Source organism: Calypte anna, chromosome 14 (genome assembly GCF_003957555.1).
Source record: "Calypte anna isolate BGI_N300 chromosome 14, bCalAnn1_v1.p, whole genome shotgun sequence".
Classification (NCBI taxonomy): Eukaryota; Metazoa; Chordata; class Aves; order Apodiformes; family Trochilidae; genus Calypte; species Calypte anna.
Genome location: NC_044260.1, coordinates 3684134 through 3823445, shown reverse-complemented (window position 1 = coordinate 3823445; position 139312 = coordinate 3684134). Strand labels below are relative to the sequence as shown.

The following is a 139312-nucleotide window of genomic DNA, read 5'->3' as shown; positions in this document are numbered from 1 at the left end:
TGTGGAGATGTCTGTGCTCACACGACCCAGACCCTGCTGGGACATATCTCCTCCTATGTGGCAGCTCCCCTCACATCCTTCTTTTCCTTTCTTCCTCCATCCCTGCTGCTCTGCCTCATCCTCTTGCAGAGATCTGAGCGACTGTGATGATGTGTTAAGGAGAGTTTCCAAGATTCAGGAATACCCTGAAAGCAGTGATATTTTCATAACGTCACCAAAATGGATGAGTCTTGCAGAATTTTCCTTTAGAGGAGTGGGCTCCTTCCTCCCCAAAATATGACAAGTCCCAAACCCTGCAGGTGTCATACAGCTGGAGGCACCTTTGTGCCTTGTCCCCTGCTCCTGATGATGGGTTGTAACTGGTGTGAATGTCTGTGCCTTTGGGTGCTGGGATCGTGGCACTGGGCTCTCCTGGCAGCACACTCTTGTTTACCCCAGGGAGGGATATTTTTCCTGCACACTGAGATGCTGAAGCCAGCAGGTAAGAAGAGACAAATAGATTAAAACCTCCCATCTCTTAGCGAGGGAAAAAAACCCTCCCCAAAAGAGATGAAACTTCGGATGAGCAGGAGTTTCGGGGTGCATGGGGCAAGCCAGCAGCAGCTGTAGCAGAGGCAGAGGTGAACACGGGGGATGGAACTGGCTGGGGGTGGCTCCAGGGTGCTGGGTCAGGACCATTTGGGTTTAAGCCATTGGGAGAAGCCTCCTCGCCAGCAGCTGGAGGGTGGATAAACACGGGGGATTCCGTCATAGATCTGGGGGCTGGGGAAGGAGGCTGCTCCATCGCTCCCGGGTGAGCTCCCAGGAGGCACCAACCCCGCACTGCCTGCTCATTTCCCGGGGAGTAACTCTTCCCAGGACCAAGCCTGGAATGGTTTCGATCCGTTTTCTCGGCATTCCCAGTCCAGTTTCCCGTTTCGTTTCCTTTCCTCCCCACAAGCCGCTCCCCGGACCCGGTGACTCCCAGCACCGATGCTCCCCTGGCCACGTCGAGCCCATTTCACACAGGTGTCACAGCACAGGCTGTCCCTGTCCCTCAGCGCCTGCTGTCCCACCTGCTGAGCCTTGGGGACCTCCCGCGGTACCGAGCAGAACTGCAGCAGCACCGGCGGGCTCGGGCCGCCACCTTGCGGGTTTTATCACAACCCAATCGGTACCGCGGGCAAGGCTGGGGACAGCGGGGACAGTGCTTGAGATGGGAACTGACCCTGGGGTCACGCAAAACCCCCATCACCCAACCCGGTTCGGTCCGGTCCGGTCCGACCCACTCCGGTGTCACCCACACCCCGGCGCGCACGCGCGGCTCCTCCTCCCGCCCCGCCGGGACGGGCGCGTGCGCGGCGGCGGTACGGTGGCCGGGAAGGGGGTGGGGGAGGAGGAAGGGGGCGGCGGCGGGCGCAGGCGCAGGTGCGGGGCTGCTCCGCCGCCCGCAGCGTAAACAAGGGGCTGGCGGCGATGAGGAGGCCGCGGGTGTGCGGCGGGGAGCGGGACCGCCGGGGTTGAGGTTCCGTTGTCTGTCGGAGGATTGGGTGTGTGTGTGTGTGTGTTTCCCTCAGCCCCTCCATCTCCCGCCGGACGGGGGTGGTGAGGGCCGTCCCGCCATGAACTTGGCCAGTCAGAGCGGCGACGCCGGCAGCGGCCATCTGCTCTTCGCCAACTTCAACCAGGACAACACGTAAGGAGGGGGAGCCCGGCCATGAAAAAGGGGGAGCCCGGCCTGGCTGTGAGGGGCTCGGCCTGAGGGAGAGCCCAGCGCGGCCCTGAGGAGGGTGGGAGCCCGGCCATGAGGGAGGGGGTTCAGTGCCCTGAGGGAGGATCCGTGCCCTGAGGAAGGGGGATCCGTGCCCTGAGGAAAGGGGGGGGATCCGTGCCCTGAGGAAAGGGGGGGGATCCGTGCCCTGAGGAAAGGGGGGGATCCGTGCCCTGAGGAAAGGGGGGGATCCGTGCCCTGAGGAAAGGGGGGGATCCGTGCCCTGAGGAAAGGGGGATCCGTGCCCTGAGGAGGGGGGAGCCCGGCCTGGCTATGGGGGGTCCCAAGCTGAGGGAAATCCCACCCTGAGCGAGGTAGGGCTGCAAGGAGGGGGCAGTGGAGAGGCTGGAGGAGGCACGGCTGCTGGGGGAGGAGTGGTGAGGGGTGTGTGTGTGTGTGTCCCGGTCCCATTGCAGCCCCTTCCTCCCTGCAGTCTCTGCCCCTTCACTGCCGCGAAGTGGGGTCGTGGTCCCCCTCATTCCCGTAGCCAGAGGGGTGGGATGGTACGGGACGGGACACCCCGCCTGCCCTCCTGGGGGTGTGTGTGGAGCTGCAGGGGGTGAGGCCGCTGTCGTAGGGACACGCAGCAAAAGGTGAATGGGCTGCTTGAGCTGTGGTGGCAGTGTATTGCCTTCTCCTTCCCCCAGGTTGTTGCCCTGGGAAGTTTGGTGTTTTGTTTTTTTTTATTCTTGTGCTTGCGAGGCGTTGCTCTTTGTGGTTGTGGGAAGGGGAGGGAGAGCTCTTTCTGATTCTTGATAACACCCAGATTTTTGGGGAGACTGAAATAAGATGAAGACCCAAGTCTTCCAGGAGGTGCAAAGGCTTCATTTAGAAGCTCATTATAGCTGTCTTCTCGTACAACATTTTCATTTCCACCTAATCAGGGTTGAAGCAGTGTGCCTTAGACTTAAAGGTATTTTTATGAGCCCCGTGCTTGGTTTGATTTTGAACAGGAAGACTTTCTCACATAATTGTGGAAATTGCACTTACTTGGATTTCAGATCTGGAAAGGGTCAGATAGTTTATGCTGCACATCTTGCAAATGATTTAATCTTTGCAGTGTGTAAGATTAATTAGCACATAGTAGTTTTTATATGGGATATTTAAAGAGCAATAATTTTTATTTTAAGAAATCCGTAATGATTGGAATTGGACCTTTAAAGAAGGATTTTACTGTCTTGAATACCTGAGAATTGAAACTAGGGGGCAATAACCAAAAGAACTTGCTGTACTCAAGAAAGGAGGAGTTTTGCTTTAGGAAGTGAGTAAGAGGAAATGATCTCAGGTTGGCATCACAGAGCATAATCCACATGTGTTGTGGTGGTTTGTTTCTTTTAACAACTTATTTATTTTACAAGCCTTGTTATCTTGTCCTCACAAAAGAGATCTTTGACTGCCTTCAGCATGCAGCATAGTATGTGGGAATTGGGAAGATGAGAAGATTATTTACAGTGGCTGCCAAGATTGAGGAGAAAGTATTTCCTTCTACGAGATGTGACCTCTTGTTTGCCTGTGTGGCTTTTGTTGGGGCTGAAGAGACGAATGAGTGGAGCAGAATAAATTTAATAGTAAATAGCATAGGATAAATTATGAGGAGAGGCAAGAGTTTTCTATGTATTTGTAAGTAAATCATTATCCATATGTTGATTCAAGCCAAAGACTTTTGCAACTACTTTTCATGGGTTTTTTTTTAAATTGAGGACTATATACAGCTTGCTCTGGCATTGTGTGTGTAAAACATGCCTGTGCTTTTTCAGATACCATCCATTTTTTACCTGTTACTAGCTAAACCAAGTTCATAATACCTAGAAAATCTGTCACCTCTTTTCTTTAAAGCTTTTAAAGGTCATTATATAATTTTTCCAGTTAAACTGTGCTGTCCAGCTCTGATCTAAAAGCTTACTGTTTTGCCTGCCTCAAAGCAGCTGCCTCATATCAGCTACACCTTAGCTTTGTGGGGAGCTCTATATATTTAAAAGGTCATCAAGTTGTGATTAAAAAAACAAGTTGTCAGAACAAGAGAGCTGCAGGCTTGACTTGAGAAAAAAATCCAAGACAGAAATAAGAAACAAATGGAATATAAGCTGCTTTAGGTCATCTTTGGCTCATACACCTTGAAATCATTCCTCAAGTAAGAATAGAGTGTGATTTCTTTTTAACTTGGAGTTTAGGGGGGGGGGAGACAAGTGGCTAATGACTTTCTTCTGTTCTAATCCTCAACTGTGTATGGCTCTTTGCTACTGTTCCCATTTGATCTTTTTAAGTGTCCTAAAAGTGTTTTAAGTCTTGGGATACAAAGTCTTTCTCGTTATCTTGGCTTTTTTTTTTCTTTTAAATTTTCAGATCGCTGTTACAGAAATCACATGTAGGGGAAAAAAAGGCTCCTGTTGTGTTTTGGGGTTTTCTGTCCTCAAATTATAATAAAATATAATAAAAATAATAAGAGAATAATAAAAAGGCCACTCTACTTTGAGACAGGTGAGATGGCTGGAGGACATGGAAAAAGTATCCTTATTTCTAATAGTGTTTTAAAAGAAATATCTCTAAGAAAAGAAGTGTGAAGTGGTAAATCTTGCAGATGTCTCTGGGAGCAGCTGCTTACTAAAACACTTGCCTAATGTGGGAAGTGACCCAAATAACCAAATTTCATTCTCTTGAGTAGAATGTGGTGGTTGTGCAGGTTCCTCATGCTAAAGTTTATTTTCTTTATTACCTTTTTTCCCCACCCATGATCTTAGTTTCTTGTTTGAACAGAGCAACAAGTCAGTTCTCTGGGCTCAGTAGTCTTCTCTTCTGGATACCTGGATCATCACTGCTCACTGGGTGAGAAGAGCTTGATTAGGAATTACTCCATTCCTGATTAGGAATTAATTACACTCTCCCATGGTGGGCCTCAGAGAGCTTGTTTGTTTTCAACTTACATTACAAGTAACTGGAGTTGTTTTCCAGACAGGTGAGGTAAACAAATGCATATTCTTTCAGAGGGTATATGAAAGAGAAGCTTTGTTTACATCTTCCCAGCCAGTAGAGCTCCCATCATGTTTTAAAGTGTGATTCAGTAATTAGAAAAATTGCTGACAGACAAAACTGGAAAATAAATTACATGAGTGCATTGTTATTACATTTAAAGCTTTTAACTTCAACTTAATGAGGTGCTGGTACCACTCGTGCTCAAATGTGTCTTGCTTACCTTGACAACAGAACCAAGTGCCTAATGTTAGGAAAAGATGGTGCTTCTGGCTGGTAAAAATAGGTCTCAAGATAACTTTTCTGAGGTTTTGTGAAAGGTTGACAGGTAATTACTGCCTCGTGTTGGAAAGAGCTGAGCTCCCTGGTGCCTCTCAGCCTTGGGAAGATGGATTGCTGGTAGTTAGAAGAATGTTGCTCTTCCCAGTTGTTACAGTTCCTGGCCCCTTATAGCCTCATTCTTGCTTTTAGGGTTTGTTTGGGTTTTTAGGCTTTACACTTTTCTTCATTCAAGGATGCTGCAGGTAGTGACATTATCTCTTGGGACATTATCTTTGTTATTGCAGGTGTTGTCTCTTTATCCCATGTTGCCCTCAGCATTATTTACAGGAGAGTGCTGAATTATTGCTTGGACCTGGAACCCTGCCTGGAAACACTCCACCTATAAGGCATCAGAAGCAGTTGGTTTGTGGGTTCTCTTTGATACAGTATGTTTTCATTAAGTAAAAAAACCCAGAGAAGGTCGTTTTCAGAAGATGTTAGCCTGCTTGTTTTGGACCAAGCCCTTTTCCCTAGTGGATCACTCATTGCACAACTCAGCATGACTGGCATTATCTGATTGGGAGGCAGAAGCTCCAGCTTGCAGATAAAAGTGAGGTAACTGATTAGTATTCAGGAATCTTAGCAAAACTGTGCAGTAGAAGCACTGAGGTGACCTCAGTGTATGTTTTAGTAGTTGGAAATGTGTAAAGATACATAATTGGTAAGAAGCACTGCTTAAACTCCAGTGCTGTTTCTTTTGCTTCTGGGAGAACTACTAGAACTGAGCATGGATACATTTATAGAAAATAACAGTCACCTCACAAACTCTTAACAGGCTTTAAAACCCATAAGAGAAATGCATTAATGCAGTAGAAGTTTGTAAGTTTTTAAGCAAAGTGTAACTTCAAGATCTCAGGGCTTTTATTTATATAGAATGTAGGTAAAACTTTCAGTCTTTAAATTGTTACACAAATACTCCCAGAGAACATGATTTTAAAGTTTATCCAAAGGCAGCCTTCAGATCTTTGTAAAAAACCCAAACAAAATCCAACATACCCAAAGAACTTACTTGTGAAATATATGCAAGACTGTAGAGAAGATTTAGTCACCTTTTTGAAAATAAGTAATCAAGTAACAGCACTTGGAAACAAAATAGTCACTGTAGTTTTGAAAACATTCCCATGATGAAAGGACACCGCAAAGCCTTGCATCTGGATTTCTAATGAAAACACTGATTTGTGCCTTCTTTGCAGGGTCTTCTTTATTCTCAGCTTTCATTTATGTATGGAGTTACATCTGCCAGTTATCTGAACATATATCTATTCTTTCTGATTTAACTCTGCCTTTTTTCTGCCCAAATAAATCAGTTTCCTTCTATGTTGTAAGGAAATGTTCAGAGCTCTCAGGTTGTGCCTGTGCAGAAGTTGTTCATGTTGTAGAAGTTGGATTGCAAGTCCTCTTTCCATGTGGTCTTTGGATCTCTGGAGTAAACTGCTTGTGGTGAGAGAACAGGAGTCAGGTGCTGAGCATTCACTCCTCTGCCTGTTTCTCCAAGGTCCAGGTGTCATTCACCTGTGAGCTTTGAGGACGAGAGCTGGTTTTTTTCCAAGGAGGCTCTAAAGCCAAAAATAAATTAAAAAAAAAGAAAAGGAAGGAAAAAAGCAATTGGGTAGCTCTGGTGCTCAGGGAAGAGAGCTGCAAGAAGCAGTCATTTTGATGTTACAGCAGGGATGTTTTTTGGGTTATGAACTTTCTGTTGTCCCAACTTGTTGCTGGTAATTGATGAGCAAGTGTGGTCTCCTCTTGCTGCAGCAGATTTACATTTGGGGGGGGGTTCTTTTAGTAAAAGAACAATGGGGAAAATCTCCTGTGGTTTGTCAGTGATACTGATCAGTCTGTTGGATGTATGAGGGTCTTTATTTAGCTCTTGTCAAAATTAATGACATTCTTGACCTTTCTTTGAAGACATGTCTGTAAGATGTTACAACTTTGGTTTCAGCAGACATTTGGGAGGGAGAAATAAAGCAAAGTTGATTTCTAAGTAATTCTGTTCCTAGGTAATTCCATTGATTTTCTTTTATTATTATTTGTCCTCTCTTCATCAGAAGCCTTTGTTCACAAAACATTTTGTCTTTGGAAATTTACATTGGTTTTGAAGTGAGGTGGAGCATTAATATAATGAGGCTGTATCATCATGAAAGTAGGTTTAATTAACTAGGTATTTAAAATAGTAATGTCTTCTGGAGTTGTGTTTATACTGCAGCTGCAACTCATTTTAATATGAGAGCTGTTCTTAGTATGATCTTTCTGATTAATGTAGAATATTTCTGATTAATAGTTAAGGGCCTCTATCATGCAGAAAGGGAAAAAAACTGGTTCTCTGCCTTTGTATATATATTAAAGGAGCAAGAGAAAAACCTGTATGATTCTAATCTGAAAAAACTTGTTTCTAAAGAGCCAGAGAGATGGAACCAGCTGATTTCCCACTCTAGGTGAGCATACTTACAGTGAATGTCAGTGTCTTGAAATGAGTGTATGAGATCTCAAAACTGTTTGCTTGATGAGGTTAGTTTTAATTATTTATGACAGCTGCTCTTGAAAATACTCTTCAATATTTATGTAGTGTCTTGAATCAGACTTCAGTATTATCTTTGAAAAAAGCAGGTAAACACAGTTTCATAAATCACAACTATATTGGTAATTTTATACTGAGTAAGCAACCTTAATGATGAAATAGCTCAGAGCCTACAGCCTGAGATGTGTAATAGAGGGTACACATAACAGAGCCAAAAAACCACCTGTGTGTTGCATAATGTTAGAAGAAAAAGCCTTTTTTTTTAATATTGATTTTATTTTCAATTTCAGTCTCTCATCAGCTTCTGAAAATTGGTAATAATAAACTAACACCCACATTGTAAAAGGAGCTTCTGATAAACTACAGCAGCCTCATGTTGGCTGCTGTCTATTTGAGCAATAGTTGAATGGCTTATTGATCATATTTCTTCCCCATATGAATGCACATTTTTGTGGAGGTGAGGTAATTTTGGTTAGCTACTGCTTTTGTGGGATTTGGACATTTAGATGGTTATCAGGTGTCTTAAGGGCTTTAGTGTAATATCAGTGCAGGGGAAGATGGGGGATTTAAATCATTATGATTATGCTGGTATAACTCAGCCTTGTGAGTTCTCTTATTACATAGAAAAAGCTTTTTTCCAATAGTTTCATAAGAAGTAATTTGAGATTACATTTAAAAAAAAACACCCAAGCCCTCCAAACCCAGGAATGCTATTCTAGAAGAAAAGTGGATTGTTTTTTAGTTTTGTGTATATCCTGAAGTGGGTTTAATTATACTGACTGAAGCTGTCCTGTGTAAACAAATGATTTGTGACCTCATCACGTTGATCCTGAAAGTAATAACAAAAAGCAGTTACCATGGATGGAAAGATCTGTTCTTTGCTCCCTCATTTTGGCCTCTGCTCAGCCTAATGATTTTTGTCATGTATACAACTCTTTCATCATCAAAGCTTATTGACAAGAGGTACTGGTGGGCTGTAGGAGAAGAAAAATGCCCTCTGTGTCCCACTGGTTTCAGTGACACAGCAATATTTTGTGTTTAGAGCTGTGAAATAGCCAGGTGACACACAGATAGCTGCAGTGTGGAATCCTCCACAAGGAGATCATCCTCTGTCTTTTGTAGATCCTTCATATTGCAAGGAGTCTTGTGACAATTTATTTTTAACTCAGTTGAGTGCTTGTTTACCTTTAAGTGACAGTTTTAATGTCATTCTTCATTGAACTTTTGGGGGAAGCAGTAGATGAGATGATCTAAGAAAAGCTAACTCAACTTTTTTTTTTTTTTTTCCAAATTGCATTTTTGTATTTTTTCACAGAATTTGGATTTTCATTGAGTTGTACAAAAGTAGATGAGGGAAAACCCTGAAGCATCTTTGGTGACTTATCAGATGTAGTCTGCTGAACATACTGATTTTATCTGAAGTGAAATTAAGCTTGGTATTTCTAAAGTGACTTGAGGAGGAGCAGCAAAATTTAGTTAGTTTTATAATTTATAATATAATTTTATAATTTATAGTTGCTATTCTGTCTCTAAACCTAATATTATTTAATATCTTGATTATTGAAACTGGGGAGGCTTATTTCTCTTGCCTGGGTGGTGCATATTTTAATTTGAAGATTTAAACCTCCTCAAATATAATTTCTTAACCAGACTGTGCCAGTTGTATTTTTTTCTAGAAGAGAAGGTCATTACCACCAGCTGATTTTTATACCTTGAGATCTTAATTTCAGAGGAACAACTGAGGAACAATTTTTAATCTAGGTACCTTGAAGTTTTGAAAAAGGGCTCACTTGGAACCATGAGAGAAAAATCCAGGAAGAACAAGAATTCTAGGAATCTGTACTCTAAATGCAGAACTAATTGTTAGTGCATCTGAATTCTAGAGAATCATCCTGTTGGGTTCAGAAAGAGTGTTTTGGCAGAGTGATTGGCAGGATTGGGTTGGAGCCTTGAATTGAATGACTCTCCACAGTTTGGCATCTCAAAATACATTTTATTGGCCTTTAATTAGTTTTTCCCCATGTGTCCTGGCAGTAAGAAATACATTAGCTAGAAGCATGCTAATGCACTCCTGTGCAGCTATATTGACTGTCAGTTTTCTGTGGGATAAAACCATCTTTTATGTGGGGAGGGGCAAATGAGAATGTGCCATTGTCAGCTGCCTGGATTTGTAAAGGCCTGCAAGAAAAGCCTAAAGGTTTTTCTAGCTTCAAATTTAAGACCTGTCTTTGATGCTGACTGGAAAAGCAATTAAATGGTCTGTGACCTAAGTGTGAAAATAGAGTAATGGAGCAAAGAAGGGTTTGTAGTTGGCTTTTTAATGTTCTGCTATTGTTCAAATCTGTTTAACATCAGTGACCAGCATTTTTAAGAGAGTGTCTCTGATCAAAGATTCAGTGTGAATATTTTTAAGACTGAGACTTAATGTTCCTTGAAGGTGCTAGAAGATCATCAAATAAAACCAGAGAAAATTACTGTTGGCAGTCTTTAATTCCTATTTATTTTGTTTTAATAGGAAAGCTCTTTAGGGGTGGCTAGGGAAGGTTACAGTATAAAGAGCAAAAAATCCCCAGACAATCTCAATTTAAAAGGTCTTGGAGGTCACCTCTCATGATGAGGCAATGATGTAACTGGTTTGTATTTCATTATTCAAGCCATGATCTTTCCTCCCCCCAACTAAAGCTCTTAGTTTGTGTGGAGAAATCACCAGTCTGAGTTGGGCAGTAGGCTTACATGAAGCTCTGAACTCATATTTCATAAAATGTGAAGCAAGATTCCACACCTGGGGTAGTTCTGAAGCTATTTGGCCTCTCCAGAGTTGGGGAAATGAAACTCTGTGTCTGTCATGGCTTTTTTAGTCAAGGTTTTTTATCCTTTTCTTACTGAGCTAACTCAACTGGAGTTTTAGAATAGGGGAAGATTCTGTCCTGGGGTAATTCATGACTGATTTAATTTGTTTCTGTCTTGTTTCTTTTTACAGATCCCTTGCAGTTGGCAGTAAATCAGGTTACAAATTCTTCTCTCTTTCTTCTGTGGACAAATTGGAGCAGATCTATGAATGCAGTAAGATTTTTTTTTTTTCCTTTTTCTTTTTTTATCCTTTCAGTTGGCTTGATTTGGAAAGAATAAGACACATTTCATTTTTTCACAGGTGGTTTGAAATTGACATAAGAGGAACCTTAAGTATATGATGAAATATCAGACAAACACAAAACAAGTGATTGCTGGCAGGGTAAAACTATATGTTAGTCTTCTGTATTGAAATTTAGCTGGTATGTTGTGAGATTTGGTAATAGCTATGAGAAGAACTCCTTGCTTTTCTAATGTTATGTACAATAGCCAGGTTGTATAGCAGCTGAGCATAAAAAAAATCACTGTTGTAAATGTCTTTTGGATGCTGGGACAGGCAGCCACTGATGGACTGTTACTAAATAAAACCAAAGTCTCAGTTATCTTTTTCTTGAATCCTCATATTTGCTGTTAGAAAAATACTATTCAACATGATCACTTCAGAGTTATTCACCCAAAAGGGTGAATAATCCAGATTCCCATAACATCTTGATACTGATCAGGTACGAGGTAGGGTATGAGGTGAAACAGAGGGAGGCTTGAGGGAAAATTGTGTCCTCTGTTTTGCCAGTAGTTCGTGAGCTTTTTTTTTTTTTTTTGAGGTGCTAATCAGTAAACTATGACTGCTAGTTGACTATTTAGTTTCTAAGAGTTTATTTAGTTTGTAAGAGTGTTCTTATAAACTCCATGTGATACTGATAGATGGTACCAATAACTATGATGTCAGCTTTTATATCCTGGTGTGTCATGCTACACAGCAGCCTTGTTTTCAGCCTCCATTCCCTAAGTGACCTGATCCTGTGGCATCCAAGGTTGAAAATGGTGTGTGATTCAGCTCACCTGTAATCTGTGGTGATGGCCTCATTCTGCATACAGCCAGTGGAGAGAGAAGTCATTGTCAGGTTCAAATGAGGCACCTGTGGTCAGGTTGAATTGCAGTGCAGCTCCATCTGCCTGTTTGAGTCATGGTCTGGTTTTGCTGGTTAAGCTGTGGTTTGAATTCCATTTTATACTCTTGAGTTTAGGTACCTGACCTCTGTAGCATGTTAGGCACTTCCAGTATCTGCCCTGATAGCACCCCAGGAGGCTCAGTGAGGATGACTCCTGTTACACAAGACACTGAATAAACACACTAAGAGAGACTGAGCTGAACTATACAGGACTGCTGCTTCTAGCAAGTCCTTGAAAGAAAAAGTGAAGTGCCTGGCTCAAGAGTTTGCAATAAACTGATAAAGCAGCTGGGATTAGAATCTAGACCTGCTGATTCCAGTCTTGTCTTCACACTGCTCTGGGATACCTGTGTTGGCTTGGCCTTTTTGATATTCTGTGTTTTCTTTCTTGTGAAGTCCATAAATACAGAATGTGTGATAACATTTTGTAGAAAATGTGATGGTTTGGCCTCTGTAAGCCAGCTGGTCCTGACCTCTGCTCACAGGACATGAAATCTCTGCAGCAAACCCAAATAGTGGAGGTCTTTATCTTTTGTACACCTTGGATTTTCAACCTTGGATTTGTAAACCACACTTGTTTTAAAATTTGATTATGGGGAGTGGAGGGCTTCCTGTTTTTTGGGTGCAATAATAAAAAATATCTTGTGGCCTCCTAGCCACGTGCCTCCTGCTTTTCAACCTAGTTTGTAGCTATAGTAAAATACAGAATATGCCCCAGATGTCTTGTGTTTGAGAGAAAAAACTGAACAGAGTGGGAAGTTTCTTTGTCTGCTCCCATCACTGGCTTCTACTTGATACCAGTCACCTAAGTCCCTGCTCAGCTGATTCCCCTGTGAAAATAAGAATTGTAGTGGAGGTGCTTTAAGGCTCAATGAATGCTCAGAACATGCTTCATGTTCTTGGATTCAAAATGGAATAAAAGCATGGCTGATCATAATCTTGCTGTTTCTAGCCAGCTCTTGTCTGTGATGCTCCAAGCTTACATTTATGAAACTGGAATCTTAAGCATTTGCTTGTTCTCTCCTCACTGCTGATGCTTCAATCATTTTGCAGCTCTTTTTGTTCTTGCTGAATTTTTGAATCTGAGGTCTGAGAATGAGCACTTGTGCAGTGTAAAGAAGAAAATACAAATGGAAAAGGGAAAAAAAAAAGCCCACAATCTGAGTAACAGCATAGCTGTAGGACTTGACTAGTGCTTCTAAAGGCATGATTAATTCAAGTCAGCTGGGTGTAGGATGTGCAGTAGAGCCTGGTACTGTACTTGAATGGTTCCTCTTTAGGAAGTATACATGACCTGGGAGCTGTGAAGAGAATTTATCACTTCTTCCTGTTAGGGGAAGACAAAGGAGCTGTGGTGTATCCTGTCTTTTTCAAGTGAATTTAATTAAAAGCCCATCACAAAGCCTTTCTCTAAAGGTAACTGTATTAGAGTGAGTCTTTTTACACTGAGACTGAAGGATTGTCTGTACCTTTTAAAGGTTTTCTCGTTGAAAGTTTTTTCTTCTCTGTGACTGCTTCATTCTTCATAGTGCTCTTTCTGCCTTCCCTGCTGCCTACACTTCCCTTCAGTGCATCCAAGGACAGCACTTTTTCTATCTGAATCTTTGCCACTGTTCCTCCTCTGAAGAACCAGGTTTCCTGCCTGCTCCAGAAAGGAACAAATCCCAGAAGCTGTGTCTTGCCACAGTTGTCCCTGAATGGGGAAAGAAGCTGTGCTTCCCCAGGAGCAGGGAGCAGTCTGTTTTCTGTGTCTCTGTGTACTGGTCTTCTGACTCTTATAAAAAGATGTCATCATGAAAGACTCCAGGCTCAGATGGAAAGCTAATAAACTGCACTGTAAAATATTTGAGAATCTTTTATGTTACTTGTCAGATTCAAGGCCCCTGTACCTCTGCATTTGAAAGTTTCTGCAGAAATTCATTGCCTATGCAGAACATCACTGAAGCAAATTTTTGTATTTCTTTTTCATGTGTAGTGTCAGGAAAATGGGGAACAGTTCCTTGAAAACAACATAATTGCTAAAATGCATTATCCCTGTTGCAAAAGTGTGGAAACTGAATTTTCAAAGTCTCTGTCTGCTGTTTTGTCTTTTCTGGAAATGTACCATATTAAATATGAGATGTAGATAAAAGTCAATTATATTGCATAAAATACTGAAAATGCATGGTACAAACCTGCTCCTTTTCCATGAGGAGACTTTCTCTATTTCAAAATAATGTAGAGCATTAAATATCTTCTGTTCCTTTTCATGACATAATTGTACTTTCAAAGCAGACGTGTCACACAGTGGTGATATTGTCAGATGCTGAGGATGTTGGGCAGAGCTTTTTTTTCAGGGAATTTCTGTCACAGATGACAAGAACAGTGCCAATTATTTAATGTGTCTCTTGGCCAAAACAGAAGCCTTCAGAAATGGTGGGGCTTGGGTTTTGGGTTTTTTTTTCTTACTGGACAGTTTTACGATTTGGAATGTGTTAAGCATTGAGCTAATCCAGATACAGACTTCTGAAAAGTGTGGTGGCTTTAATCCATCAAAGCCCAAGTGCTTTGTCTTGAGACAGTAATGGAAGGGCAGATGTAGCCAGTAGCTGGGGGAGAGCTGCAGAGAGTGGATAAAACCCTCACCAGCTTTCTCCTGCTGTGAAAATTGTTTTCTCTGTCCCTGGGGCTCTGGGAGGGGACCTTCAGGTGATTGGAGGGAGCACCCAAGCCAGGGTGGCACTTAAGCTGCTTACTAGCTTGGTTCCATAGTGGACTATAATCAAATGCTCCGATAACGCTTCTTTGCCAGAGATCCTTGGACTCTTCTCCACATTTTGAATGGTGATTTGCATTCCTCTTTTGCCTCCAGTGCTTCCATAGTAGAATGTAGGACAAAAGCAATGCTGGTTTGTGGCTATGCATACATGCTGGGCTTTGATTCCTGTAAAAAATGTGTTTAGAGGCTTTCAGATGAAAGATGGGTAAAAATTACTGCTCAGTGGCTGAAGCAGTCTTAAAATATCAGTTTTAAGCTGATCAAACTTTCTTTTTTTATGGACAAGTGTGCAGAAACTCCAGGGTCTTGGTCATCAAAATCACTTCGATGCATGGGATTCCTTTAAAAACAAAACAAAGTGCACACAAGACCTGCAAAACCTCAAAAATTTTTGCTTTCCTAGATTTTTACAGAGATAAGATTGTAAGAATCTGGAATTTGACAATTTGCTGGGGTTTGTATCTTTGAGAGTTTGGGGTTTTTTTTCCTGCTGGATCTTGGGCAGGGGGGGGTGCGTGCTCCGTTCTGAGGTGTAAACTTGCATGACAGCTGGGGAAGGGGGAGTGTGGCAGGAAATCCTTGTAAATCATTATTTTCTGTGTAGATTTTCTGCTTTAAAACTGTGTCCTGCATCCCCCCTCAATTGTGAGCTGTTGTGGCTGAGTGTTGTGCTGCTAGATTACATTTTCTTAGAAAACTTTTCCTGTTGATGTGCATCATTCTTCTTCCCTAAAACTGTATTTTTCCCTTGTTCCTGTGATTCCTCAGCTGACACAGAAGATGTGTGCATTGTGGAGAGGCTCTTCTCCAGTAGTCTGGTGGCCATAGTCAGCCTTAAAGCTCCACGCAAGCTGAAAGTTTGTCACTTTAAGAAGGGGACAGAGATTTGCAACTACAGTTACTCCAACACCATCTTAGCTGTCAAACTCAATAGACAGGTGAGTAGTAACTCCAGGTGAAAAACACAGGGAGAGGTTTTGGATCTTATTCTAGCACTTACTCATTGATGTCTCATCCTTTGGTGACAGAATTGCCAATGAAATAATACTTTCTTTCCACTGTACTTTTCCAACTGTGGCTTCTGTGTGGCATCTGAGTACTTGTTGCTTAACTTCTTGAGTGAAGTCCCTGGAACCATAGTTTGCTGTCTTCCTAAATCATTAGTGGGTTCTTCTGCAAATACCAACTTTCTGGTCCTCAGCCAGTTTGTTCAAAGTTAAGAGAATGGCATCTGAAGGAGAAAATCTTGGTGTCCATTCCTGCCACCAAAAATCAGGTGTGGTAGGATAGGATTCCTGTTTAAAGTTGTAAGGGAAACAGTGACTTACTTGATTGCTGGCACAGTGAAATGGCTTTAAATAAGTAACAACTTTTTAGTCATCCAGATGTAGTCTACAAAAGTGTAAACAAGATTTGGAAGAACTTAATCAACAGCTTTTGAAGAAAAAGTCCCTCACAAATTATTTTAACTACTGTAAGTAGTTAAAAAGTCTTGTATGTTTTTTCTGTTTTAGCAAAAGCAGAAAATTATTTCCACGTGTGAATTAATTGGGGAGGTGGAGGGAGGGAATACTTAAGTTCAGAGTAAGAATTGAATAGCTTTAAATGAAGGTTTCTAGCTTACTGACTTAAACTAGTAATGTAAACCATTTTTATTTAAATCAGTTTACACTGGCATGGTTGAGAGAAGTGAAGTGCATTGGTCACTTCAAGTGCCTGAGTGTAGTATTGAGCTGTTGAAGTCTTATCAGAAGGTGTTTCTTGTGTATTTCCTACCAGCCTCTTATTTCTTCCCAACCTTTTTTCTTGGAAGGTACCTACTGAATTTTGGATACATTTTTTTTTTAGGACTGATAAATTAATATAAACTCCAGTGTGATTATCAGTGTTTCATCCTCTTTCCCATGTCTAGAGGCTGATAGTCTGTCTGGAAGAGTCTCTTTACATACACAACATACGAGACATGAAGGTATTACATACAATCAGGGAGACACCTCCTAATCCTGCAGGTCAGTATGGTGTTAGAAACTGTCTTAGCTCCAAAATGTGTCTTCTGTGTCAACCTATGACATTTCCTACAGGGAATTGTAGCATTGCTGATCCCACTGTCAAATAGAAATAATTAAATACATGAGTGTTGTCTTAAAGCCTGCCCATTCAATCCAGGTGAGGTTTCTGAGAACAAATAGCAGAATCTGCCTTAAGCTGCATCTTCCCAGTGTTTTGGTTTCCTAAAGTGAATGTGTTGAAATGTTAGAAGTAGGAGTGATAGAAACTAGAAACTTGACAGCACTTGGTAAAGTTAAAGACTTTTTCAGGTTAAGTCTTCAGGAGTCGTGGCAGACATGGGAAATAATACCACTAAATCAGCTAGTGTGGCTCTATGGGTATTCTTTTCTACTTAATATAAAAATTTGTGTTAAATAGTTGAAAATGTTGCAAGTGGACTCTGAAATTACTCATCCTTGTTCTGTTTCTTTTCATACCTTGTGTGGATAACTTGAGATATCTATTATATTTCAATGCAAAATCTGAAAGTTTTGCTGCATAGGTCTTGGAATTTGCCTCTTTCTAATTCTGTTTCTGCATCCCTTTTAGGGCTGTGTGCTTTATCAATAAACAATGATAACTGTTACCTGGCCTATCCAGGAAGTGCAACTATTGGAGAAGTACAAGTCTTTGACACCATCAATCTGGTGAGGATTTTTATCAACCTTTGGTAATGCCATAACTTGCTCAGAGAGGAATTATGAGACACCTAGGTTCCTGTATGCCAGTTTGCAGTATCTCTTCAAGTTATGCTTCACAGAACATCCACCAGGAAAATACAGACACTAATATTAGATTTGATGCCTGGAGTTGGGCAAAGGGATGGAGCAAAGTAATTTCCATTTGATTTATCTTTAAAGTGTCCCTCTGCTGCTTGTACTCTCTATGCACATGCTCCTGTGCTTAGCAGCTACTGAAACAAATCTTGAGGCTGTTACCCATATCTGAGTGCTTTTGAATATGCAAACATGTAGCTTTTAAGCTGTGCTCTGCTAAGATTCTGTTTCATTGATTCACTCCTGCAGAGAGCTGCTAATATGATCCCAGCTCATGATAGTCCCTTGGCTGCTTTGGCATTTGACGCCAGTGGGACTAAACTTGCCACTGCATCAGAAAAGGTAAGGTGGCTTTTTAGTGACTTTCTGGCAGTGATGGAAGTGAAACTTGTTTCTAAGCATTTTGAAGCAAGTTTTAATTGTGAACGATTCCACGTGCAAGTTCCAAACAAGAAGGCTTACAGGTTTAATGGCAAATCTAAGTTAAGAACTGTTAATGATAATTGGCACAATTGCAGTGCTGTGAAATGTTGGATGATAGTGTTACTTAAATAAGTATCTTTTAATCTAGCTGTAATTAGGACAATCCTGTGAGTTTCTCCCTTTAGTGCAGGATATTTATTAGAAATTGCTTTGTTTTGATGTCATCATTTTGATGCCAAAACACTTGGGTCAGGGTAGAGAGCAGTGTCTTGCCAGTCTTTGGCACATGATGACAAGTTGTCTATCTAAATTGTATAAATTAGGAAGTCTTTGTTCTTTGAGGAATAACCTTAAGGTATAAAGGTGTAACTGATTGCATCTGATGAAGGCACAAAGATGCCCAGATGACTGCACCCAGTGTGTTCATTTTCATGAGCAAACCTGGTAAGAAGGGGCTATTCTTGTTGCATAGCTTGTTCTCTGCATTCCTAGCTCCCACCTCTTGTTTCTCTGCTCTTAGAAATAAGCTCCACAGATATTTCAGTTTTGTGTGTGGTCTGCATCAGAGGCAAAAAGTTAACAGGAAAATGTTTGCTGCTTGTACTCTGCTCACTGGAGCTAATACACAGTGAACAAACTTTAAGTGAAATTAATTTTTTTTGTCTTTACAGGGGACAGTAATAAGAGTGTTTTCCATTCCAGAGGGACAAAAGCTCTTTGAATTCCGAAGGGGAGTGAAGAGGTAAAGTTGAACTGGGCTGATTATCTAAAGCTCATTCTGTATGGTAGATCTCCAGTATGTTCTGCAGTTGAGAGGACATCTTGGTTTTTTGCCTATTTCCATCTCCATTCATACCTGCTTGTACACTTATAACTGTTTCAGCTTGAATGTCTTCCAATTTCTCTCCTTGGGACCTGACTATTCTACAAATGAATTCTGTCAGAACTGTCCAGCCTCTTGGTCTTGTTGAGGGAACTTGTTTCAAGTGGGTCACCTTTTTTGTAAGATACTTATGGTAATTGTCCTTATGTCCTTATGGTAATTGGAGACAGTACCTGTAATATTCTCACTTTCTTCTAAATCCTCTTGGTGCTGTGATCATTACAGCCACTGTGAAACAGCAGCACTATGATTTGTGGTGGTAGGAACTGTAGTTCTACTGTACTTAAAACAGAGGTAAGACTGAGTTCAGACTGTTACTGGTTGGTCCCCATATCTGATGTACATCAGAGTGGAACATCATTAGTGGGGCTTTTGTTTTAAGAAGGTACCAGAATTCAGAATGCTTATTATGGCAATTTTCTTTTTTCTTATTTGCAAAGCAGTGATGACTGAGAATTCTGCTTAATTAATAATAAAGACAAATACTTTGGCTTAATTGGGAGTCACCTGCAATCACTGGCAGGAGAAGAAGAGCAGATGAGTCTACCATGCAGCCAGAGTTCCTCCCAGCTCTCACAGTGCAGCTCGTGTGAACATAATGGAGCTCCTTAGTGGTGAATGTGCAGAAAGACTCCTACCTACCAAAATGGAGAAGTAATTCTCATTTAAGTCAATTCCCATGAATTAGTTAACACTAGCTTTCTTCTTACACGAACTGGTAAAGTGCTAGAATGTCAAAAATAATGCCTCATTGTTTCCTGTTTTGTTTGTCTGGTTTTTCCCCAGGTGTGTGAGCATCTGTTCATTGGCCTTCAGCATGGATGGCATGTTTCTGTCTGCATCCAGTAACACAGAGACAGTGCACATCTTCAAACTTGAGACTGTGAAAGAAAAGTACGTTTCAGAGGTGCCTTAGATTTATTGTTTTTTAAGGAAAAGGCTTTAAGTGTGAACAGATTTCTCCTTAAACACTTCTGTAAAGGGAAGGGCGTAAGAAATCTCTTGTGAATCAGCACCTGTAGCTGAGCTGTTACTGTTTTTAATTCCCAGTGGAAAGGTATTTCTGCTGAAGAGAAACTGGCCAATCTTTGGCAGAGAAATGTGGAGCAGTTCTAACATTTTCAGTTACATTTATTTTGCCTCTTCTAACATCTGCGTGGGAAGAGCTATCTCAGCAGTGCCTCCCAGCTGCCTGTAGGGCTCTAGAAGTCACCAAGTTATAAAATGTTCCTATTAATGATTTGAGAGGGCAGTCGTGTATCTGGGGAATTTGTTGGAAACAATGATTTGCTCGGTGATAAACAGGAGAACAAAATCCTCAAGTGTAGCATTTCCCAGTAGATCTTGCTCTTGTATAATGAACCTTATGAAATACAGTTTTATAAGCAGATGTGTCAGTTTACAATCAAACATGCTTAAATAACAGAGGGTAGTGTAGGACACACTGTGCCCTGTAGCATAAACAGAGTGCATTAGAGTTCTCAAGGGTTTTAGTTATTTCTGAAGAGAAACAAGTAGCTGCTTAATCTGTTTAAAACTGAAGAGATGATTCCAAGTGTTTACAAACCTTTCTCGTGTGAAGGCAAAGTCATTAATTTTTTTTGTTAATTTTTTTTCTTTTTTTTTTTTCCTTTTGACTTGTTAGACCTCAGGAAGAGCCTACAACCTGGACAGGTTATTTTGGGAAAGTACTGATGGCCTCAACCAGCTATCTGCCCTCTCAAGTAACAGAAATGTTCAACCAGGGCAGAGCCTTTGCTACGGTCCGACTGCCGTTCTGTGGGCACAAAAACATCTGTGCCCTCGCCACGTGAGTAGAGAAATGGAGTCTGCATTCATCCCCCTCAGGGCTGCCAGATTTGGGGTGTGGAGAGGCTGACTCTGTAGAACATAACCTCCCCTCCAGCAGAGTGGGTAGTGCACAGATCACCTGTAATCATTTCAAAGCCTCTTCCTGCTTCAGGGCAATGTGTTGGAGGTAGCACCTCAGAGTCCTGCGAGGGGAGGAGGGAAAGGTGTGATGTTTGGATGAGAACAGACTGTTTCTGAGTGTTGTTTGAAGATGTCTTTTTTAATTTTGATAAAAAAAGAATGATAGGAACAGACCCATGTGCTTGTGGCACTTGCTTCCATTACTGCCAGGGGGTGTGATAGTGTATGTTGTGTTACTGAACTGCAAAATTAGGCAAGCCAGGCTAATCATTTAAGAAGTCTTTGAAAGCTACATCATATTATTTTTGTCTCTAAAACAATGTGGCATTCATTAAAGTTAATTTTGAGGACTAAATCTAATCTTTTTTTCTAGCTTTGTGAAAAGCAGGCCCCATGTGGCACAGGTGCCAAATCAATAAGCTGGATGGCAATAAACTGACTTTGTGGAGGGTTTATAGTTTGTATGATAAAATTACTTTTATGTCTGTACACTCACTTCTCTGATCTCTAAGCAATGATTAAGCCTTTAAAACATTTCTGAAATAAGTAAATACTTTAGATTATTTGTCTTTGGAGTTGCACCAAGCTTGGAAAAAAGAAGTAACTTCTGAATCTGTTTTATTGGGTTATGTATAAAGTTGCTTGATTCCTGTTGGTATCCCATTATCCCCCAAATGGGATTATACCTTAGAGTTTTTATGCCCAGTTCTTTCCTAGGTGCTCACTCTTAACTGATAACAATGTTTGCTGTCTAGAAGCAAAACTGGGCTGGGGGTGGAGTGGCTTTAAAATCAGGGGAGCACAGTTTGCTTTACTTAATCTGTTGCTCTCCCATAAACCCTTCCAGAATCCAGAAGATCCCTCGTTTATTGGTGGGAGCTGCTGATGGATATCTCTACATGTACAACCTCGACCCCCAAGAAGGAGGAGAGTGCACACTAATGAAACAGCACAAGTGAGTCCCCATGAGCTAAGAACTCTTTTGTTTTATTTCTTTCACAAAATTCAGTTCTGTTCTTTAAACTTAGTTCCCTTCTGCAAAAAGTCTTAACTTGGAATAATTCCCTTCTTTAAAGTCATCTTTCTCCAGACATCTGATGTGGATGAGAAACTTCAGAATCCCCCTTGTGCCTCCCTTCCCAGTATCCTCTACCCTAAGCACCCCTTTTCCAGCAGAAACTTAACACTGCCCCAGGGCAGGGAAGGCTCAATGACTGTTAGCAGTTTGAGTTCAGTTACTTAAACAAGTACTTGAAACTCCTGACACCATCCTCTTCATCAATAAATGAAGCAGTTACAGAGATGAGAGATGTTGCCCTGATTTCACAGGAGGGAATCTGGCCTGTGAAATTATCTACATTATCTCTTTCAGTGGTGTCCTTATTAAACCTCCTTGCATGTAAGCCAACCAACTAATGTTCTGGAGCAGTCCTGTAGAACACCTAAGGAAAACATGACAAGGTGTTTTGATTTTTTTAATAAAATTTGGCAGGAAAGGCTAGGGTGATAAAGTTGGATTGCTGAGATGATCAATTATAGAATTAACACCAATAATTCACCATCATAATTCAGGTTACAGCTTTGGTCAGTCTGTAGTACTTATAAAAAAAATGATACCTTTATCTGACTGTTTTAAGGTAAGACATGGTTTGACTTGTAGATGAAGTGGAGTCTCAGGGGGAGGTTTTTATCAAGTTCTTAATATCTGAAATGCTCTGATGCCTTTGAGAGGGATTTCTGGTGTGTGTCTGTGCAGCAACCACTTCCATTGTCAGTAGAGCTGAAGAAACAATCTATAACATTGCTGATTAGAATGGCTGTTAACTTTTGAGTCATGCACTCTTGTTTGGAATCTCTTTTTTTTCCTGGAATCAGCTCATAGGATTTAGATCTTAATGCCATGTCAGAGCCAAACATCTCTCTGAGTTTTCAGTGCTAAACACCAAGTGTTGCTCGACACCTGGAACGGAGGCACCGAGCTGCTCCTCTCACGTGTGTAAATGTATTCTCCTTGCACATCCAGTGAGATACTATCCTGTGGCTGTCAAGCTGTACAATGCCCAGGTACAATGTACAATGCCAGGGTCACCTCTCCAGCTCACCTCTCTCTGCTTGCTAGGCTTGATGGCAGCATGGAGCCAGCCAACGAAATCCTGGAGTCTGCATCCCACGACCGGCCCTTGGTAGCACAGACGTACAGTGCTGCTGTGACTAAAGGTACATATGTGCCTTCCTCACCCACCAGGCATGGTAAGGAGAGGGCTGGAAATGGGGCAGAGAGCCCCTCTGGGTACTGCTTCCTTCTGGATGGCTGCCTGAGCTCAGCTGCTTCAACACCAAGCTTTTTATAACTGCAGGTGTGATGTGGAGCACCGGTGAGCAGTAGAAAAAGAGCACTTTGTGTAGCCTCCCGTAGAGGGGTCACTCATCTTTGCCACTTTCTGAGTAGAACTTTGTCTCAAATTGTGGTTGATTTATTGTAGTGATATTTACAGTGCTTGACACGATTACTTCATAAAGAAGATCTGCCTCCAGACCTCATGCATACCACCAGAATTATACCCCACTTTTTTTTTTTAGTGAGGTTGATAAGTGCTCCTGTCATTCTTTTATGGGAACAGTGACCTGTTAGCTTGATTTGGTCCTCTGTTAAACTGAAAGGATGAGAATTTGGTTAATGCTGCAGCTCCCCAAGTGGAGCTTCTGCCATCTTTGTGTGGTGCTCAGGTCAGTGCTTCAGCTGCAAAGGACAGGCTGCACATGTAGCAGCAGTACTGCAGTTGCAGCCATCATGCATGGGTGGAGATTAAGAAAAACACCAGCCTGCCCAGCACAAGTATGTGTTGAAAACACACACAGAGCAGTTTCATTTTGATCCTAAACTGGTCTTGGCTTGGAGAAACACAGTCATGATAAAAGCAAACATAGGGTGGTAGTAAAACTCTTGCAAGTGATGTCTTGTGCTTCAGCCCTAAATTTAATGACTGTGGATGCAAGCCTCAGCTTGTGCTGCTGATCCCCCCCCCCAACTACTTGTTCCTTTCTCTCCAGCCTATACAGATGACCTGGGTGCTGTGGGTGGAGTTTGCCTGGAAGATGAAACCAACTCACTTAGATTGGATGAAGACAGTGAGCATCCTCCCATGATCCTTCGGACAGACTGAACCTTGACCTGTGAACTCACTCACTCCTGAAGCAGAGAACACTGGCTTGATGTTTCCTGAGGAATCTCGTGTTATGCTGCTATGAACTTTGACATGAGTTGGGAGAGAGGATGACAGACTCTTGCAGTTTTAAGTCGTAGCTGTAGTTCTAATTCTATACAATTGGACAAATATATGGTTTTCAATTCAGTGGCTTTTAATCTTGCTTATCTATTTTAGCTGTGTTTATTTTTATTTTTTTGTTGCCAAAACCTGCTGTTTGTGCAGCCCTCAGAGCCTGATAGCTTTGCATGCGTTCATGTGCCAAGCAAGCATAGGAGGGGGAGAGAGAGAAGCCACTTTATAGCAAACTCAAGTTTGTATTTTTTTTTATATATGTATATAATATTTAGCTTATATAAGGAAGGAGTCAAGAAGTGGTTCTGGAAGCTGAGACTAGTTCTGCACTGACAAAGGTCCAAATGGTTTCCTGTGCATGGGCTTGCAGGCATACCTAGTGACTGACATGCAACCTTTCAGATGCAATGGCCTGGGTTTTTTTTGTTTTGTTTTTTTGGGGTTCTCCCTCCCCTTTCCTGGACCATTTTGTTAATTAAAATTCCTTCTGAATGTTGTGTATTTGTGGGACTGTTCTGTTTGCTGGGATGGAAAACTGGATGTGTTTCCCTGCATAAGGATATAGAATATGGAAAGTGCCTTTACAGGGAAGAAAAGGAGGTGCTGCAGGAGGAAAGTAGCATGGAGGAGGAACTGCTGGAGACTTGGTTGTACAACTTTAGTATTTGGCTGTCTGCTAGTGGCTGTTGAGTTTCTGGGTATTTTTTTTGAGAAGACTTGGAATGCACTTTCTTTCTTTCCTGTAGATTGTCTTATTTCCTTGGCAGAGTAGCAATAACTTGTTTTTTTTTTATACTGTTTTAATTATCCAAAGAAGGATTATGTCAGGCTGGATGGAAGTCCCTATAGAGTATGGCAGCCTCACTCTTGAAACAGCCTTAAGGTTTTCAGCTGGAAGGCTCAGCTCTCAGTTCTTGCTTCTCTTCAGGCTGGGGCTGCTGCTGGTGTACTGCTCTAACTGGTGGTTTATGATTTATTTGTTTTCCATAAAATGCTGTAAATATAAATGATGTAGAAAGATAAATTTTGTTCTGGGTTCTCTTCTGCTGGATAACAGTGCTTTTTTTTTTTTGCTTTTTTTTTTATTTCACCTTTCATCAGAGTATTTCTTGTGATATGCTCCAAGGACTGGTTGTCTCTTTGGCAGTTTGGGAATAAATCCATAACTGCCCTGCCCCTGGCTCTGTCTTTCCAAGGCTGAGCAGTGCTGCAGACTATTTTTAGGGTTGTAATGTGCCTTCTCTTAAGTCTTGGGTAACAGTAAGTGAGCAAGTGATTAGCTAAGTACTTGGTGAGTGTTACCTTCCTTTGCCAAAACCAGCCTGCTTTGCCTTTTGTGTAGCAATGTGGGTTGCTTCCTTTTCCTCTACTGACTGCTTGCAAAAAGAAAAAGGGAGGGGAGAAAAAAAAAAGGCAAGGAAATAGCAGATCTTGAGAAGAGGACAGAAGCTGAGAGCTCCAGCTATGTGTGAACTTGCTGTCACAACCAGACAGTGGTGTGATTTTAGGATCTGGAAGTTTTCTCTCAAGCAATGCAAGCAGTGGGTTTTGTCACCAAAGAGCTGTGTGAGCCAGTGGGCTTCCCCTTACCCTGAAAGTGCAGGAGATGGTGGTGGCCCTGCCAGGAGGGGCTGTGGCACTGAGGCTGCTGTTAGGCCATGCAGGTGGAATCTGTTGTTACCTTAGCACAGGTGGAAGAGAAGGGCTCAGGTTTGTTTATTCACTGAAAACCCTTGGCTGTCCTAAGCAGTCAGCTGAAGTGGGTTGTGATGTCCTCTCCAGAACACATTCAAAGCAAAGCACTGAGCTGTGCTGAAACCTTGCTTAGTCTTGACTTCAGTCTCTGGCTGACAGTTGAATTCTATGGTCTGGAATTTTTAATTTAATTATTTTTTTACTGCAAGTGCCATCAGCTTTGCTGTGGAGCTGCAGAGTAAAATACAAGTCTCAAAGTAAATACAAGCTCAGTGAAGTCTCAAAGTAAATATAAGCTCAGTGAGCTTTGCTGGCAAACTCAACCTCCCAGGAGCTGTCAGATGTCTGCTCACTCCAGACTAAAGCTGGTGATGTTCCTGATAAGATACTTGGAGGCTTGGCATAGACCCCAGAAGCAGAGTTAGCAGTAAACATGTATAAGCATCACAGGTCTGCTAAGCACACAGGTTTTACAACTCTTGAGTGTAACAAAGGCCATGCTACACAGTAAGGTTTATGCCCTTTAGTGTAATTACTAAATTTATTGCTAATGGAGATGTCTCTTGTGCTAATTTTACCCCCTTCTTAATTTTTACACCTTGTCTTCCACAGGTGACTTGGTGATCCCATATTCACTGTATTTGTGTCTTCCAAATGCTGCAGAATGTTCCTGCCTGTTCAGTCCCTGTGCTTTGCTTGGATCACTCCTAAGCAGGAGCTGGAAGTCACTTAAAGCATCCAGCTTGGTTTTGTAATCTTTTTAGAAAGCACAAGTACTAATGTTCTGGGGTTGTGACCAGCATGGAGGTAGCAGGGTAGAGGAGGTGGTTTCTGGTGTGACAGTGACAGTGTGTTTAAGGTTGGTGACAGCAGTTTTAAGTTCATTGCATGAGAATAGAAGCATTTTCTCAGATAAAAAATTATTAACACCATTTCTTCTGGTGGCCTCAGGCCTTCAGTAACCACCCTGTTGTGGTACATTACCAAAGTTAGAAGCCTTTCAGGTTGGGGTTTCATCCCAATGACACAAAGATGTTTTTTTGTTATTTTTTGTTTTGTGTTTTTGTAGGGTTTGTTTTTTTTCCTTAAGCATCCCAGGAATGCTGTTTGCAGCTTCATCCTTCAGCCTGAGTGTGGAGCACAGACCTGCACTGTCATGCTCTGTCTGAACCTTTCTGATGATCTGAGAGCTCTGGGTGAGCCCAGGCTAAGCTGAGGAAGCCCCAGCCCTGTGTGGTGGCTGTGGGATTGTAGTCCTATGGTATGGGAACACCTGTACAGCCCCTCTCATTGTAGCCTGGCCTTGCCTTGGAAGGACAGTGTGTGTTCTGTGACCGGGTGTGTGTGTCTCGAGGTACAGCCCACACTTCTTGACAGCTTTTTTAACTCCCGAGAGGGCTGGGGGTAAAGACAGACAGTAGAAACAACCAAAGCTGGGGAGGGGGAAATACTAAGAAATTCTGAATCCTAAACTCAGGTCTTAGATTGCAGTGGGCTCTGTTTCCGGTGAGCACTGTAGGGAAAGGAGCTGTTTCTCTGGATGTGCAAATAGGTAAAGAGTGGAAGCTCTGCTGCTGTCTCCATATCTGTTTACCCCATTTTGTGTTTCTGGTTCTGAGGCAGAAAGCTCTTTTATCTCTTCTTATGTCACTGTTTCCAAAATACAAGGGCTAGATACAAATCTAGCAAAAGAGGAGGAAGTGAGGAACACCAAGAAGTTGGTGAAAGCTGTGCCAGATGTTTGTGTGAGCGCTGCCTCGGGGATCAGGATCTGGGGCTGCAGGAATGAGTTTCTTGGGCCCATTGCTGCAGAGGGTGGTGGAGCCTTTCAAGTCTGCCTGAATACAGATAAATTTGGGAGAAGGCTCTTAAATACAGTAAGAGGAAACCTGTCTCTGGCCTGTGGGTAAATGCTAAAAAGGGAGGGATGAACTGAAGAGCAACCAGCTCGGGGGGCAGGTCAAGGCCAAGCCTTGAGGAGTTGATCAGCAGAGCACTCTTTTTATTCTGTACTGTGGCATTGCACCAAAGTAAGACAGCAGAATCCCTCCCCTTGCAGGCCACTGAGCTATTCAGTGTCCCACTTGTGTGTGCAGATGCACCACTGCAGTTTGCAGAGTGACAAAAGTCATTGTCTGAAGCCTTGGTGGGGACTGATCACAGCAGAGGATTGGAAAGTTTTATTCTGTGCTCCAGCTGTCCTGGGCAACAGTCACCTTGATTTAACCTGTTCACATTTGAGAGCAAGGCAGAGAGGGGTCTTCTCCACACGTACAGAGCAGGCTTTTGCTTTTCTGGAATCTGTGCTGCCCCACGAAAGGCTGACAGAGAAGCAAGCAGGGCTCTGACTGTAAATAAATCCTCTCGGATTCCAGTTGCACAACCAAAGGAATTCAGCAACTTCCTATTTTTCTAACTGTAACATGCCTTCATTTTAACCCGCTTCAAATTGGCAGATCTGACCTTGCATTGCCTTGAAAGTGACAAAACAAGATTTTTATTCTGGCTTGCAAATAGCTACAGTTGTGCTGGTTCCAGGTGGCTCAGTGCTGTGGCTTTGATCATGTGGCTGCACGATGACTCCGGCTGCCTTTGCATGTGTCCAGCAGCTTCTCAGGAGTGGGGAGATGTTCCCAAACCCCCAGCTCTGGGTTTCTATGGGCTGTCAACTCAACCCTTTGTCTACCTGTCTCTATTTGCTCTCTTGCATTTGCTTCCACCTGGAAAAACAAAACAAAACAAACAAAAAAAGCCAACAAACCCCCTGCATCCTGGAGTGCTCACTTACTCTGTTTGATATCTGTGTTGACAAGTGGGAAAATCTGTCTTAACATTCCACCTCACCAAGTGTCTGGCTCTCACTGCTAGCCCATCGCTCTTTGTAAATTTTATAACTGCCTAAGAAATTAAATCTGTGTTGTGATAAGTATTCTGTGTCTCCTTCCTTTTGTTCACTGCTTGGAGATGGGGCTGGATGAGGGTGACCTGACCCTTCAGGTCTTCTCAGAGTGGCCCAAACCAAAACTCCAGCAGCAGGGCTTCAGCCCCAGCTGTGCTCTGGAGCTGCTCTCAAAAGACTCTCTCAGCTTGGGCTTTGCAGGGAAGAGGACAAGCTGAGTTTCCCCTGACACATTTGGCTTGCAAATGTAATTTTTCCCTCTTGTTCCTCCTTAAAGCTCTTCCTGAAGGACTCGCACTCATCCTTTTCTCTCCTCTTTAGGTGAGCTTGGGTAACTTCCTTTATTCTTTCTTCTGTGGGTTGCATCTGAAGTGGTGCTTTGATTTACTCACCCCACTCAGCTTCTCTCCTTCAAGATGAGGTAGAAAAGCTGGAGCAAGCCCATGCAGATGCATGAGGAGGAATCTGCTGCTCCTGTACGCATCCCTCCTTTGGCAAAGCCACAGTAAACACTCTAATCAGGGTGGAAAAGAGAAAAGTAGTGTTCTTGCTCTTGGTAGTAATGGTGCAGCACATGATGATGAAGCTCTCCTTGTCCTGTGTGACTGCCAGGCCTCAGGTGTAGAACTGCAGATCTCTCCTGATCTAGCACTGGAGGGCAATGCCAGCCTGACAGTGCTCTTTGTGCCCCTTCATTTGCTGCAGGCAAAACGAGCTCTGTGAGCTCAGATGAGTCTCTCTAAACCTCTCTAGGCTCCTGCTGATGTTTCCTGCCTCCTGCCTGGAGCAAACTGAAGATCTGACAGAAGTTGCTGGGACTCGCAAGCAGCAGCAACTCCAGCTGCAGTGGTGATGCCAACAACTCCTCCATCCACAGTGCTCCGGGTGGATTTGCTGATCCAGCTCCTCTGACGTGTTGGGAGGTTCAGCTGCCCCTCTGTTCCTGCCGTGGGGGAGAGCAAAACACTGGAAAAGTGTAAATAATGGCTCCAACACAGCCCTGGTGGATGCAGAGAGAGTTGTGTTCAGATCTGCAGTCTTGCATACTGCTGCTGTTGCTGAGTGGGGCCCATTGAGCCTGAATTCCCAGGGAAGGGACTAAGAAATCTCATTTCCCATTATTTATCTTGTTAGATAAAGGGTAGATGTGGACTTGTAGGGTTGTTTCTTCCTGGCGTGCGTTCTCTCGGTAGCCAGGAGGCTTTTGGGCTTGGCCATGCTGTGGCCATGCATCAAAGTGACCCTGGGACCCTCTGCTATTTTTCTTCACTCATGATATTGGCCTCGAGCCCAAGATGATGTAACACAGAGCCAGAGCAGGATTCTGGTGGGATCATCCCAATTTCATGAGGCTGGGACTGTGCCACCTGTGCTGCCAGGAGCAAAATGGCTCTGGTGGGCTCACATCAACTTCAGCCTTGTTGGTTTGTAACAAATGCAGCATCCCTGGTGTTCAGAGCAAGCAGGGAGAAAGCAGATGCTGGGGGAGCAGTGGGTGCTGGGATGAGCACTGGTGTTGCTCTGATCCTGCCCCTGTCCTGCTGCAGCTCTCGCCCATCCTTGAGCCTGCACCTTTTGTGCACCACATCTGAGGTGGCCTGGACAGGTCTCAGCAGAGGTTTTGGATGTGGATCTGTCAGGCCCCTGGCAGAGATTTCTTCAGCTAATTAATGGTGTGATGTGAGCTATATTAATGGTGTGAGGTGAGCTACTGAGGGCTTTCTGCCCAGCCTCCTGGAGTTGAGGGAATCTGATGCCTGCTATTCCAGTTCTTTTATTTTATTTTTTTTAACTCAGCAATGAGTTTTATTAAGTTAAAGGTTGTAAGAAAAGGAGACAGATTGGTAGATCTATAAAATAATCTAGAGGCTTTTGGCAGTATTTTGATATTCTGGTTCCAGGGCAAGGAAGGCCCTGGGGGTGCTGTCTGTATGGGTCCAGGTTGGGGGACACAGGGAGGGGACCCTCCTTGTCCAGGCTGTTACCTTTGGGTGCCAGCGTGCCATGTAACTGCTCAGCACCTCTCGCTGGCTCCAGGTACACGCAGCACCCTCCTCCCTTGGATGTCTCGGCAGAAACCTGTGACAAGCGACAGTGCCGGGGGCCGAGGAGCCGCGCTCTGCCGCCGCGCAGCCGCCAGATGGTGGTGCGGGGCATCCCGGCTCCTTCCCGGCCGCATCCCCGCCACTGCCCCCGCAACAGCCATGTTCTGTCCTCCCTTTCCCGGCACATCCTTGCTTCTCCCCAGGGAGCCTTTTCCTCCCTCCCCTGAGAGCATCCCAGCCTTTTCCCCCTGGTGTAGTGGAACAAAGCAATCAGATGCCTCTACACCCTGGACTATCCGTGTTCTTTCCTCCCTTCCCTGGCAGCATCCCAGATTTCTTCCCCGGCAGTATCCCAGCTTTCTACCCTGGCAACATCACTGCCTTTCCCCCTCCTCCCAGCTCATCCCTGCTCCTTCCTTTTTTCCCTCCCAGAGGATTTCTGTGTCCTCACCTGCAGCACCTGCAGGGCACCTTCTCTGATGCTCGATGACTCGGAGCAGAACAAGATAAGGAGGAAAAAAAAAAACAAAAACTGGCCTGTTTTGCCCTCCCCCAGCTGCTCAGGGAAGCAGAGTACTCTGGGCTTGCTGTGTGTCCCTGGGAAAGCTTTTGAGGGACTGGAGAAGGAGCTTATCCACAGCAGAGCAGGGCAGTGATGGGATGAGCAGTGGCTTTAAGCCGGGAGGGGTTTCTGCCTGCCTGTACCCCCACTCTGGCTACGGTTTCCTGAGCAAATCATGTTTCAGATTTTGAAATTGAAAGCAGGAAGTGCACAGGAGGGAGCAAAGCTCAGGGGCTTCACCCATCCCCACTCTCTCTGCTGCGGGCTGAAGGCTGGGACACGACTGGTTTATAGGGAAATAGTTTATAGGGTCGTTCCCCCCGCCCCCCACTCCCGTGCACTGTCAGGGTAGAGGGGTCCCTTCTCTGGGTGCCCCCTGGGCATCCCCCAACCCTCCAGCACCCCGTGCTTGCTCTGGATGGTGAAGTTGCAGGAAGCATCTCTTCCCTCCTCGCCTGAAAACAACTTTGAAAATGAAAGCAGGGAAGCAGCGCCGGGAGATGTTCTCTCGGCTCCTTTTTAACGTTTCCGATAGGAAAAAAGCCTTTCATGTCTCCGAGGACGAAAAGCAATTTGCATTTCAAGCGGTCAGGCTGTAGCTATTTCTTTTTTTTTTTTTACCGACTGAAACGAGTTATTAGAAGTCTGTTTGGAAGCAAAACAACGCACCTGGGGAAAGATGGCCTCTGCAGGCTGAAATTAACTGCTCTTGTCCTCCCTGATTTCCCTGCCTGCTGCTGGAAGATGCTGAACAGACGGGCGGGTACCAGCAAAGCCACCACCTGCTCTGGACGGCCAGGAGGGGACCTGCCAGGCAAAGGGGGACAGGGGGGTCCCCTGGGGATCGGGGGGCTCAGGGAAGGGCACTGCGGAGAGGAGGATCCGATAAGCATCACTCTCCCATCTCCTGGGCTGGCTGGACCTCCCCCTGGCCCCAGCAATCCAATTCTGCCTAATAAAAAGCCTCTGGCAGCCCTGAGCTTGGCTGAGGTTTGCTGAGCTCTGCTCGCTTTGTTTTCTCAGCTGCTGCCTCTGCCTTCCCCGAGCTCGCTGCTGCCGCTTATTTATATTGGAGTTTGCATTAGCAGATGCACTCTGGGATATTCAATTACCTATAAAGAGCTGCAGCAACGCTGGAGCTATTAAGGAGGTTGGGGTTTAGGGATGGGGTTGGGGTTTTTTTTTGTGTGTATTGTGTGTGTGTTTTGGGTGTTTTGGTTTTGTTGTTGTTGGTCTTTTTTTTTTTTTTTAACTCGCTCTTTAAAGAGATGTGGGGATGGGTGAAGTGGTAGCGTTGAGTTAAAAAAAAAAACAAGTGGAAAAAAGGGAGAAAAATAAATAAATAATCCTGTTTATGAAATAAGACAGGCGGGGAGAAAAAATGATCTCCGGGAAGAAAGCAGCTCCCAGGGCTATTTTTAGCTTTTCTCTTTCTTTTTCTCTACTCCCCCCCTGCCCCCGTGCAGGGTGTGGGGTTGGTGGATGTCAGTCCTGCTGTTCTCCTTCACCTCCTGAGTGCCAGGTGATGGGGTTTGTTCTTTTCTTTCTTTGTTTTTTGGTTTGTTTCGGGTTTTGTGCCTTATTTAGAGCGGGGAGGCAGGGGAAGGGCAGCAGGAGGGGACACCCAGGCAGCACCTTCAGCCCTGGCTGGGAAAAGTGGGGGTCGAGGTGGCAGGGGGAGGTTGAGGGGATGGTGGGGACAATCCCTGTCCTGCAGGATATGTGTCAGCAGTGGGGTCACCCAGCAGCCAGGCTCCTCAGGAGCTTTAGGGGATGCTGTAACCCCCCCCAAAATCCTCTTTTCCTCTTTGCAGTTGCAGCATCCCCACCACCTCTAGGGCAGGAGTCACTTTTGTTGCATTTTCACCCTTTGTGTCACGGTCACCAGGGCTGGAGGAGCCTTGGAGGTCCCCCAGGTTTCTGCTCCCATGGACACCATCGCTCTTCACTCCCTCCCAGCAAAGCTTGGCCCTCAGAGGGAGTCGGTGCTGCAGCATTTTTCTTCCCGCAGAACCCCCCCCTCCCCATCCCATCCCGTCCCATCCCTTCTCCCCGGGACCCCTCTCCTGCATCTCCTCCCCCGAGCACCCACCCGCGTGGGCTCCTATCTCTGCGCCTTTTGGGGAGAAATACCTAATTCTCTTATTATTCAATTAGGAATTTAACACACAATCAGGTGATCACTTTAAGAGGATTTCCTATAAGGCAGGATTTGAATAACTGGGCTCCGAGTAATATATTCCCTTAACTGGTTTATTCCCTTATCAGATTCTTTTTTTATTTTTTTTTCCTCCTTTTTTCCTAAGCACTTTAATGCATTTACTTTCCCATTGTCAACACTTTTCTCCGAGCTCTTCCTCCCTCCCCGAGCTTATGCAAATCCCTCAGTAAAGCGTTTAAATCGCCGTGTGTGTCAATAGTGCCGAAATCTTCGCCACAGCATTAGGCTTCATGCATGCCCCGGCTGATTAAGAGGGGCGATGGGGGCCAAACCCCCCCCTTCCTCAAGTCCCCTTTCAGCCCTCACCATGGGGCCAGGAAGGGGAGGGAGCTGCATTTTTCTAGAGAAAAGGCTGAAGCTGAAAAGTAGCTCTTTTCTTTGGCGGGGCAAAAGGTGAATAGGGAGCGTGGGGCTGCCCTGTCTGCTGCGGTTTGCTGCCCTTTCACTCAGCTTTTGGGGGGTAACGTGGGGAGGGAAGAGGTCTGGGAGTGGGATGGGAGTAGAGGAGGAAGGTGGCAAAATAACCCAATACCTGCAGCACGTCATCTGTGTGGCACCCCACCCCTGGTGCCCACCCAACCCTAAAGACCCATGGGAACATTTTGTAGCAGGAAAAGTTGATTTTTAATTTTTTTTTCCAACTAATAGTGCTGCCAAGGGCTCGGGTGGGCTTATCTGGTGGCTCTGCCCATCACCAAGGCATCAGGTGATGCTGCCCGATCTTCCTTGGCCCATGGGGTTCCTTTCCCAGGAGGCAGCACCCGGCTCGCTGTTCTCTGGGTCCTGTTTTTAGTTTTGTTTTCTTTGTTTTGTTTTGGGGGGTCTAATATCTAATATACCCGGGAAAGGGGGAATCCGGGGCACTGGCTCGGAGGGATGTGTTTGCTCTGATCTCCTTGGTGGAGCCTTCACTCTGAAACCTCCAGACAACTGCTTGGATATTGGGAAAAAAAAAAATGGAAGCACGGTGAGCATGATAGGAATTGCCATGGGGGGGAGGGGGTATTTTGGGTAACTCACTGTTTTCCCACTGCCAGAAGGACTCAGACTTTGTGGCTGAGGGTGATGTCCTTTTTAAACCTGGCATGGGGTGGGGGAAAGATCCCATCCAAGGGTGGCTCTCACCATTTTTTCCTTCCAGAAAAAAGATCTCTTCTCTCAACCTGGGTTTTTAAATAGCCTGCTGAGTGGGACCGAGCTGAACCAGCCCTTCCCGGTCCTTTTTTTCCCTACCCCCGCCGCTGATTGTCTCCTTTTTTGTTTTTTTATCCCCTCCTGCCGCTCCGCCTGTGCGTGCAGCAATTATGCAAAGTTGCAATCAAGGAGATGAATGAGCAGCTCATCTTGGATTAATTAGTGATGGATGTGAATCTCTTCCAGCAAACAAGGTGGGGAGGGGAATTGCAAGGGCTGTGGGGATCCTCTCCGGGTTTCTCCAGCTCTCCCAGGCCGGTTTGGCTGCCCCGGGGGCAGGAGGGATGCACAGAGTAACCCTGGCGGGAGAATCGGGGCATTCATGTGGAAGAACTTGGTCCTTGGCCTCAGGATGCCCCAGAGATGATGCTCAGCTCAGCTTTTGCATCTCCCTGGAGCATTTAAATCCCAGCCCTGTCGGAAAGCTTGGGGGAAACCCAGTTAATCCCCTTGGCCTCCAGTGCCGAGCTCCCGCCAGCACCGGGGACTCCTGTGCTCCTGCAATCGGATTGTGACAAAGCCCTCCACAAATTCCCTGGCTACTCCTCACCTCTTGCAGGGCTTGATAATCCCCCAAGTGTGACTCTGGCCAAGGGACAACATCCCTGGTTAATCCCCACCATCTCCCTGCAAAGCCAACACTGCTGAGGATGCTATTGGTGCTGGGCCAGCGTTGGGTGCAGACCCCAGGGAAGGCTGGGATAATGTTTAAAGGGGATTTTTTTTTTTTTTCCTAGAGGGGATTGCAGGCTCGGGCATGGCCTCCCCATCCCGTGAAGCAGAAGAGATGGATGTGCAGGGGAGGAGATGAGGAAAGTTCAGGTGTTTCTTCCCTTTGCCTGGTTCCTCCTGCTCAGCAGCCACAGGAACGGTGTCACCCACCCTGGCACCGAGGGGACAGGACACTGGGCACTGGGTGGAAGAGCTCAGAGCAAAGGGTTGACAGTGGGAAAGTAAATGCATTAAAGTGCTTAGGAAAAAAGGGAAGGAAAAAAAAGGGGAAAAAAAAAAAGCCCCAGGCACACTGGTGAGCATGGTTTGGGTAAGGAGCTGAGTTTTGCCACTCCTTAACCAAGGGATGGTTTGTGGCTGTGCCCACAGGGATGAGGACATCAGGGACAGTCCCTTCCCACACTCCCCAAGGGCTTAAAGCTTGAGGGTTTTGGTGGTGTGGTGGGTTGCAGATACCTGAAATATCTCTCCTTCTTCTCACCTCTGCTACAGCAACGATTAATCAAACCTGACTCTGCCAGAAGGGCAAGAAAAAAAAAAAACCCAGAATACAGGGGATTTCTGGAGACCTGCCTAATCCAACAGCTCAGAGCCAAATAAATCAGCAGCGTCTTGTTCCACCCGGTGGGATTAATCACTGTTCCAGCAGGCTCCAGGAGAGAGAGGTGAGGCTCAGAATAGCAAGGAGCTGTGGCAAGGTGGCCACAGGGTGTTTGCTGGTTCAGGGAGCAGAGCAAATCCCCCCTCGTAATCCAGCAAATGCTGTTGGGATGTACCCACTCGTGCCAGGAGCTGTGGGACAGAAGGTTAAAAAAAAAAAAAAAACCAACTCTAAAAAGCTGCTGTGTGGGTGAGGGATGCCCTGTGGGGCATGGTGTTGGATGGAGGGGTGGAAGAGATTGGGGTTGGGGGGTGTTTGGGCCAGTTTTGCCCCATTGCACTGGGAGCATCATGCCTGGCAGGGTTTGCTGGTTGTTAAAGTGGGTCAAGCAGAAACTCAAGGAGCATCCAAGCTCACCAACCTTGAGAACTCACCAGCTATACATCACAGCTGAATTATTCAGGACCAGTTTAAAAAATTAAAGAGCCCAGCAAAAATCAGGGAGAGCCCAGTTCACGGGATGCCCTCCCCCCCCTTTCCCATGCCCTCCTCAAGCAGAGGCAGCTCAGCCTGCCCGTGTTCCTACAGCACCTGGGAAATGTGGACCATGTCATTTCGGTCCCACACTGTCCTTCTGGGTGGAAAGGAAGAAAAAAAAAACACTCAGGGATGTTGACCCTGGTGAGCATCTCCCCATGGTCCTCCATAGTTCTCCAAGCCATAGCAGCATCTTCTGGTAGCCCAGCAGGGTCTTGGTGCACCCATAGCAGAAAGGGAACACCCTTGTCCCCTGAAACGGGGATTTTAGGGGTTGTCTGGTTTTCAAATCCTAACCAAATGGGTTGTGTGGTTTTAAACAGAAGTCAGGGGCTTGTTATTTGCTACAAGGTGTTTGGTTGAAGCACTCCCTGTGGCTTGGAGAGCACCAGGTGTGTTTTGGGAACCAAAATGTTCCCCCTGAGCTGAGTGGCTTTTGTAGGACACTCCTGGCTCCATACCTGGAGTCTCTTTGGGATGGGGAGACCCAGCTTCTAGGGAGAATCCCTGCAGAAGGCAATGAGTAGTGCTGCCTGGCGAGCTGAGAAAAGGCAAACACACATATGCTGCAGCTCATCCTGCTCTTATTTTTATTTTTTTAAGAGCACTCACACCATCTGGGTACCAACTGGTGGCAGGCACAGCCAGGGAACCCCCACCACAGTCCCCCCCCTGTTCTTACAATACCAAAATACCTGGCAGGGGGTGATGGGGTCTGGTGTAGGGCAAGGGGATGTATTGCCCAAGGAGTGAGGTGCTGGGAGGTTTATTTATTTATTTTACACTGTCTTCTTGTAAACCTTGCACTATATCAAATTAGAGCTGAACAAACCCAGGCAAAACAAGCAGCCTGAGGGGGAAAAAAAAATTTAAAAAATCCTCCCTTCCACTCGTGCACTGAGCTGTGCAGGTGCTCAGCCAAGGGCAGGGAGCAGGGAAAGCTGAGCCCTGGCTCTGGGCAGAGCTCAGCACAGCAGGCAGGTTTGATCTGAGCCAAAATCTGGCCAAGGGAAAAGATGGAAATTTCCACCTGGCCTCTTTTCCTCCCTGTGCTGAATTTGCCCCTTTGCCCAGCCCTGCAGAAGGGTGGCTGAGGAGGTGCAGTCGGGTTTGTCTTTAATTTCCTCTGTTGTGAGCAGCAGCAGCAGCAGCAGCAGCTCCAGCTCATCCCCCCAGCCCCCCGTGCTGATTTATGCAGCACAGCATTTATTGACTGCCAGGAGATTGCCATTTACCACCCAGCACACTGCAGCCAGGGGCTGGGGGTGGGGATGGGACCTCTCCTCCCTTCCATGCTCTGGGTGCTGAGCCCCAGGCCTCCCACTCAGCCTGGGTGGGAGGGGGGCATCTGATGTGTCCCCTCCTCATGCTGCTGCTCTGAGAAAACCTGACAGCATCGGCTGTCACCTGCAGTCTGGGCCTGCTCACCCAGCTCAGGAGGGGTGGTGACACTGCCTTGAGGACACACGTCCTCCACCCTGAGCAGCTGTCCCCACTGCCCCATCCTGTTGGTTCCCTTTCTCCTTGGTTTTCACCCCCTGGTTATGCTGTTTCCCAGAGCCTCCCCAGTTCCCCAAAAACCTTGGGGATTGCTGAGCTATACTGCCCAGAGCTGCAATCCATCCAACCATCCAATCCATCCATCCCTCCCTCCATCAGCTCATCTTCTCCCAAAACCATTGCAGGATGGGAAGGCTCCTGTCCCTGCATATCTCATGCATCCTAATTAAAATTACCGGGGCTTTCTTCCTAATTAATCTCTCTTTGCAATTAGCTCCAGGCTCTGGAAACCCTCCTAAATCTCCTATAGACGGTACCTACAGGCGGTACCTACAGGGTATGACTGTGCTCGATCCATTGGAAAAACCTTTCCTGCGGCCCCGGGGGGCTGGGGGTGGGGGGGCAGCTCGGGGACCCCCCCGGCTGCAGGCGGGTGGAATGGGGGGAACCGGGGGCGTTGGATCGGAGGAGGAGGAGGAGGAGTGAAAGGGGAGGAGGGAGGATGCGGGGAGAGGCGGGAGGCAGGGCTGGGGCCGCCCCTGCTTCTCTCTCGCAGCCACCGCACTCGCTGCCGATCTCCCCCCCGCTCCGCTCCCCCCCCAGCCCCGTCCCCAGGGGGAGGCTCCGGTATGGCGGGGCCGGGGGTCGGCGGCCGCCGGTGCTGAGCGGGGCGGGGGCAGAACCGGTACCGCAGGACCGCGGCGGAAGAGCGAGGTAAGAGCCAAAGCCGACCTGTTGGGCACGGCCGGGAGCGGGGGGCGACCTGCGGGCATCCCTCCACCCCGCACCCCCAGAGACCTCCGGCCCTTCCCGGCTCCCGAGCATCCTCCCCCGGGGCGCGGCTGGGGATGAGACCGTCGTGTCTTGTGTCTGTGTGTCTGTGTGTCTGTCTCTCTCTCTCTCCCTTTCCTGCACCCCGAGGCCGGGGATTATTGATTTTTTTTTCCCTCCTCGTTTATTGCAACTTCGCGGCTTGCAAGATGTCGGGAGAGCCTTTTGCCAGAGCAAAAACAAAAAAAAAAAAATCCCTTTTCTGCTCTGCCCGGGGGTCTCCCGGCAGTGGGGTGCAGAGGGGTGGTTGGGCTCTGCCCTGGAGACTCCCACCCTTGGCTTTGATGGAGAATCCCCCTCCCACCCTGCACCCAGAGGGAGGGGAAAATCTGCTTTCCTGCGGCGCAGGGATGCTCGGAGCAGGGGAAGGGAGAGGGGGGGGGGGAGGGCTGGTCCAACATCGTGGTTCTGCAGCGTATCTTGCGCTGCTCCTGGCCCCCGGCACCAAGAAGTTTGGGTTGCAGTGTTTCCAGCTGGTGTGTTTTCCAGCTGGGATCTCTGCCTTGGAAAATAACCCCCCCAACAGGCTTTCCCCAACCCCCCGGAGATGTTTCCCTCTGGGATTTGCTGCCTTGCTTAGCAGCAGGCACAGGAGGGTTCTTGGTGGAGGGGATTAGAACAGGTTCTTCCATGAACAACGGGATGGAGCAGTGTCCCCAGCCCAAAACATGTCCCTCTGGGTTGTCCTGTGTGTGGTGCTCCACGATGGGGACTCCTGAGGCCCATGACACTGTCGTGCAGGGTGGGGACCCCATCCAAGCCCCCACCAGCTCTGTGGCTTCCTCAGAGCCTTGGTCATGGCAGGTCTGCTCCACGCCACCAGCCCCTGCAGGGAGAGGATGCATTCTAGCCTCTGGGATTGTGCTCACAGGGGCTGTGGGCACCACATTTCCCACCTACCCCAGGGTGCCCCAGCATCTGACCCACCCTGGCAGCCAGGGAGATGCTGGAAAAGCTCTGTACTGCTCCAAATAGCAGGGCTGGTGAGGAGACCAGAGAAATCACTGTCTCTGTTTTGGTTTGGTTTTTGTTTTTTTTTTCTTCCCTTGCCTGCCTCAAGCTGCTGCTTTGGAGATTTCCATGGGCAGCAGGGGCTGGCTGGCACTGGTAATACAGCCCAACCCAGGGGTTGGTCCCCAGGGCAGGGCCTGAGGTGGCCTCAGAAGGACAAACCATGGCTTGGGTGGTGCTGATACGGTTGCTGGGGGACATCAGGGGTTTGGAGAGCTCTTTTTGGGATGCATTTGGTGTGGATCCCATTGGGCATCCTGCTGGGGTTCCCCCAGAAGCTCCCTGAGCATCTCTCTAGGTGGCAAAAACACAGGAGCCATAGCTGTGGTGGGATGGTGAAGGCTCAGGACCAGCCACGGGCTCATCAATCACTTGCAGACCCCTGGCATCACCCAGGGGACAATCCCAAGGGTGTCACTGCCTTTCCTCCCAGGTTGGCCACCATGGGCTCGGTGGGAGCTGAGCGCTTCAAGGAGCTGAGCCCAGTGGGGACGCCCGAGGGCAACGTGGTGATGAGCTTCAGCTTTGACAGCTACCAGCTGGAGGAGGAGGAGCTGCAGAGGGCCAGCCAGACCAAGGGTGTCCTCACCTTCATGGAGCCAGGTGAGGGTTTTTCCACCCATTTGGGAGCTTCCTGAGATGGGTTTAATAGCCACAAATGGCCAGAAATGCCGTTAAATTGCCATAAAGGATGTGGAAGCACCATTCGTCACCCCATGCTCAGGGACTGCTGCAGGTCCCTTGGGGGCAGCAGTGCCACTGTCACCTCTTTTCCCTGTTTTGTTTTGTTTTGTTTTGTTTTGTTTTTTCCCCTCCCTTTTGGCACAGTTGCTGAGGAACCTGAGCCCCAGGATCGATACCATGGGATTTATTTTGCCATGCTGCTGGCTGGGGTGGGATTTCTTCTGCCATACAACAGCTTTATCACCGATGTGGATTACCTGCACCATAAATACCCAGGTAGGTCTCCAGCAGAAGCAGAACTTCCCAACCACCCCAAAACTGAAGAGGACTTGGCCTCATTGCCAGCCCCATCCCCTGCCTCTCCTCAGGGACCTCCATTGTCTTTGACATGAGCCTCACCTACATCCTCGTGGCCTTGGTGGCTGTCATCCTCAACAACGCCCTGGTGGAGCTGCTGAGCTTGCACACCCGGATCTCCGTGGGTGAGTGGATGTCCCCACAGCCCCCAGCAGCACCAGCCTCAAATTCCACACCATTACCCTCCCCTGTCTCCCACCCACAGGCTATCTCTTTGCCCTGGGGCCTCTGCTCTTCGTCAGCATCTGCGACGTTTGGCTGGAGCTCTTCACCCGCAGACAAGCTTATGCCATCAACCTGGTGGCAGTCGGGGTGGTGGCCTTTGGCTGCACAGGTATGTGGGACAGTAAATGGCACACACAACCTGGGAACATCCTCCTCCCCCAGAGCTCCTGGACAACCTCTTGCTCTGTTCCCTTTAAGCCAACCCTCACATCCCTGCTCCCTCCCCTCCGCTTCTGTCCAGGCACCGTGGCACTGGATGGGGACATCAGCACCAAACCATGCATCAGTCCCCAGCACCACGATGACTTTGATTTTTGGCCACAGTGGTGGCACCCTACACACCTCGTGGCCACTACTGGGGGGAAGAGCCACAGTTGGGCATTGAGGGAGGGCAAAAAAACCCCCCAAACCCTGAGTTAGGGCACAGGAAGGCTTCAGGTGCTGCATCAGGGTGGGGGCAGCTCCAGGGTGGGACAGCACGTGGGTTCCCCAGGGGTTTCTTGTCCCCTGCTGCAGCAATAATTCCTCCTTCTCCCCTTGGTGTGTCCCTCCTGAAGTGCAGCAATCCAGCTTCTACGGCTACACGGGGCTGCTGCCCAAGCGCTACACCCAGGGGGTGATGACGGGCGAGAGTGAGTATCTGTATCCCAGGGGGGCACACACCTCCCTCTCCTGTCCCTCAGGGCCCTTGGAGAGTCCCCTTTAGGGAAGCACTGCTGTCCCCAGCACAGCCTGGCCATGTTTCCAGCAAATGAGAGCCACCCTGGGTGCTCCCCAGCCAAGCAGGGGTTGCATGGCTGGTAAATGTCTTATACTGACACACCAAGTTGGGGGTGGGGGTTCCATTGGCCCAAAAAAAGCCATGGCTTACAGCCTGAAGGCAAATGATGGGGGAGGGGGGGAGCTGCCGGGGCTATCCAAGACGTGGGGCTCGGCAGGACCTGGTGCCACCATCTCTCCTGTGCCAGCAGGCACCGCTGGGGTCATCATCTCCCTCAGCCGCATCTTCACCAAGCTGCTGCTCTCAGATGAGAAGGAGAACACAGTCATCTTCTTCTTCATCTCCATCGGCATGGAGCTGACATGCTTCATCCTGCACCTCCTGGTGAAACGCACCCATTTCGTCCGCTACTACACCACCTGCTCCACCAAGGGTCCCCCCGAGCCCCGGGGGGCTGGAGATCACGGGAGGGGCTACCGTGTCCACCACGATGTCACTGCCGAGGACATCCAATTTGTAAGCCGAGGGTGGGTTTCCTGGATGCTCCCCACAGGGTCCTTCCCCACCCACTAGTGCTCAGCACTGGTGTCCCCTCTCTCCTCCCCATGCAGGAGAATCGACCATGGGGGGGGCAGCCAAGCTCCCCCCGGGGCAGCCCAGGCCCCGAAGCTGAGCTGGCTGGCAGTGGCACCTACGTACGTTTTGATGTCCCTCGGCCCAAAATCAAGAGGAGTTGGCCCAGCTTCAGAGGTGAGTGGTGGGCTCAGAGGAAGGGGGGGGGCATCGAGCCATTTTTGCAGCATTTTGTGAGGCAGAGGGAGTGGTCAAGTGGCTTAAGGCTCTGGGAGAGGGTCACCCCTTCTCAATACACTCAAAACATGGGGCAATCGTGTCTTTGGTGAGCAGTTAAGGCTTTCAGGCTCTGCAAAAGGATCTCTGAGGGCTTTTGGCTGAGCTGTGCTGCCTGTATCTGCCAGACATGCTGCTGCACCGTTACGTCGTGTCCCGGCTGATCTGGGCCTACATGCTTTCCATTGCCATGACCTACTTCATCACCCTGTGCCTCTTTCCTGGGCTGGAGTCAGAGATCCACAACTGCACACTGGGGGAATGGCTCCCCATCCTCATCATGGCCATCTTCAACCTCTCTGACTTCGTCGGCAAGGTAGGAGAGAGGCCAAGCCCAACACAGTGGAGTGGTTGCATCCCTTTCCACCATGCCTCTTTTTTTTCTTTTTTTTTTTTTTGTCCTCTTTCAAAGCCACTTGGCCACCAAAGGCCATTTCCACCTCACACATATCTAATCAGTGTGAGGTTCCTCGCCAGCATGGCTGATGTTGGGCTCTTGCAGGAGATGGTCTTGCCACCATCCTTGCTGGCCCATTTTGGGCACCATGTTGCCCTCCCAAGCCTCCCCCAGCCCAGTCTCTGCCCCTTGCTGCAGATCCTGGCTGCCTTGCCCTATGACTGGAGAGGAACTCACCTCCTTGTCTACTCCTGCCTCCGTGTGGTCTTCATCCCCCTCTTCATCATGTGTGTCTATCCCAATGGGAAGCCCACCTTCGGCCACCCAGCCTGGCCCTGCATCTTCTCTCTCCTCATGGGCATCACCAATGGCTACTTTGGCAGTGTCCCCATGATCCTGGCTGCGGGCAAAGTGAGCCCAGAGCAGCGGGAGCTGGCAGGTAGGACTGAGACCCCCCACCCCCCTTAGGGAATCCCATCTGGGGTGGGACAGAGCACCCCTGACACCCCTTGTCCCTTCCCACAGGGAACACCATGACTGTGTCCTACATGACAGGCTTGACGCTGGGCTCGGCCGTGGCGTATTTTGCCTACAGCCTCACCAGCACCTCCCACAGCTCCTGCTTCTACACCGAGACCTCCAATGGCTCCTTTACATCAGGGTACTGAGCCCCTGCGTGGGGCAATGGGGACAAGATGGAGACCTTCTTCCCACCGTGGTCCCCACTGTCCCTCTTGGCCCGTGTCACTCCTCAGGGAAGGATCCTGGAGGCAGAAAGGTGCCCAAGGGCAGCCAGGGACCAGCATCCCATTGGCAGGGACACTTCTTGGGGTGACATTCCTCCCACCCCAGGGACAGTCCCATTGCTCTTCGGGTGGTTCCCTATCAGTGATGTGGAGCCAAGAGGGAAAGTTTTCTCCTGTTTAAGCCAAGCCATTGCCAGGAGGAAGAAAATACTGCCAAATCCCAAAGGGAGTGAGATCAGCACTGGGGAGGAGGGTGATGTGGAGGGCTGGGGAGGAAGAGGAGGAGACAGAGAGGAAGGAAACATTCCCTCAAGCCCTGGTTGTTCTGAGAAGGTGGTCTCAGCTTTGCAGGCACTGCAGGTTTTCACCAAGGCTTGAAACCATCACCCCTCCCCAAAGAGGCCAAGTGCTGTGTCAAACACCCAGGAACTTACTTCTGCTGGCTGGGAAAGAAGTTATTTTTCTTTTTTTCTGTTGTGTCTTGTTTTTTGCCCCCTCTAACTGTGAGAGGCAGGGTCTTGCCTCCCCAAGCCCCAAGTTGTGGGTCTACAATGGGCCAGAGGGGAGTCTCAAGGCCACAGTGCTGCAGATGCTGCCCAGGGGCTGCTGCTGAGCTTCAGGATTTTTGCAAGGGACGCAAGTGACATCTGCAATGATGCTCGGTCTCGGCTGCTGGTGATGGACAAACAGGCAGAGCATTAATCCTGCTCCCTGTCCTCTAGGGTCTTGGGGTGTCCCTTGTGTTGCTCTCCATATCCTAGATTCCATCCATCACCTGGGACAGATGGATTTGTCACCAGGTCCCATCAAACCCCTACCAGCCTGCAAAGTGCAACACTTTAGTTGGTAGTAAGCAAGAGAAAGAAGGGGCTGAGAGGAGCAGAAACCATCTGCAGAAGTTACCAGCACCAGAGGCTGCAGCTTTTTTGGGACTGGCTACTACTCCTAGTGCCAGGGGTCAGCAGGTGCCACCTCCCAAGGAAGCAAAGACCAAGGATTGGAGGTGGCAGGAGCAAGAGTCAGCAAGCACCAGGCTTGGCACCCCTGACCCAGCCCCACCATGCCAAACCCCCAGCTGGCTGAAGTGCAGCTTACACCAAAAGGAGCAAATCCAGCACTTGATCCTCAAAACATGGTCCCTGCAGGGCTCAAGGCAGGGAAGTCACTGTGCCCATGGCTCCCCCAAGAGCCATGTGGCACCTGGGTTGTTGGGTCTTTCCCTAAACACAAGGTAAGGGCTGAGCCAAAAAGAGACCATGGCCACCAAGGGCTGAACAACCCTGCAGTCAGGACAAGTGATACAAAGAAAGATGCTTCATTGGGTTGCTTTTTTTTTTTTTTTCAATTATTTTTTTTTTTTTATGAAAAAAGATCACACTGAGTTCTCCAACAAACAGAATGCCAAAAAAAATTTTTTTTAAACAAAACATAAACAAAACAAACAAACAAAAAAAAAGACAAAAACCTGGCTCTCCTTTCCTCTCGATTGTCTGAAATATCCTTGTGTTCCATAGAAGGCAGTGGGTTTTAAGTGCTTTCTATTTAACATTAGCATAAAATCTCTCTCGCGCGCTCTCTCTCTCGCTCTTTAAAATATGCTCACACAATTTGCTTCTAGAAGTACAGTACACTTTGAGCGTGGGGGGGTGTGCCTGTTCCCAGATCATTTACAATCACAATCCAACAGGAAATAAAAAATAATATTCTAAACGTCAGACTGTGTTCATTTCTGTCGTTGGTTTTTTTTCTCCTTTTTTTTTTTTTTTTTTTTATAATTTCATAATTTTTTTTTCACAGTTTTAAAAAGTTTATATTTATATATATATATTTATATTTATATTTATAATTAAAAAGTTGAATCCATTTAAAGACTTATAATACAGGAGGGCTAAAGAGTCTTTTGGTACATTAAAACTGTACAGGCTAGAACCGTCACTATCTGAGGCGCCAGTGGCCCAGGGTGGAGGTTAGTACGAGCTCAGCACCGTGTGGTTCATTTAAAGGACAAGGGGTGACTTTCCAGGGGTTCCCCTGAATCCCAGGCCCCTGTTTCTGGTACCAGGGTGGGTGGTTTCCAATCTGTCCTTTGTCTTCAGGGATCTTTCCACCAGAACTTGGGCTGTCACTTGGGCCGAGCCGGGCCCCGCTCTGCGTCCTAGCAAATCCGTAGTGCGAGTCTGTAGTTGCAAAGATCAGTGCGTCTCTTGGGAGGTTTTGTTTTTAAGTGCAAGGATGTTGCATCATTGCATGGTTCTCCTCTGTACTGTCCCCTCCAGCTGGGTGCAATCGTGGTGCTGTGGTGATGCCAACCGGTCTGACACCTCCATCGAGCGGGAGGTGTCCCTGCCCGTGCAGGGGGTTGGAATTGGATGATCTTTAAGGTCCCTGCCCAAGCATAGGGTTGGAGCTGGGTTAAGGTCCCTGCCCACGCAGGGGGTTGGAACTAGATGATCTTTTAAGGTCCCTTCCACTCCAAACCAGTCTGAGGTTGTGTGATTTCGTGTGCCCACAATGGGCCAGCTCCACAGAAGGAGGGAAGAGGCAATGGTGGTGAGCCCCTGGGAGCTATGGGGAGGTTGGCAGGCTGGATGGAGCAGGATGAAACGTCCCCTCCCCAGGCCCAAGGTGGCAGTGACACTGCAGAAAAACCGCAAATAGGCACAGCCAGGCTTCACACTCAACCCCCATCCCCTTCCAATGAGGGGTGAGGGCTCATTTCTGCTCAGACAAGGCATGGGTGCTAAAGCTGGGCAAGGAATGCCGCAATCCAAAGCCATGTGATCTCCTCTGCTCTACCAGCACCCAGCAGCAGCTTTTCCCAGTCATTTCCTGCCCTCCTTCACTTCAAGCTCCAGGATGAATTCTTCATTCCCCAGGTGTCACCCCCTCACCATACGCTGGCTCTCCCAGCACTTTTCCAGGGCAGGAGGGATGCAGAAGGATGGGGAAGGTGGTTCTCACTCTTTGTTCGAGGAGTGGGAAGGCATCATCCCAGACTAGATGTTGGCTCACCTTCCACCTGGCTCCTCCAGCCCAGAGGACCTCTTCTGTCACCTCCATCCATGCTGGGGGACAGCTCTGCCAGCCAGGGGCCTCCAGGGAAAAGGAACCGCAAAAAGGCGCTGAGAGGATCGAGACGAAGCGCGGAGAGAGAACTCATCTCCTTTCTCTTTCACCCTGTCCTTCCAAAAGGGTCATGCGAAACTAAGCAGGAAAAGGGGAGATAAGGACGGAGAGGAACACACATAGAAGGCCAGCCGGGTGTCCTTCCACGTGCAGGCAGCTCCCATGGTACTGACGGGGGTAAATGACACAAAAGGGATCCCTCCTGCCGGGGGGGTCCCGCTGGTGAAATGATCACGAGACCCATGTGCTTTCCTGGACCAAAAGGAGGAAGGGAGAAGATGGTCAAGTGTCACCTTACTTAAAGCCACTTCCAGAAGAGCGTTGGGGTTCAAACGCCACCACCCAACAGAATCTTTCTCGAGTTCTGTAACTGCTTTCCCAACCCCTTTCTTCAGCCCTCTCCTTCCTCCTCATGTCTCTCACGCTCTCCTATCTGTAGTGTGACACAGAAGTCATGAGCACTGAAATAAACAATCATGTCGTCTGAACAGGCACGTCCTCAGGTTTGTCCCATCCCTTCCCAGGGGGTGGCACGTGTCCCCTGGGCGGTCAGCAGATGACAGGGACCCCATCAGTGTTGAAGATCATGCCCGTAGTGGGCTCATAGGTCCCTGCAAGGTAGTAGAGGTCCTCACTGTCTTGGTATTTCTTTGTCTTTAGCATCTGCTCATATTGATCCAGACCAACAACAAGACACTTGTGTGAGATGGTCTGGACATCATTTTCATCCACGTGGGAGGACTGGTAGAGGGCTCGCTGCATTGAAGGAACAGCAGGAAGGACATGGAAAGAAAAGGAGCCATTAGAGCTCAACAGCATTTACAGCATCTTCTTCAATATGCAAGGAAAATGTCCATCATCACTGGCCAGGGCTTGTGCTCACACTCAAGAACTCCCCCCCTCATGTCCACTTCCACCCCAGGGGAAGGACACTGAGAATCAGCAGCTACCCCTACCCTCCCAGAAACACCAATCCTGGTGCAGTCCTGGGCACTGCAGACCCAGAAGCTGAGGCAAAAGGCAAGAGCCAGAGAAGCTTACAGGTACCTCCCCAAAAACACTTGGTATAGGGTCCCCATCATCCCCTCCTCCAGCCCTCCCCCAACCTCACCAACCTCCATAAAGTCCTTCCTCTGGTTAGATGCCTGCAAAGCTGTGGACAGACTCCTGCCTGATTTCTGATCCCAGCGCTGTGCCCAAGACAAAGAGAAAAGAAAGAAAATGAAAAAGAAAGAAAGAAAAAGTTGCTGAATTAGTTATTTTCCATGGTGCCACCTCCTGCCCACCACATGTGCCTTTACAACCTCAACCCCATTCCACAGCCACAGTAATACCATACCACAGCTTGGTAATAAATACCAAAAGGTGACTGCAAACCACACTGCACATGGTGCGAAGTTCAGCATTTCTGAGCACCAGGTTTCTACACTGTAAAATGACTCCATCCAGCCCTTGATGCTCTCTTTGGATTCTCTATTTCCCAGTACAATATACCCCACCCTCCCCTTGCACAAGAGGTAAACACCAGGCTTGTCCACACCACACCACAAAACGATGGGGCCACCTCCATTACAGTACCAGTAATGAACTGGGCCGTGGACGTTTTCCTCATCCTTGGAAAAGAAAGGCACTACGCAGCTTTGCAGCCGTCTTGGCAAAGAACACCAGCCTACCTTTCCTTCATTAAGTTTCTTCCCTGGGTTGGTTTCTTCTGGGTGATAAAACCACTTGACTCTGACCACCATGTTGTTTCCCCAGGACTCCCACATGCTCTGGATCCGGCCGATGTAGGGCAGGTTGGGGCGGCCGGCGGAGAGGAAGACGGCGCAGTCTCCGATGCGGATGATTTCCTTGCCCCGGACAATGGCCTTGTAGAAGAGCTTCCTGGCCTTCCCCTTCATCCCTCGTCTCTGCCAAGAGAGGATGCAGCAGGTGAGAAGACAGGGATTGTCCTAAGTTTCTCCCACCCACCACTGCTTGCCCCGTCCCACATCCCACCCACCCTTTGCTGTCAGCACACATGCAATTTCCACAGGCGTGCCCAAGGGAGATGGGACAGAGGGACAAGAAATCAAAGAATTGTCCCAGTTGGAAAAGACCTCTTAAGATCAACAAGTCCAACAGTCAACCCATAAAGAACCACCAAGCCCACTAAAGCAGGCCCTGAAGTGCCACATCTACGTATTTTTTAATACCTAGGCTAACCCCAGTCTCCTCTGGAGACCTTGGCTGGAGACACACCATGCCTGGTAGAGTTTCACCACGCCAGGAGAAGGGGAAGTGCAGGGGTAAGATTTCATAGAATCCTAGAAAGTGAGGGGTTGGAAGGGACCTTGAAAGATCACCTAGTCCCATCACCCCACACCAAAGCAGGGTCACCCACATCAGGTCACACAGAGACACATCCAGGTGGGCTTTGAATATCTCCAGGGAAGGAAAACTCCACAACCCTCCCGGGCAGCCTGTGCCAGTGCTCTGTCATCCTCCCACTGAAAAAATTCTCCCAAATTATTTACAGGGAACCACCTATGCTATGTTATTTACCACAAGGAGCAGTGGGAGAGGCTCTTTTTACCTGTGTGGGTTTCCCAAACCACTTCCAGAGCTGCCGTGCGGGGAGGAAAGCAGCGATCTTGGGCCTGTTCTCCACCGAGGGCAGCCGCTGGCGCTTGGCTAACTCCTTGGTGGTGGGCAGATGGATCCCCTCACGTTTTTTGGGCCTGCTCTTGTTGCCACCCTGTGTCGGTGCTGGCTGTTGGACTGGCTGCTGGGCCGGCTGTTTCTGGTTCTGGGGGTGGGAGGATGCACGGGATTTCCCTGCCTGCTTGGTTTGCTTGGGTGGTAGGGTTTGCTGCACTGAGGAACTTGGCTGCGCCTCAGCTACTTCATCATCAGAGCTACAGGAGGAGTCTTCATCTGTAGTGGAGGAGGAAGAAGAGCTGGAGCTGGAGGAAGAGGAGGTTGATGAGGCCGAGGAAGAAGAGGAAGAGGAGGATGAAGAGGAGCTGCTGCTAGAAGAGGAAGAGGAGGAGGAGTTGGAGGAAGAGAGAGGGGTGGATGCTCTTGAGCTGGCTGAGCTGCTGTCCTGGGCTTCCCCTTGGTTCTTGTCAGCTTCCTCTTCTCCCTCTGACTCTGAGCTGCTGTCACTGCTGTTGCTCTCAGACTCCTCCACAGCTGCTGGAGCTGCTGCCTTTTCATCCTGGTCCTTCAAAGTAGCGAGGCTCTCTGCTGAGCCATCAAACTTTCCTCCAAAGCTGGCAGGGGCAGGGTCTCCCTCAGCTGTTTTGGCCCGGGAAGATTTCTGCTTGCCCTCTGCACCCACCGCAGGGGAGTAGCCCAGCCCCAACAGACCCTTGCTGTCCCTGCGACTGGCCAGGCTTGAGTCCTCCAGCATCCTCATCGCCTCCTTCATCTTCTTTGTCTTTGGAGACATCACACCCTCATGGTCCAGCTTGATCAGGATTTCACTGTCGTGCTTCCTCTGAGCCTTGACCATGGTGCCAAACTCCTGAGTCTCTTCTGTGGGCCGTCCCTTCTTGTTCTTGGCTTTCGATGCCGAAGCATCACTGGAGCCGAAGGCCGCCAGTGTCCCCGGGAGGTCACCATAGGGTTCGGTGCCAAGGATGCTGCCAAACACAGCAGGCTGGTAAGTGGGTTGTGGGGGGTTATGCAGCTTAGTGGAGATCTTCATTTTGCTGCCTTTGGACCTCTTTTCCTCTGTGGGGGCAGGGGAGGCTCCAGTCGCCAGCGGTTGTGATTTCCGAGACCCCTTCATGCTGGGCTTGCCCAGGCCAGCTGACTTCTCTGGGACTGAAGAGGTAACTGGTGAAGCTTCAACCTGATCCTTCTCTTCTGGCAAGGCAGTCTCTTCTGCAGAGGGGAGGAAACACAAAGGCATCATGGCATCCATCCAGATTGGCTTTACTAGCTCAGACACAACCAGGCACCAATGCTGACCGATCTCTGGACAAGGGTGGCTTGTTCCTGACTGTCCCTGAGGAGGCTCAGGTCCTCATTGCTCACCAAAAAATCTTCCTAAGCAGCCTGACCTCATGATAGTGCCTGTGAGCAGCTGATGGGCCATACCCAGCAATGCTGCTTCAACTTCAGGGGAAGCAAACAGCACATCCCCTGCATCTTTGGCCCTACTGATGGGTGCTGAGATGCTCAGCTGGAAAAGAGACTCTGCTCTGCAGCCCTGTCTGACAGAAGAAGCCTCTCACAGGACAAACCAGCTTCTGAGATAGTCAGAGAATGATGATACATGGATGGATGCTCTGCACTCAAGCAGAGTGCCCCTCTACATCTTGCCCCAAGCAACAGCTCTAACTCGGCAAGAATGGTGGAGATCTGTGCAAGGACTCTCTCAAATCCAACTCTGTCCATGGTGACAACTTACCAGCTTTCACCTTGACACTTGGCTTTCTCCCACGCCCTTTGCCCTTTGCCACAGGCTCCTCTGACCCCAACGTAGCTCCCTCTTTTCCTTCTCCAGTGTCTTTGCTGGATTTCCGGCTACGGCGCTTGGTGCTGGGCACCAAAAGGGCTGGAGAAGGCTCAGCACCTGCAACAGGTCAAATAACACAATGATGAGATAAGGAATGTATCCCTACCAATGCCACAATAGGAAGTGGGACTTTACCCCTACGGGTTATCCTGTTATATTCCACCTCAGCTCTGCATGTCTGTAACTGATGGTGCAATCTTTCTGATTGAAAGTCCATGAACTCATCCCAAAATCTCAGAGACAGGTGGCCCAAAACTCCCTACATATCATGCAAAAAACTGAACAGCAAGACTTACACTGGATCTTGTAGTCAGGTGGGAGAAGCCGAATGTGAGACAGTGGGATCCGTCCTGTGTCCCCGTCATCAAACTCTACTGTGATGAGATCACCATCTTCCTCCAGATCCAGGGCTCCTGTGGGTTAGAGGAGCAGAAGACAGGGTTAGTGACAAACATCAGAGTATTAATGCCTTGTCAGGGAACTGGGGAGGTGGAAGAAGACAGGGATCCTGCAACAGCCCCAAAGCATCCCACTCTTGCCTTTCCTGGGCTGTGCATGGAGAGCAGAGAAGCCTCACCCTGCAGCAGAAAGTCCCTGGTAACACTATACCAGCTCACCTGCTGGGAAACTCCCTGGTCAGCAGCACTGCTCCAGAACATAACCATTCCAGTTTGACTTCTCACTTCTTTCCCTTATTCCCCCCTATTCTCACAGAAATCCACTTCTCTTCACTGCAGGATCTTTTTTAGCTGCATTTTGTAACTACTCTCTGCAATCACAAGATGTTACTTCTCACCTTTTCTCCAAGAGAAATAAGCTGTGTTCCCACCCTCCCTTCCTGCATCAGCATCACCAGTCTGTAACTTGTAAGTAACTCTTCCCTTACACACATGTAGCATCATGACCAAGAGCCCTAAAGCAACACCAACCATGGCAGAATTGTCCAGGGTCCCTCAGTGGCTTTTTAATGGCACTATATGGGGAGCTGATGTTCCAGAGGCAAATGCTTCAAGACAATAGGTGATTTAGAAACCTCCACAACTTCAGATATCTTTGGCGTCAGGAGCTAATTCTGACTTTTGTTGAAGTGTGTTGACTCTTTTAAGCTCCTAAATTGCTCAGACCTCTTCCTACAAGAGCACATCTCCAGGACCAACAGGATGTCACTAATCTAGCATGATGACTGAGTCAGGCACGATCCAGAGGAGAGGAACAGGCCAGGCTCTGACCTCTAAGGGCACTCACAGCAGACCTCAGGGTTTCCCCAGACAGGTCTGACATCCCTCAGGACATGCAGGACTGAGATGTCCCTGGTTCACAGGGCAGAGCAGCCAAGGTGGCCTTACCTCTGACAACTGTCCCTGGGTAGAGGCAGCGGTACTGCTGGCTCCAGTAGGCTGCAATCCTGGTGCCCTCGGGCAGGAACCGCACTGAAGGTGGTTTCACATCAATGATCTGCTCAGGACAAGAAAAAAGCAATTACTGATGTTCTTGGCACCAGTACAGATCATCCCACCACACCTGACATATACCAAAGCAGCTCTGGAAAAGGCAAGGGACAGTTTCCCTGCTGGGAAATGGCCTCCTGCCTGCTCCCAGGGCAGCATGAAGGACGATGCCTTCTGCCTAGTGCCCACGGCCTGTAGGGGAGCTCAGCCATGGGGAGATCTGCCCCAGTCTTGCAATGGAGGCAGGATCCAGGGGGATGAGGTTTCCAGATAGCCTCCTCCACTGCAAAACCAGGGCTCAGGCACCAAGGACAGGCATCCTTTGGCCTCACATACCGCTTCCTGCAGGAGCTGCTCCAGGCAGTAAATGTGGGGACGGTTTCCCCTCTCGCCTTCCACCACCACACGGTATCTGAAAGACAAAAGTCTGGTCAGACACAGCACATAAATGACATCACCCCCACCAGCTAACACCTCCACCTGAGCCCTACCACCAGTTTAGCTGAGAGTGTTTAATGAGAGGCAACTGGATTTTACACAATGCTGTTAAACCAGACTGAACTCTCCTCCCCTCCCAGCCAGGCTCTGTCAGTCTCTCTCCAGCCAGCTCTCCACAACCCCCCAAGATCAATCCTTGTATCAGCTACATCCCCCTTCACCAGGAGATCCCAGGTGGATACAGAAGCTCCTCAACTCACATGTCTGGTGAATGCACAGTCTTGACATGCCCAGCATACAGCAGCTTGTCATCCATGGGGATGAGGACACGCAGACCATCTTTCAGCTCATCCTTGTCAATTATGCAGGAGCGAGGAGCTGTGAGGTGTTGGAGCAACGTGGAGATTAGAGAGCACAAGAAAAAGCAACAGCAAGGGGAGAAGGAAACCTCATAATCCCAGCATCATCCTCCCCTTGCAGAAAGGGCTCACTCTCAGCAGAGGAAAATTTTGCTCTTTTGTTAACAGTAAAAGTTCCCCTTGTTGGCAAAAATAATGCACCAGTAAATGAAAACAGAGCAGCTCAGAGAGAGGGTTTCATCTACATGTCACAGCTGGACACTCTGATAAGGTCTGGTTTTTAGAAGCCAAATTGAGTGGAAAAGTGGTTTCTCCACCCCAAGGACTCAGGCCTTTGGATGAGGAAAGTGTGAAAGCAGCACAGCCCTCCTCTGAGCAGCCCTGGGAAACATGCCCAGCTCCTCCAGCTGTACAATTAGCCCCCGTGACCCCTCCCGCCCTCACCTGGTGTGGGAGGTCTTTCAACCAGCATGCTCAGTGGGATGTTCTCATCCTCTGAGAAGCTGCTGTCTTGGTTGGGTTCAAAATCCTCCTCTGCTGCCATGCTCTCCATCAGCTTGCTGACAGCTCCTCCTTTCCCTCGGTTCTGCAGGGGAGCAAGCAGCACATCAGCTGGATGACAACAGGCAACAGCCTGATCCAATCTCACCCTCCTCCAGAAACAAATAACCTGAGGATACTGGGACAAACTTTCCATCCTCAAAATGCTAACTACATGGAGAGTTAAGTGTGTATACCCAAACTCACTTTCTGATTGAACAAAAACCTTCGTGGGTTTTTTTTCTTGGGTTTATCCCCAAACAACATCAACTCAGCTGACCAAAAGCTATTTCACACCTCCTAGTCACATTTCACTCCTAGAGGTAAGGGGAGATGCTGTGGAGCAGAGCTGGAGCTCTGCTCTGCATTCACCATCTCTCTGCAGTGTTCCTCAGACCATGTCTTACCTCAGCAGGCAGCAGACACTGTTCCTGCATATGCTCAAAGCCCCATGATCTGTTTCTTGCTCTTTACATGCAGACCTTAAGCATCACTTTTAGGAATTATGTGAGAAGATGCAGTAATGGGTTGTTGTGAGAGAAGACAGGAGACAGCAGTGGAACAGAAACCAGATGTAACCTGGCTCACCCAGTGCTGAACAGGGCAATGCCATCATCAGTTCCTTGGTCCTTGCTATTCAACAAGGCTCTCCCTCCACCCCGTGGCAGCCTTAGAGAAAATCCTGCCTGCTTGTTGATTTTGGGAATGTAGGAAAATGAACACCAGGTGGTAGCAGCTGGTACTACCTGACAGTCTTCCTTGGACTTTAGGCTGCTCAAACTAATGTTTTTCCCAGCAAAAACCCAGCAAGACCTGCCTGTCTGCTTTCCCTTCCTCAGACTACATCAGTCCAGGCACAGAACAAGGCTTTTCCAGTCACCCTCCAGTTCACCCAGACTAAAACCTGCCCCTCACCTCTTTTTTCACCTCCTTGGCCTTCACCTTGGCTTTGCTTTTCTTGGTGGAGCCCAGGGCATTTGCTAGGCTGACACGAACATCAGATGGGGAGCTTGGGATGCCAGGAGGGGACATGGAGGAGGAGGAGGAGCAGCAGGGTGCTTCTTTACCCTTTTTCCGCTGCTAAAAATAAAAAGAAAACACCATCAACTCAGACAATGCTGGCAAAGACCTTGGCCCAGGGTGAGGGTAAAAGTGGAGCAAAGTCTGTTAGTACACTGACTGCACTACGTCTGATACCTCCCAGCTCTGCTTTCAGGTTTCAAACATTTTGGGAAGAGCTTCTCATTACCCTGGAGACCAATTGCTGCCCATCAAACCTGCCCTCAAGGAGTTCCAAGATCCCAGCTGGCTTCATGTCACAACTGCCTTGTCTAACTCTCCCTACAGCCAGTGCTCCTCCCTGATGCTGCCATGAACTGAACAATAGCTGGAGGGAGCTGAGCTTTCAGACAAGATGAAGAGCCAGCAGCCCAGAGACCACTGTCACCACCAGGCAGGGACAGCCTTCAGAAGACACCATACAAAAGGTGAACAGCCTTACAGACCAGCACGGGAGCTACAAGTTCAGCAAGCAGATAAGCTCATGCAGAGAGTGGGAGAGAGATTTCACAGACTGTCCATCCTGGTCAGCCAAAGCAGGATGGATTTGGGACTTGGAAGGTGACACAAGTAACCTGCCCTGTTCAGACACAAGAGGCATTTACTCCCTGTGAGTCAGTTCCAAGCCTGACAGCTCATCCAGGGTCTGTGGGGCTGGCAGGGGTGACAAGGGGCAACCAAACAGCACTAGGGCAACTGCTGAGACACGACTCAACTCTCCTTCCCCCCCAGCAGACTTCATCACCCATCCCTCACCCTCAGCAACCAAGGGTCCTGTATCAGTTCTGTCAACACATTTCTCACCTTGCTTAGCTCCTTTCTCTCCTTCCCTTTGCTGCCATCCTTTTTGGGGCTCATGGGTGCTCCCTTACCACAGCGTCCGGGTTTGGAGACAGGAGTGGAGCTGGCAGGTGTGGCAGGGTTCAGCATGGCTGAGGACATGGTGGCATCGTGGAGGAAAATCCGCTCGCTCCGGCGCCGGTTCCAGAGGTCATCGTCACTGGCCTCCAGCCCAAACTCAAAGCTCAAGTCCTTGGGGGATTTAAATTTCTTCAGCTTGCGGCCTTTCTCAGCCCCAAGCTTGGCCTTCTCAGGGTTGCCAGAGTCCAGGCTGCTGGGGGCCTGGCTTGCTGGGATGCTGCTTCCCTCCTTCTTCCCCCGCAGCAGCCCTGAGGGGGACTTCTTCCTGATCTTGATCTCACTCTCTGAGTCGGTGTATTCGAACTCTGTACCTAAGTGCAAAGGATTTCACCATCAGTCAAAGCCCTGGCTAAGCCATGTCCTGAGAGAGGCCTGCTGAACAGAGCTCTTGCTTGCTCCCCTGTCCAATCCCCACATCCCTCTGATCTGCACTTCTACCCCATAAAACACTTCCCTAGAAATAAGTCTCCCCTACCCCAAACCAGAGCCCACTCACACATGCATTGCGGTTCAGTGGGTTCCCTGCCTCCATTTTCTCTCTTCTCCCACAGCAAAAACCCTGCAGGGAAGCTCTGAAGAGGAAAAACAACCCAACAAGAGGAGCTGTTTGGCTCAAGTGAAGCATGAACCCCACAAGTTGTGTCTTCCTCCCCTCATGGTGGGAGTATTCTCCGGTCTCACCCTCATTTCAGGAGAAAAAACTCTCTAATGAATTGAATAAACCTGTATTTCAAGCCTGGTTTCTCCCATTGGCCAACAGACAGCACAGATATTTTTACTGGCTCAGGTAATTGCCTTAAAGTCAAGAGAGGTGAATGATCTTTTGTCTGTGGCAAATGGAAAACCCCTCACATCAGCCTCTGCTCTGGAGATGTGTAGAAAAATCAGCAGAACCTGGTTCTCAGCCTCCAAAAAAGAGCCATCAGCCAAAAGTCTCTCTTGCATCCTCCTCCATCCTGCTGTGGATATGCCCTCTCCACACAGGCATCTGCATGACTGCTTTTGGACCAACATGGTCTGGAATCAGCCCTCACTTGGCAGAATCTCAAGCCCAACAGCAAACAGCCCCTTGCTGTGGTGATCACTGCTTGCAGAAGACCCCTAAGAAAAGGTCATATAGCAGCAGACAACATTCACGTGGGTAAATTAAAATGTACAAGACACAACCATGGAGAGCATCTTCTCTCAGTCCTTCTCTCTCAAATACGCTCACTTTCCTGGGTAAATTCAGCCTGCAGGAATCTGCCCCCACCTTCTACCCAAAACTCTTCCCCTGAGACAGCCCCAGCATCAGCAGGAAAAGAGCAAACCTGTCAAAATCAGAGCTGGCAAAGCTCAAAATGAAAAAAACCCACTGGAAATTACAACACCTCCTTCTCCCCTCTCACTGTTGCATGAGGCAATTTCTAGATGCTTCCAGTTTCAAGGAGAGCAGGTTACAGGACAATAAATTCTTAACACAGGCTGTTGGAACAAGTTGGCAAAAGCCTAATATAGGCTGGAAACAGTGCTAAAACAAGCCAGGCTCCCCAGGAAGAAATCATTTTCCATTCTGAAGCATGCTATAAATTCCATTATCACTTAATAAATATTAATAGAGAATTTATAAATGGAGCCCATATAGATCTGGCTGGCTGGGAACAGTGTCACCAATGGGCACTTGAGCAGCAGGGCATGGGGAGGGGAAGAAATTAAACTCCAGTTATGTGTAACACACAAACTGAGACAGAGACAGGGACAGAAACAAAGTCTCTGGCACTGTAAACACATGAGCAGAGGAAGGAATGCTTGTTTCAAGTCCCACTGGCCCATTTCTATGAGGAAGCTGATGGGATGAGATGACTGAAGGGTTTTTTCTTCTGCTTCAGTGTCTCTGCTTCTCTTGGGTACCCAAGATTAGCTGCAGTTAGCACATTTCCTTCCCTAAAATGTAACAGCACTTTGCTGCCTTCAGCACTCTGTCCAAGGGGCCACAGAATCCCACCACTTGCCTTTGTCAGGTAAGAAAAAAGGAAACTTTGAGAAAGTCACAGGCAATTGTCCCTGAGGAAGCCATGGCTGCAGCTGCTACATCTGTCAGAGCTGTGACTGGTTCTTGTTTTCTTGCCAGGTGATTTCCCCCACCAGCAGCAGCACGGCCAAGCAGCCAAAGGCAAGGAAAGAGCAAGACAGTGTCTGGATCACAACCCCTTCTCCTGCAGCCCAGCTGGGACCTCCTGAACCTTCTGCCTTGTCCCCCCATGGCACCAACCCTTAGCAGTGCCACTCACCCATCAGGCTCTGCCGTTCCTCTTTCTTCTTTGCCTTCTGTTTGGCCTCCAGCTGGATGATGGACAGTGGGGGGGGAACGATGGGGCTGGGCATTGCACTGGCAGCAAACCTGGCTAGAAGGCCCAGGCCACTCTCGTCAAGGGCAGGTGATGAAAGCCTGTCAGTGCCATCCATCCCATAGTCCTCTGCTTCCTCCTCTTCCTCTTCATCCTCCTCTTCCTCCTCTTCTGAGCTGGAATCTAGCACGCAGAAAAGAAGCAGCCTGTTACCAGTCTGATGGGAGTTGTGCATCAGCCACGTTTTCCCACCCCAAACTGACAACTCTCCTGCTGCTGCTCTGAGGAGCACTGAGCCACCCATAAGCTGAGCCACGGACACACAGGTGTCTTTGCATCACCCTGCCTGCCACCCACCAGCCCTGAAGGACCCAGCAATAGAGGGTATGGCAAAAAGGACCCACTCAAGGTAAGGGAGGGAAGAGCAGGGTGCTGGCAGAGATTTGAAAAAGATGCCACGTGCCCCTTCCCTGCAGCTTTCAGGAGGAATTAAAAGCTTAATTCCTTTGAAAAGCCCAACCTTGGGAGCTGTGGGATTCCCTTCCCACCCACCACCTCCTCTTCCTCCATAAAGAAATCCATTAGTGTTATCAGAATCAGAGATCAGCATGGAAGGGGGAATACTAGAGATCAGCCTGTGCCACGGCGGGAGGCAAGGAGGACAGAGAGAGGAGAAAGGGCAGGAGGCAAAAATGCAAAGAGGGGGAGGGAAATAATAATTTGAAAGCAATGGATTTGGAATGTATAAGGAGGGGGGGGAAAGTGTAGGTAGTGTTGGAGACAAGAAGGAGTGTTTGAACACTGCCTCAAAACTCTCCGTGCCTTTCATTTCCCTCTCTACAGCTCAGGCCAGGGAAGCCCAGCTCAGCACAGGCAGAATTGCTGCCCACAGCCAAAATCTAATTCTGACAAATAAATCACCCTTGCTGCCCTGCTTCAGCTGATGCCCCTAGAGAGCAGTGGGCTGGGTTTTGCCTTTATGGTGTATTTGGGGGGTAGATGCTCTGAGAGTGGCACCTCTCCCTTCCTACACCACTTCCCAAGAGCCCATCAGCAGCTCAAAGGCAATTAATTTTAACAGCACCTCATCCAGATAGTGCTGGTGAGTGGGAGTCACTACACAAATACCACACACATACATATACACACACATATATGAGCACATATACCTATTAAAATATATATATATGTTTAACTAGAAAAAAAAAAGGGGGGGTGTGTCTGGAAAAGATACTTCATTTCTCTTGAAATTGAGGGCTTAAGTAGGATCATCAAGGTTGCTGGAATATTTCCACTGCTAGCAGGAGCCACACTCTCCCCTCCTGAGCCCATTCACCCACTTCCCTGCTACCTCTGCCTGGGAAAACCAGCCAAATGAGAAACCAGATCCCTTCAAAATGAGCTGGGATGAACATGAAAATCCTTTCCTTTTCACGTATGCCCTCTGGGAGAGATAAAAACGTCCTCAACACTTGGCCGCTCGTTTAGTAATAAATAAATACAGTAACACAAGTGGGTTTTTTTCCCACTTTGGATGATTTTTTTCCATGACATTAGAACAGATATATCAGAAAAACAGTGTTTTGCATCCTTACATTTTATCAGCTCAAATCATGGCCAGCTATTTGTATTTTTTTTTTAAACAAGCAGAGCTTATCTCCCTCGCATACAGCAGAGAGTCACAGAATACTAATTTTTGACTGCATTAAAAAGCCCTTCCCCATTCCAATTGCTCAGGCTGGTTCCTTGGAATAGAAAAATGCTACTGAACCTACAGTCCCTGCAGTAAATACCAAGTAATCCACAGCCCCAATTGCTCCTTGCATAAAAACCACATGCAAAAAGGAAAAACAAAATTAAATCCACACGTTAGGCTCAGATTCCTTCCCTCAGCAGAAAAGGCACAACTGCTGGTTTTCTACCACATTTGGCCAAAAAAATAACTAAACAAAAAACAAACAAATGCAGATGAACTTGGCTGTTTTGCTGCCTGAAAAGCAGCAAACCCATGCCTGAGTTTAGTGAGACACCAGGGGGTGCTGAGACCCCCTCCAAACAACCCATTTGGCTCTGGAATCAAGCTATTCTCAGCAAAATAAAACAAAAAAATGGGGAAAAAATTCAACCTGCACAGCCACTAGTGCCAGATCTAGAGCTGGCTGAGCTGAGAGTGGCTCACTGAGCAGCTGGGCTGGAAAACAGGTGAAAAAAAAGAAAAAAAAAAAAGGAAAGTTTGTAGGAACTCCCTCCATGAGCTGTCCCACGATTTCCCTGCAGCATCCTTGGCTCAGCCATGGGTCTGTCAGAGCTTAAAGATTCTGCATGTGAAAAGGGAGAAGGGTTTCACATGCAGAGAGGTAAAAGAGGTTTAAAAGCCAGAATGAAAGCAACTGTGAACTCAGGCTACAAAGCCCATACAGTACAATAACACACCTGGCAGTTTTTCTACCCTCTTATAAAAATCTGCAGTGTCACACGATGGAAAAACAACTGAACACAGCCCCTTGTCAGCATTTTTACCAAAACACTTACATTTTTAGCTGCCTGAGATACAATTTTCAGCCTGAAAATAAACACATTTAACAGGTTCACAGCACAGCTCTATCCTCCTCCTCCACCTCTCCTGGTGAGGGCAGATTTTGCTAACTCCACTCTATGTGTGCAGCACAATCCCTGCTCCTCTCCCTCCTGATTTTCCAAGGGACAAAATCTAACAAGTGAGACAAAAAACACATTTGGGGCTCTGCTCCAAACCCACATGTTTCTAAATTAAGTCTCAAAATTTATGGTCATGGTGGCAAATAAGCTGCAGGTGCCCTAAGGCCATCTGCATGCCTCCTTGGAGAGATTCCTGATGCCTGTATTTAATGTGAAGCAGGAGTTTTAGTCCTACTGTACCCAGACTATGTGTGGGCTTAAAATTAAACATGCACAGATGCCTCTACACCATTGAAGCCCCAATTTTTAATCCTGAAAAGATGATTTTTCATTAACAATGGGGAAAGAGAGATTTTAAAAATCATTTTTCCCTTCAACATATTAACACCGAGCAAGTGTAAGGGAAAAAAAAAAAAAAAAAAGAAAGTTAAAGGTGTGTTTACTGGCACTTTTAAGAGCATCTATATGTGTGTATATACCCACACACGCAACCACACATGTACATACAACTCTACAGCCAAAACAAACAATAAAATCATATTTAAAAGCTACTGAGGCCAGATAAACTGAAGCCAAAGAATATTAATTTTTGCTAAATTTTTTTACCTGCGTTCAATTAAAAACCAAACCAGAATTAAAACCACTAAACTTTCTCATTGCTTTTAACAGCTAAGCTGCCATGGTATTTTCCTGTAGGAGAGCAGTAAATGAAGATTTGTTGAAGATGAACAGAAACTGGTTAAGCAATTTGGGTTTTAAAGGCTGATGTAACAAGACAGATTGAGGGAGATGTGGAGAGGAAAGGCTTGGGAAGGGAGGAGTAAGGACACACACTTAAAACAGTCATTTCACATTGTAAAAAAAATAGCACGGTTGTCTCATAACACCAAGCAAGCCTACAGCATACAAAGCAGGCTAAGTACAGGCAGACTTTAGACAGCTATTGGGTCATTGACTTCTGATTTGTGTAATCTGTCCAGATTCTGGAGGTTACTTATTTTTCAGTGTCCAATTGAAGATTATATTTTTTTTTTCAAACAGGCCAAATCTCGTAATTGGAAGATCGTTTTTTTCCCCCCTCATAACTGCTGTGCTGTTGACTCCAGAAATACTTATAAAAAATGTAAAATATTACAGCTATCACATGGGAATGACTGTGTAGGGAACCATTATCCCTCACTTGTTTTCTTCACTGGCATAAAATAACCCTCCAATCAGGGGAAGGAGAGCAGAGAAGAAGGTACTTATTTCTTAGTAATTTGCAAGGAAAACAGAGTATAGGAGAAAGTACTGGTCTTTGGCCTCAGAAACCTCATGGTATCACCTATCTGATGGTTTTGAAAGGTCCCATGTGGATTTGGCCCACATTAGTAGTTTCCTTTCCAAAGTCACTGGCCAAAAAACCACAAGTTTTGCCTGTTATCAGATGGCAATGTGGTATTTGTAAAAAAATTGTAAAAAAACCCAAGCCATCCCTACCTCTTCTATCTCAAAGCAGCTGGAAACAGGTCTGCAGCTACCCCTATCTCTGACACAGATACATGGACAGGTAATTACTCTGATACTAGGAGAGTTTTTCCATTGTGTCCCAGAAACCTTTCAGGACAGTGGCAGAGCCACCGCAGGCACTGCTGTGGCTTCTCATCCTGGACCCAACTGCAAATCCTTCCCCTTGCTGGGTTAAAAAAACAAAACAAACAAACCAACCCAAAAAAGTCTGGCAAACAGTAAAGCATTTCTGGAGTCCTCAAACACATACACCCAGGCAAACCTACCACGCAAGACTCTTCATGGACAGAGGCAAGTCAAAAGTGGAGAGCAAATCATCTTCAAAATTCAAATAACCAAGAGAGAATGCAAAGAGCTACGTGTCATTATTCAATGGAGGCAACATCGAAACATCTGAGGCTGACAGGTGACAGAAAGAAAAGGTATTTTGCCTACCTACATAACAATGGTCAAGGTTCAGGTTCATGGCTAGTGACCCTCGCTGAGAAGTGTCTGCCCTACAACCAGCCAACCACTTTGCTTCTTTAGTGCAGCGTGAGAGCAAATGCAAGAGACCGACACAGACATTCAAAGCATCATGGATAGGGGCAGGGGTGAAAGGGTTGGTCAAGCAGCTGCAAGGAGAAAGCCAGCACTTCTAGAAAAGCTGAGGTTATTAATCGGTTTAGTATCAGGGAAAGCCATTAGAAACCCTATTACCCAAATATCCCTTTCAAGTAAGGCTTCTGAGAAAGACCAACCAAAAAAAAAAAAAAAAAAAGAAAAAAATCCATTTGCAGAAAAAAAAAAAAAAAATCAAAACTGTAACCAATTAATCCTTTCCCACCTCCCCCCTCCATGCCCACCTCCCACCCCAGGAGGTTTTGCATCTTTGGTTTCCCCACCGTTAAATGACACCCCAGAGGGATTTACAACGCATTTCCCCATTTGTTCCAAATTCCCCAACCTCCTCCCATATCCCCTTCCCTCCCCAGTTTTTATCCCATAAAACTGTTTTGTTGTGTTTTGTTTTTTTTTTTAATTATTTTTGTTTCAAAGCAGACAGGTTACTTGAAAAACAGGCAAAGCCAATAAGGGGCAAGTTACCTATCTGCTTTCCTGGAGCAAAACCAAAAAGCAAACCCCAAAAAAACCCCTCAAGAACTTGGCACCTAAAAGGGATTGATATCCTCAAAATTTCCAACAGCAGCAAAATAAAGAAAAGATGCAGGAAGGAACAGGGAAGGGAAGAATGGAAGTTAACGCAGACTCTTCATGGAAATGTGGTAATCTCATCACACAAAATCCACTATCCCCAGAATTTTTTGGGTTCTCTAAAGAATAAATTTTTTTTTAATTCTTTTTTTTTTTTTTTTTTTAACATGTATTTGTCTCTTTTGAGTTTTCTTTGAAATGGACTTGTGGGTCCAACCCAGAGCCACATCAAACCAAATCAGCATTTTGTAATCTTTTGAATTTTTTTTTTTTTTTAGCTTAAATTATCTGTCTTTGGAGGTTGGGTTTGGAGGAAATAAAAAACAAACAGGTGCTTGGAGGAAACTAACAAACAAACAAAAAAAACCAAACAAACAACAAAACAAAAGCAAAACAAAAGCAAAACTAACCAGCCCCATTTTCAATTAGCAGCCCTCTGAGCAGTGTGAAATACTAAAAGGCTTTTGCTGTGCTATATCCAGATCTGCCATGTAACTTAGATGATAACAACTGGGGATGCTCTTGCTTAGCATTCAACCCAGACGAGCTACTTTCTTTTGGGAGCTGAGGGCTCATTAAAATGACCTTTCCCCATGATTATTATTTAATGAGTGTGCTCTAAAACAGAAAACCCTTGTGTCTCTGGAGGAAAAGTCTCAAGTAATCTCTTTTCCCACTGAAGTACTAATGACAGGCTGACAAAAGAAAGCTGCAAGAAAAAAAACTGGGGTGAGGGTGAAAGAGGGAAACTGCAGAGTCAAATGTAATGCAGTAATTGCCACATCCTTGAACACCGTGGATTACGTCTCGGCATCTGAAAAAAAAAAAATTACTGCCCAAAAAGAGATGCAAAAACTTGCTGTGTGTGTTTTTAGAAGTGAAAAAAAGGAAAAATTTCTGGCTGTCAAATAGGATTCACTCCCTGCAGCAACAAAAAGGACCAAGCCCCCTCCACATTTTATCTGCCTGCCTCCAGAGAGTCTATCAACAGAGAACCAAACTGAAAAAGAGAACAAAACAAAACAAAAGGGTGAACAAAATAAAAAATAAATTAAAGGGGTTGGGGAGGGGGAAGGCCTAGGCTTTTATCCGGACAAAGGCAGCAGGGATATTTGAATAATAGAGAGTACCCCAGACTAGGTTAAATCCAGTTCTACTCATGGGGAGTGGGAGCAGGAGGGGGATGCAGAGCAGGATGAAGTGAAGCAGCAACCTAATCGCCTGATAAGAGACACAGCAAGAGAGACAAGGTACACAGGTTTAGTTAAAAATGAACTGGATATGTTTAATAAAGCTTGGTATACCAAATCGCAGTACAAACATCGAGTCACACGGCCACACAACAGTATCCCGTTGTTAAAACAAAAGAAAAGGGAAAAAAAAAAAGGGAAAAAAAGGAAAGTAATTGAAAAGAAAAAAAAAGCTCCTTCCAGACCTCTGCAAGGCTCATGCCAAAATAAAATAATATGAAATAATAGTAATAATTATAATAATAATATCATGGTGGTGGTGGCAGCAAGGAAGAAAGTGAGGGAAAAACTGTAGGGAGGAAGGGAACAGGAAAGCGGGGAAAGGTGGACACTAAAACCCAGTTGCTATAAAAGCTCTAAGAGAGCCAGCCAGTAATAATATCACAATGATACAGGTACAAAAAAGGATCAAAAAATAAACGTCGGACTGATACAGCAGGCTACGCTGCCAAGAACAAAGATGGCCGCCCTGGCTCCGACCATCAAAATGGCTGACCCTGGCCTAGCAGGCCCCTGGCTCCCCCTCACACCCCCCGCCCTGCCCGCTCCCAGACAGCCATGGCAGAGGGGTGCGTGTGGGGGTTGCGTTTGCTATAAGTTATTGACCTTGATCGAACGAGTCCTCCGAGGAGTCGCTGAAGGAAGATCCCGCCTCGGCCTCCCGCAGCAGCAGGCAGAAGGGCTGCTTCCGGCCCCCCGACACCTTCGGCTTCAGCGGCCGCCCGGCCCCTGTGCTGCGAGGGGTTGCCTTGGGGCCACCGGTAGCCCGGCCGCCCTTCCTGGCTACCGAGCTGTACAGACCGGGTGGCCGGGGCTTGGGGATGGACGGGGGCTGAGCCGGCCACTCATCCCTCAGGGATCCCTCCTCCTCCGAGTCCGTATCTGTGGTCAAAGTGGGTGGGAAGAGCGTTACAGCAGAAAATGGGATTTATTTTTGTTTGGGGGGGGTGCTTTGGTGTGGGGTTTGGTTTTGTTTGTTTGTTTTTTTTGTTTAAAGGCTGGAAGCCAGGAGGCAAAAGTGGCAGCAAGAAGGGTTATGCACTGCCATGTCCCCCACCACCAGACTTTTCTGTCACCATGAGTCTCAGGAACCAAAAAAAAACCCCACAGGAATACTTGTTTTCTTCTTCTGGTCAGAAAAAAGACACTCTCTGCCTAAGCCAAGTGACTCCTGTTCTCCCTCAAGACAAGATGCAGGGAGTGTTTCTTAGCTCAGGAGCAGAAAACTGAGATAGAAGTTTCCACTATGACGTCCACCAAAGGCACAGGGATGACAACAACCAGGACATCAACCTGAATTGGTCTCAACCATGGTTACGTTCAACACAGACCTAAATCTCCTTTTCTACATGAACCAACTGCCCCAGAGGGGTTTTGACACAGGCAGCAAGTGACCCCAGCTGCCAAGTGAGCAACACATCTAACTCTAAATGTCTAATTCCAAATGTCTAATTCTAACTGTGCCACCCCAGATGCTCTGCAGTGTGAAATTGAAAAGAAAATCAAACAGAGCAGAGACCAAGCTGCTCTTCCAGTCTGCAAACTGCAGCTCTGCAAAGCTGCCAAGCCCTGCAGGCAATGAGAAGTTCTCCGGTCCCTTCTGGCATCTGGTGAGTGGAACAAGTACATGGTACCACTGGACACAATAAAAGTGGGTATGGATTGTCACCTCCCCAACTTGTGAACACACCATCAGCCCCACAGTGTCACAGGCACTGCAGCAGAGACCATTCCAGCCTGTGAGGAGCAGCAGATGCTCTCCAGCATCAGCCCAGGTTAAGCATCACTCCTCACCTCCACTGCATTGGTTGTGGAGATGATGGAACGAGGGACAGCAAATTTAGGAGGCCCAAAGACAGAAGAGATTTTGGGCATCTGACTTCTGTTAAAATCTGTGGGAATAGGATGCTCAGTTTGCCCTTTGGATCTATGCCCAAGGTTTTCAGGACTCCAGCTAGAAAACCATGAGGCTAGGAGGCAGAAAGACTTGGCACCCATCCTGCTTCTCCTCCTCCACAAGTTAAAAGCACACCAGTCATGGCAGATGCTGCCATATGCTCGACCTGCCTCCCTAAATCCATCACGCTTGAGTGACAAAATGACAGGGTAAGGCCCTTTTCTTGAACCTGCACACAGCTGAAAAACCACACACCAAAGCTGAGCCACTTCAGATTCAGTTCCTCAATGCCAACAGCCTTCCTACAGCAGGAGACTCACTGGAAAGGACAGGGGTAAAAGCAGTAGTCTGCTTTTAAAAGCCTTAAGTCCAGGAGGGAGGTTTTGTTGATGAAACCACAGTACCAAGTGCCAGGGCACTGCTAAAGCTCCCTCTGCCACCAGCCAAAGCTTTTAGTTCCAGCAACAGCCATGCCTTCTCTTCCCATTAGCTCCAGAGCTCCCAGTTTAGGAGCCATGTGTTTGTTCTTGGGAGTGAAGCTCATTCAAGAACAGGACTGCTGGGTGCTGTGTACAACACAACCAGCCAAAGCTTGTGTTCAAGTCCAGTGGACACAATGGCTCCTATTTTGCCATATAAAATGGCTAATTTCATGCCAATCAGTTGCTCAGTTGGAGAGCCACTAGCTCATCATCTTCCCCATTAGTCAAACTTCTAAACCCATGTTGCACTGAGAGATGTATTTGCTATGCATTAAAACACCCCCCAAAAGGGTTTTAACATGGGACTTAAATAGCTGCAAGCAAAGGAAAAGATGTGTAAGCAAGTGAGCCAAGACAATTCCATAACCAGGCCTCAGACCATAAACTCCAGGTTCTTCACATGCTCTGCCTGAACCATTGAAAACTCTTCTACCTCTGTCTCTGTCTTCCCAACACCAGATGCAATTCAGATTTTTCCTTCTGTAACAGAACTCTTTAGCCCTGCTCAACTGCAGGAACCTTTGTCTTGGGTGCACTTTGGGTTCAGAAACAGCAATCAGCACACAGGATGCTGGGATGGAGATGAACACTGATGAGACAGATGGAAAGGCTGAGCACCATCAGCTAAGAACCAAGCCACAACACTCAGGGCAGGAGGTTGCCCACAAACATCAGTGTCACCTGGCAGGCTTTGCCTTCTCAGCTGACTTCACACAATCCTAAAGTTAATCCCACACAACTCAACACAAACTTCAAATTTCAATTCTTTACCACCTCATGAAGCAGAGGCTATGAGTACTCATCTCAGGTAGAAGAAGAGTGTCTACTCCCACCAAAAGCAAGAACAGGGGTCAACCTCTTTTTTAAAGCATTTTTCCTATTGATGATCAGTGCAACACAGACCAGGAAGAGCTGCATTGATATTGACTACCTCTTGGACAGCAAGTTGGTTAGACAACTCATCCTGACCCCAAAGAGGCAGAAGCATTGATTAGCCAGAGTGGAGGTCATCTTTTATTGATGAGCAAAATCCAACCCACTGCAAGACCCCTTCCAGAGGCCAGAAACCCTCACCATAAGCCCCCACACCATATGACACTGTTAGAAGACATAAACAAGGGGTTACTTACTATAGGAGTAGCTGCTAACTTCAGATATTGCTGGTGAATGGGAAACCTTGAGCTGATTTTTGACTTTTAACCCCACTTCCATCTTCTTCATTTTGGCAGCCACTTTGTTTTTACCTTCCTTGGTGGCTTTCAGTGACAGGCCCAGGTTCTTGGCCATGCTCTTCTTCTCCTCCTTGCTCGGCAGAGCCTCGTGGGGTGGGAGGTACCTGCTGCCACCTCCACTACTTTTCAGTTTTCCCCCCGTGTCAGCAAATTTGAAGGGGGATTTGAGTTTGTCTTGTTTGGTGAGTGATAGGGCCTTGTCAAGCTTGCTGGCCAGCTGTTCCTGATCTGATGGCACCTTCTTCTTTTTGAGCTTTAACTGTCAAGGTGAAAGGAAGAGACAGAGGTGAATACAGAGCAGATACCATGACAGACCTGAGGGATTTTACTAGCCCTGATAGCAGTCTATCATGCACACTAGTTAATAAGGCCTCAAAATGATGCTCAAGCCCCAGCTGCCATAACCCACCACAGTGCTAGGGAGAAAGAAGAGGAAGATGTCAGCAAACAGAACAGTTTATCAAGCACTACAAATCTGAAAGATTAACTTAGAAAAAATTAATTTTCTTCCAAGTGAATTATGTTCACAGAAGAACATGTTTTAGAGTCCTTGTTTTTCTCAACAACTTCTGTTTTGTATGATACATTTGGGTTGGTTTTACAAGTTTTTCTCTACATCACAAGGATTAAAAATCTTCCTTACCCAAAACCCTAGTCAAATAAATATGGATTTCCACATAATCAACCAGCTCCAGAGGCTGGGATGCCAAAAAGACCCAAATACCTCTCAGCAAGGGCATCAGTACCACTGTGTTACAGCCAGCACTGTTACATCCCTTGCAGTATTTTCTGGCTTCTTGAAAAAAGTAAATATACTTTACGTGTGCTAGAGCTAGATAACAGCTGTAACTCAGTACTTTGCCTTCATGCATTTTGGATTTCAGCAGCAGCTTGAAGCTCCAGTAAGTATTTCATTGCCTCAATAGAAGCAGAAGAAAACCCTGCATTTAAAATAGAGAAGTTGTGCTCCTTTTCCTCCCCACCTTGGGGAAGTTCATTCTCTTCCACTGTCTCAATAGGAAAAGGGGGAAGATCAACATTGCTCTGGATTCAGTTAGTGCAACCCTGCAATGCTCTGGCTGGTTTGGAGGCACCTCTGCCTCCAAAGAGGTTCCATGTCCATAAACCAACATCATCCTTTGCAAACCCCCCTCCGCTGCACAAACTCACGAAGGGCTTCTTGGTCCATGTGAACTTGGAGCAAATGCTCTAAGATCAGAAGTTATCCAGTGCAAAAAAACACTGGCAAAGCAGGAAAAAGATGTGTTTTTGGCCCATGACTTTGTGTTCCCCATGAGGGCACTGACCTCATTTGGGAAGCTGGGAGCCGCATCGTGCTCTTCCCAGCTCTGGTTCCTCCCTTTCATCTTGCCACTGCTGCTCTCCACGTCCTCGTCCTCCTCTGGAAGGGCCCCTTTGTGCCTCTTCTTTGTGCCCTCGCCAGTCTCAGAGTCTTCAGAGAGCAACAAGGACTTGCTCAGTCTGCAAGCCAAGCACAGGATGGGTCAAGGTGGGGGGCTTTCCTCCCTGTGATCCCCACCAAGCTCAAAAGTGAGGCTAAATGCCTCCTAGGACAGCGGGGATCCTCAGCAGGAACGAAGTCCACTATGAAGTGACAGAACTTTGGGACAAGGTTTTCCACCAAACAGGATAGCCAAGGAGCCCTTCTTGCACACTCTTGGCCACCAAGATGAGGGTGCCTGAAATCAGAGACCTGATCAGAAATCAGGTGGTCTCTGAAAGGAAATAAGTGATATCTTGAGTAAGAGCCACCAAAAAGTGCCTGATTTGGTACAGAGCAGCAGAGGGAAGGACAGACAGCTGAGTTGGCCTCCTGGGTCTTTTCCAACCTCTACTTTCATGGACTTTGTAGGGGCAGAGTGAGAATCTCAAGGCCCATGGAGGTGCCTCACTGCCCAAACCCTTGCTCTGGTTGCTTGGATATGAGCAAGGAGGTGGTAAGGAACTGCCTCGCAGGGTGACAAGGGCACTCAAGGCCTCACTCAAGGCCTCACTCAAAGGACAGGCAACTTGCTTCACAAGCCTGGCCTCTCTGCAAGAGCCATTTGTCATCTGCATCTTCAGTCTGGATTTGGGATTTGGGGGGAAAGGAGAAGGTAAATAAATAATTTTTAAAAAGAAAACAAAAAACCAAAAAATAAAGTGAGACTGTAAGCACACCTTCCACTGCTCTCCAGCTGCCTCCAGAAACTAACTGATGGATGGAGAGATCAGTCAGCACCTCAAGACCTCTAGAATCCTCATTAAGACCTCTCTTATGCCACCTCCTTCACACTAAACCTGCAGGTCATGGTAATACCACCACCACCACATAGCTGCTGGCATGGGGCAGCCTCCTCAGCTTCCAGGCACTTCCCCTCCCCTCTATCCTCTTTGCTGACCTCCACAGACAACCAAACCAACACCTCAGGCCCTGGATGCTGAGGGTGCATCTCCAGGTCCCACACCAGGCTGCTCAAACATCCCTGCAAGGTGGGGATGTGCACACGTAACAGGCTCATGCACACACACATGCACAACTGCTGCCACCTCTGGATGTGTTCAACCTGTCCTGCCATCCAAACAAGAGGAACAAAACACAGAGCCACTAAGAGGATGGATTTTCAGAAGCACGTGGTCAGTTGGAGCTGGGCACCTGAAACTGATTTGTTTTCTTGAAAGGACATCTGCAAAAATACTCAGCGTGCAGGGAGGCAGCTTGGAGGTGCCTTCCCATTGGAAAGATTTGGGCATCTACAGACTGTTAGATGGCCAACAGTGGTGAGATCCAGGCATCCAAATACCAGCAGCTGGGCTTGCAAATGGGAAAAAAGGAGAAGAGAGAATGATCCAGGAACATGAAAGAGAGAGCTCAGGTGAAACCAACTCCCACTGATTAAGGGAAGAAGAGATGAAGACAGCAGACAGGCTCAGGAAAGTAGGTAACCTGGAACAGTCCTGTCCTTCTCACTTTTGACATCAGCATCAACTGGCTCTACAGCACCACCTGCACTGTCCAGCCTCCTGAAAACACACCAGGACACACTCCCCAACACTAAGATCTCAGCTACAGCTCCCTGCTCCACACCATCTCACTGCTCCTCAGCTCAGCCTGTCCTACCTTCACCCAACACCACAGACACATCTCCTGCCAGCAGGGAGGGAGGAGGTCAGCACCATATCCCCACCATGAAGACACGCTCATCTTAAACACACACTTCCACAACACCACTGCTGCCAGAGACCAGCCTGCCACCACAACACCACGGAGAGCCCCTGCTGCATCCGAGATGCTCTCCCCGAGTGAGACCTTGGTGCATTGACCCTGCCATTTTCCCATCTTCCCCAAATTCCAGCCTTACTTTCCACTCTTGCTGTCACTCTTCCCTCTCTCCTTAATGGGTGACAGAGCGCTTGATCCAAGTTTCCTCTTCCTGGGCCTTCCAGGGCCTCTTCTCGCCAAGCTTCTACTTTTCTCGTCATGCTTTTCCCTTTAAAAAAACCACACGCTTCACTGTTAACCAAGGCAACAAAAAAAACAAAAACAAAAAAAGCAAAGAAAGAAAAAAAGGTAAAACCAAATTTTGCAACCAAAAAAAAAAAAAAAGAGCAAACAAATAAAAAAAAAGAAAAAAAAAGAAGAAAAAGGGAAAAAAAATTAAAAGAAAGCAAGCAAGAACAGGAGCCAACCCAGAACCTTTGCCTGTCACCAAACTGCTAAACTGAGCTGCTGAAGCCAAGGTGGTCTCTAACAGGGTCTCCCAGCTGCATTCACCAGTGATCAGGTTGTCGTGTCACATAGCCTAGGAGTGTGCTGTGCAAAGCTCTGGTGGGCCACACCAGGAGGAGAGGACAAGAGACAGGGAGGGATGGAGAGCTGTTTTCTCTCCTGGATCAAGAGGCAGTGAAAATGCCCAGCTGGAAAAAAAACAAAAATACCAAAACCAAAAAGCAAGAGCAGACAAGCAGCCTATGACTTACTCAGAGTCCCTGCGGCGCTGAAGCTTCACCAGCTCCCTCTGCTTCTCCTTGTAGCGCCGCTGCAGCTCCGCCAGCCGCATCCTGTAGTCCAGCTCCATGGCATCCATGTTTTCTATGGCTGATTTGATGGAGTACATCTAGAATGGGGAGGCAAAAGGAGATGAGAAGGTCAAGATTATATCCAGACCCTCACCTAGACCAGGGTGGGGCACGCTGGGTGCCTTTGCTATGGTCTGTTCTTGGCCTCCACGAAGCATGAGCACCCTCGCCCATGAGAAGCACAGCCCTAGAGCTGTACCCAAGCAAAACCAGCTGAGAAAAGATGTTTTGTGGATTATGCACACGATGGTAACAGCTCTGAGGGAGAGCAGATCTGGGAAAGAACCTGGAGGATAAAATGCACCCGTGGAGTCTCATTTCCCTTATTTAAAAAGACTGATCAAAATACTCCCTGTCTCGGAACACTTACTTGCAGGGTACAAAATGATTTGCCAGTCTCTCCCATGGGGAAGAGTCAGCAAAGAAAAAACAAGGAGAAACCCTCCTGTCACTATCCTTATTTATCCCTCCCCCCTTGCCAAAGCAGTCAGGTAGAGGAGTTCCTGCTGGTTTGCTTTACAAACGCTGCTATGTAGGACCAGTAGTGTTGATTGACAAACAAGGGAGAAGGGAAGCACTGGTGGCTTCACTGGATGCAGAAGGGCAGCACAAGCCAGGTGGCAAACTGTGTCTGGATGGGCAAGCTGTGACTTCTCAGGCTCAATCACACTCAGAGCTACTTACGGGTTCATCTTTCTTCTGCATCCAGCTGTACTTTTTGTTGGGGTTCAGCTCACGAGGCAGACGGATGGTTTTCAGACTTTCCATAAAGGGGGTGGAAAGTACTTCCATGAGCATGTGGGTGCTGGCAGCCAGCAAACTCTCCAGGGTTGGCCGGACAGGGAAACTCTCTGGACCTGCTGATGACAGAAATAAAAAGCTATAGAGCTTCACCTTCCAAAGACTGCTCCTCCAGTGGTTGATGTCCCTTTCCGGACCATGGCAACTCAAGGAGCCTCCCAGCCAATCTTGGCCACCACTTGAGATCTTCTGTTGTACCCAGCCATGGTGCTACTGGCAGTTCCCATCACGTCTCACCTCAGGAAGTTACTGGAAGGTGAGATCTTTTCAGGACCTGCCAAGCTCTTGGAAAGCATCATCTGGAGCTACTGGGGCCTCCTGTGCCAAACCCCAACTGACTGTAGACACAGTGCCTGCCAGAAGGGTGTTACCCTGGCAGCTCTCAGCAAGTGGGGCTCCGTTTCCGCTACACATACCACAAACTGTCTAGACATGGTGAGGGCCTTTGGAAGGGGAGAGCAAGTACAAAGCCACACGTAACTCAACCTACTGCAACAAAACCCCTCCTCCAACCCCATCCAAAGTACCAGCCGCTCCTGCACTTCAGGGCAATGCTCTCCTTGCTGAAGCTGCAAGAGATCCCAAAGTGTCTCTGCTCTTCTGCATGCAAAGAGAGAGCAAGGATGGGATGCAGGGAGACCCGACCTGGCCCAAGGCTGTCCGGACCATGCACTCACAACTTACTTTGCATTTCTTGCTTCCGTTTTTCCAGCTCCATCTCTGCAATTTCACTCAGCAAAGTGATCCCTTGCAAGAAGGAGTGCTCCAAAGCCTGGTCAGGTAACACCTCCACCTTCATCTGGGACGGAGTGACACTGGTGGTTGTCAACAAGGAAGAAGCCTGAGGCATTTCTGTGGCAGCCACTAAAGCGTTCATCCCAGCCAGTGGGTCACCCGGCTTGATGTCCAGAGCTGGAATTTGGCAAGAGATTGCCTCTTCTGTGTAGGAAGGGATCTCTGTCCCCTGCTCCCCCTCCTCAGGGGGCAGGTTGGGAAACTCCCTCCCCTGGGGCAAATCAGCACTCTGGAGCTCCATGGATACAGAGGCCTCTTCCTGCTGGGGTGTCAAGTCCATCTCAGGTGGCTCGTTCTCCGAGTGCACAAGTGAGTTGTCATAGTCCATGTGCACGGAGCAGGTTTCTGTTCCACTGCCAGTCTCTGTCTGAGCCTCTGCTTCTGCAGGGCAAGCCACAACCTGGTAAGGTGGTGGGCAGCTCTGGAGGTCTTCCTGGTCCTGCTCCATGGCGCCCAGGGCTTCACCTTGATGCAAGAGGAGGTTGCAACTGTCCACATTCTGCACTGGGACAGCTGCGGAGGTGGCAATGTTCAGAGTCCCCATGTCCTCCTCACAGATGCCTTCTTGGCTTTCCTCCATCTGCACCTCTGACTTCACCCTCTCTTCCAAGGACTCCTCTTCTGCTGCTGGTTGGATGGGCTCTAGCATTTTGGACGGAGACAAGTGGATGGGCTTAACTTCTGGAGAAAGCTCCATGTGCTCAGAGCCTTCCGCAGGCAGTGGGACATCAGGAGCCAGGCCATCTGCATCAGCTGCTGCAGTGGGCTGGAGGAGGTAGGGATAGTGTCTTCCAAAAGAGGGAGGCAGGGACTGGAATGGATATCCTGGGGGGATCTCTGCAAGACATGAGAAGGGACAGGCTGCATACAGGAAGGTCTCCAAAGCACCCCTCTCACTAAGGCATAGAGATGGGCTCCCTTCATCTCTCATCTCTTTCTATTTGCAAGCAGTGGCTGCCTTGGGCAACTCTCCCTTGGTAAAGCTGACACAGGCATCAGCACTCCAGAGGCCCCTCCTGAACATTTCCAGCACTCTCCTGCAACTGGAGAGATGTGCCTACTGCCTCATTCTCCCACCAAGACTTCAGCCCTGGAGGAACCAACCCAGGCTCAACCCAAGGGAAGAAGACAGCCTACAGACCAGGTGTCCCTAAAACCCAGGCATTGATCCAAGTGCATCACACCATCCCCAGTCCTGCCTTTCCCCTGACTTTTAGAGGAGCTACCTGGTTTCCTCTAGAGGAAAGGATGGAAGCAGGAAAGAGCTGAGGAGAAAAAGGGAGGCAGGCACAAACACAATGGGACTCTGCCAAAGCAGGGGCTCTCTTACCTGGGAACAAGGCCTGATATGGACCAGCAGCTTCTTTCTCCAGCTCCAGGTCTTTCTTCTCCACGGTCTCAGGTGCCTCTTCCTTTGGAGGGATGGCAGGGGCAGGGGGTGGAGAGGCAGGGGGTGGGCTGGAAGGATGGGAGCTGGGGGTGGCAGGGTAGGAGTAGGCTGGCTGCGAAGGTGGTTCCTCCATCTTTTGGATCACCTCAGCTTTGAGCACAGACACGGGTGAGGCCCTGGGAGAGAGGGGAGGTGGACTCACAGCCTTGCTGTAGGACGTGGAGGCACTGGGAGACAGCACGGGGGGTTTTCGGTGCACCAGTCCCGGGGCAGAGGAGGAAAGGCCTGATTTGGCACTGTCCAGGCTCCTTTTTGTCACTTTCTCTTCCATATCTGCACGTTGTTCGTTTGCCTTCAACCTCTCCTGTGACAAGACAAGAGCAAAACTCGGCATGACATCTTCACCTGCTCCCAGAAAGCAGAAGCCTGCCACCAAACGAGACCAAAACATGGTCTTATCAAACACAGACTGGAATAAAACACATCTTCCTCAGTGCAACACCATTTTGAGGTCAATCTGATGGAAGGTGACACTGATCAGAGATAGGTTTCTTTACAAATTCCCAGCTTCAGGAGTCACGTGTAGTGTGTCTCAATTTTCACTTGCAACCAAAGCAAACCATGTCTATTACTAAAGTCTCCTGGAAAGCACACACATAAAATTGAGGTTGAAAACCAGATGACCACCATAAAAATTAAACGGGTGTAAAACACCCAAATAAAAGCTCATAACTTCCAAAACCATTTGGTGAACAAGAGCTGGCTCCAGCAGTTTGATTGCTGCCAGTACTGCAGGTGCTTCTCCCAGCAGGTTTCTTTGGAGGTGAGCAGGTATGAAAACACTCACCTAAACAGAAAGATCCTTAGGGAAGGAACCAAGGTCATGTTGCTGCTGGACAGCACTGCTCAATTGCTCTACACCAAACCCCTCCAAAACCAAGCCCAACTGGGCAGGATGCCCTGATTGCCTCACATCGCAGGGACCAGGGCAGGATCACTCAACACACCTGTACCCGAGACACACTTGCACCACAGACACAGCTGCATTTTTCCCCCCAAAAGCTCCAACTTTAGGCTCGTTTCACATCCTAGTAAGGTTTTGAATACATACCACGAGCTGGGCACTCCTCTGTAGCTCCATGGCATGGGCTGCTTGCTGCTGCAGGATGTAGAGCTCATGCTGCCTCAGCAGCTGCTGATGGGAGAGGAGCTGGAGCTGGTGAGCATGCTGGAGGGAGCTCCTGGTTGGGGGGTACATAGCAGGCCACAGAGGGGGGGCCCGGTCCATCAGCTCCGCTGGGGAATGAGCAGAGACTCAGTCAGGGAGGATGGGAATAACTGAAAGGCTCAGGATTGCCTAAGGTCAAGTGGCTCTACCCCAATCCCAAGGGGTGGGCAATGCCAAATGCTGACTGCAGAAACACAACCAGCAGTTCAGAGGGGAAAGGGTGCTCTCGACCCCTCAGCAGCCCCAGTCCCACCACCCCACGAGTTCTGGGGCTGCCTGGCTTGCTTTGCTCTCTCCACACCCTTGGTGTGACTGTCCCTGGCTGAGCCCACCTGAACGTTCTCTTAACCAAGGACCCAAAGTCTACAGGGGATGAGTAACCACTGCTGAAGGTGACACATTTCCAGCTCTGACACACACCTAAGAAGGGGCCAGCTCACACCCTAGAGCTGTGGCTGACGGTCCCCACAGGTATGTACAGTCCTATCTAGACCTCTCCAAAGCCTGCCTCTTCTATAGCTGTCCAAGCACAGTCCTCAGGGACATGCTCACATCCTTACCAAAGTGTGGCAAGTGCTCACTGGGGATCACAACAAGCTGCCCAGACTGTGGGTCTCTGGCAAACTGGTATGCAGAAGGGAGAGCTCCCCCCATGGCAGGGGGAAAGCCTGGAGTCATGCCCTGGTGCAGGGAAGGGTGACCAAGTCCTGAAAGAAGAAACACCACAGTCACAACTCAGGGAATGCAGGCAGGTCCTACCCACACAAGAAGTCCATTTGATTGCTCCAAAATACCTCCTTCCCTCTCCCCGGGGAGCAGACTGCAGCCTCACTGGGCACTTTGCAACACCCCATGGACACTTCCCTCCCTCCCAGAATACTCACCATAGGGATGGCTGGCCAGCCACATGGAGGGGCTCCCTGTCCTGGGCAGCCAAGGGTGGGCTGCCAAGTGCGAAGCCGGGTCTGCAGACCAGCGCCCGGAGCCCGTCAAAGCTGGGCCTCCTGTCACCATGAGGTTGGAGTTCAACCCGTTGGTAGCACAGCCAGAGGGGTGTATCCGGGCAAAATCTGCCAGCTCCTTACTCTCTCTGGTGAGGGGAGAAGCAAGAGAGAGAGAGTGAGAGAGAGGGTCTGAGTGCTGCAGGCCGCTGCCCGGCAGGAGGAGCCCAAACGGTACAGACCAATCTGCCAGATGAATGTGTTTGCAAACCAGGCCCAGGCACCCACAGGGAGCTGTGATGAAGGTGTTTAACACCACATCCAGAATAAAACATCCCATCTCTCCATCCCTTTGGAGCAGGCATGGATTTGCAGCAGTCTATTAGGACTGCTCTGCTGCAGATTCAGGATCTGCCTGTAACCCCATGGCTCCCCACTCAGTGCTCCTCCCCACACCAGCAAAGCTGGTGCCAGCATCTTCAAGAGGATAGATGCAACCCTGCCCCTCCCCCAGACAGGCTGTCCCCAAGCATAGCTTGTGGCACTGCAGGAGGAGATCCTGTCCTCCCTCTGACTCCCACCTGAGCAGCTTCTCCTGATCCCGCTCCAAGCGCCCTGCCAGGAGGTGGCTGTCCCGGTGCCGGCTCCTCTCATCCCCACAATCATCTTCCGAGCGTCCATGCCCTAAGAGACAGTCACCCAGCACCATCAGATGTGCGAAACAGTTCAGGGAACACTGTCCCATCTCCTCTGGGAACAGAGAGGCAGCACCCTGGAAGCCAGCACATGCAAATGCCACTGTCCCCAAGGCAGTGGGGACAAGGTTAAAGTCCTGAAGGACAGAGCAAGGCTGTCTGTGTGACCATGATCTTCTCACTGAGGCAGCTCCTGGTAGTGCATTTAGTTTGAGGTCCATGCCTTTAAGACATCAAAAGACCCATTCCTCAAGTTAGGAAAGCCACCAGTTTGGGAACAGCAGCACCAACAAGACCATTTCTGCTGAAGGACAGTGGTAACTTCTCCATCTCAGAAAGAGATCAGACCCAGATAAATCCCTGAATCAAACCACACAGTCCTGCTTAGGGGGCCTTTTATCTCTGCACCTCTGCAGCACTTTCTGCTCTTGTAAACCAGTCTGGGAGCACTGGGTATGTCCAAAGCTCTGTCCTCCAGCAACAGGAAGAACCAGACCCTCACAAACCCAGGATGCTCCAATCTGTAATTCAACCCCTTAGAGGGAATCTGCATCCTCCCCAAGCCATGCAACAAGAAATGGTCTGGCACGGTGGGGGCACATATAGTAGATGAGGGAGAGTCCAAAAAGGGAGGCTGGATATTTGGATTGAAAAACAGCTCATCCAGAATCAGAACCACTCCTCCAAATACAGCCTGGAACGGAGGAGTTGCATCTGCAAGAGGTTAAAAGAAGCGCCTTCAACAAGAGCAAAGAACAACTCCTCAAAGGACCAGGTATTGGGGCCACTCTTCCCTTATTTTATCCATGGCTTTCACCCCATCTGCCTGATATTAGGTTTGTTTTTCCCCAGCTTACTTTCCCCGGCTTCTTTCTTGCATATGTATTTTTTCCACAATCCCCTGTTACCCCTGTCCATGCTATGCTTTGGTGGCATGACTCCTTCCTAAATCCCAGCCCTGCTTGCAGGGAGCTGCTGGCCACTCTAACAGGACCAGAAGGAAGCTGTCTGCTTCCCCCCATCTCTGGGTGCACCCTGCCAGCACATCCCCTGCCCGGGAGATGCTCTGCACCCTGCAGGGCTCAGTGGTGCAGCACGGCCTCGCACGGCTGCACCCTGGCTCCTGACAGCCTTTTCCAGAGTCTTTGCTCTTCCGTCTGGATCAGGCTTGGCACACGGGAAAAGCATCTCAGAACTTCATATCTATCCTGCTGACAGGCAGTCTTTTCAAGGAGACCTCCACTGTGTATTTCCACAAACCCGGGCAGCCCATGGGTTTCTTTTTTGCCGTCAAGTCTCCAATTCCCTCAGCCTTTACTGTCAGAAGGAATACAGGAACAAGACAACATCTCTCCTGGCTCTTCTCCCCAAGGCTCCTTCCATGGGCTTTGGGCACAAAGCAAAGATGCTTTAACACCTGGCATGCACCTCTACCTCCCAAAGGACTTTCCAGGGTCACCTCATTTCCCTTGCAGCCTGCCAGGACACTGTGTGGAGTGGCTGTCCCCAACCAGCCCCTCCTCAACCCTATGTTGAGTGCTATGAATGATGCCCTATGCAGCCTTCGTTGCTCAGTGTTACTCCCCAGCCTCCAAAGAATGGGGCATCAGGGTTTGTGAACCAGCTCCAGAGTCCCAGCATCTCCTTCTGCCTCTCCACCAGCATCCCCACTTGCACACAAACCCCCTCCCACCCCCCTAACCCAGGTTTTCCTCTTTTGGAGCCCCTTTTCCTCTTTATTTTCCCCCATCACTGCCCAACTGCCTCTTCAGTGACAGGAACACAGAGCAAGCCCTCGGTTAACTCACAGCCTCCCTCCCCTCCTCGCCACAAGGTGGGTTGACTCTACCCTTACTTCCCCACCAACCTTTTGTTATAAACATATCATTTTCTTATTTTACCCCCACCCCTCTCCCATCTACACCCTTTGTGCTCCGTTATTTACAGACAGGGCTCCTCATCTTCCTCTCATCCCCCATCCAAAACGCACACACACACTTTTCTTTTTTCCTCTAATTCCTGCCTAGCCCCCACCCCGCCGAGAGGACGGTCCCTTTTCTGGACAGACTGATGATTGTCCAGACAGTGAATGATCATTTTGTCTATATATACGAACATGACGCACGGACAGCATAGAAAAATTCAATCAGTTATGCACAGAGGAAAGGCTTAGGCCCGTTGCCTTGACAACCAATGCCCGGCACTAAATACTTGCATTTTACTTGCCAAATACTACAGATTAGCCAACTAAAGCCTGCTTTCTCCTTCTTAAAAGGTCTAAACATTCAAGCACCGTCCACTCAGTGCAAGCAAGCTAATGTTATTAGACGACTATCTCCTGGCACACAAAAGGGGGGGGAGGGTGGCAGCATTTTGGGGGGGTGAGAGGAGGAGAAAAGCAGTCTTGTTTTCTGTCTGAAAGCCAACTGCATCACTTAGCAACGAGCCCAGAGGCCTGCCAGAATTCAACCCTTGTTTGCAGCCTTTTAGTTCGGCTCAGTAAATTACATTTAATGCAAGCTGGGAGGGTCTGGGATGACTGAACGGCTGAACAAACAGCTCCCTGTGCTGCCCACGAGGTCCTCAGTCAGCTCCTGCCCCACCACGGGGAGCGCGATGGGAAAGAGGAGTAGGGGCTGCCAGCTGGGAGAAACCACCTCTTGCTGCTGAGGTTTGGGAGTGGGGGAAAAAGGCTGAAAAATGGGGAAAGTGAAGGCTAAAAATGGAAATCCAACCACTGCTTGCCAGCCACTCCTTTGTAGGCTCACCAAAGCTGAGCTCTCCCCAAGTGTCACTCTGCTGTACAAGGCAAGCAGAGCACCACAACACTGACCAGAGCCATCCCCCCACTCCCACCAAATCCTTGCCTTAAAACCACGAGGTTTAAAACACCATCACGAAGGTGGACTAATGGGTGCCTCACTCCCTTTGCTAACTTGGAGAAAGGTCACCTTCAGAGATGGACAGAGAGGTTGGAACATGGGAAAAGGGACACCCTCTTGCATGTAGAGTCATGCTCCTTGCTTTGGTCTACAACGTGCTGGGAACATGAAGCAAAAAGAGCAGAGGATGCCAAACTCAGCTCATGCCACACAGCCTGTACTGCGTGGCTGCTCTCCCCAGGGAGCAGATCCCACAAGAAAGTCTTAATAACAAGTCTAGGGAACCTACCTTTAATGCTGCTGAGGGACAGTGAGCGATCCCGGTCTGCCAAGCTGGGCCCCAGTTTGGTGGTGCTGCTGCTGCTGTTGTCCTTCTGCCGGGCCACAGCCACGGCGATGCCCACAGGCAAGTGCCTCACCTCCACCTCACCCTGGGAGCCAATGCTCTCCCGGCCAAAGGATTTGGCACTCTCAGGTCTCTCAGGGTCCCTCTTCAGCTGCTTTGCAGGCTGCTGGGAGAGCAGCTGCTGAACTTTGGAGGCACCCAGTTGTGAAGAGTCCAACTTCATGTTGCCCAAGCCACCAAAGGGGCTCTTCTTGCCGCAGGTCTGCCGAGATGCAGTTTCCTTGGCAAAGCTGCCACTGTACTTGATGAGGCTCTGCATGGCCGACCCTTCTCCATGGGAGGCAGGGTGGAGGACATCCACGGCACCTCGTGAGCCCACCACCGAGGACCGTGGCAACCCACTGGGGTCAAGGTAGACCTTCTTGGCTTCCTCCTCCACCCGGGTGACGTGGTTGTGCTGTGCGGCCAACACCGCCATCTGTGTGGTGGCGAAGTTGCCCATCTCAAAGGGCTTCCACTTCTGCTCGGGTGGCTTCAGCTGACCGTGGTCCAGGTGCTGCCGGGAGGAGTCCAAAGTGCCGTAGACCTTTGCCGCTTCTTTGGAGCTGGATCGCTGGAAGCGTTCCCGCTCGCAGGGCCGATGTTCCGCCTCCGGATTGGGCTTCAGCAAGTCCTTGGAAGCCAGGAACTCCCTGCTCTCTGGAGAGCCCAGGCCTGGCCGGTTGAGGAAGGGCTCCGAAGTGACCTGTCTCTTCAACGCCATTGAGTTCGCCCTGATCACCGAGCCCTTCTCCCGCAGAGCCTCCATCCTCTTGGCATCGCTGTGGCAAGAATAGTCCTGGGACAAGAGCGTGCGGGAGGCATCTGCGAGGCACCGCTCTGTGGGTGACTGCAGCACCCCCACCTTGCTGAGGTCCTTGTCCTTCACCTTGTTGTCACGGGCCTGCGAGGCGATTTGGATGGGCCCGCTCCTCTCGTCGTAGGCCTCGACCGAAGGCACGAAGGTGGGGGCGATGACTTTGTGCTCCCTCCCCAGCTCCTTGGCCGGTGGGAAGATGGTGTACATGCTGGAATGGACGGGCTGCGGAGGGAATGTCGTGGCCGGCGTCATCTTCCCTGGCTGTGAGGGGTGCGGGGAGGGGCAGCTGCAGGAGACGTGCAAAGCGCCCACGGAGGGCAGGAGGGGTTCCCCCCGCTTCAGCCGCTCGGCGTGGGCGTGCGCGGAAGGCCTCATGTTCTCGTCATGCCGAGCGGGATCCTTGGCACAGCGGTCCTGCTCAGTGCCCAGGACTTTCAGCAAGGGGTCCCCGCCGCTGTTGCAGTTGCTGAGGGAAGAGCTCTGCAGTGGGTTCTTGGATTTGGGTTCTCCACCACCGGCGCCCCGATTTGGCATGTGCTCCGCCAGGAACGGTGAGAGACGCTCGCTGACCTTCACTGCCTTCTCCACCATGCTGACTTTCCGGTCGCTGTCAGGCTTGGTGTCCTGCGTGAGGTCTACCACGCTGCGGGGCCGGGGCTCCTCCTTTGGCTTGCCCTCCTTCTTGGGAAAGGGCAGGGAGAGATCGCTCCGGCACGCCCGCTCCTTCCCGCTGGGGTCTTTCATGCTTTCTTTCGAGCTCTTGTGCAGCTGCCCAAGGTCCTTCTCCCGGAGCAAAGCGCTCGATGCGTGGTTGCCCGCGGTCCTCGAGAGGGGAGGCTGCGGGTGCAAAGCGGACTGGCCTGCATGGCTGGACAGGTAGAACCCATCTGCAGATCAAAAGCGAACAAAATAATATATTAAGGGCCTCCAACTTCTTCAGTCCTACACAGAGACAGACAAGAGGTGGAAAAACAGGAGAGAACGAGTTTCAAGGATATCTCGGAAGTGGTCAGGAAGGACCAGGGCAGAGGAGACCAGGCTGGTACCTCCACATGGCCCAGATGGGATGCGGGACAGCCCTGTTTCTGATGCATACTGAGCCTTGTGATGTGGTGGCACACGGGGGTGTCACGAAGGGACCTGGACAGAGCTGCATCCAAGAACTTGGTATTGCTAAGGCATCCCTGGATGACATCCCAAGGGGGGTTTCCTGCTTTTCACCTTTCATGTCCCAGCACCCAGCAGTTCCACCAGGCAAGCACACCCCAAGGACAGGGAGAGCACCCAGGGGTGACTGAGAAACAGGGCACACGGGGACCCAGACTCACCTTTCTGTGACTCAAAGAGGCTGTGCTGACCCAGCTGGGCCAGGAGAGGACTGCCAGCGCTGGGGGGCTCAAGGTGGCTCAGGGGAATGTACGAGGGGTAGAGCCCATTAGGCAGATGGGAAAAGCCTGCAGAAAATGGGAAACAGAAGAAGGAAACATGTTTCAGCCACCTTGGAACCAGCCCTGCAGAAGCACAGACTGTTGTGGCTGTCGGTCCCTCATGCGCCAGGAGCGGCGGCTGCGAGGACACGGGTGGCCAAGGCACTTGGCACACAGCCCACGGTGGGGATGGCTGCTTGGGACCCCCACCCCCGGGACAGACCCCACGCTGCAGGACCCCCCAGCTCACCCCTTGCACCTCTGCAGGGCTCTGCCTGGGCAGCCAGGGAGCAGAGCCTGCAGGCTGAACAACCAAAGCACCTGGCTGAGAAGCTGTCTGAGCACAGAACAGTGACCCGTGGGTGAGGGCACTCCCTAACCAATGACAAAATCCTCTTCCCAGCACAGCTTTGCCAACACTGACTGTCCCTGCTGCAGCTGCCCAGCACCAGGCTTTGGGAAAAAGCAAGGGCATCCTCCACAGCAGCTCACACCAAGCATAGGTTCACGGAGCCAAAAGCAGCTCCTTAGTCTGGAAAAAGGCAAAACAGAGCAGAAAACCTGCCACCCATCCACCAGGTGATACAAAAGCAGCATGTCCCCCAAGTCCATGATGCCAGCAGTCTGGATTATGTCCTGGACACTGGGGCCTCCTCCTAAAGTGAATCCCCCAAAAACCTCACACATGTAATCGTAGGCAGCGTTTCATCAGCGAATGCAATCACCATAACAGTGGTGGTAACGCAAGCTCTTGGCTACAGGCAGCAATCCCTCTCCAACAGTGCCACCAAACGGCATCCGCACAATATTACAAACCCCAACATTGTGAGAACCAGCATCCCAGTTGGTGCCATCATTTAAAGAATAAATAAAAGCCATCAGCAGAGTCTGAAGGAGCCAGTCAAGCCCTCTGCAACCCTCCTCCTTTCCCCTCCTCAGACCCCATAAGCAACCAACTTCCCCAAAATTCAACGATCCCACGGAAAGCAACTAGGCAACAACTCTGCCCAGAGTCCAGCATCCAACTGGATCAAAACCAACCTCACAACAAAATCTAAGAGGAGACAGAGAAGTTCAGTCCCCAAAGCTGCACGTGGAGCACCATCTGTGAGAGCTAGTCAATATTTCACATTATTTAGACAGCCGGGATCTCTTTCCCATACATGTTTGCATCCCGGCATATGTGCTTCACCGACGCAGAGCTCCGGCACAGCTCCTGGCCCAGATCCATCACCCAACACCTCCCAGCACTCCAACCCTCCAGCGGCAGGACCAGGGGAGCTGCTCTGCCCACAAAGTTCAAAGCAGAGCCCATTCCCAGCAGGTAAATCTTGCCATTCAGTCCTCTGCAAGGTGCTGTAAAGGCAATGAGCGTGCACATGCATTCACACCACTCCTTGGTAACCTCAAAACCATCAGTGCTGGAGCACTGCCAAACACTTTTTCTTACTCCAGGGCTGGAGAGCGCTGGGTAGCACCCAAGGGCACCCAGGTGAGCTGTGAGCAGCTCCACTATGCAGTGTGTTGGTTGGTTTGTTTTGGTTTTTTTTCCTCAACCACCACCACCTCCACCAGCACGGCTGGGCTGGCAGCGGGCCAGCATCTGGAGCAGGAGCGACACATTTCAGAGGGAACACGAGTCCCATCTGGCAGAGCACATGGTTTCAGCATGACAAATACCCTGGAGCACCCCAAGCCACACCAGCCCCAGCCTCCACACATCACCACGTGAGCTCCTTCTCCCAGCCAGACCTCGATGCCAGCTGCAGCTGCTCCAGCAGGCAGGAGCACCGGCACGGGATGGCGATGAGACACATCCCATGCTGCAGACACTGCTGTGCACAGATGCTTGTGGCATCTTGCACACAGTGCAAGGACATGAAGCCACCTGCAAAGCTCCAGGAAGGGGACTTGATCCAGCCCTCTCACCTAGCACAAAGAATCCTGTACATAGCTTAAGGTACTGGTACCCAAAGAGGCGTTTTGGTACTGGTTGCATCCTTGGTCCTACTGGGGCAGCTCCCTGCCTGCAGCACCTTACCCTAGACAAGGGATCATGGAGGAGAGTGGCCAAAAGGCAGATGAAACCCCCTACACCTGCAAACCATGAAACAAGATGTCACAGAAGTTTTTGAGCCACAGCACTGGAAAAGGCAGCAGTGGTAGCAGGCAGTTTCACATGCAGTCTGAGCTGGGGACAGGTTCAGTGGGACAGGATGAGGAGCCTATGGGATTGTGCCACCATCCTGGCTGGGAAGCAGCAGCAGAACTGACCTGATGCCACCAGTCAAACACCTGGCACCAGACAGCCCTTCCAGAGCCTCCTGTGAGCCACAATAGCAGTGCTGCTTCTAGGAGAGGAGCAATCCTAGCACAGGGGCCCACAGCATACCCCAAAGCTTTGCAGGTGGGAAAACCAAGACACAGGCATGTGCAAGGACCTGGCCAAACCACCCAGCTGACCAGCAGCAAAACCAGAGAGCCACTCAAAACCCAACCTCTCCTTTACCAGAACTGTTTTCCCTTCCTAAATATCCAAAGGTAGAAGCTGCTTCAGCTATATTCACCTGGCCCATATTCCCTGCCAGGACCCAGAGCTGGGAAGGGAGCTACAGCCTTCCTGGATGCAAATTCAACCCCAAGGCACCACCAGAGCATCCTTTCCATACAGTCCTTCAGCAGCAACCCTGAACCAGCATAAGACTCATACACAGCCTGAAACCTGCTGCCCCACTTCCACAGGGCAGGACCTGGAGGTGAAGCTGCTCCTCCATGCACCGAGCAGCAGCATTTGCAGGAGGCGGCCGCAGGCGAGTCGCTCCCTCCTTGGATCTCTGTGCCAGAAAACGATGCCAAGGGGAGAAACTCTACCGCAGTGAGCAATGTACGGCTCACCCCAACCATGGGCATTTGCCAGGAGAAAGGGAGGGGAGAGGGGGAAACCACAACCATCTCCATCTGCCGGGGGCCAGGGCGTTTGCTTGAACCACCGCAAGATCCGCTTCGCCCAGGGACATGCCGACAGGTCTCGGCAGGCTGAGCCACGCTCCTCCAGCTGACCCAGAGGCAGGCTGGCACCGTGGCACAGGCAGGGAGGTGTGAGTGAGTTGGCAGCACTGCCAGCCTCAGACTGGCTGAGTTCCTCCTGCCCTGCCCCACCACACCAGGTCGAACGCGTGTGCCCATCAGCACGGCATCCAGCAGAAGGCATCACCAACACCAACCCCACACGAGCACTTTGCTGGTGTGGGCTCACGTGATCCAAAGCAGCTCAGAAGGTAAAAGGGTTTAATGGGCGTAGAAATTAAACCTCGAGTCACTTTAACCCTGTGTGAAGACAAGAACTGGCAGCCAAAGTGCATGTCCCTGCTCAGCTACCCCCGGGATGCTCCAGTGGGTGCAGTGGTTGGGAACAGGGGGAACACACAGCCATCCCCTCCTTCCCAGCTCCACCATGATAAAACATACCTGCTTTTTGCACGATTGAGACATAAATCACCAGAGGCTGTTACCAGAGGAACTTGGTGGGTGCAGATGTGTCAGTCTGGTTGAAAACATCAACTTTGCTCTCCAAGAGTGCACAAGGGGGGAAGAGGTATGGCCGGTGAGTCACCACCGGGAGGGACTGTGACTGATGTGGAGATGAGATACCAGCAACCACATTGACCGCACACCAAACGTCTGGAGGCCAGAGGCCTTGCCAGAGGAAGCAGGAGGGAAATGGGGCCCCACGTGCTTGGACCACTTGGGGTTTGCCCAAAGCTCCCCAGGAAGAGGGAGCCACCAGAAAACATCTCCTGGCTGAGGTAGATGTTCCAGCAGTGCAGCTGGCTGCAGCGTGCCACTGGTCACCCAGAGTTTTCTCTCTCCATCAGAGTGGTCTCTCTCCATCTCGACCCTCTGGTCCTCAGGCTTGAAATTCAGCTTCAGCCAAAGAAGTGTCCCAAGCTTGAGTTGTGATAGAGCAGGGCAGGAGGAGGACAGGCTGGAGCCCAATGGTCAGGTTGACACACCAGCTCGTGTGTGTGCCAGTGTTGGAAATGCTGCTCCAGCCCAGCTTGGCTGCAGGACACCGACTGGCACCTCAACAGCATCCCCACACTGCCCTCCCTTGACAGCTGCCAACCCAGTGCAGAGGTGACAGCTCCCCTGGGCACCCACAGGAATAAAGGACAGCAAGCGGGCGCCATGCAGACATGACTCAACTGGGAATTCACTCCCTCAGTCCAGTTTTCCAAACGAGCCACAGCACCAGCGAGAAGCAGCATCCACAAAGCCTCTTGCTCCTGCTTGGGGATGGTTCTCAAGTCCACGTTGTCACCTCAAAGGGAATCATACAACAGGACACATCTGAGTGATTGGCAGCCTGAACAGGCAAGCAAGTGGCCACTTGTGATGCTGGCTGCAAAGCACCCCCTGAAGCTGAGCCCCGGGCACAAGACAGCTTTGCCCAAGAAACCACAGCCCCATCTCCGGAAGACCTCCAGCACCCTGGGAGAAGTGAAGTAACTCTCCCTCACCAGCCCGTTATGGGTTTCTGCTACTTATAAAATGTTTCCAACCGCCGGCATCTTGCCCCATCCTCCCCAGGCTGTGACACAGGGACACACTGCCAGGAAGTAGGCTGGCAAGGAGCTGTGGCCAAGGAGCTAAAAAGCCTGGCCCCACAGTCTAAAACCAGAGGTGCTGGTAAACACATAGGAGAGGCTTTGGGTTTATTTCCATGGGATGTTTTCAACTCTGGGCACCCGGGGGAGGTTGCAGACAGGGTCTCAACTGGCTGCTGGGCTCTGGCACAAAGCAGGAGCCGCAGCCGCTCTTGGCCGGGAGCACGGTCACCTCTTCCCCAGTCTGACCCACAGCACCCCTCCTCCCAGGCAGCCAACTGGGACAGCAGTCCATGCCACAAACAGCTGGAGAAACGCTTACATCCTCATGAGTCCCCTTTCCCCCCAGCAGGGAGGGAGGAAAACAGTAGTCCAAGTACAGTGAGTGCCTGCTGGCTGTCAGCCCCCACAGAGCCCCCTGTCCCACCACTGGTGGCACAGCCACTGTCCCAGCACCACCTGCCTGTGCTCACCACCATCCATGCACCCCTGATCCTCTCCCTGTAGAAGCAGCAGCTTCCCAGGGGAGACCCTTCTTAGGCCTCCCCCCCCAGCACACACCTCCCTGTTGAGGAGTGAAATAGCATGGCGAGGCAGGGCCACAGCCATTTCTCATCCACACATTTATGGTTGCAAACAGCTGAGAGCCAGGAGTGCTGACAGAGGAAATCTTTGCCACCTCTTCCCGTCTGCCAGGGCTGCTCCAGTGACACCCCAGGCACCAGAGCTGCCTTGATTCCCTGCCACACAGACGCCGGCGACACGAATTCCCAAACACACCAGGCTGAAACCAAAACCCTCAGATCACATGTGCCTGGACCACAGCAGCAGCTGGTCCCCATCCTGGTCCCTATCCCCACAGCCCCAAGCCATCACCACCATCACAACCCAACACCCTCCACCCCAAACCCCAACCCTGCCACATTTACACCCCATGCCACGGAGCTGGCAGCTGCTTCAAAGCCTCAATTTACAGCCTCGATTCTCCATGTCCCCTGAAGCTCTGGGATCTCATCCCCTGAATCCAGAGCAGCCTGGTCAATTTAACTCCCTGTTTCATCTTCTAAAGACCCCGGCGAGCTCGGAGACAGCATCCTCCAGCAGGGGGTCCACGCTCCTGGATTGTGCTGGCTCCAGCATCACCGCACCGCTTGCCTTCAGCTGCAAAAATCACTACCTTAAAAGCCAAGGCGAGTTCTCCCCGCAGCTCAGCGCCGTTCTCTATTGTTTCCTTTAATTTTATTTTATTCCACGGGAGACTCTATGTCCAGGCTGCTTTATTTTTAAGTGGCTCTTGCACAATATTTACTATCGCTGGCAGCAGCTGCGTCAGCACACAAACACGGCGCGTTCCAAGGTTTCCAACAAGCTCTCCCGTAGCCATTATCCCGTGGTGCTGATGCCCTGTTGGGGATTTTATTGCCGTGTTACCCTCGAGGTGAATCACCTCGCTGCCAGGCCCCCCCCTGCAGCCAAGGCACACCAAAGGGCAGGGTGCACGCACGGGGCAAGTGGGGGTTCCCACCTCTGTGGAAATAAATATCATCAGACCGAGCCCTACAGCTCACCTCCTCCTCACCCGGGAGCTAGAACAGTCCCAATAGCCCAGAGATGGAGCAGGAGGAAAAAGGGAAGAAGCGGCTGCAAGGGCTCAAGGGATCAGTGCTCGTGCCCCAGCTCTGACCCTGGTGTCCTGCAGACTCATCTCGTGCCTCAGTTTCCACTGTGCAACAAAGCAAATGCAACCTGAGGTCTAGCAGCACTGCAGGGGTTGGGGTTACAGGAGAAGGACTCTGATGGGATGCCCTGAAGATCCCCTGTGAGGTCACACACCAGCTCCCTATTGACAGCACCTTCATGAGGGGCAGCAAGAAGCCACGCAGGTGGATAGACAGATCCCTCTAGCAGAGGGCAAGACGGATGGAAACCATCCCGAGACCCTTGGCCAGTCTGCACAGCCTGAAACACCCAGTTTTGGAAGCACTGACCCAGTCCCACATTAATCCTGATGCACAAACACTCAAAGCAGTGCCAACGCTCCTGGGTCAGCTCCAGCTGCTCCAGCAGAAGTTCCTCCTCTGCATCCCCAGCCTGAAATCCCTCACTGCATTGGATCTCTCTCCTTTTGCACTGACATAATTAAACCTGACACCCCAGCGGGGGTCCACCAAAACCTCCAGACTCTCACTACACAACTGCTCAGCTTTCTTCAAATAGCAAGCAGCAACCCAGCGGGCTCCTCAGCTCCACATTTACAAAGATGCTGTACGGAAATTAAAAAATAGTAATTTTAACTCTCAAATTATCAGAATCCCCAGGAATGTGGAGCCAGGCTGCTAGATTGTAGCCTCTCCTGATTTTCTAGGACAGCATCAAAATGTCTTTGCTCTGGGCCATCCCTCACAATGGTGAAGACACTCCAGCCCCTGGTGGCTGGCACAAGGTCCCTAGGACTGACTTTGCACACATTTTTCTTGTAGGTGCTCCCCCTGTCCTATGCATTGAAATTCACCCCACACTGTTTTTATTTCACTATTGTTTTTTTAAATCACCCAAACTTGGTGTAGAAGATGAGATGCAAACAAGCAAGCCCTACCTGTGCAATTAACCCAGCAACACCCACACTCTGCCTTCCTTAGAGCTCCTTACCCTTCACTGCCAGAGCTACAGGCAGGGGGAGGTTATTGTGGGATGCCACGGGTGCTGGTCCCCACATCACCTGCACCCAGTTGCCTGCCAGCAGCAATTACATCAGCCTTCAAAGAGAGATCCCAGTACCATTAGCTGTGCCCTGGAGGGAACATGCTCTATTTTCAGCCACAATGAGTTAAGACCAGGTCACCAGCAGGTTAAATGCGACCATGCAGCATCCTCTCCCTGCCCTCCCATTGAGAAATAACTATCTGCTGTGTGATGGGCAGCACCCACGGGTAAACACACAACACGGTGCCCACCCAAAGGTAAATGCCACCTGCCTTCTCTTTCCTGTCACCTGCTGCCCTGGCTGCCTCCCCTCTGCATGGGTGGTGGGTGGGGGCTACCATGGGATCACCCCCAGGTTCATCCCTGTCTGTCTTTCTGTCCAACACAGAGAGGGGTCACAGCCAGGATGGATCCTGCTATGCTCAAGCCCATGATGTGCTGGAAGCAGCCTCAGCATCCTGAGTGGGTTTTGCAATCCCAAAGCCCACCTGATGCTAGAGTGGGGCCCATCTCACCCTTTCCTCCAGAAGTCAGGTGGCCTCACTGCAAGTCTCCAAACTTCCCTAGGGTCTCCCAAGGGACATCAGAGAGGTGGCATCTACCCACAGCAGCTCAATCTGCTCTGTTAGTAGGTCCACCACAGAAACCCAGGCAGCCACTCCCACCATCAACATCTGGCAGGGAGGTGGCAGCTGGATGTGGGTTTGCTTTGCCTCCCAGACCCCTGCCAGGCACAGTCTGCAGGAGCTGAGATGACTCAAAGCCCTGGGAGATGTGACCTCCATCACTGCTTGTTTTAGAACTTCTTGTTTGCAAAGCAGCTGCTGTGGCTCAGCACCTCTCAGGGCACCTCAGAAAGGAGGGTGGCACTTGAAGGGGAAACTGAGGCTCAGAGTAGCACAGCACCCTGATCAGACCTGAATATTAGAACGTTAACACCAAACAGCCAGCAACCACTGCATGACACAGGGGTCTTGGAAGTGAGAAGGGGACCAGCTCCAAGAAACACCCCAGGGCTGGAGCAAGGACATTACCAATGACCCAACCACATCCGAATGGCTCCAGTTTCACAACTCCCACTTGGACAGGTGAGATAAGCACAAGGTGAAGCCAAAGGCATCCACATGTTCTGCTCAGCGTGTCCCAGGGGTGAACACATCCCTCTCCCAGAGCCCAGCACAGATCTCCACAACATCTGCAGGGACCAAAACCACCCTGGGAGAAATTCAGCAGTGGGGCTGCAGATATCTGGAGCTGGAAGGAGCTCTGCAGATGGAGCACAATATCCCCTAAGCCTCTTTTCCTTAGGAAACCAGGTTCAAAAGCTCAGCTTGTGCCCAGCCTATCCTCACAACCAACCCCATGTTCAGCCCTTTTTCCTTCCATAGGCTTCTGCCTTCCCCACATCCTCCTGAATATCAGCCCCACACCACCTTTTCTGCACCACCACGCAGGGGTCTCGGCAGCTGTCAGACGCCCAACATTGAGCTCCTCCCCGATCACCAGAGATAAATGCAGAGGCAAATATCATGGCAGTGCAGCTTAATTCCTGATGAATTATGCAAATCCATATTCAAATTGAAGCACAGCCCTTGGGCTCTTGACAAATTGCCAACCTGGCCCTGACGACACCAAGCGGGGACGGCCAACCCTTTGCCAGGTGAAGCACTGGATGGGTGTCCTATAATATGTAGGGATACACAACCATATGTTTGCACATCTCAACTTAGGGAGGCCAAGAAGCACCTGCAAGTAAAGATCCATGAGCGACTTTTGCATTTCTTCTGCCTCCCAGCTGTGTTTAGTCTGGCCAGGGATGGGCACCAAGCTTTCACATCCTTCACAAGATGGAAGGGACTTGGGCTTATGGTGAGATTGAAGGGACTTGGGCTCCTGGTGAGACTGAAAGCAGTAAAGAAGATAAAATTCACCATGGTTGGGGTTGGGAAGGAGAGGAGGCAGAGGGGAGCAGGAGGGGAAAGCCTACACCACTTGTGCCAACATGAATGTCAGAGCTGAATCCGAGGAAAGGAAGACGTGTCCACACAGCAGGAATTTCTCATCCCGCACAAACCCCGAACATCCATTAACAGCAGCAGCACAATCACCACTCTGAGCAGCTCATCTCATTAGGGAGAAAGCTCCGTGGTAGTGCAGGGACTGCAAAGGGTAACCCCAGCACCTTGTGCCTGCTCAGCAGAGCAGGGACCGGGGGAAGATGTCCTGGGCTGTCACAGGCACTCCAGGAAGGCTCCTGCACCCATCAAACTGCCTGGATCTTTACCCACTGGAGTGTTATCTGCTTGCCTGGCATGTGACACGGCACACAGGATTCCTCCCCTAGCAGATCAGGACACAAACCACCAGAATTACACATGCTGAGCAGCAGTAACACGGGGGTTGTTTAATTCCCACACTGCTACCGGCACTGCCTGCAAGCAGCCAAGAGCTGAATCCTTTCAAAAACCCTTCCTCCCGAGCACGCTGGCCAGCCCAATTATTATTTTTATATTTTTTTAATTAAAAACAATTAAACCACACGTATTAAAAGCACATTTGAGCCATGGGGAATTCTGCGGAGAAGGGATGGGGGGCAGAAAGGGAAGCACGGGCAATATAGCTAAACCATCAAACACAAAAAGGCTCTTTCCTCGCAGGAACGTGACAGGGTAAGATGGATGGCAGCAGAAGCAAGAACAACGTTTGCAGAAGTTGCCAGGGATACAGATCCAGAGAGATGGGGCCGAGTGCCTTAAAATCTCTTGTTACTCCCCTACCAAGGCACGTTCTCTCCCAAACACACCGCTTTGCTCCTTCCCTTGCTCCAAACCCACCATGTTCAGCTTGCCCGCCTGCATCCAGCTCGCTCAAAATGGCTCTTTGGCCACTGATCCGCTGGCAAACAAATTTATTCCCAAGGTCACTTCAATCCTTTTGCCACTATTTCAAGTCTCGCTGGATTTAAACAAAACACCAGCCTCAGATACACCGAGCCCTCCCTCACCCCCTCTCTTTTCTGCCCATCACCTCCCTGATTTAGAGATACCAAACTCTCAGATACCTTTCGCTGCCCACAACCATCAGTGACAACAGCTGGAGAGGAAAACCGGAGCAGAGTGTGTAGCCAGGAGCTGATCCCGGCGGCGTGGTGACACAACCCAACTGTCACCACCACCACGGCACCGCCGTACGGCAGCGCACCTGCCGCGACATCCTCTCCAGCAGATGGGGATGGGTATAAAGGGTTTGTGTGGTTGCCATCCCCATGGTGTTTAAGAACTGGGGAGGCTCAAACGATAAGAAAAGGCAATACATAGTAGGCAGAGATGGTGTTTTTCCCCAGTCAGCGTCGTGGTGCCCATGGACATCCAGCTGTGCCGCGCCGGAGCAAGGCCAGCCAGAAACACGGGGCTGGGAGAAAACATGGACAGAAGGAAGCCCCCAAATCCTCATGGCCAGGGAAAGGTGGCACCTTGCAGGGTGGCTGCGCTGGACCGCTCCCCTTCCAAACTTTGCTATTTAAAGAGCATCCCCAGCTGGAAAAGCCGGCGAGGAGCTGCTGCAGCCAGACACAGCGCTGCTCCCTCGCCCAGCCCTGCAGGCAGGGAGCCCAGGGCTGCCCTTGGCTCCCCTTCCTCCCCATCCTCCCCAACCCCGCCTGTGTTTTCAGGTCGGTTCAGGGTCCACTACGCTCTCCGTTTCTGCGTTGAGGCAGAACAAAGCACTCCCTTGTCCTCGGCACCTCGAGCAGGCGACGCTGGATCGCGTTACCTAACCCAGACCAACATCCCCTCGTCCCGGCGAGGCAGCTTTCATGTCAGCACATGCCAGCCTGGCCCCGATTCCCCGCACCACCTCCCGCCCCAAGCTTTAACTGGATCAGTTCAGTACACGATGCAAACACACGGAGCCTTGTTTCAACTCGCTGGGAGCTCACCCCAGCAGGAGGAGGTGATCTGACACCCTCCCGACGGTCGCAGCCCAGCCGCGAGGCGCTCACCTGGAAGGCTGCCCTCACGAAGTTAATTCCCCTGAACAATATTCATTTCCATATTCATCACAAGATGGTGAAATGACAAGATGGGGGGTTATTTACTATATAATTATAAACTAATTTCAGCTTTACCCTGGGTTATCCTAGGCAGGAGATCTAAAATTTCCCTTACGAAAGCCCCGCTCTGATAACCACGTCTGCAGTGAGATTAATTCCCAGTCATTTCCATTTCTCCAACAGCTGCTGTGCTGGGAAAGAGCAGGAGCCTGTCCCCAGCGCTGGGGACATGCCCGATGCCCCATGTTATCCCAGGCTAGGATTTCTAGCATTAACACATCCTCCAGATCAAATTTTCCCTGGCACACCATCAGTCAGTTGTACAACCCCACCAAGGAGACTGGGTGCTGGGTGGGAGGCAAGGCTCGATGGGGCTGGGAGAAGGGCTGCTAGAAACCATGCTAATAAAGCGCATCTTTGCCAGTCTCGGGTGTCAGAGGCAGGGTCAGGCTCCCACCCTTTCAGCTGGGGAAGGTCTTAGGAACCACAAGACAACAGAGATCCAGCAGGACCTTGCTCTGAGCAGGGTTACATCACCACATTGACCCTCAGGCTCCTGTCCACAGTCCGAGCCCAGCATCCCATCCACCAGCTACCACCACTTGGGATGGGAACTTCAAAAAAGGCTGGAGGACAGAATGGACAGTCCTTCCCACCCTTTCTAAAGGATGAAGATGCCACCTTACAATCCACCCAACCATCAGGACCTTGGGGAAACCACCAGGACATCAGTTAAAAGAGTCCCCAAAACCACACGAGCACAAGATAGGAGACTCCTAAAAACGCAGAAGCCTCTTTTTCCATCCCTAGTGCAAAGATGGCCACGAGAAGCTGCAGGGGCATCACTTAATAGCCCAGCACTTCCATCACCCCCGGAGATGCCAGGTATAAACGGGATAAGCATACCGGGTCCCAACACAACATCCCCACCAAGCACAGCCCAGCAGCACGTCCCCGAGCCCCGGACAAGCACACTCCCTGCTCTGCCTGCAAACACATATCAAAGAGCCTCTCACTTCATCAGGACCTCGAGGGAGGAGAAACATCTCCCCAGGCAAGTCTCCAGCCGGCCCGCATTCCTCCCGGTGTTACCTGGCCAGCCCCTGCCCCACCGAGCCCCCCTCGCACCACCCCCTGGGCGGGCAGGGAGGGGGAACGGCGATTTCAAGGGCCATTAAACACCGATGGTATTTTCCTTGCAGCATCAAAACGTGACCAAAAAAGTGCCGCGTCGAACCCCAGGCAAAATTCCACCGCTGGTCCGGGAGCCCCCTCCTTCCCAGCCCAGCTCCGTGGAGGAGCAGGGCACGGTTCGGTCCAGCACTGCACTGGTGCCATCCTGGTGTATCCCATCAGGGAAGAGATTTTAAGCATCGATGTGGTTTCGATGAGCAAATTGTGCTTCTGCTGGCACCACCGACAGCAAGGCCTCCTCTGTGAAACCTGCCGGCTCAGCAGAAGTACAATTTTGCCATTTTAAGGATGGCTACAGTGGGATTTCGCTGGCACAGCAAAGCTATCCTGAGGGAAGAGGATATTTCAGGGTTTTTTTTTCCCCCAGCTCCTACACTCCTACCTGGCCCAGCTGTCCTGGAAAACTTCTCCCTGGGCACAGCAGGCCTGGAAGCAGGAATGGTTTCCACCCTAAATCCCTGCATTTGAATGCACATGCTAATGTGGAAGAACTGAAAGCAAAGCAAACCAAAAATCTCTCCCCTCCACCTGACCGCTTTCCTTTCAGCCCCTGCCCTCCAGTTGGATTTAACACAAAGTCAGCTCTGCTCCTACAGCCACGTCCCTTTTCCCGGGAAAGTGTTTCTGAAGCGTATTTTAATGGAAGAGGCTGAGTGTCCTTTTATATAAACACACATCTACTCCAGTAGCCTGCCCAAACACATCCGATCCAAGAAAAGATACCTCAGTACATGGCAAAAACGCAGAATTTTATTACGATTATTTTAAACTGAGGGAGTTTTTCTGCACATGGATATCTGCTCACACAGCCCCGCTGCCTGGCACAGACACGATCCCGGAGTAGCCCTTTTACAATCCAATCCCAAGGAGCCTTTTCCACCTCCCCCAAAAACACAGAAGCTGCCAAGAAAAGCACAACCACCACGGGATGGAGCTGAGACCGGGACACTCGCTTAGACCTGAAGATGGTGGGGCAGGGAAGGAACAAAACTCTCAAATCCCTGGATGTTGTGCCGCAGGCTGCGGAGCGGAGCGCGCTGCTGCTTTAATGGACTCACCCGCCTGACTCCATCGATTGCAGCAGCTTTTTATGTAAGGTCTTCCAGGCAAGCTTGGCCAGGGATGAAATTCCATTGCAAACAGTCACTTTCCTCCCCCAGCAGGGCCCAGCAGAGCACCCCAATGCTCCCCAGCCTCCAAAACCTCCCCTTGGTCTCCCCTGGGGATGGGGAGAGGGCAATGCCTGGGAAGGCAGGGGGGACACAGGATGGAAGCCACACAGCTGAGGGCTGGTCCACCTCCCACCTCTGTCTCCAGCTCCCTCCATGCACTTCCAACAAAAGGGTTTCTGTCCCTGTGCCCCCAGCCTGCACAGCACCAAAGTGCTACCATGGAATAAGAACACCCCCCAGAGAAAAGACAACAGTCTGGGGGGAGGGGGGATCGGTCACAGCCCAAGCACCCGCACTTTGGCAGAGCCTGGGCTGCCGTCACGAGCAGAGGCTACAAGAAAAATAAGGAGTTGGTGTTGGTGATAACTGGATCCTCAAATATGGCCAATCGTGCTATTTTTACAGGGGCTTATTTATTTTAGGAGGACGCTGGGACAGATTCAACAATCTCTTTCTTCAGCCCGGCGGTATTTAAAGATTGGTTTGAACTGGCTCTATTTAAAGGCTTCGCCTCCTGCCCACTTTTCTTAACCCCTTGCACAAGCCTTTGCTTTCCAAGCCTTCTAAACCCCTCCTAAAAACAAAACAAATTAAAGAAAGCCAACAAAAAATACAAACAACAACAAAACCACCACCACACATCACCATCATCACTGCAAACGCAAACCTACAAAGGGCAACTTTGTAGCAGGAAGCAACCATCATTTCAAACAATATTGTTAAAGCAATAAAACAAAACAGAATCTAAAAATCACTGCCTATCCCACTGCCGTGGTGCAATGGAAGTTTGGATTGTTAACTGTACACCTCTTTTTCATGCAGTTTTCAGTCTGGTTGGGAACTGCCACAGTGAAACCAACCTCACTGCAAGCCATCGTCCCAGGGAGCTCACGGGGAGAGCCGGGCACCAAGGAGGTACAGGCTGGGATGGGGGGATTATCAAAAGGTTTCAAAGAAAAATAAATTAAAAGAATAAGAATATATATAAAAAAAATTAGAGGGATCCCCAAAAAAAACATTCCCTCTGCGGGGAGGGCTCAAATCTGAGGCTCACTCCCAGCCCAAGAGCTTGCCGGAGCAGTGGGAGAGCTTGTGGATGGTAGCACAGAGCTCAGCTGCTCCTTCCAGGGCTGCCTGGATTCCGGGAAAGCACCAACCAGAAAAGGAAACTTTGGGAGGGGAAAAGAAAAAAAAAAAAAAAAAAAAAAAAAAATCGCAAAAAAAAAAAAAACTGTGGGGGGGAAAAAAAAAAAAAAAGAAACAACAACAACCCACACCCGGTTTGTCTTGAGATTGTCCAGACGAATTTTTGCAGTGATTTTATTCTGTTTTAGAAAGAGGTGGAGGAGGGGAAAAAATACTCATGACTTAAAAAAAAAAAAAAAAAAGAAAAAGACAAAAGGGAAGGAAAGAAGGTGTTTGCCCATGTGCTTGGCTTCAGAGCCGTTCGCTTTACACCTCTCCTCTTAGCACCTGGGAAATTGGCACTGCCACCTAGTCTAAAACTAATAAATCTTTTTCCCTCGATTCGGGCTGCTTCCTTCTCTGCAGATGTTGGCAATCAGGTTTGCAAATTTCAAAGTCATTCATGCCGGGTGGCTGGGAGAAAAGCAGGTTTATTATTGCAAAACCTGTCACCCTCCCAACGCCTAAAGTAAACTCCGAGTCACCTCTCCACGCCCAGGGGAAAGAAAGGGAGAAAAAACAAAAAAAAACTGAGCCAGAAAGGGAAAACAAACGGTCAGAAACCCCTTACGTCCTCCCCGGGCAAGCTCGGTAGCAGCCCGGCAGAAGATCGGGGAGGAATGCGGGCAGGAGGCTGCAGGCAGCGCCCTCTCGGAGGCTGCCGGACCCCACGTATTCCCACCCTGCCAGGCGCTGGGAAAGGGAGCTCGGAAAGGAGGAAAAAATTAAAATCCCTCCCATAAAATACAGTTTTTAAAGCAAATAAATAAAAAGCTGACCGAGGGGAAAAAAAAAAAAACCCTGTACATTTCAATGCTTTAATTTTTTTTTATTTTTTCTTTTTTTAACGGAGAGGCAGCCCTGGGGCTGGCCGGGAAAGGAGCACTTCGAGAAGCGGAATAAAAAATATAAAAAGGGAGCAGCCCCTGCATGAAAAAGTTTTGTTTGAGGGATTGATAATAATTACAATCACCCAGGACAAAAAATCAAAAAGATCCAAATCCAGGCAGTGCCGGGGACGGCAGCGGAGCTCGGGCTGCACTGCCCAAGAGAAATCACCAAAACTGCCCCCGTTTGCCCTTTTTCCAAGCCTGAAGGTGTTCTGTTCGTCTGTTCGGGATTTTTATTTTTACCTAGCCGCGATCCCCTCCCGTCCCGGAGCTGCCTCTCTCACAGCTTTGCCAAAAATCAGATTTATTCCCCGCGTTTATGCCACAAAACACCCGTAGCCGCCTCGGCGGGGATTTTTCTCGCTGCCAACAAACGGAGCGCTGGAAGGGAATTCTTCCTCCATTATGTTATTTTTTTTTCCCCTTTCTTTCCCCTGTTTTTTTTTCACGCCATCTATTTTCCCCTCTTGTTTTGTTTTGTTTTTCCCCAGTACAAACTAAAGCCAGGCAAGGCAGAAAACCCTTGGGGAAAACACACGCAAAAGCTGGTAGCATGCATTTTATATATATATATATAATTATATTTTTGGCGCTTAAAGCCCTGCCGGCTGCCAGCCCTCGGGGTCTGCAGCTGCCCGGGAAGGAGACTGGGGAGGGAGCTACCGGGGCTTTTTTTTTCTTTTTTTTTTTTTTTTTTTTATGGGGAGGGTGAGGGGGTCCGCAGAACCTTACCCGGGTGGGAGTGGAGGCTGATGCCCGATGCGAGGAACTTTCCGGGCTGGAGGGCGGCGGGAATCCCGGCAGCCATGGGACCGGCGGCGGGGGCCAGGCGGCCGGTGGCTCCCAGGCGGTGGCTCTCCATGGCCAGCCCGGAGAGCAGCGGAGGGGGCCCGTGGACCGAGCGGGGGGGCCCGAAATCTCGGCCATCCATCATCCACTCGCAAAGCTTCAAGGAGTCTCCCGGATCGCTGTCGGTGCCCGCCACCGCCTTCTTTCCCCCCCCCACCCTCCCCCCCCGCCCCCCACCCCCCCCTCCTCCTCCTCCCCCCAAAAAATCAGATGGTTTTCAAAAATAAGGCGTCCAAGCGTCCCATGGCGCGGTGCAGGGAGCCAGCCCCGGCGTGGCGGTCTCGGCGCTGCCTGTGAAAGAGAAAAAAAGGGGGTGCAATGAGACAACCTGCCCCGACACCCCCCCAACTCCGTGCTCCCAGCCACCTCCCCATAAACACCCCCCAAAAACCCACCCTCACCTTCCCGACCGCGGGAGAGGAGGGGGGGTTGTAGGGTGGGGAGGGAATACTAGTGGGGGGAAAAAAAGAAAAAAATAAAAGTAAAACTTGTGGCAATGAGCGAGGAAAAAAAAAAAAGTATTTTTAGCTATAAATGTGTTTTTAATAATGGTAAATTTGTCACCCCCAAAGCCAAGCCGAGGAACGCAACGACTGCACCCCGGCTCCGGGCGGGACCGACCCGGCAACGCATTCCACCCCGGAGCGCAGAAAAACAAATAGAAAAAAAACCCGACCAAAACAGCATTAAAAAAGCCTTCCTATTTTCCCCATGTTTTCGTTTGTTTTTTTTTTTTTCTTTCTTTTTTTCCCTTCTCTCTCCGTGGGGCTGCCGTACCCCTCCGAGAGCTGCCCGGGAGCGGCGGCAGCTCCCGCCGGCAAAGCGGCTCCGACGGCGGCTTCGCTCCCGCAGCCCCGTTTCTCGCCTCTTTTCCCTCATTCCCAGGGCTCCAAACCGCAGCCTGCGTGGTTTTTTGGGTTTTTTTGTTTTTTGGCTTTTTTTCCCAGTTCGGAAAAACAAACCACCTATTATTATTTCCCGACAAAGAAAAAAAAAACCAAAACCATATATATTTAGAATATATATATTTATACTTGCAGCCTGCTGAAACTAACCCCTGCCTGTCGGGTTTTACACCGGGATAGTGAAAAATAATAAACACTGAGGGGAATAAGGTGTTTGGGGTTTTTTTTTCTCTCCCCCACCCTTCTCCACGAAGCTCCCGGAGCCCCGGGAGCTCCCGCTCCGCTCCGGCCTCGCCGCCCTTCCCGGCTCCGCGCCGGCCGCTGCCAGCACGGGGAAGGGAGGAGGAAGGGGGGGGGGGGGTTTGCCGGGCCAAGAAAATTCTTAACAAAATAAGAAAAAACAAATAAAAGGGGGGAGGGTGTGAATAAAAACCCCACCGCTTCGTGTTTTGTTGTTGTTGGGCTTTTTGCTTTTTGTTTTGTTTTGGTTTTTTTAAGATTTATTTAGGCGAAATTTGGCAATTTAATTAAATTAAATGCTGCCTGCGTGGCGGAGCGGGGCGAGTCTCACCCCGGGGCTGCGGGAGCGCTTGGATCAGGCTTCTAACTCTTAAAGCGAAGGGGAAAAACAGATAAAAAAAGGGGAAAAAAGCACCCTGGGGTGGGTGAGGGGGGGGATCGGAACGAAGAAGGGGGGGAGCGAGACACCCCCACCCCAGCCGGGTCGTGGAAGGGGGGGGGCTGGGTCCTACCTCGGCGCGGTCAGGCCGCCTGGTCGCGGGGCATGGCGGCGGTGCGGGGCTGGGGCGGGGGGTGCCGGTTCGCCGCCCTGCCCCGCTCCGCTCCTCCGCTCCTCAGGGGTAAGGCGGGAGCGACGCGGCGGCGGCCGCGCCATGGAGCGGCGGGGCCCCGCCGAGCTGCAGCATCGCCTCTACAAACCCCCCCCCCCCTCCCACCCTCTCCAACCTTGGCCGGCCCCGCGCGCGGCTCGGCGGCGCTTAAAAAAAAAAAAAAAAATTAAAAAAAAAAAAGAAGGAGGGGTAAAAAGAAAAAAATTAAAAAAAAAAAAAAAAGGGGGGGAGCGGCAGGCGGGAGGAAAAAAAAAAAAAAAGAAATGGATGGGGGGGGAGGAATAAAAAAAAAAACGGCGGCGCCGGGGCCACGAAACACGCATTGTTCTCGACGCGACCGGGGCGGGGCCTCGGCCCGTTCGCACCGTCTCATTGGTGGAGGTGGCTGCTACTCAGCCGCGGGTAAACAGGCAGCAGTTTCCAGGCTCCCCCGCCCCGGCGCTGAGGCGCTCCCCGCCGCCGTTTCCAGGCTCCCCGCTCCCGGCGTTCTCCCGCTCGGAGCAGGCGGCGGTTGGCGGCCGCGGCGCCGCGATCGGCTCGGGGGAAGCGGCCTCGGGTTCCCTCCCTTGTCCTGGGAAGCTGCCAGGGGTGTGAGAGGAAGGGGGGGGGTCTCCCCCCTCCGCGACCCTACTCCCCTTTATTATCTCTTAGGGTTAAATCCTTCTCCCCGCCCCCCCCCTTCGCCAGACCGGGGCTGAGGGACGTGAGGCCTCCGCCCCCCCCTCAACCCCGTCCCCGGGAAGGGCTGAGGGGGAAGTGCCGCCGGGCCCTCTCCCACGGCCCCGCCGCGGACAAAGCCGCCTTTGAGGGGAAAGGGGGAGAGGCGGGGGGAGAGACAGGGTCCCCTTCCCTCTCTGCGGGCTCCGCCCCCCCCCCTAAAAATTTTTAAAAATAGGGTGAAAAGGAAGGCCGCGGGGTGGGGGAGGAGACGCTCCCTCCCTCTCCGATTGAACCCGAGCTCCGTGCTTTCCAGCTGGGTGCGAGAAACAGGCGGGAGAAGCCGCCTTGCCCATGGGGGGGGCACGGTTTACACACACATACACACACACATCCCCCCCTAGCCCTGCGCGCCCGGGCTTGGGTTCTTCCCGCCGTCCAAGCCAACTTTTACTTTTTGTTATTGTTGTTTTTCCTCTTCTTTTCCCCTCTACACCCAGCCCAGTGCAGCGCCCAGAGTCCATTTAGGTGGGGGGGTAGACACCCCATCGCTGCCAACTGCCCGCCACCCCCCCCAGCTTCCCAATCCACCACCCCGTTTCTTTATTTAAAAGAAAAAATAATAGGCTTTTATAACGAAAGAGGGGGGAGGGGAAAATCTAATTTGATGCCTGTATAAATTTAAAAAAATAATAAACTCGGCTCCCCCCACCCCAAGACGTCCGGGCGAGCTGCCCGCCGAAGCCGCAAAACAGGAGAAACAGCCCCAAAAATCAAGAGGTTGGCGCCCCGCGGGGGCGGAATGCACCCCCCGCATCCCCCTCCGGGACCCCCAGTCCCCCCGGAACTTTCTTGCTTATTTTTAATCTTTTTAAGAAAACCAGTGGCGCGTTCCTCGAAAAGCTCTTACGCTCCGAAAGGCGCTGTGTTTAACGCGAAAAAAAAATATAATATAAATATTATATATATTTATGTTTTTATTTATATCTTAAGAGCAAAACCGGTCTGCGTCAGAAGCGAGGGCTCAAACCCGTGCTTCCAGGGGGAGGGCTTTTTTTTCTGTCTCCTTTAGTAAACCAAAAAAAAAAAAAAAAAAAAAAAAAGAAAGGGGGGGGAAGGTAATATTAATGGCTTAATCGCTTTTATGTGGCTTTAAAAGCATATTTTATAAATGTTTAATGCCTTCACGCCCGGACCTCCCCGCCGCTGTCCCCGGGACGGGGGGTTGGCATGCCATAAATCAAGGAAATGCTAATAAAAACCCCGGGCGTGGCGGGGGGGGGGGAACACAGATCCCCCCTCTCCCATTCCCGGGCTCCCCCCCCCCACTCCCTGCTCCAGCCCTTCCTCCTCCTCCTCCTCTTCCTCCCCCGGCCGGGAGCCATCTTGTAGCAGCAGCTCCGGGCTGGGGCTGCTGCAAAGCACCGAGCCGATTCCCCCCCCAACACACACCCCCTTAAAAAAAAAAACCCGCCCCCATTATATCTCTATATACACATTTTTATCGTTATTATGATTTTTCCCTGCGAAGCGCGGTGCTGCGGCTGCCCGAGGGGCAGGCACCATTTTCCTATCATTTTTCACGTTAAAGCCCACACCCCCCTCTTTCCTCCCGGTTATTTCTCTCAATAAAGGGGACACACCCCCCCTTCAGTGTAGTTGCCCCCCACGGGTGGGGTGGGAAGGGACAAGGACACAGCAATGGGGGGACCGCGAAAGTCCCGGGGAAGTTTGTGGGGTGAGGGTCGCCCTTACATACATCCCCGCAAAGCTTTCCCGCAAACACCGCTTTCTCCAAAAACACCCATTTTGATTAAAATATATATTGGGGAGGGGGGGGGGGCATTGCCGCTTGCTCAGCACCGCGTTGCCCCCCGCACCCTTCCGCGGGGTTCCGGGCAGGTTCCCACGGTGCCGCCCGCCCCCGGGCCGCCCCCCGCCCCGCGGAGGGGTCACCCCCCTCCCGCCCTCTTTTTTTTTTCCTTTAGTTTTCTTTATTTCCCTTTTTTTTATGCCTTCTTTTTTCTTCCCCCCTCCCTTTTTTTTTTCCCCTTTTTTTCCCCATTTTTTTTTTCCCTTTCTCCGCCCTCGGGTGGGTCGGACCCTGCTCTCCACAGAGCCAGCGGAGGGGTGCGGGGCTCAGAGTCCCCAGTCCCCCGAAACCCCCCGGGGGGATGCAGGTAGGACTGGGGGGGGGGGGCTTGGCTAGGGTGGGGCTTATCTGAAGATTCGGGGAGCAAAACAAACTCATCCCCCTCCCATGGATCTCCCCACGTTTTGGGGGGGGCTCCCAGTCTTTCGGGATCCCATCCTAGGCCTTCTGCTTGGACACCCCCCCCCTCCACATTGCCACCCCTCAATAGACCCCCCCACCCCCGTCATCTCTCGGCTTCCTGGGGTGGGGGGGATGGCGTTTTTAAGGTGCTTACCGCACGTTTTCGGGGGGGGGCGGGTGGGGGGGTTTGGAGTTCTATTTAAAGCCTGCAGTCAGGGGCTGGATTTAGCAAACCAGGCAGAAATCACATTAAAACACGGCCGGCGACCAAGCCCAACGCGGCAGCAAAGCTTTGCCCTGATTTCCTTCTCCTCACCAAATCAAACCCGAGTCCAACAGAGGGGGTCCCGCCCTCCCCTCCCAAAATAAAACCTTTTGAGGGGCAGAGGTGGGGGTTGAAGGCAAGCGGGTCCCTGCTGGGATTTATTCCGAGGAATTCTGAGGGATTTATTCATCCCCCCCAGCCCCCTTGCCTGCAAGGAAAGAACTGCTGTCCATGGGGAGGGGGATGCGAGGTGGGGGGGTGCCAATGAGGAGATCCCCGGGAAACAGCTTGGGAGCTGAGTGAAGAATTCCTGGTTAATGACCAGAACAGCTCGGGATTTCGTTTTTCTCCATAAATCCTGGCTGATTATAAACCCTGTGCTCAGCCTGGCTGCAGGCTTTGCATAGGGAGCTGGGGGGAGCCCAAGAAACCCACCCCCCCCAACTCAGGGGGTGCATCCCAACCCCTGGGAGCAGCTGAAGGCTGCAGCATCCTCACCCCATCCTGGAGTGGGAGAAGGGGCTGTGGGGTGGGAAGGGACACAGGGCCATGGGTTGTGTGTCCCACCACCGTTCAGAGCAGTTCCCATCCCACAGCTCTGGGGTTTATAAAGCCAGACACCTCCCAACCTGCAGTTTGGGTTTTGAGTCCAAATAAAGCCTGCCAATTTGTTTGGATTTTTTTTTCTCTGTCCAGCATAGGAAGGGAAACCCACCCTGCATTCCCACTCCATCACCTTTACACTCACTTGCTCCCCAAAAATACCAAGCTGGGACCTCCCCAGTGCTGGGACCTGCTCTGTGCTGGGTGCCCCATCCTTCTCACCCCCTCCCTGAAGCCACTGGTACTGCTTTTGTCTGGATCTTTGATTGATAGGGGTGGGTTTAATTTTTTCCCCTTTTAGCTAATAATTAGCTTTTTTCATCTAAAATCAGGAAAAAAAAGAAAAAAAACCAGAGGGGGAGGAGAGTTAACATACACAACCCAGAGAGAGGAGCATGAATCCCAAAGCTGTAATTACTGCCTGCATTTTTTGGGCTATGGACCAGCTGCTAAACTGGGTGTAAGGTGCAGAAGCAGTAGTTACACCTTTCAGCTGAAAAAAAAAAAAAAAAAAAAAAAAGTGATTTAGCAGAGAAACATGCATAGGAAACCTCCCCAAATCTGCAGTACCCCCGTGCAACACCCGGCTATTACAGCTTCTGCAGTTGTGAGTTGGAAACAACCCTGCATCCAGGCAAACGGGAATGCTGAGCTCCAAACGACAAGATCTTCTACATCAACAGAATGAACTGGGGATTTTTTTTCCCTTGATCTGTCAGTTAAATCAAAAATCCCCTCCTGGATGCGGGACACGAGCAAGCAAGAGGCAGCAGCGTGCTCTATTTTGAGGTTTGATATAAAATAGATACCCTTGGCTTCAGCATTTCTCCCTAGCCCGGCCCACAGGAACTGCAGGTACTTTCGTATGCATACAAAACATTTTAAAATGGAAAATATTCAGCACTGCTCTCACCGTTTTGACAGGGGGGAAGGATCGTGGGGCATGTTAAGGAGATATTAAAAGCTGCGGTTTGAAGCTCCTAAAGCATTTACTCAGCGGGAGATCCAGAGAAAGAAGTTTAGAAGTTAACTGCATACTTGTGTGCCTTTGCTCTGTCCTTCTTAAAATTCACCTCTCCTATCTGCTTCTAATTTAAACAGGCAGAGCCCTCCAGGAACTGGAAAATCCAGATTTGCAGCATCTCCCAGGGAAAAGATGATTTCCTACGTGCCTCTCCCCCCAACCCTGCAGCGAGAGGGTCCTGCTGAAGGTTAAACTGGGGAGTGCTGATGGGTTTGCACCGAGTTAATCTCCCCCCCCCCCCAAATAAAAAAAGACTGGGGGGAAGGCTGGTGAAAAACACCCCAATGTTGCCAGCTGGTTCCCAGCTTGGTCCAGTCCCTTTTCCAGAGCCAGGGGCAGGGATTTAACAACCACTGCCAGCATTAAATGCTCATCCACTTGCCATGCCGTGGCCTGCTTCAGCTTCCTCTCCTGCAAGCAAGGTAAACCCATCCACCTCCCTGGGGGCTACATTATCGTGGCTTAAAATTAACACTCACAAATGTATTTTCCAATCCCTTCATGAAAGGCACCAGAAGCTGCAGGTATTATTTGAATAGAGCTTTTGCCTTTTAACAGCTGTTAATTGCCATTAAAACTAAAACATCCACAGTTTTCCAGGAGCAGCAGATGAATTTCCGTGCCACACGTCACAGAGCCCACGTGTGAGCTTGCTCTGCTTTTCTTCCACGTGCCAGCCTGCCACGCTGAGGTGTGATCACTAAATCCTTCCTCGGCCATAGTTATCTTGAAGCCTGGGACCCATTTTGGGGTCCCTGGATGTCAGGCTTTTTCCTGCACCCTCCCCACCACTTTTCAAGCCCCTTGCACTGACCTGTGAGGAACTCCGATTCCTCCCCAGATTTGCAAGGGGGAAAGAAGATGGGGTGCAAAACCTGTTCCCCAAAAAAGACACAGAAAAAAGCAAGCAGGAACCTGACTGAGAGGAGATGGGTTCCTAAAGCTGAATCCAGCCTGGAGCTGCCAGCAGGAGCTTGTGCTGGGTGTCCCAGGGATGGGAATAACCCACTGTGAGGCAACCAAAGCCATCACCACCAGGCAGGGCCAGGGGAAGGCTGCAGCCCTGCAGCACCCCCACCCCTTTTTCCCCAGCTCCCTTTTTGGGGTCCATGAAGCCAGCCCTAGGGGGTGTTTCATTCACCCCCTGAACATCACACCCGCAACCAACACCAGGTACCAACCAGCTGCTGCTAAAAACACAAATTCAGTGGGGCAAGAGGGGATGCTCCAGGCTCTGAAGCACCCCAGTGTCTCCTCTCACCTCAAACCCCAACCCAAGGAGGGGCTCCAGGACTATCCCCTCTTTTTTCCATCACCCCCTTCTTCTGCAGGGGCCCAAATGGAGCCACGAGGGAAGGAGCTGTTGGACAAGATGAGCCCTTTCTGCTCCACAAAGCTCCTCAGGCAGCAGCACTGGGCTTATAATTATTATTTCCTTAAAGACGAGCTGAGCAGCTATAGACAAAAAAGGTCCCCTCTTGTCAGAGCTGGAATTTGATGTCCTAACGACTGTTTTTGTATCCTGCCTGTTAGAGGAAAGAGCTCGGCAGGAGGGGGAAAGAGAGATTTAATTATAGAGCTGCATTGTGATTTTGCACACATAGCTGGCTGTTGTAATCAGGTTACAAGTGTATCCGATTTTCTCCCCACCCCTCCTTCTTCCTCCTCCTTTTTTGCTTTTTTTTTTTTTTTTTTTTTTTTAATAAATATACATATATATATATTTCTTTTTCTCCCCCTTTTTTCTTTCGGTGGTTCAAATGAGTTTCTTATGTTTGGGTGTTGCAGCAATGAGCTGTTATTTGGCTTGAACAAAGATGTTGATCAAGGGAACAGTATTCCCAAAGAGCCTCAGCAGCTCTTTGCTGGAAAAAGCCACCAGTTTCCAGCTCCAGCAGAAACCCCCTGGGCTCTGCCAGGGATTTGCATCCCACCGTCCAGGGCAATAAGGGAGAACACACATATTCAGCTGCCCCTTCCATACTCCCCACCAAATTCCTGCAGATCCAGGATTCCCTCAATAAATAGAGGCTTTTGAAGAAGAGGAGGAGCCCTATTTGCCTCCTCTGGGGTGGGAGGAGTAAAAGAGTGCAGAAAAGAGACATTTTTTTTAAAAGCAACTTTGTGTTTTTTCTATCTGAGGCAAGTGATGCCCCGCTTGGATTGGGGACTGTTGTTGGGTTCATTTAGGAATCCATTGTTGTCCCTGTGAATTCTTTTTTACATTTCAAATAACAGGATTATTTCCCCAGGGGGTAATATCCTGTAATTTGAACACAATAATGGGAATAAATTACTTACTTAGAACTAATAACGACAGCCTGATTCCAATATATATAGGAACTGTAACAGCTTTGGTTAGTTAAAGTGTAATTGTGTCGACGGATGACATTTTCTTTCAAAGGAATCTGAATGACTTTTAATTAAATTTGCTGGGAGTGGGGAAGAAAGGGAGAGAGATGCTGGGAGATCACTGCTGCTGCTGGGGCTGCTGGGGGGTCCCAGACACAGCACCCCAAGCTGAGCATCACCCCAAGCTGACCATCACCCCAAGATGAGCATCACCCCAAGATGAGCATTGCCCCATGCTGAGCATCACCCCAAAACTGATCATCACCCCAAGCTAAGCATTGCCCCAAACTGACCATCACCCCAAGCTGATAATCACCCCAAAACTGACCATCACCCCAAGCTGACCATCACCCTAAAACTGACCATCACCCCAAACTGACCATCACCCCAAAACTGACCATCACCCCAAGCTGAGCATCACTCTAAACTGACTATCACCATAAGCTGACCATCACCCCAGGCTGAGCATTGCCCCAAAACTGACCATCACCCCAAGCCAAGCACTATCCCGTGGCTGCAAACTTTCCAGACCAGGCACAAAACAGGGGAGAAGGAAATCACCACTGAGCCCCATGGCCAACAGGTTTTTGCAAGGCTGCAAGGCAAGAAGGGATGGTTTCTCTCACCCCAGTTTGCCCAGTTCAGCATTCACATATTGTCACAACCAGGCAGGGCCCACACTGTCCCAGCCACCACAGGGCCATCGAGGACTGATGCTGAATTTTTGGCCATTGGGTTCTTCCAGGGATGCTGTGGTGGGACCCTCATCCTGTCCCTTGTCCTGTCTCAGCCAGAGCATCAGCCCTGCCGCCTCTGCTCCAGATGGGCAGGGATGGGGATGGAGGATACTGGGGATTGGAGAGCATGGTAAGGATGGGGGGCATGATGGAGATGGAGAGAACAGAGAGGATGGAGGGCTTGGAGGGGATGGTGGGGATGGAAAGATGGATGCCAGCCCACTCCCTTTAACCCATTTCCAATTCCAATTCCCATGTCCTGCCCTGGACATGACTATGTTGTCTCTACCCATGTGGGGAAACAGAGGAGGTGACAGAGGGCTGGAGGCACCTCCAGTCCATTTTGCCACCTTGTCCCAGGGTGCTTCCCCAAGGGGGACCTGCACCAGCAGCTCTGCATCCCAGCTCCTCTCTCTCATCCCCAAATTCCCCTCCAAGCCACCTCCTCCCCACCTCTGCCTTCCCTGGCAACTTCTCCCCAGGTTTAGTTTGAAGCCAGAAACACACGCGTTTCCCTTCAAGGACAACAACAACAACAAAACCCTCATCTTTCAGCTGCAATACTCAGAAAGCCAAGTTCCTGCCCCAAAATATCCAGGAGAGGAGCAGCGTGCTGCTGCCAGCAGCTCCGGCCTCCTCCAGGACTCGTTTTCCTCTGTTTATCTTGAAAATATTTCTGTGCTGAGGTCCCACCCCACGCAGTGAAGTCCTGGGAGGCTGCCTTCAGCCTGACACATGGCCTCTTGTTTATCCAGAGTGAGTTTTACAAATAGCTTACTAAGCCCAGAGGTCTCTTTGCTGGAGGAAGAACCTTTTGGAGCAGCCCCTGCAGCCCCCACCGAGCCTCCTGCCAGCCAGCATCACCCCCACCCCCTCTGACATCCCTTGAGTGGCTCAGTCCCCAACATGGATATCTGCCAGGTTTGGGAATCAAAAAAAAAGAAATCCCCAAATTCCCAGTTTGTTATTAAAAAACAACAACAACAGCAAAAAACCCTAAGTGTGCTGGTGATGGAGCTCCCACCCTCCTCATCCTCTCCCTACTCCCATGGCTGACATCCTGGGGATTTGGTGGCACTGCCAGCTCTGGTTCAGGTCACCCCATGGTGGCATCTGCCAGGTAGCTGTTGCTTTTTGCAAGCCCCTGCTGCTGGTTTTGGGGGAGGTTGTAGGGGTTTGGGTTGTGGGGAGCACATGCTTTGGGGTTGCTGAAAAATGCCTGAACCTATGAGGGATTAGGACAGTCTGCATATGGTGGTCCTGGCAGGAGCCTAGAAAGACTGTGCCTCAGTTTCCCTCTGTCTGTGCCTCTCCTGCCCACTCAGCCCCAGGATCCCCTGGGATGGAGCCCACAGCAAACAGCATCAGGGATGTCCCAGAGGGCTCAAACCAAACTATGGCCACCACGTCCAGCAAACCTGTGTCCCAAGTCCCTGCTGCCACCTCTGCCCTCAGCAAGAGAGAGGTTTGAGCCCTGCTGTCCCCTGTCCCCAGCCCTGGACCTGCCACCCACCTGGGGCACCCAACCCCTCCCGGAGACCCCCTCACACATCACTCCTGGAGCACGCACCCCCACAGCCCTCCCGTAACACAGCAACATTCATAACCTGGCCAAGGAGATTAAATTACCTGCCCTGGGAAGAATAAAGGCAGCATTCAGCCTTTTTTTTTTTTTTTCTTTTTAACGTTTCCCCCACCACCACCCCTGCCAAGGCCAGACACCACGGGGATGGGCGCTGGCAGAGAAACACCAACCCCTCACTCCCAGGGTGACCCCCATCCTCCCCGGGTTCCCCCCTTTCTCTGACCCTTTAGCACTCAGCAGAGCACATGCTTTGCTCCCCCATCACGAGCTCCCTTATCTTTTAATAAAACCTTTAAGAGCAGAAGTCACACAATGCAGGCACAAAGGCAGCCTGAACCTCCTCCCGGGACATTAATCATTTTCTTTGACATGTTTTGCTAATTAGCCAAAGCGTTCGCCTCGACAGGGGAGAAATTCGGGTCTGGGAACTACCAAAAAAAAAAAAAAAAAAAAATTAAAAAAAATAAGAAGGAGAGAGGTGGAAAAGGGAGGGAGGAATAGGGGGAGAAGGAGCTGACATTGCTCCTGTGCAACCAGCATCCACAGGCATCACCTTGCTGGAAGAAAAACTGTCCCCAACCCCACCCCGAGGTTATGGGGACAGGGTGAGAAGCAATTAAATATTTTACCTTCCCCATCCCACTCCTTATTAGCCCCATTCTTAGATATTGTGGGGTGTTGGGAACGGGCTGTTTGGAGCTTTGACTCAGTGCTTTATCTTTTACACGGCTGTTAATCCTTGGGACACGTGTTTCCTATCAGCTGTTGATACTTAACATACAGTAAGTGTCTTATTAAATCCCAGGCACTGGCTCCATGCAGACCATTCACCCCAAACTCCACCCTGGGGGCACCCCAAAAGCAGGCAGGGAATTTTTTTGGGTGCACCGTGTGTTGTACCCAATGGGGAGAGAAATACAGCAGGGGGGAGGCTCCTCTGCAGGAGGAATTCAGCCTCTAAATGGTGTCCTTGAGCCCCTGCAGCCACTGCTCCTGCACATGGAGAGAATCCCCTGTCATTATGAAAAAAAAAAAAAATCTATTATTTTTAAGGGTTTTCCTGGCACTGCTGTAGTGACTGCAGGGATGAGCTCATCCCAGGCAGGTCCAGCCCATCCCAGTCCCAGCTTCTTTTTCTAAGAGTCTGCCCAAGTTTTCATTGGACCTGGTGGATTTTGGGGGACAGGGACTGTAGAGAGAACAACCCACACTGAAACCACTCCAATCCACTGCAGTGAAAATCAGAAAATCCCAAGGAGAAAGCATCACCAATTCATGCTTCCTTACAGCCTGGCATGGGGAAATATCAGCTCCTAACCCATCACTTCACATCAGCTCTGCATCCAAACCCTCTTAGGGCAGAAAACCCTAAAAATCCCCTTTTCTTCAAAAAAACAACTCAAACAACCACTCGGTTGAGTGATGTGGTCCCTCCTGTACTGGAAGGTCATGTCCCCATGGGTGTCCCCTGCCCCCAGTGGCTCAGCTGTCCCCAAAGAAGGGACAGCAGCATCCCAGAACCAAGCTGGTCCTTTGGCCAGCATTAAAAAAAATAATAAATAAACCCCAGCTTTTTGCTCCTCTTCCACACAAGCTTTTCATTGCTGTGGGATGACACACACCAAGCCCTCCAAAACAAGGCACTTTGTTATTATTCTGTTTCTAATTTGGGGACTGGAAATCATTTTCCATCCTGGCTTCCAAACTAAAACATGCAACTCCCCCCCCCCCCCAGAAAAAAAAAACCAACAAAAAACCCTCACAAAAACAGAATAACAATACTGAGCTGATTTCCCCAGAGCAGTGGTGGGGTTGGTGCTCCAAGGGAAAAGCTGAAGGTGTGAAAAGTCAGGAGGGAAAGCTCGTGGCAGCCAGCACAAAGAACATCCCTCTCTGTGCCCCTTTCCAAGAAAAAAAAGACCCAAACCAGAACAAACAAACAAAACATTTTACAAACCCAGTTCTGTTAAATATAGAGCTGCCCCAGGCTCCTTCTGCAACCAGCTGGGACTGGGATGGGCTGGACCTGCTGGGAAGAGCCATTCTCCATCCCTGCCCCCTGGAGCAGAGTGGGAGAAAGAGGGAAAACATTTGTGGAGCAGCACAGTGCTGGAGTCAGCAGCATTCACCATTTGAGTGTTTTAACCCAAATCTACCAGTGGATCCTGCTTGCTTCCTAGAAGGCAACAAGGAGCTGGAGCTGAGGTCCTGCTTTGCCCCATCCTGCTCAGCTTTGAGGACAGCCAGAAGCAGCTGAGGTGACAGACAGACACCCTGTCCCCAAGCCCTTCACCCCAGGATGTGCCCCAAACCTCACCAAGAGGCTCCAAGGGACCTGGGGGTGGCCCAGCAGCTGTGACAAAACCAGCAGGCAAGGAGCTGGCACAGGGTGGTGGAAACCCTCCAGGCTTCCTCTGCAGTTGTATAAGAGCTGCTCAAAAAATAATAATCTAAAAAAAAAAAAAAAAAATTCCACCCTGGGAGTGCAACCAGGCAGCTGCCTCAGCTTGGTTTGCACAACCAGCTCTGGGGGCAAGGGGGGGAAAGCCTTCAGGTGAGGGAAACTCCTCAGGAAGGTCAAGATCCCAGATGTTTTCATCCCAAAGGTCTTATTTAATTTAAAAAAAAAAAAAAAAAAAGAAAGAAAAAAAAGAAAAAGAAAAAGAAAAAAAGGAAAGGGAAGAGGAAAGGAAAGGAAAGGAAAGGAAAGGAAAGGAAAGGAAAGGAAAGGAAAGGAAAGGAAAGGAAAGGAAAAAGGAGAAAAAAAAAAAAAAAAAAAGGCAGAGCAAAGCAAGGAGACAGAAACACCCATCCTGGCCGCTGCAAAAAAAAGGCTTTTTCCATGAGTCCCCAGGAAAAGCAGCCCCTTGGCTCCCATCCCCACCTCCCCTGCCCTGGCTGAGCCGCTCTCAGGATGCTGTGTCCCACCTGGGGCTTTCCCGAGGTTGCTTTGGGGTGACTCTGGGATGGATCCCATGGAAATCCCCAAGCGCTGAGGAGCCCCAGGGCCACATCCTGGCGGTGCCTGGGACAGGGAGCGATGCTCAGTGCGCACCAGCACTGCGGGATTTTCCCTGCTCCCCTTTTCCCAGCCACTGACACGGGGAGACCCCAAAACCCGCGGGGACCCAGGGAGGAGGAGGGGGCAAGGGGAGAAATCAAAAGGAATCAAGAGCCGGCGAGGGAGCAGCTCGAAACAAACAGGTTTGATTTATCGGTTCTGGGAAGGAGGGGAGGGAATTAAAAAGCAGCTCAGGAAGTCCCCGGGATGGTAAATCCCACAGGGAGGGGACAAACCCGAGGCACTTCCATGCGCTGGGAAGGCGGGAGGTTACGGGTCAAGTTTTGGGGAATTTGGGGTGGGTTCTGTTATTATTGTTTGGTTTCTAAAAAGGCAGAGACAAAGGGGAGGCAACACCACAGCCCTAACCCTGCCCTCCCCGGCAGCACCCGGGGCTGGGTGACGGCTGCCAGCCGGGAAGGGACGGGATCATATCCCGGGAAGGGATGGGGTGAGATCCCAGGGAGGGCTGGAACTCCATCCCCTCATCATCACCCGGGCAATAACAGCAACGCTGGCTGGGCTGTGGGTACAGAAACAACACGTACTTGTTGCTGGCCGGGTTTCCTGGCAGCCCCAGCCAAGGATTTGGCTGCTCAGGAATTTGGGAAAGCTGCCTTAAAATCCAGCAAGAAATGAGAAAAGGCTGAGAGCACCTTTCTGAGCTGAGTTCAGCTGCAATTCTCTGCTCGGAGAGGGGCAAAGGATGCCCTCTCCTGACAGCCATGGTGAGGGATGAGGTTGGAGATGCAGCTGGTGGGTATCACACATCCTCCTCCATGGGGACACCTCCTTGGCACTGCAGGACACTGCCACCTCCCTCCTTCCCCAAAAAATCCACGGTGCACCTCAGCATCCCCCCCTCCATCCCAGCTCCCCTCCTGCTGATCAATAATGTGGATGTGAAGCCCCATAAATCCTCTCACCTTCTGCCTGGGGCTGCTGGGGTTTGGGCTGACTCCAGGGATGTGCTGGCTCAGCTCTGGACCAACGCTGGATTTCACCCTGGCCTTGACCTTGGCAGGGCATCCATGGCATTGCTGGGAAGACTCGTGGTCAGCATCTGTGCTTGCTGCTCCTTTTTTCAGGGGGTGGGGGGGGAGTTGGAGGAGGAAAAGGGAGTGAAAAAGAGGCAGGAGGAGCCGCGCGCTGTAAAAATCAGCAGCAAAAATGCAAAGAAATTAAAAGCCACCCCAGAGCCTCCTCTGGGTGCTTGGGAATTAATTCCCTACCTCTGGAGTTCTGCACAGGTGGCTGTTCTCATCCAGGGCCATCTCATGCCTATATCCATCAGGAGTTTGGGTTTGGGCTCTTCGCACCCCCAGAATCTGCTCCCAAGGACCTGCCTGCTGCATCCCGGCTCCTTATAGTCATGGGAAATCCTGAGGTTCTTGGGAAAAACAGGAAAAACAGTCCCAGTGTTTGTGATTACCCATTGCTGCTCAAAACCCCTGGAGCAGGGATGCTCTCCCCATCCACAGCTCCCCCTGCAACATCCCAGCTGCAGTTTGGGCTGTGGGAGGGAAGAGCCACCCCAGCTGTAAGCTAGAAATCAGGGTAAAATTCCAACCTGTCCCCTTCCCCACCCCAAAACTCATTTTTTTTATGGGTGGAGAGGGTCCTGGTGATGGCTGATACTGCATCCATCCCCACATCACCAGAGGAGTTCTCCAGCACTGGGGTTATCCCTTGTCCTGCAGGCCCAGGAGGAGCAGCAAAGCACTTCCCACCATGGTGATTTGGTTTGGTTTGGGGTTTTTTCTCTCACCTAGGAGAACATCTTTAATTAATATGGCCATTACCCCGCATGCACTTGCTGGATAAACAACATCTCTCCTTGATGGTTTAAATGGCCTGAAATCACCTTAATTTGGGCACCCATTGGGGTCAATATCTGACCTTGCTGCTCTGACAAGGAAAAGGGGGAGCTCAAGGTGAGGTTTGCTGCAGGAATACCCTCTGAATATAACCCCCCAAAAAATCATCTTCAAGCTTGCCAGCTCCCTTCTCATCCAAAGATGGAAACTGATGCAGGAGACCCCAAACTGTGTCCCTTGCAAGCCCCTGTAATTTTTCTAAAGGGACTTTGCTGCCTTTCTGCCCCCGCCACAAACTTCTCCTTTCCCATGTAGCACCTGGGATGTCATGGATGTTATTCACCATCCCAGTTTTAAAATATTAACCACCCCAGATTAAAATATTAATCTTTTCATTCCCAAATTGCAGCTTGGCAAGGGACAAAACCAAGGCAGAGGGGAAGGGGATCCCAACCACAGCACTCCCTATTTTCCAGGCAGCTCAAGCATCATTCTGGAGAGCAAACAGTTTTTCCGCGTCGGGCTCCTGCTGCTGAAGAAGCCCTTGAGCATCGTGGAAAGGGCTCAGATTCACTTTGTGAAAAGCTGCTTCCTCAGCAAAAATCTCAAAAAAACCCCAAGCTTTCTCTGTAAAATAAAATAAAGAAGAAAATAGATGGTTTGAGATGACCGTGGGATGCTCATCGGGAATTCAGGGCTGGCCTTGGCCCCCTGGTACCCCCATCAGCAGCTTAATCAAAAAAAAAAAAAAAACCAAACAAAAAAAGGCATTTTTGCTAATTAATAAGCCACTGCAAGGAGCAGAGATGGGGAAAAAATATCCCTTCATACCCTAACTTATGCACAGACAAGAAAATGTCATTAAACTGAACTGAACAAACAAATCAAGAGGCAAATCTTTTTGAGAGGAAAAAAAAATCACATTAGCCCAAATCATAAATCCCATTGAGGGGTATTTACAAGCTGAATTGCCAAGTGCATTGAAACTGCAGAGAATCCTAAAAGCAGATAGCCATAAAGGCAGACAACAGCCCTGAAAAAATGCTTTGATTAGGATCTGGGCAGCATTCAGCCCAGATGTTCATTTGTCAATGAAAGAGGGATGGGGGGGAGGTGAGAAAGGCTTTAAATTAATCTTTTACAACTAGAAAGGAGCTTGTAATACACACCATATGGGGAGAAACGTCCTTCCAACCCCCTTGCCTTCCCCCAGCCCCGCGTGTTTGGAGTCAGCCCGGGACCCCCCGGCTGGAGCGCGTCCTCCCCGGCACCACCACCACCACTTCATCCCCCCCTTGGTTTCAACATCCACCAAACCCCCCCATGAACCCAAAACCTCTCAGCTGCCCCCCTTCCCCTTCCACATGTGCTTTTTTTTACCCTGAAGAAAACAAACTGCAATTCCTCCTCTAACACCAGCCCTCTTTTATTAGCCCCCCAGACTCAGATACCTGCCCCCCCCTTCCTCCAGCATCCACATGTGGTTTCTTTTTAACCCTTCTGAGATGGCAGTGGGGAAGATGGGGGAGGGAGAGGAGGGAGGAGGCTGTTTATTAAATGCCAACCATTCAAATTAATTCCCCTAATGGACTCCCAGACATCATGGTGTGCATTTAAATGAACACTTTGTCATATTCCAGAGCCAACCTGCAGCTCGCTGCAGAGCAAACCTGCTGGAAAGCCAGGCAGGGAAGAGCAGCAATGACAGGGACAAACCTATGAAGAAATAAATAAGAATTAAATATAAATCCCAAACGTAACATGGGGAGGTGACAAGGGAGCTCTTGGAAATTTGCAAGGAAAACCCTGGGCAGGGCAATGGCCACGGGAGCTTCTTGTGCATGTAGGAAGAGGAAAAATCCTCTTGCTGCTAGGGCAGGAGGGAACAGAGACCTCTCAGCCAGGACAGAGACCCCTTCCCCAGCCCCTTTGCTGTGTTGGCTCCCCCAAATCCCTGAGGAGCCCCAACCATCCCTGTCCCCCCTGCCCAGCCCTAGGGACACAGGGGGGAGGCAAAGCCCTGTCCCCCCTGCACTCCCAGCACATCCATCTCCCCAGATTATTGATTTTGGGGGGCTGACAGTGGAGCTGACCCACCAATATTCCTCCTCATGGTGGGCTGAGATGTGGAGACCCAGCCCCATATCAGAGCATCCCTGTTGCTCCTCAGGAAAGAGGCTGACCCCCTCCACACCATCCCCAGGATAAACACAGGTTACTCACCTTGCCTTCGTCTTCAAGAGCTCCTGGGCCTGATGGAAAGCCAGCATGCACACACACACCTCTCAGAACCTCAAGTTTTGTCCTTTCTCATCCCTGCCATCAAGACCTCTTGGGGGCTTTCCTTTCCATCTCCTGCTTTTCTCCATCCTGCCCTGCTTGGCTACCGCGGGGGCTGGAGGATGAGGAGAGTCTGGGGTAGCAATGTTCCTCCCCTCACTTTGGGCACAGCAGCCCCAGGAGGGGTTTCTGTGGTCAGGGGGGACCCCAGTGGTCTGGGGTGGGGATGTGGGTTTGGCAGCCACACCAGCAGCTGGGGCTCCCCATGGCCTTTCAGCCCTGCTGCAGGCTGAAGGTGAGGGGCCAAGAGAGTGAAAAGGATGAGAGCAGGTGCTGGGCTGGGGTCCCAGGGTGGGCTGCAGGTGGTTTGGGGGGAGCAGAGCTCTGCATTTGGAAAGCAAATGTTCAATCTGATCTGGGTGATAATGTTTGAACTCATGGGCTATCACCCATGAGGAAAAAGAAGGGGGGAAGTGGAGGGAGGGAGCCCCAGGAGCAGCAAGAGCATCCCAGAAGGAGATGGGTCTTAGAGGAGTTGGTTCAGGAGGGGCTGGAGCTGCCCAAACACCCCAAGCAGGGCCCTGGGATGCTGCAACAATGCTTCAGGGCTCCCCGGTCCCACCAGAGACACAGGACTGGTCAGGCAAGGACTTGCTCTCAGGAGTACTCAGATAGAGAGATTTATCTTCTCACTCTGTTCCTTTACCCTTGAGCATCTCTGAGCAGAGGGACTTCACCTCCCTGGCTGCTGCTGAGCTGCATTCCTCACTCCTGGGGGTCCTGGTGTCTCCTCCCAATTCATCCCCAGACCCCCAGAGCTGGGGAAGGGACAAGACCATGGGTTTGGGGGAATCACTGCCCATCTCCAGCCTGGAGGGCTGGGAGAAGGTGGAGCTGGACAGGAAAAAACAGAACAAGGATGCACCCAGAGAGCAGGGGCTGGAGGGAGGACTTGGCTTCCCTGCACATCTATCTGTCTGTCTGTCTGTCTCCTGCCAGCAAGGCTACAAGCACTGGCTGCAAAAGGGTGAATAATCCTCAACATAACTCCCTTTCCCTTTCTTTTGGTAGGAAAACAAACTGGAGCTGTTTGCAGAAGGTTCTCATTTAGGGAAACATCTGGACCCCAACCTTCTTCCCCAAAGGGCAGTGAAGGGTCCAGAGGACACCAACCCTCACACCAGGGAGGAAGAGGAGGAGGAAGGAGCTGATTGTCCCAGATCCCCAGGGAAGGAATTGTCACTGTCCTGCAGTGTCACCCCCCTGGCACCCAGGGGAGAAGGATGCAAACACCAGAACTGTTCCTCCAGGTCCCAAAGCTGTGGGGGCCAAGCAGGTCTTGGTGATGCCCTTCACATTCTCCCAGGGCCAAGAGGACACCTGGGTCTGGCTGCTGGGAAGGACCTTGGGGACCTGAGGGGAGAGGAGGGATGCTGATGGTCCCTTGGGCTCTAGGGGAGTGGAAAAAACATCTACAGTGGAGCAGAATATCTGGGGCTGGTGTCACAGTCTCACTTCTGAAAATCATAGAATCATTTTGGTTGGAAAAGACCCTTAGGATCACCGAGTCCAACTGTGAACCCTCCACCATTAACCCATATCCCTCAGCATCACATCTACCTGGCTTTTAAATCCCCCCAGGGATTGTGACTCCAGCACTACCCTGGGCATCCTGTGCTGGGGTCCCACAAGCCTCACAATGAGGATTTTTTTCTTCCTAATCTTCAATCTAAAACTGCCCTGGTGCAAAGTCTTTCCCTTCATCCAGATCCTCTGAGGACCCCAGGGCAGGAGCGTCCCCCAGAGCCAGTGATACCAAAAGCAGAGATACCCCCAAAAGCTCTTCCTGCCATTCCAGGGCTCACAGGAGAGGAAGGGTCCCCATCCCAGACCCCAGCAGGAAAATCGGGGCCAGCACAGGGTGTGTGAGCAGGACTGAGCCCCAGCTGTCCCCACCAGGCTGCTGTGACATCTCCTAGGCTCCATGTCCCAACCAGTCCTGCCCAAAGCTACTCTCCTCCTCTTCAGCTCTCCTGCAGACACCTCCACACCATGGCCCCCATCACCACCTCCAAGAAAAGCCCTCAGACCACCACAGCACCTTGGGGAGAGGTCCCAGGATGGGTCACGGTTTTCCCAGGAAGACCAAAAATTCGGGGAAAAAAAAAATTGCATTAAGGGAGAAAAAATTCAAATTAGGAGTGGGGGTAGGGATGGGGTGTGGGGGGGAGAGAGTTGTTTATCTAGAACTGATTTTGATTTTCGGCTTTCAAATAGCAGCAGGATGCTGAGCCTCACCTCATTATGCAAATAGAAGCAATTAGAGCTCACCCAGGCTCTGCCCACGTGATGGGTTTATGGCACTCACAGAAATCCTTCCTGCTACATGAGAGGAATAACAAGAGCTCCCCTGCACCCACTCCCACCCAGAACCTGGGATGGTTTGGGAAGAGAAGTCCTAGAGCCAGGAAAACCTCCCCCATCACCTCTCAAAGCCCTTGGAAAAGGCTTTTCCCCAAGGAAGAGAGTCCCCTGCTCCCATGGAAGTCCTCACCAGATCTCAGGATGGGAGAGGAGGAAGGTTGGGAAGGGGAGAGCATCACTGCGAGCAACTCAGATGCCTTTTCCTCCCCCAAACTGGAAAATCCATCCCCAGCAGAGCACTGCTGAGCCTTGGAACATGGCTGAGCACTAGCAGAAAGGGGTAAAACAAAACAAAAAAGCAACAAAACCAAACCTAAAGTCCCTGGACTGGGCTTAAAAAGCAAAGACAACTCACCCAGGCACATCAGAGAGGCTCCAGTCCCAGCTGGGTGTTGGGAGGATCAGGGTGGTGGCTCTGCTCCCATCCCACACACACTGGGGCAGAAATCAGGCACAGCTCCTGGAAATCCATCAGCTCACACCAAGGCAGCCAGGAGGATTTATTCCCAGTACCTGCCTCGAGTTTCCCACCCTCAGAGAAGCACGTTAAAAAAAAAAAAAAAAAAGAAAAAAAAGGAAAATTTGAGTTGAGGCTCTTTGAATATTGACCTTAGTCCTAAATTTTTTTTTCCTGTTAGTTGCAAATGGAGATTGATGAGCCCAGGCAGGCAGCTCCTCACCTCTGAGGGCAATTTCTCTCTGTTTCCTTGGGGGTGGTGGGGGAGAAGGAATGAGCAGGGGGACGGTGGAGACTCCCACTCCACAGAAGCCATCACCCATGGAAGAGCTGAGCTCTTAGGAAGAGCTTCCAGACACCTGGATCATCCTGGAGGCACCTGTGGAGTAGGCTGAGGGACATCACCATGGGCCATTTCACTGGTGTAACAGCATTTTCACCAGTGAGCATCCTGCAGGACCCCTCAGCCTGCATCCCCTCCTCTCTCCATCCCACACCAGCTGCCATGTCCAGGGTTCATGGGTTGGAAGAGCACCCAGGGAGACCTTTCCATCTCCCCCAGCTACAGCTGCTCAGGCTCACATCCCAGGGCACCCCTGGGTGTATTTCTGCAGCCAGGGGATGGTTTGGGTCCCTGGCACTGCCCTGAAGGACACGGGTGCCACCCAAAGCTCCAGGAGCCATTCACCACCCAGGCACCTGCAGCATCACCAGAGCTGCTTTGGGCTACCCCAATGTTGCCCTCCCAAAGAAAACTCCTTGCTCAGAGCTCTTCCAAACTCTCAGCAGCACCAGATGTGACACCAGCCACAAGGAACAAGCCCCTCCTTGGTGCCACCACCAGGGGACAGGGTCCAGCTCAGCTGCTGCTGCAGTGATCCCAGGCTGAGCTGCCTTTTTCCCAAGGGCCTGATCCTTCCCAGACTTTCTCCTGAAGGTGCAGGCAGAGCCAGCAGGCAGGGGATGTACCAGGGAGGTTGCTTTAGAGGCTCTCCTGCCAGCACCAAAAAGATGCTGAACCTCCAGAGAGCACTTACACCAGGGCTTGGTCCCACCACGGGGAAGTGGGGTGGCTTCAACACAACCCAAAAAAAGAGACAAATCAGGTCCAAGCAACCTCAGGACTTGGCCCTCAGGCTCCTCTGCCCTCACATTTGTGGGTCCAGGGAGGAGAAAGGAATGGCAGGGCAGGAGTTGGCTTCCCAGGGTGAATTCCCTGCCGAGGGGCAGGGAAAGGGCTGAGTCAGCACCAGGAGAGTCACCCCCAGCCCAGCCATTTGGCAGGCAAAGGTTGGGCAGGAGCTTTTTCTTCCCTAAGAGGGCTGAGCAAATAATTCATAGGGGATAAATAATTCACCAGGAGTTTAGGCTTCCTCTGGCAGCGGATTGTCTGTGAGCTGTAAGCAATTATCCCCTGTTTATTTGCAACCCTGAAATTTTTTTTTTTGTATGAGTTGAATTATTCAGAGAAGTCATCGTTGGGGCTGAGGAAAAGCCTGAGGAAAGGAGGTGATACCTGAAATGACAGGAAAAATCATCATCAGGGGGAGTTGGTGGCTTGGGAAGCCACAGTGGGGGGATGATTATTTAGCAGCTGTAGTGCAAGAAATACCCAGAACTGGAACAGCCCCTGGAGGTGATGCAGAAGGGAGAGGACTGATGCAGAGGAGGCAGAGCATTGGATTTCTACCACCCAGCTCCACTCCCAGCCCCTGGACATCCCTGGATTTTCTGATTCCTACCAAGAAATCAATCTGCTGGGAGCTCCACAGAGGAGGACGCCAAAGGGAAAAAAAAACACGAGGAAAATAAATTCCTCTCTCTGTGTGGATGAAGCTCTCCAGAACTGTTTAAATGAAGTGTCCTCCCGGGCTTGTTCAGCAGCTTGGTGGATTTTCTGCAGCCACCCAAACCCAGATGGTGGGGACTTACCTGGAGTCATCACCCTGAGGGCTTGGTCCCTGCTGGTTGCAGAGAGACAGGGAAGAGCTTGGGGGGGGGGGACCTCCAATAGACTCAGTTCAAGCAAAAAAAAAAAAAACCAAAACCACAGAAAAAAGGCATTTTCTGAGAAAAGCAGCAGCCAGGATTTAGGAGAACAATACAGGGGGAAAAAAAAAAGAAAGGAGGAGGAAGAGGAGCACAGCTGAGTGGCCCGTGGTTGTCAGCCCTTTGAGGGGGAGGGCAGGGGAAAGGTTGGTAGTGAGCAGCCAGAGCTGAAACCAGACCAAATGATTTCCACATGCCAATAAAACCCCAAGCACCAGGGGTTTGCAGAGCTTCAGGGCCCCCGTGCTGCCTCTAAAACAAACCAGAGGAGTTGGGAAGCTCACCCAGGAGGGAGCTGGCACCTGGAAGGGAGCAGAGTGGTGGCATCTGACCTCATCTTCCTCACCATCCTCCTTCTTCTCCTCTTTGCCTGCTCTCTGCCCACCCCTCCCAGCATCGCTCCCTCTGCCTCAAAGGGACACAGGGAAAAGCAGTGGGGATGCTCTTGGGGACCTCACACGTGGGGCTGAGAACATCAAACTCATCTCACTTGTGTCTCTCTGGAGCCTTTGCTCCAGCAGGATTGGAGACTGGAGGGCTGGAAACATGGATCTGCCATGGATCTGTAGCATGGGTCTCCCCCTCTGCTGAGATGGAGATGAGCTCCAAGCCACAGCTGGAGGTGACTTGTGTCCACCACTTGTGTGTGTCCCCCCATGCTGTGACCCTGGCTGAGCCTTCAGATCACCCACAGCTTGCTCCTGGCAGCTGTAAAACCCGGTGCAGCCCCCCAGCCCTCACTGGGAGAGAAGAAAAGCAGCTGCTATAAACCAACCAAAAACCCAGCACCCACCCTTCCGGTTGTAAATCTGCAGAAGGAGAAACCAGAGCAGCTTATCAGGAGAGGCACCTGGGGGTCCCTGCACCTCCCCACGGGAGGAAGCTCCCATGCTGGGGGGAACCACCCCCTCTGTGGTCCCCAAAAGAGAACCCCCAGCTCTGGGGTGAGCAAAAACCTGAGCAGCACAAGTCCCCAAGCCCTCCATGTGTCCATGGTGTCCCCCAGCCCCAGTGTCATTTCTGTCCCTGTCCCTTCACACCAACTCAAGTTTTCCAGCCAGGAGGGAACCTCTTCAACCTTTTGCTGAACAACCACAAGGACCAGAAAACTGTGATGTTTCCCTCAGACACCTCAGTTCCATGGGAACCTCCTGTTCTCTGGGGGGTACAGGAGCCAGAACCAAAGGGCAGCACTGCCATCCCTCTGGACATGGGAGAGAAGGCCATCAAGGATCATATCCAAGCATGGTCCTTGGGAATTTTGGGCATGTTTGGAAACTGAAGGGTTTCAGTTCCCAAAGCAGCCTGGAAGTCAGTGCCACTGATCTGTGCTCACACTTCCAGCTCCTGTCTCTCCAAGAAAGGCTCCATCTTTGCTCCTGTAATTAACAGCACAGAAGAAAAAAAAAACCCAGCACAGCTCTGAGCTCTGCCCCATCCCACCAAGGCAAAACCTTCAGGCTCTCTGCATCTCCAGCCACCCAGAGCTGCCTTCTCCATCCCAGGGAATCCAGGGGTTTCATCAGAAAGCAACAAAAATATCTCCTCCCAGCAGCTCTCCCCTTGTCCCCAGCCCTGTCACCCACATTACCTGATCACTGCTCAGGTCCTCCCAGCTCCTCAGCATTCCCAGTCCCACCACCAGTAAATAACATCCATCATATTTTTGTTCTCCCACCCTTGCCCAGAGGCATGGAAGGGCCTGGGCAGGACATGACACTGCAGATGCCCTGGGTGAAAGCTCATTTTGGGGTAAATCAAGGTGGGTTTTTTGCTGGGTGTCTCGAGCAGTGGGCACCAACTTGGTTGTGGTCTGTGCTCTCCCTCACCAAGGAAACATCAGCATCAGAGTTAGATGAGATCTTAGGGAGAAATTCTTCCCTGTGGGGGTGCTGAGCCCCTGGCCCAGGTTGCCCAGAGAGACTGTGGCTGCCCCATCCCTGGAAGCGTTCCAGGTTGGATGGAGCTTGGAGCACCCCCCTCTAGGGGAAGGTGTCCATGGCAGGAGCTTGGAACTGGGTGATCTTTAAGGTCTCTCCAAACCCAAACCAATCTGGGATTCTATGTTGTGGACAGAACTGGATGGTTTCCTGAGATCCCCTCTGGGACTGAAGCTTTCTTCTTGGAAGCAGAGGGGCTTGGTGCAGCTGTGAAGGCACAAACCCAACTGAGCTCCCCAAACCACATTCCTGCTAATAGCTGAAAGTCCCATGTGTGATGAAGAGAAATATTTTGTGTCTCCAGCCCCCATGGGTTGCAGATGTTGGATACAGCACATCACTAAGAGCATCTGGGTGGGAAGCAAGGACCACCTAGAGTGGTGGGAGATAAGCAGGGCTTTCACCAGCCCCCTGAAGATCCTCTGATGTTTGCACCAGGTTTTATTGTTTCAAGACTGAGGACAATGTTCCTCATGCTCCCAAGAACTGGTTTTCAGTGGTGTCTTCCAGCTCCAAATGTCTCGTTGCCATTTTCTTTCCTGACAACTTTCCCAAGTTCATTTACCACGGGGAGAGTGACCAACCCCTTAGGATCAGGGGATACAATTTGGAGGAATGTTCCCATTTCCAGCATAATCCCACCCCTGCCCTACAAGCTCTGCAGGAGTGGGGCTCAGATGGTCAACAAATGTCTGAGCAGCTTTCTGCAGTCAGGCTTCAACCAGGCACCCGGGTGCTGTAATCAGAACGTGTCTCTCTTCATTTACAGCAGGGTGAAGGCTCCAGTTTGACTGTCATCTCCTCTTATTGTTGGTGACCATGTCAGGGGAAGGGATCCTGCTTGGTTTTGAGCAGTTGGGGGTTTCACACCTGGGCTTCTTACACAGGCTTGGGCCAGCATCTCCTTGCTCTGAGGGTTGGGAGCAGACTTCAAATTCCGACCGTCTTGGTTACGTGCCCTTCTTCTTGGATCAGTGCTGGGTGAGGTCTTCTGTCCTTCTCAAGCTTTTACTCCACTGGAAATATTTGCCTTTCAGATGAAGTTCCCCCAGTGTCTGGCCTAATGGCCCTTGGATTTAAGTCTCTGGAGGAATTTCAAAAGCCCCTGCAGAGGTCGTGCTTAGGGACACGGTTCAGTGGGGGACTTGGCAGTGCTGGTTTTACAGCCTCAAAGCCCCATCCAACCTGGCCTTGAACACTTCCAGACAGGGGCATCCATAGCTTCCCAGGGCATCCCATTTCCATCCCCACCACGGCAGGATCTGCTGCACCCCAGGCTGGGAAGGCTCCGGTACAAAAGCCACGCTGAGCACACCCGTCCTACACGGTCACTGCCCACCTCAAGGGGATGGAAACCACAGCAGGGTTTTACAACAGCATAAAACTCAATGTTCCCAGCACCTCTGGTGGTGCAGGACCTGCTCAGAGGGGTTATTCCAGCCTGAAGGGCAGATTTACCAGAAATGTACCCAAATGGAGAATATTTGCACACCCTCTGCCAAGAAATGTTGGTGCCTCCAGCACAAGAGGGGCAACAACTTGCTTCTTCCTCTCTCCTTTCTCCTAGTAAATAAAAAATAATAATCATGGCAGTAAAAGCCCCTTGGCTTTACCCTCCCCCACCAGAGCAGATTCAATTAGCAGCTTCCCTGAGTGGCAGAGATTTGATTTACTCCCAGGACAGGAGGTGCTCAGATGTAGGGCAGGGGGAAGTTTCCATTTGCCCCCCAACCAAATTCCCTTCCCTAACCATTCCCACCACTGAGGATCAGATAAGCTCTCCTGCCTGGCTTCCTCATTAACAGGTTTGGGAAGCACAGGGGTTTGGTTAAAGCAGCCTTGAAGTCACATTCAGCTCTCACCTGACTCCTTTCCTCATGGAAAGGGGATGCCATCACCCATCCATGGGATGCCCTCTAGCTCCAAGCATCCTCCAAAAACACCTGGGCACCAGATCCTTCTTAACCTAAGTTGGAAGCTGCTGCTGTTGATAGCCAAAGCACCCCAAATTATCCCAAAGTGGACTGGTGGGCAGCTGAAACCTTAACAGGTCCTGTACAAAAAGGGCAAGACACCCAAGCATGGGAATGGAACCACAACCTCATGGACTCCAAAGCACTCAGCTGACTCCAGCCATCCCCATCCCAGCACCCTGCCCAACACGAGGACCCCAAAACACCAGCTGTCCCCTCTCCATCCATGCATCCTCCTCCTGGATGCTCTCCCATGGGTTGCCCCTGCAACCTCCCAGAGGCCAGGATGCTCCACACCCCTCACATCAAACCCTCCATACCCCGTGATTTCTACTCAATTCCCTTTTTAAAGGGGCTGTAATGCAGTGTGGATTTATACTTCCGAGCAGCTTGTTTGTGTAATTGCCAAAAAAAAAAAAAAAGGAAAAAAAAAATTAAAAAAATTAAAAAAAGGAGAGAGACACAAAACAACCCTGCTACAATGACTAATTAGCTCGCTCCTGCCTCGTACCCTGTAAACAAATGTATTTGTAACCAATTTGCAAGCACTTTGCATAAAGGGCCCAGAACACTCGTGCCTGTTTGATGCATTTTGACATTAATTTGATAATAGTGGCTTAACAAGGAATCCAGGCTCCCCAGCTATAAATATGCTGCTTTTCCACTTCCTTTTATCTGCGCAGTGAAATAATGTTGTTTTTCCCCCTGCTGCAATAACCACCATCCAACCCTTTCATGAATGCCCTTTATGTCCTTTAGCATTTTCAAGGCTCTTTTTTTTCCAGTTTTTTTTTCTTCTCCTCCTGGAGAAAGTAAAAGGGTTTTATTAGTTGTATTTTTAATTCCTGTTTATTGAGGGGAAGGAGAGGAGAGGACAGCAATGGTACTCTCATAATGCAGCTTCTAGGAGACAAGGACGAGAGAGTTGTTTGTTCAGAAATATTTTCCACCCATTTGTGCTTCACAGGAGAAAGAAATCTCCTCCTCCTCCTCTTCCCCCCTTGCTGGGGCTCTCCCTCTCCATCCAAGCCTTCACTGCCACACCAGAAAGAAAATTCAAGCAGGATGAACTGGGAATAGGACACTGAAGTCCATTCTGATGCCAACCAAAAAGCCACCATGGTCCCAGCCTGAAGGGTGCCAATTCCAGGACCACCCTGCTCCAAACCTCTGCTTGATGGGACAGTCCACACCCCCACCAGAGTCACATCCCACAGGGACAGCACAAAAAGGTTTGGATCATGGGGACTGAACTGAGACAACAGCTTATCCATGCTCTGAAGAAAACCCCCATTCCTCCTCTCCTTCTGGTCCCTCCCAAGAGTTTCCACCTACCCCAGCATCAGACCCTGGCTCCATGCAGCTTCTCACTCCTGCACACATCCTTCACCTGCCAGCCCTCAGGGAGAGGCTATCCCTGGGGTCTGGGAAGTAGCAAACACAAAATTAGCACCTTGGAAATTATCAGTTGTATCCTGAAACCACAGACAGAGCCTCTGGGAGACTGGAAAAATTTGGCCTCTCTCCTCCACACTCCTTTCTCCCTCCCTTTATCTTGGAGCCAGGGAGGCACAAGCTGCTCCAAAATCCATCCAGGGAGTGAGAAGCTGTACTCAGAGCATAGACCTTAAGGACTTCTCCTGCCTCAGCAAGCCTAGAGAGCCCCCAAAGTCCCAGCTGATGGAAGCACAAAGCATTCACTGCAAATTCAAATTCACTGCAAAACCAAAGCTCTCTGACAACCTGAGGACTACCAAGCATCTCTGGAGGTGCAGGGCTCCAGCCCTGTGGTCACCTGGAGACAGGCAGAAGAGAAACTCCCAAAGCAAGCCAGAAGCCTTTCCAATTTTATTTTTCCTTCTCTTTAAACACATCTCAAACTGCCACGATCTGACTTGAGGCACTTGTCCTGCCTCCTCCTTTCCCATGGGCAGCAGAAGTGCCTTTTGCCCTCTCTCCCTTGCAGAAATCAGTGCTGTGTTTGCCCAAACCCTGGCTGTACAGCTGAGGGCAGAACCAGCCCCACACTGAGACAGCCCCACACTCCCTCTCCAGGATGAGCTCTGCCCCACTTCACCACTCAACCCTTTCATACCTCAGTTGCTGTTCCCCCTCCCAGCACCCAAGCCATGTCCTTCCTTGCCAACAGATAAGGTGGCAGAGGACACAAGATCAGCACGGGAAGGGGGCTGCTCTGCACAGACCTTTCCCAGGTTTCTTCCCACCAGAGCATCATATCAGCCCCAGCCCTTCTAGCCACTCCCTCCCCTGGGATGGTTAATGCCAAAACCCCACAGCAAGTCCTGGTGATAGGTTGGAGGCTTAGCAGAGTCCAAAAGCACATTCTTTCCTCAGCCTCCTCCCTCCTTATCTCTTTCCTCCCTCCCCCCAAACCATGTTTAGATAGAAGTTATTGGAACAATAAAATCCATAACTTAAACACAAGTGTAAGAGGGATGGAGGGAGCGTCTCTGCCCTGTCAAGCAGACCTGCCAGAAGAGAAAAACAACAGAGCCCATGATCCCCTCTGAAATAAAACTGCAGGGAGAGACCACAGCACACATGCTCTCCTGCAGACCCACCACATGTCCTGCAAGGACTCACCCTGCTTTTAAAAACTCCTCACACATCAATTTTTGAGTGATCTCCTAGTGCTGCATTTACCTAGGGCGAATTGCTTTGAGCACATGGGTGCAGGAGCTCCGCCATTTTACACCAGGCTGCTCCTCCTGCATGTTTGTTTTGTGGATTTTTAAAATCCAGACGAGGCACTGCAAGTACCTGAAGCCTGGTTTGCCCACAGGTCACTGTCCTGCACCCTAGAAACAGCAACACAAGACAGAGCTCAGTAAGACACATCTTTTCTTTACCATTTATCAGCCCTGCCACACCAGCAGCCCAGTGGCTGTGGTGGTCCAATACCTCCATTCCACTTCCCCCCACCCTTCCTGGATTTGGTACCAAGATGCTTGCAGCCCACACCTCAGGGACCACTCACCTGCTGGGGATTTTAGCCATCCCAGTTCACATTTAACCAAACCCTTGAGTTCAGCTCTTGGGTTCATGCAAAGGAGCAGCTGCAGGTCCAGCCTGCTGCAAGGTGGAGGTTGTAGCCTGGGGTTTCTCAGAGCAATGGACCTTCTGGAAGTCACTTTGGTTCACTTACCCAAGGATACAGTTGTTCTGTCCCACAGCATCCTGGTTCAGCAGTGGAGGGCTTGGAGATTCACAGAGGAAGAGTATTTTCTAACCACAAAGTAGCTCCTTTAATGTGGAGTCGAGCTCGAGGTGCACAGAGCAGCAACTGCAAAGCTCAAGCCTGGGGGAACAGGGCTTGCCATCAGCAAGTGTCACCCAGCAGGCGACACAGCCACAGCTCCCAGTCCAGGCACATCCCTGCCCACACACACCTCACCACAGCAACTCACCTCACATCCCTTAAACTTCGTGTGAGTTTAAGGGACACCGAAGACCTCTCCTAGGAGGGTGGCTTTGAAGGGAAATGAGAGGCAGGAGGCAGGGAGAGAGGCCTGGTTCAAAACTCGTTTTCACTCTTTATTTGAAGTTGTTTTTTTTTCACATGCCACCAGCGTACATAAAAGTTGCACATTCAGAATTCAACTCACTACTAGAACAAAGGGCCAGGTGCAAACACAAGTGTCAAACGAGTGCACAGATGGAGGAGCCCGAACCGAGGAGCTTTTTGGTGTTTGCAACCAGGCTGTGCCACATCCTGATGGCACCTGGGGCAGCAGAGGTGAATCCAATAATCTTGAGGGCCACTTCCCTCTGCCACCTCCAGGGTGCTGGTTGTCACCTGGGTCTTCTCCCTTGAGGCAGCAACGTTCTCTTTCAAAAAGTTAAAATGTGGAGTTTTGGTAACGCATCCACCAGAACCGAGGGGGTTTGGAGACCAACTGCCCATTTAATGCTGTTCTGAATTTCCCTTTCTCTCAATGCCAGCAGTTTTTACAATGAAAAACAATTTCCACCCGCTGTTTATAGGGAAAGATGACAGAAATAGGGACTCTTACACTGGCATTTTATTTTCAAAGAAAGTTTTGATAGAAAAACATTTTCCCCAGCAGCCTTGGGCAGGGAGTTGCAGCTTCCACTTCAAAGGACAAACTTCAAAACCAAATCCAGTGTCCTAATGGTTTTGTGCTACATTACTTAATTGTCATATAGCTAATTAGCAATGCCTGATTTCACATTCTCTGTACATAGATGAAGTCCACAAAAGAAGGGGCTACTTAAAACAATAAATAAAACAAGGCACCAGGCAGCCAGACTCCGACAACACTAACATAAAACGTTACACTTTACCATTTAAAAATCTGAAATAAAATCCCCATCATGATTAAACCTATATTGATCTGTCTTCCCTCAGATCTCAGAGCTTTGAATCTCTGCAAAGGAAGGGGGGAGCAGGCAATGCAGGAAGCAGGGGCTTAGCCTGCGTGGTGGTGTACGTATTTCACCAGTGTGCAGCAGAGATCTTTAAAATTCTAATTATTTCCCTATCACCAAGTAAGATCAGGATCAATAGATGGTACAAACTGACCCCCTTCCTCGAGTGTCAGGGGAAAATTAAAAAAAAAAAAAAAAAGAAAGGGGAGGGCAAAACTAGAGCGTCAGAGGTCAATGCCACAAAACAATAGATATTGATGTCTCCATTCATTTCAAACAGTGGAAAGGTCAATGCCTCCCTTGCTTCATGTTTTATGGCTGAAATCCTGCTGCTAACAGCAACAATGTTAGTAGTCAGACCTCATCCATCCTTTTTTATTATTATGATTATTTCTAACCAGGTTAGCCATTTTGAAAATTTGATGAAAGCTGGGAAGCAGCAGTGAGGGGTTGGGGGGCAGGGTAGGAGGAGAAGAGGGGAACCTGCCCTGGAAATTAATGGGAGGGATGGTTTCCATTAGTTTTCCAGCCTGCCTGTCCACCCTACCCTGTGTTCCAGTTTGTCCCTCGCTGCCCCCTAAAAAATTAAAAGGGCCTGAGGCAACATCCCTTCACTATTAATCATTATTCCCTGTACAACATCCCAATTGGTTTCTATGGAAATGATTCTCTTGCTAGAGTACCCCGGCTGCCTGCGCATCTCATCAGAGAGGCAGCAGAGCTGCAGTGGAGGGAGGTTTGCTCCTCTGCAGTGCCCAGCCTGGCTCACCTGGATCCCTGCATGGCTTTTCCTGCAGGACAGGGAGAAGAGCTCTGGCTGGACACTCTGCTGGGACCAGCCAAGGGGGAATGACATCTCCTTGAAGCAAAGGAAACGACCTTTCTGTGCCCATGAACTCAGCAAATGGAAAAGCTCTGCAGTTCTGTGGCCGTGGAGGAATGCTCCAGCCTGGAAAAAAACCTTGGTAATAAGGACCCAGCACCTCACAATGCACACTCTCACCCCTGTATGACATCCCAGGATTTTCACATGGCTGAAAAGCAGCAAAGGGAAGGGGCAGATCCTGCCCCCTTCCCCCCCCCCCCCCAAGGAATCTCCCATGCCTCGCAGAGGAGGAGGTGGTCACACAAATTAAAAGTGAGCATCAGCACCCTCAGCCCTGCCCACTCCTCCCAGAGGAGCACTGCAAGCTCCCTTGTGCAGGCTGGGTGAGCTCTCCTCCCCTTTCACAACTGGGGAAACAGAGGTAAAGTCTCACAGCATGTGTCCAGCTTCCAGTTTGAGCACCACAGCACACTCCTGCCCTGCCTCCTCTCACTCCCCTCTCTTCTCCTCTGGCTGATCCACCTCCCTGACAGATAAACCACTGCAGTCCAAGCTGTCCTGAAGGGAGAGGCTGTTGCCACACAGCCCCCTCTCAAAACAGAGCAGTAGCCACGCTGCCATTTTCTAAAGAGACCATGAAATCAGCTTTGCACAAGAGCTGAGACAGCAATCCTTTACATACAGCCCTTCTAAGAGAGATACTGAAACCCTGAGGATTTAGCTCCAGCAAATTCCCCACACCAAAACCACTGACATTCCTCAGGTCTAGATCCTCCCAGGCTGCAGGAACCAAACTTGCTGCTAAACAAGACTTGGGACATGAACAGAACTGCAAAGAACTTCTGATTTTAGCCGCTAACTGCACTTGTCCCAGAACATCCTTCTCCCAAAGACGCACAGACACTTTGGTGGTGGTCAAACCCAAGATTTCTTCTGCAGTCTCCAAAGATCTGAGGTCTGATTTGGAGCCCAGCAAGGAATGTGCCAGCAGGGACTGGGAATCCTGCAGAGGCAGCCCCTGTGAGAAGGGCACCTTCTGTAATTCAGCTCATTTATTTTAGACTACAGATAGTGGCATCAGCAGGCTCAGAGATCACCTCATTAGATGCTCACAGAGAGCAGGAGGGAGATTTCTGGAGAGATGGAGACAGAGACCAGAGAAAAGGGAGGGGGAAATTCATTCTAAATAAAAGATAGGAACAAAACACCCATCTTTCCCTTCTCCTCTCTCCTCTAACTCTGCACGCCAGAGTCTCAGTGCTGAGTGGGCTCTGAGTCCCATCTATTGCTCTGCTCAGAACATATGGTGCTATGTTTAATAGCCCAGCTCTGCCAATTGGGGACTATTAGGGTGGGTTCTTTTCCCAGTGTAAATGTTGCAGAATATAAATTGTAATTAACACCGATGCCAAAATAGCACTTAGAGAAAATAAGCACATTATTAACATCTGGTGAATCCTGCCTGGAGTGCAGAAGCAGCGGAAATTCTCACTCACCAGAAGAGGATTTGTAGTGAAGACATCGAGCATTGGCCCGGAGTTGAGGAGTGGAGGGTAGAAGGAGTTTTTAGCTCTTTAGCACTATTTGTGTTGCTATCTTTATTACCTGTGGGTGACCTTTCCTAGCTCAGAATCTAACCTGTAGCGTTTGTCTCGGGACTTGTGACCTGCTTGTGTGAATACAGATGTCCAAACATCATCCTCCAGGCAACAGAATAACGGCGTTATAAACCATGCCTGACTGCCTGCCCTGATCTAGCAAGACACGAAGCAGATGGGTATTTCTTGGCCAAGCAAAAGGTACAGCATGTTTCACCATGTTCCTCTAACCCCAAGACTAAGGGGGTTAATGCCATCATTAAGCAACAGGTGATACCTCTGTCCCACTGTTCCCCAAGCCAGGTTTTCCTGGGAGACAGGAACAGGCGAGCTGGTGGCTCTGCCCAAGTCTTGCTGGACGTGGAGAAAATCCCTGCTGAGAGCAGGAATGGTCTCCTGTAGCTTGTACCAAGTATCAGGATTCCTCCACAGGACAAAAAGGTCCCCTAAAGCATGAATGAGCTGGATCAATACATCCAGACTTCCCTCTACCCTGCCCTGGGGCTAGAGGCATGAGGAGGAAGCAGCTTTGCAAACACTCACTGCCTAAGCCTTGCTGTTTATTCTAGGAAAGAAACCCAGGCAGAGCTGAAGTGGCCTGAACTGGACAGAGCAGTGGCTCGTGTTCCTGCCAAAAAGTTCAGCTGATTTGCTGAAGAGAGGGGAGGAGGAGAGATGAAAACTGTTGGAGAGGGAGAGAGGGATCCAAACAGGGGAGCAAGATGACAAAAGGTAGAAAAAAAATGACCTCGCTGGGAAATCAGGAGAGAAAACGGTGGCAAGATGCCAAGAGCAAGGCACCAGCTCCTTGCACTTACCTGCACAGTGTCTAACCTGAGCCAGACCCTCAAAGGCCTCAGGAGCTACCACAGCTCAACTGCAGCCATTCCTGGAGGAGCAGGAGCTGGCCTCACCACCTTGTTACCAGCCACAGACCAGAGCCTGCTGCTGGCACCTTGTCCTGAGCAGGGAGGAGAGAGAAACTCTGGGCAGACTCAAAGCAAAAGCTTTCAGGGCTTGGTTTGAGACCTGTGCTAGGAGCAGGTTAACACTAACCTGCTCGTTAACACCATAACCTATCTGAGCACAAAGGTTACCACAGTCTGATTCAAGATTCACACCAGCAAGACAGGCAGGTTTACACCTGAGTGTCCTCCAAAGCTGTGATGTACATTTTGCTCTCACATCTATTCTCATCAGACTAGGCTTTTTCTGTGAACCACTGATGGCAGAACACAGTTTGGGAGATGGCATCTTGCATAGAAAATGCCACCATGGAGATGGGAACATCATCTTTGGATGATGCTGGACTTCCCTAGCAAAGCACTGCTCAACACATGAGAGCAGGTTTTAGGTGGAGAAGGTAGACAGCTCCAGTTGAGGGATGTTTTGCAGAAGACAGACTCACCACAAAATAGTCCAGCAGAAGGGGAATCCAACTGCCACCAAGAAACATAGCTCCAGGAATTCCTAACTTGGCTTTTGGTACAGCTGTTCTGATGCATTCCAAAGTGCTCAGTAAATAAGGCAATATGAAAGTGATCCAGACCACTACTGATGCCTGAGGAAGTTCTGCAGAGCAGAGGAGCTGACTGAAATCACACTGAAAATACTTTGTAACATCTCTAAAATTAGCAGGAGCTCAAGGCATGGGATCTAAGGACAGCACTGGAACACTACATTCCCATCTACACTGCAAGACAGACTGCATTTAAATCAGATCTGAGCCTCAGTTTGTTCACTTGTAGGCACCATCTATCCTAGGACAAGGATTTCCAAAAAAGCCAAGAACTACTTCCACCAGACCAACTGATGGAAACAGCATCAGCAAAAACATACCATGGTCAAGGTGCCAATGATCTTAATTTGTTATTAAAAAATGAAAAAGAGTCCTTGTGGTACTTGTCAATCAAAAAAACCATTAAATACCTGTGACTGCATGTGTGTGACTACAAATGCATATTTGTAACACAGAAAAGATGTGATGCACTTCAACTGAGCAACACATTTTTGTGCCTCTTAGCTGGCATTGTCTTCCTACTTTGCCAAAAATAGACCAAAGCACAGAATGATTTCCACCAATATCACAAAGCACACTGCCAAAGTACACAGGGGCCCTTAGGAGACACACCAGGCAACACAGGGGGAAGAGCATCATTAAGTCAGTTTCTCTTACCTTTAACTTCAGTAAAATAACAAAGCAAGTCATGTTAACCACAAGGAACTACTCATCAGATTCCAGAAGCCTTTGAGGCAGGATTCTCAGATGCAAGCAACAGCCAACACATTTCCCCACTGCAAAGGACCAGCTTTTTTTTTTTTTTTTTTTTTTTTTAGTTTGCTTTTTTTTTTTTTTTTTTTTAGTTTGCCATTGCACCTATTTAAATGATTGTACAGCATCCAGTGAGGTGGCCAGGAGCTGAAGATGAAGAATCCAGGCCAACAAGAAGCTGTTTCACCCGTTCATGCTGACTGTCCTTTCTATGCCACGACAGTCACCACCACAAGTTGGGAGGTTCCTCGGCCACTCTGCTTTTAAACAAGGTAATTTCATCCAAGTGCCTCATGGGGACATCTCTGATGACTTCTGTCAAGTCCTCATGAAGCAGAGGGAAAATGACGACATTTAATGCGGGGCGCTCCGCCTGGAAACTAAATCAGAGACAGGGTATTAAATTGAGGAGAAACACCAATCCTTCAGTGCAAAAGAAAGGGATTGCATGGATCTAGATCATGCAGTGGTGGGGGCAAGGAAGGGTTGTTCAGAAGAGGCAGGAAGGGCAGCTGGAAGTCCAGGTCTTCCATTGTCATCTCTAGGTGTCAGGCGGGACCTTTTGTGAGCCTGTTGAGATGACACAAGCTCAGACTGGGCCTAAGAAACGTGGGGAGGGAGGAAGGACTTAAAAAATAAAGAAATAAAATAAAGAAATCATAAAGAAATCACGGCATACAGGTATTAGAGGACAAGAGATCCTAAGAGCTTTGCTCAAGCTGGGCAAGATGCTCAGAGATACCAATTTAAACCACCTACAAACCAGAAGCAAGTTGCAGAGCCATTAAGAAAATCAGGCCAGTGCAGTGCCAGGCATTCCCTAGGGGCTGAGCCTGGGATTATCACTTCAGGCTGGGTTGTTCTGCATGCAGAGCCTACACTCTGCAATTAGAGCACAAGCAAGTTTAGAAAGCTCAGATCTGCAGATAAGCATTGAACTGTGCTCGTGCATACACACACACACACTCTGCAGCCTCCTTTTTAATCCAAGTTGCAGAAAACCTGTCTTATCACCACAGGAATTTACCCTAACAGAAAGGCACACCAGTAGCCCTGTTTGCCACTTGAATTTTGGGTTCCAGTTTCTGAATCTACAGCCTCAGTCTTTCAGTTGCCTCTTAGGGCAACCTGCGTTTTCCTCTTGCCCTCCCAGCTCTTCTTGCCAGCATCACATCACTGGGGCTGCCTTCCAGCAGAAGACTTTGCAAACCAGAGGCCTGATAGGACAACATGAGAGTGGAGCAGCAGGGTTATAGCTACAGAGCAGAGGAAGAGAACAGCAGAAGTTAAATCATTTATACAGTGGAAAAAGAGCCATCAAAAGTGTCCAAGTCCCCATCAGCAAGTCCTCTAAATGACAGCAACCTGGTGAGCAAGAGAACGTGGGGGAAGTGAAATAATATTTCTTAGTGTAGCTTAACAGTTCAGTCTTTTACAGCTGGGAAGTAAAAGGAAGTTATGCTGTAGCTTTAGAGTTACACCCTGAAGATTAAAAGACTTGTGACTCTTAGCCCCATGCCACCAAGATGCTTCCTCCAGATCCTGTGACAAGAGGGATAATTCACTCTAGAAAAGGCTGGCAGCATAAACCCTTAGAGCTGAACCAAGTTGGGTTGGGTTGAAAAGGGGAGTTCACTGCTCAACAAACTTTTAGACAGCTGGAAAATTCCCAGCTCATCTCCAGCTCTGAAATGGCCAGATTTCTGTCAAATGGAACGTCTGGAAATTCACCTGCTGGAAACACACAGGAAAATCCCAAGTAGCTACACAGCCTGTTGAAAAGGCTCAGAGAGACTGGCATTTCCCAGGAGACAAAAAGGATATTCCCACCCACGAATGATTAGGAGTAGAGCTGCCAAAAATGTAACAGAGAACCTCCCAGTCCAAGGCTAGTTGCTCAATCCTAGTGGGTTAAATTAATTTACTGAACCTAAGTAGCTGCAGGAGTAAAGATTTTCAGCAACTTAACTACCTGGGGCAATTTTATATCTTTCTGCATCACAGACCTGCCCTTCATGCCTCATGCCTAAGGGCTGGCAGAAAAGGACACCACTCCCTGAGAAGATCTGGAGTGTAGGAACTGTGCAGTTTCTTACTTCCATAGCACTGCCTACAAAAAAATCAACCAGCAAACAGCCACTGATCTGGGAGGCAGTTGGTAAAGTCTGCATGGAAATTACATAAAATGCAGCAAACTTCTCTTTGATAGTCCCTCCTCTGCCTCAGCTCTTGATGTTTCTTGTCCAACACCACAGTCCTGCAGAGAAAATCACGTTAATAACCAAGTTGACTGAAGTTCAGCTAGGAAGTACCAGCCATCTCCCTAAGGCAGAGAGAAACCTCTGCTTCTGTCTTTGTATCTCCCAAATTAGATCTGCATGCTGCCTTCTCACCATATACAAAATTGCAGTTTATAAGCAGCCTTTAC

At 49.8% G+C, this 139312-nt stretch overlaps 4 protein-coding genes across 11 annotated transcripts in view; 2 read left to right on the top strand and 2 right to left on the bottom strand.

Moving 5' to 3' along the window:
- The first annotated feature begins 1366 nt into the window (after positions 1 to 1366).
- On the top strand, positions 1367 to 25086 carry WIPI2 (WD repeat domain, phosphoinositide interacting 2). Of its 2 annotated transcripts, none has more exons than XM_030459500.1 (12): positions 1367 to 1675; positions 10534 to 10616; positions 15099 to 15268; positions 16243 to 16339; positions 16929 to 17026; positions 17405 to 17497; positions 18250 to 18320; positions 19248 to 19355; positions 20107 to 20271; positions 21241 to 21348; positions 22513 to 22610; positions 23445 to 25086. In XM_030459500.1, the coding sequence occupies exons 1-12, from the start codon at positions 1602 to 1604 to the stop codon at positions 23555 to 23557; spliced, it is 1278 nt and encodes a 425-aa protein (XP_030315360.1). In that variant the 5' UTR covers positions 1367 to 1601; the 3' UTR covers positions 23558 to 25086. The 2 variants fall into 2 exon arrangements, with proteins under 2 accessions (XP_030315360.1, XP_030315358.1); XM_030459498.1 differs by having other exon boundaries at positions 1394 to 1675; positions 22513 to 22643.
- A 14859-nt stretch (positions 25087 to 39945) lies between these two features.
- SLC29A4 (solute carrier family 29 member 4) lies at positions 39946 to 45151 on the top strand. Its single transcript, XM_008498537.2, has 10 exons — positions 39946 to 40105; positions 40331 to 40462; positions 40555 to 40668; positions 40749 to 40877; positions 41326 to 41400; positions 41740 to 42005; positions 42101 to 42239; positions 42467 to 42654; positions 42934 to 43174; positions 43261 to 45151. Exons 1-10 carry the CDS (start codon positions 39946 to 39948, stop codon positions 43401 to 43403), a joined length of 1587 nt encoding a protein of 528 aa, XP_008496759.1. The 3' UTR covers positions 43404 to 45151.
- On the bottom strand, positions 44817 to 100664 carry TNRC18 (trinucleotide repeat containing 18). Of its 6 annotated transcripts, none has more exons than XM_030459903.1 (28): positions 100407 to 100664; positions 83774 to 83899; positions 81530 to 83332; positions 78245 to 78347; positions 77607 to 77812; positions 77283 to 77429; positions 76606 to 76790; positions 75435 to 75858; positions 73994 to 74941; positions 73193 to 73368; positions 72410 to 72546; positions 71791 to 71919; positions 69736 to 69910; positions 68327 to 68687; positions 65424 to 65699; positions 58150 to 58389; positions 55763 to 56190; positions 54815 to 54979; positions 53804 to 53945; positions 53261 to 53378; positions 52899 to 52974; positions 52461 to 52569; positions 51411 to 51527; positions 51007 to 51171; positions 49183 to 50477; positions 48281 to 48517; positions 47723 to 47797; positions 44817 to 47363 (listed from the first exon to the last, which is right to left on the bottom strand). In XM_030459903.1, exons 1-28 carry the CDS (start codon positions 100606 to 100608, stop codon positions 47157 to 47159), a joined length of 8772 nt encoding a protein of 2923 aa, XP_030315763.1. In that variant the 5' UTR covers positions 100609 to 100664; the 3' UTR covers positions 44817 to 47156. The 6 variants fall into 6 exon arrangements, with proteins under 6 accessions (XP_030315763.1, XP_030315768.1, XP_030315765.1 ...); XM_030459908.1 differs by having other exon boundaries at positions 54842 to 54979; XM_030459905.1 differs by having other exon boundaries at positions 54815 to 54976.
- Positions 100665 to 136959: 36295 nt separating this feature from the next.
- Positions 136960 to 139312, bottom strand: part of FBXL18 (F-box and leucine rich repeat protein 18) — an 18799-nt gene continuing 16446 nt past the window's right edge. For both annotated transcript variants that reach the window (XM_030459759.1, XM_030459758.1), the window contains exon 5: positions 136960 to 137264. In XM_030459759.1, coding sequence (XP_030315619.1) covers positions 137108 to 137264 — 157 coding nt within the window. In that variant the 3' untranslated portion in view covers positions 136960 to 137107. The remainder of the gene's footprint in view (positions 137265 to 139312) is intronic.

Coding starts and splice junctions, on each gene's coding strand:
- WIPI2 (XM_030459498.1), top strand. CDS start 1,602: ATGAACTTGGCCAGTCAGAGCGGCGACGCCGGCAGCGGCCATCTGCTC. Junction 17,027..17,404: donor TCTTTGACACCATCAATCTG/GTGAGGATTTTT, acceptor TCACTCCTGCAG/AGAGCTGCTAATATGATCCC. Junction 20,272..21,240: donor AACATCTGTGCCCTCGCCAC/GTGAGTAGAGAA, acceptor AAACCCTTCCAG/AATCCAGAAGATCCCTCGTT.
- SLC29A4 (XM_008498537.2), top strand. CDS start 39,946: ATGGGCTCGGTGGGAGCTGAGCGCTTCAAGGAGCTGAGCCCAGTGGGG. Junction 42,006..42,100: donor CTGCCGAGGACATCCAATTT/GTAAGCCGAGGG, acceptor CTCCCCATGCAG/GAGAATCGACCATGGGGGGG. Junction 43,175..43,260: donor AGAGCAGCGGGAGCTGGCAG/GTAGGACTGAGA, acceptor CCCTTCCCACAG/GGAACACCATGACTGTGTCC.
- TNRC18 (XM_030459903.1), bottom strand. CDS start 100,608: ATGATGGATGGCCGAGATTTCGGGCCCCCCCGCTCGGTCCACGGGCCC. Junction 78,348..81,529: donor GTCCCTCAGCAGCATTAAAG/GTAGGTTCCCTA, acceptor ACTGTCTCTTAG/GGCATGGACGCTCGGAAGAT. Junction 53,379..53,803: donor TGAAAGACCTCCCACACCAG/GTGAGGGCGGGA, acceptor AACACCTCACAG/CTCCTCGCTCCTGCATAATT.